The sequence below is a fragment of the Nycticebus coucang genome, chromosome 21 (assembly GCF_027406575.1).
Source record: "Nycticebus coucang isolate mNycCou1 chromosome 21, mNycCou1.pri, whole genome shotgun sequence".
In the NCBI taxonomy this organism is placed as follows: domain Eukaryota; kingdom Metazoa; phylum Chordata; class Mammalia; order Primates; family Lorisidae; genus Nycticebus; species Nycticebus coucang.
In genome coordinates, this window is record NC_069800.1 from 39,976,202 (window position 1) to 40,118,741 (window position 142,540).

The 142,540-nt window shown below is 48.1% G+C and overlaps 5 protein-coding genes across 5 annotated transcripts in view; all 5 read left to right on the forward strand.

Moving 5' to 3' along the window:
* Positions 1-1,418, forward strand: part of BPIFB6 (BPI fold containing family B member 6) — a 10,747-nt gene extending 9,329 nt beyond the window's left edge. The window contains exons 13-15 of the mRNA XM_053574519.1: positions 146-209; positions 620-696; positions 1,360-1,418. Coding sequence (XP_053430494.1) covers positions 146-209; positions 620-696; positions 1,360-1,392 — 174 coding nt within the window. The 3' untranslated portion in view covers positions 1,393-1,418. The remainder of the gene's footprint in view (positions 1-145; positions 210-619; positions 697-1,359) is intronic.
* A 7,218-nt stretch (positions 1,419-8,636) lies between these two features.
* BPIFB3 (BPI fold containing family B member 3) lies at positions 8,637-25,701 on the forward strand. Its single transcript, XM_053574566.1, has 15 exons — positions 8,637-8,754; positions 9,669-9,825; positions 11,937-12,041; positions 12,411-12,551; positions 13,732-13,795; positions 15,387-15,447; positions 16,572-16,663; positions 16,797-16,976; positions 18,578-18,631; positions 20,460-20,630; positions 21,468-21,535; positions 22,960-23,002; positions 23,697-23,760; positions 24,807-24,883; positions 25,672-25,701. Exons 1-15 carry the CDS (start codon positions 8,643-8,645, stop codon positions 25,699-25,701), a joined length of 1,419 nt encoding a protein of 472 aa, XP_053430541.1. The 5' UTR covers positions 8,637-8,642.
* Positions 25,702-33,265: 7,564 nt separating this feature from the next.
* Positions 33,266-62,217, forward strand: BPIFB4 (BPI fold containing family B member 4). The gene is made up of 16 exons (XM_053574375.1): positions 33,266-33,371; positions 34,299-34,361; positions 34,713-35,226; positions 36,107-36,211; positions 36,920-37,063; positions 39,630-39,693; positions 40,137-40,197; positions 41,221-41,312; positions 42,975-43,178; positions 45,846-45,899; positions 48,302-48,472; positions 51,631-51,698; positions 53,676-53,718; positions 56,087-56,150; positions 58,410-58,486; positions 62,194-62,217. The coding sequence occupies exons 1-16, from the start codon at positions 33,266-33,268 to the stop codon at positions 62,215-62,217; spliced, it is 1,854 nt and encodes a 617-aa protein (XP_053430350.1).
* Positions 62,218-70,946: 8,729 nt separating this feature from the next.
* On the forward strand, positions 70,947-72,627 carry LOC128573836 (chromatin target of PRMT1 protein-like). The gene has a single exon (XM_053574290.1). The coding sequence runs from the start codon at positions 70,947-70,949 to the stop codon at positions 71,685-71,687; it is 741 nt and encodes a 246-aa protein (XP_053430265.1). The 3' UTR covers positions 71,688-72,627.
* Positions 72,628-142,495: 69,868 nt separating this feature from the next.
* Positions 142,496-142,540, forward strand: part of BPIFA1 (BPI fold containing family A member 1) — a 5,605-nt gene continuing 5,560 nt past the window's right edge. Inside the window, exon 1 of the mRNA XM_053574299.1 lies at positions 142,496-142,540. This exon is cut by the window's right edge and continues 163 nt beyond it. Within this exon, the coding sequence (XP_053430274.1) occupies positions 142,496-142,540 (45 nt within the window).

Sequence of the window (142,540 nt, forward strand, 5' to 3'; positions counted from 1 at the left end):
AAACTATTTTGACACCTGACATTAACTCCTGTGGTCCCCAGGCCTAGCCAGAGCAAGGGCTGAAAAGATTTGTTGAATTGGGTCGGACTGGATGGAATTGAATCAGACAGTGGGATATGGGTGCTTTCTTTCTCCCCGCCTCCAGGAGAAGGATTTAACTGGCTTCATCACTGATTATCTCCAAGAGGCTTATGTCCCAGTCATCAATGGTGAGGGCTCCTGCAGGCTTTGATTTTACTGGTGCCAGGAAGCACTTTAAGCAAGAAGGGGTGCCACTGGGTGATCTCAAAACCCCATCACTGGTCCATACTGGGGAGGTTAAAAGGGAATAGATGATCATTGCTAAATCTTTGAGGCTAATCGATTCCTATTGTCACCTGCCTAGGGACAATGGCCTCTCCCATGATTTGGGCTCTGACCCTTGACCCCACATCATGAGTGAGATCTTGATCTGAGATGTAAATAGATACCAGATCAAGGTTATTTGCTGTTTGCCTGTACAGCTGGCAGACATCATGAATCAATCGGTTTGCTATTTCCCACAATCCCACTCCAGGCAGCCACTCCTTAGTCAATTGCAGAGTGGTCAGGCTGAGATGACTCTTACTATATTTCTCAGATGAGCTCCAAGTTGGGCTCCCACTCCCAGACTTCCTGGCTATGAATTACAACCTGGCTCAGCTGGACATAGCAGAGGTGAGGGGAGGAGTTGGGAGAGGCCATGTTAATCAACATTTTCAGCCAATAGGTGATGGGCAAGAGCCTACCTCCCTCAAACTGGAGACAGTGGGAGTGGGGAGGGCTGGTGACCATCAGTATAATCCTGCCAATCCATAAGCAAGGCTGCCCCTCGGAATTTAGGGCCCTCATTGGCCAAGGGACCCACAGACAGAAACTTGAACTCTGTTACTCTCTTGCTCTACCACCTTGAGCAAATTCATCTCTCTGCCTCCATGTTACTGTGCTTAAAATGGAGATGATAATCTGGGCATAGACCTCATAGAACTATTATTATGATTCATTAAGCTAATTCACCTAAAGATATACAATAACTGCTCAATAAATACGAGCTTTTCACTGCATACCAGGCTTTCAGCTTGGAGTGCTAAATGTACATTTTTTCTCATTCGATCTCTCCACTCTGGAGGTTGGGGTGCTGGTCCCAACTTGACAGTTGAGAAAATTGAGGCTCAGAGAGGTGAAGGGACTTCCCCGGGATCACAAGGCAGGTCTCCTTCAATGTTGGCTTAAAGCTCACACTGGTTTTCAGTTCCTAGCGAAGGGCCCAGTCCCATCCCATCCTTGTGCCCGTGTGGCCTGGTCATCGCTCTCCCACCCCTACCCTTTGCCTCCTGCCAGAATGCCCTGGTGCTGGACTTGAAGCTGGACTGACCGTGGCAGGGCTTCCCTGCCAGCTGCCCGCACACCTCGAACCACATCCATGCTGGGGGGTTGGGGGGCAAAGGCCCCTGATTGGAGCCAGGTGAGCCTAGGCTGGGGCCTTGGCAATAAACAGCAGAAAGCCCCTTACAAACACAATGTTTCAGTCTCATTTTTTGTAGTAAAATTGTGTGGTTTTTCTTCCCCTTTGGTGGGTTTTGGGGTCTGGAGGGCAGCTTGGGGGTGGTTGTGAGCACCTCTTGAATACCTGCCAAATGCCATGCTCTGGGCTTCACTGGGACCATCTCATGTAATCTATACAATGAGCCTGCCGGGAAAGGGCAAGTGTTGTCATCCCCACTTTACAGACAAGGAAATTGAAGCACAGGAGGTCAACCCCCTTGTCCAAGCTCACTCCATTTAGCAAGTGGCAAAACTCTTCCCACCTTAGCTGTGTGGCCCCAAGTCTTGGTGACTTGAGGATGGCTCTACTCACAGGAAGCCTGTGCCCCCAGAAGTTCTCCCCAAATCACCTCCTCAAATTTTTCAAGCAGCTGAGGGAGGGAAGGACTGTTCCCATTTCACAGATGAGGAGTTGAGCCTCAGAGAGGTGGAATGACTGGCTTGAGGATACCTGGCAAGTCGACTGAGCTAGGATTGGAGTTTGGGCTCTGGAGCCAGCCTTCCAGTGTTCTGCCTCTGCCTCCTCAATTCTGTGTATTCTGGGCAAGTCATTTCACAAACCCGTGCCTCAGTTTCCTAAAATGGGAATGATGGCAGTACCAGCCTCAGTAGGGTTGTTAGGTTTAAATGAAGCCACAAAAGGCGCTTAGGATAGTGCCTGGTGTACAGTAAATGCTCTGTAGGTGGTAGCCACAGGTGGGGTTTTGTGTCTGAGAGGGATGTGATCAGGTGTTTCTGTGTGGGGGTGTGGGAGGGTGACTGTGTGGCCCTCGGTTGGTGTCAGTGTACAAACTTCCCGTGGATCAGGAGGCCTGCAGGCAGGGTCCGTGCAGACACAGGGGCTTGCTGCGGAAGTGTGTATGTGAAAGGCCCTGGCGTCCATCTGTGTCTGGGTGGTCCCATTTCACCCACGTGTAACCTGCCGAGGGTTTTCCATGCCTCGTATTCATGTGACAACCAGCTCCCTGACATTTGCATATCTGTCCCCATTGCTTCTCCTGGGAGTCACACTGATAATATTCTTTAAATTGACTCCTTTTTAAAGTAAATGTATGTTTACACATCATCAAGTTAAAAATACATCTCAAAATAAATGTATTCTAAGTAGATCCTGAGAATTAATGTCACTAAATGAATGTTTAAAAAAAACTCTGGTCAGGGGGCCAGAACTGCCAGGACCTGTGGGGCCCTGACAGGTTTGCCCCTGGCCCAGCCTGGCCCAGGCCCTCCCTCACCTCAGTCCGGATGCCAGGGCCATCCCCTTGTCCCTCACCATCAGCCATAATCCCATCACCCATCATCTCCCCTGCTCTGCGACAATGGCAGCCTTGAGGCAGACCTGGCAGGCATAGACGCCTGGGTAATCCATGACCCTGGGCATGCCAGAGACACTCTCTGCTCCCTCAGCCCAACCCTTGGGTGTTCACACAGCTCACTTGTGGCTACCTAAAGCTTTACTGCCACCCTCCCCAGGCCCAGTGTGCAGATGGGGAAACCAAGGCACATGCTATTAGAATCGGAAGGCCTGGTTTCTCACCAGGCTTTGTGTTCTGTGCGGCCTTAGATAAGGCACAGCTCCTCTCTGAACCTCAGTTTCCCCATCTGTGCAGAGAGAAAAGGTGTGGACGCTCTGACACCTAATCTGATTATCAGGGCAGCGCCTGTGGCTCAGTGAGTAGGGTACCGGCCCCGTATACCAAAGGTGGAGGGTTCAAACCCGGCCCCAGCCAAACCGCAACAAAAAAATAGCTGGGCGTTGTGGTGGGCACCTGTAGTCCCAGCTACTCGGGAGGCTGAGGCAAGAGAATCACCTTAGCCCAAGAGCTGGAGGTTGCTGTGAGCTGTGACGCCACAGCACTCTACCACGGGTGACAAAGTGAGACTCTGTCTCTAAAAATATTAATAGTAATAATAATCTGATTATCAACAGACTTTGAGTGGTCAGTTACTCTGGATTCACCCTGGGCAGAGAATGGGGCCGGGGCCAGTGGGGGAGCCCTACGCTGTGACTCACTCTTTGGGGAAGCAATAGTGGAAGTTCCAGAGCCCTATGTGAACTTGGGCCCCAGGGCACTGCTCACCTCCAAGACTCTACTAACCCTAGATGAGGAGGTAGAAACTTGGAGAGAGGAAGTGGCCTGCCCAAGGGCACATGGCACACTTAGAGCTGGACTTGACCCCTGTCTGCCTGAGTCTGAGTTTCTTCTTGGCTCCTTCACACCACACCTGGTGGTAGGACACAGGGTCCTCCTCTGAAGACACTGAGGCCCAAGGTCATAGAGCAAAAAGGGGGTAGAGCCAGGTCTTGGGATCATGGTCCCACAGCTATTGATTCCCAGGACCCTGCCAGGAAGCCTCACCCCAGGAAGCAGGAGACCACACCTGTCTTACCTAACCCGCCTTCTCCCTCTCCCTTCCCAGCCCACTTTCAGCTCGGGCACCTCAGGAGGCCTCCCAGGTATCTCTCAATCATCCAAATTTCTCTGCACCCTTGGAAGCCCTCCCCTGATGCCATACAGTCCATTTCCAGGACACCTGTCTTCACAGCTGCGCCAGCCAGGTGAAGGTGGGCACCTTTAGTATCAGTCTGTTTTGCAAATGGCAAGAGTATGGCTCTGTAAGGCAAGTCACTAAGTAGTGAGTGACAGAGCCAGGATTTGACCCAGGAATTATGGCTCTAGAGCCTTTGCTCTGAGACCCAGGGGTGTTTCTCCTCCTCAAGTCCCTCTGCTCTGATCCCCTCCTTGGCTCCCACCACCCGCACCAGGACTCTCAGAAGGGCTGCACGTCACCTTGCCCCTGGGGCTTGTGAAGCAATGTCTCCCCTGCTGCCTGTGGAGTCATGGCCACCAAAGGTGGGGCCTGGAGCAGCCCAATCCCTGACCTGGCTTTGGTGCATGAAGGGATATGGGGATGCCTTGGGAGCAGGTGGAGGTCTGGGTCCTCTGGGGGTTGGGGGGTGAGGCCTGGAAGGAAGACAGGAAATGAGGTGGGCAAGAAACTAGGTAGCATTTTCCTCCCTTTCAAGAGGCTAGGCTGGGCAGTGGTTAGAGTCAGTGGCCTGGCTGAACCCCTGTCTGACTTAGGGCAAGCTGCTTCTCCTTGGCCTTGGCCTCTGTAGTGTAAGATGGAAAACTGTAATAGTACTGACCTCCCTGGGTCATTGGGGTGACTAGACATGTTCACACCTGTATATTATACAAATATATTGTGCTCAATAAATGCCAGGTACCACTTTCCTTTCCCCTCCTCCAAATAAATGCCTTCACTGGGGCCACCTGGTGCTGGTGAGGCTGTGGAGCAGCAGAGGTGACCGTGTGCTGCATACGACGTCTGAGGAGAACCGTGGCCATCGCTAGCACAGCCGACCATGTGCGTGCTCTGCTGTGCTTGGGCAATTCCTCTCCTATTTACTCGAGAGAAATGGAAAATAAAAACTTATGTCCACCAAGAGACTTGATGGAATGTTCATAGCTGCTTCATTCATAACAGCCGACAGCTGGAAAGCCCAGCTGCCCACAGACACAAGAGTGGGTGATAAACAAACCATGGGGGATTCACAGAAGGGAGCAAAGCAGAATAAACTAGAGCCTCGTAGTTCAGAGACATGAATGGCGAAGGAGGTCACACCCCAAAGAGCACACGTGAGACCACAATGACACGACACTAAAGAACAACTGGATCAGCCATGGTGTGAGAAGTCAGGGCAGCGGTTACCCCTGAGGGCAGTGACATGGAGGGGACACAAGGAGGGCTTCGAGGGGCTCCATTTGTAAAAGTCCACCAAGCTGTGCACTCAAGGGATCTGTGCCCCTTTTAATACATGTTTTCTATTTTAATACAACGTTTATTTTTTAAAATGCATGGTGTGGTTGAATAACGTGGCCCAGGGCCTGAAGTCATCAGAACGACACTGTGGAGTGAGGGGGTCAGAGATTATGGAGGTAAACCATGTGAATGTTCCCCTCCTCCCCATTCACCAGGCAGGGGTTCGGGGCCCCCTGCAGGAGGTGTGGGAGATAGACACCCGGTGACAGCCCAGCACGTGGTAGACTCTGGGAGAGGAAATCCCAGGAGACTGTGCAGCGCAGAGCTGGCACCTCGCACAGCCTGAGGGTCAGGAAGGCTTCATACAGGAGGGGATGTCTGAACTGGTACCTTCAGAAAAACCAAAAGCAAAAGCTAAGTCTGTAAGGCCATGTTGTCACCTGCAGGGCCTGGTCACTCCTCTCCATCCAGACTGGCCTCCCTGCTGTCCCTGGAACACACCACCAGTGTCTCCATCCGCCTGCTGTGCTCCTCCCCAGGCGTCCATCTGACTCCTGCCCTCTTCTCCCTCAGCTCAAGAGGACCCCGGCTCCAATGTGAGGAGCCTCCCGACCACCCTCCCCACACTCCTGCGTCACTTTTGTCCTTCCCTGCTCACTTTCGTCATAAGCGTCCCACTTACTGCATCACGCGCTTATTCGTTCCCTCCAGAGCTGCCCTGCCCAGTACAGCACCCAATAGCCACGCGAAGCAATCACTTGAAATCTGGCAAGTCCAAATTTTGATGTACTGTAAAGGGAATTTTGAAAACTTAGTATGAGAATAAGAAAGCAAAGTGTCTTGTTCAAAACTTGGGTTGATTATTTGGTATGTGATAATATTTTGGATATCCTAGGTTAAATAAAGCACATTATTAAATTTGATTTCACCTATTTATTTGTACCTTTTTAAAAAATGTAGCTACTAGAAAATGTAAAACTACATCATATTTCTACTGGCCAGCTCCTCCAGGGCAGGGTCTGTTTCTTCCGTTTATGGCAATATCTCTAGCATCTAGCAAATAGTAGGTGCTATATAAATGCTTGCTATGAAATAAATGAATGAATTTCTCTTCACTGTCATCTGGACCAAACCTCAGACAGGGGACGAAGCAGCCTGCTCTGGAACTCCGAAGACCCTGGGCCTTGGGAAATGGGGATGGAGCTGTTGCCCTTCCTCAAGTCCACCCAGAGTCCTTCTCTCCAGGCCTGTGGCCATCTCCAGGCCAGGCCCATGATGAGGGGTAGCAGAGGGTCAGACAACTCAGAAACCTTAAGCCCTCTCCTCTCTGGGCATTCTCTGGGGAAGCGGGGGCAGGGTGGATCTGTGCTCTTGGGCAGCCCTGGAGGTGGCCCAGTAGATGGCTGAATGCGGGGGTTGGCAGAGCCCCACCCCTAGCTCTGGGGAGGTGGCTGCCTCTGCAGACCTTGTGCCTTCACCCCTGCCCCTGGGCACTGACCCCAGTCCCGCCCATACTCCCCCCCAGAAGGAAGGCTTATCCCAGGCCCTCAGGGAAAACCACAATTTGTTTCTGACATGACATCCTGATGGGTTTCTGGCGGCTGTGGCCCCTTTGTGTCCCCAGCGCTGCTACAGGCATATAAAGGCCACCCCTGGTTTGGGTGGGTAGAGGAACTTACAGGAGGCTGGATCCCCCACCCACCCTTTGGAGCTGCAGGAGCAAGTGGGTAAGGCAGCCTGCGACGGCCCTGGCCTTAGCCTGAGCCCATCACTGACCCGCGACCTTCTGCTGTCCCATCTGATCAATGGGCACAAGAAAAAATTCATCCCCGGAGGGGACTGGGAGAATTCATCTGGAGAATGGTGGGCCCAGAGAGAAGCAAAGGCTTGCTGTACAAGTTCACAATGGAGAGGGGTCAATAGGCGACAGAATCGTCCTCTTGATGGGGTTCAGGGGGGCCCATTTTTCTCTGAGCCACAGAACCTGGCTGGCTCTCCATCATGGGGGTAGTTCCTTCTGTAAGAGACCGGGAGGGCACGGGAGCCACTCTGGGATAAATCTTAGGAAAAGATGACAGACAAGCCGACTGTTGCTGGTCCATGTAGTGCCATATGGTCCTTCTGTGCAGACAAGGAAAAGTTGCCTTCTTCGGGCACAGCCTGTGCAGGGGCTAATGGTTGGCAAGTGAAGTGCTGCTGGATCTTGGGCCTCCACCCACTCCTTCTGCAGGCACTCCCCCCACTCTAGCACACAACCTCACCCTCAGTCCCGCTCTCCTGGAACTTACAGAGATGACAAGCAGAGACACAAACACAGACCACACAATTGCAAATTGTGATAAGCACCTTACAGTAGACATTGGGTGAGAGATGGGTTTCTTTAAGCAAAGTACAGGAGGGAGTCCTCTCTGAGGAGGCAACATTTATTCAGAACCTAAAAGATAAGGGGCCTGCCGTGTACAAACCTGGGGAGGAGCCTTCCTAACAGAAGGAGCTGCATGTGCAAAGGCCCTGGGGTGGGCCCTGTTGTGTTTAAGGCTGAGGACATCAAAGAGGCAGACAGGGACTTCATGGGTAATGAGGAGGCAAGAAACCTGGGTTTTACCCAAAGGGCAGTGGGGAGCCACTGAAGGGCTTAAGCGGGGGTAACAGGTAGACATAGATGGATATGTGATTGGGTGGGCAGATAGGGAACCCCATAAAGAGAAAACTCACTCCATGAAACTAGTAAAGTAGCCATGTTCCCATCTGCCGACTCATTTCCTTTTGCAACATTTGGGATGGAGAGGGGGAAGAAGAGAGAGATGGGATATGTCAAGTCTAAGTGTGGGACCCTCCCAATCACATGTATACCTGACATGAGCCATGGGAGAGCAGCCCCAGGGACCAGAGTTCCCACCCCGCTGTCTGGACAAGGGCAGCCCCTCTGCAGCTGTCACTGCAGGCTCACCAGGGCTCAGAGGACTAAGACTTTTAAGCCAGGTGGGCTTGGGCTGAAATTCTGGCCCTGTTACTGATTAGCTCTGTGGTGTTGGTCAAGTCCCCTCCCCTCTCTCAGTCTCAGTTTTCCCATCCATGAAATGGAATCTGATGAAGGAGAGGTTTGGGCAGCACCTTCGAGGCTTGAGTGCATTGGAAGCCACACAGCACTGCCCGCATTTGGGGCTTTCCTGGAAGTGAGGCAGGACTCGGGCTGTGCCAGGTGGACAGGGGGCGGCCCTGGCTGGTGGTGGGAGCTGGGAGGGAAAAGCTTGATCACGAAGGGTGTTTCAGAGGTCCTACTTCTACTCCTTACAGCTGTGCAGCCAACAATGCCGCCTGTGTGGTCCCTGCTTCTGCTCTGGGGCTTGGCGACTCCGTGCCAGGGGCTGCTTGAGACTGTGGGCACGCTCGCTCGGATTGACAAGGACGAACTTGGCAAAGGTGAGCCAGGGTTGGGGGGCAGTCTGTGCAGGGTCTGCTGCAATGTCAATGATCCCGTCCATAGGCTTAGAGGATCTGCTTTAAGAACAGACGAGAAAAGTTTGCAACTCTCAGGTGCTCAGAGACTATATTCTCCTAGGACACTGAGAGAGGAGCCGAGTGTTCAGGAGGTTAAAAGTGTGCTTGCAGGCTCACACAGTGATTAATCTACTCTTCTGAGAGCTGGCCTGGGGGACATGGGCTAAGGCTGTGTGGGGCTCACAGATAGAGATGAATGGGCTTGAGGAGGTCGAGGGGAGGATGTGGGCTGGGCTGGTGTCTCTGTCCCCCATATCTGGGGTAGGGAACTTGACTTAGCATTTGGTGGTACAGGACCCAGGGGCCCATGGTAACAGTCTCAGGGATGGAGTAGAGGAGTGAGCAGCTGTGAATGGGAAATGCTTCAGAAAGGCCACTCTGGCCTGCCCTCACCTCCACAGGCTGGTCAGGTGTCTGAGGAGAGGAGGTGTCAGCTTGATCAAGGCCCTGGTGGCTACAAGCTCCTCCTTGGCTCCCCCTTCCGATGCTGCAGAGCAGCCCAGGATTGGGAGCCCAAATTATATGATTGGCTCCTGATTTGCTGTGTGACTTTGGGCAAGTCTCTGCCTCTCTCTGGGCCTTAGTTTCCCCAGTTGTAAAACAAAGAGATTATCATGAGATTCACTCATTCATTCCAGAGGTGCTTACTGAGTAACCCCACTGTGAGCCCAACAGCGAGTGTAAGAGGCTGTTATGGCACAGGAGGTTCCCGCATTAACCTCTGGGTCAATTCCATTAGAAAAAGAAATCAGCTCAGAAAAATGAGGCAGCTGCCATGGTCCCAGGGCTGAGGGAGGGGTTTCTAGTATATCCTTCTACCTCGGCTCTCTCTGCAGCCATCCAGAACTCGCTGGTTGGGGGACCCATTCTGCAAAATGTGCTGGGGACAGTCACATCTGTGAACCAGGGCCTCCTGGGCTCTAGAGGGCTGCTTGGAGGAGGTGGCCTGCTGAGCTACGGAGGGATTTTTGGTGTTGTCCGGGAGCTCTCTGGGTGAGTCCTTCATGGGGCCTTTGGAATACTGCCTACTGCAAGCCCTGCAGGAAGGCGCCTCAGCAGGGAATGGAGGAAAGATCGACTCTTCTTAATCTGTTGGCAGGCAGGGAGGGTGATATGGGGAATATGGTGATCCGGGTCTGAAAATGGAGACCCTACTGTGTGCCTGGCAGAGGGAGAATGCAGCATGCCACTGTGGTTGACAGTTCCAACTCTGGGGCTAATACTGTTATAGTTACTCGCGGTGTGACCGTGGGCAGGTTACTCTGACCCGGCATCTATGTGGCTCCATCCCTCCCCCACTTCAGGTTCAAAAGCGCCCTGCCCTGACTAGCCCTTTCTCAGCCCTGCTCCTGCTTTCAAGTTCTCTGGGTGACACATCGCTCCTCTGCACACCATAAATTTTACTGGTTTGTTTTGCCTTCCCCTGCCAGGTTATAATAAACAAGAGGTGTGGAGCTTTTGTTTAGGCTGTCACTACGGTGTTCCCAGTATCACAAATGGGCTTGGCGCATAATGGATGCTCAAAATGGATTTTCACTTAGCTAATGTGTATCACTTAACGACCGCCTCCCCAGGGTTTTCTGTGTGTCTAGCACTGTACTAGACACTCCAATGGTTTATCTCACTGAATCCAGAGGTTGGGATATTAGCGGCCACACTGAACAGGTGAGGAGATTGAGGCCCTGGGTGGTGAAGTGACCTGCCCAAACTCACCCAGTTGAGACAGGAGTGGTGAACACGTCTGCGTGTTTAATTACATGACTGGTGCTGGGGAAGGTCAGATGACAGGAGGCCCAGAGTATGGAGAAGGGTCATTGGACAATAGGAAATGGGTGCCGGCAGCAGAAGAGTGGGGAATGGTTGTCCACATGGCATCTGGAAAGGGGCTGGTGAGTGCTGATGCTGCTCGAAGCTCACTATGTGTCACTCTGTGATAGGTGCTGCCAATATCCCTATTTTACAGATGGGGAAACTGAGGCTCAGAACAGCAAAGTGACTTGCCCAAGGTCACATCATCAGTCAGTGCAGAGCTGGGGTTTGAACCCTCTGCCTCTTCCTGGGTGCACTATTAGCAGCTCCTCATGGGTTGTTGCCCTCACAGTGAGTTAATCTGTGCCAAGCAGCTGACATAGAGCCCGGCCCACAGTAAGGACTGGATAAATACTATCATTGTTGTTACACAGAATCTCCCTTCTGGGTGAGACTAGAGTCTCAGACATGACCCTCCTTGCCTCAAAGAGCCCCCAGTATGTGGTGGAGCCTGACAGCAATGATCCTGTGAGTGCGGGGCAGTGATGAAGGCAGCCCAGGCAAGGTCGGGGAGCCACTTGGAGGTCATTTACCTTACGCAAAAAGCCAGGAAGGAAGACTTCCTCAAGGAGGGGAGACCCCAGTGAAATCAGCCTCAAAGAGCCCCCAGTATGTGGTGGAGCCTGACAGCAATGATCCTGTGAGTGCGGGGCAGTGATGAAGGCAGCCCAGGCAAGGTCGGGGAGCCACTTGGAGGTCATTTACCTCACGCAAAAAGCCAGGAAGGAAGACTTCCTCAAGGAGGGGAGACCCCAGTGAAATCAGGAGACCTAGGAAGAGTCAGCCTGCTGAAAGGGGAAGCAAAGCGGAAGGAAGGTCAAGGGAAGGGTGTTCTGGACAGAGGGAACAGCCTGGGCAGAGACCCAGAGGAGAGAGAAAGTGATGAACTGTGAGAAGCCACTCACAGAAGTCATGTTTGAGAACCCACTTGGGCTGTGTTTGTGTGAATCTGGGAAGTGCAGGTGGCGGACAATGTCAAGGCTGAGGAGAAATTTAACTCATTGAGCCATCAGTTATGATGACAATGTTACATTTATTGAACACACACAATACTAGACTCTACACCTAAGTTATCTCACTGTCTTTCTAACATTCCCATGATTGTGAGTAGTAGTATTGTCCCACTTTACAGATGAGGGAACGGAGGGCCAGAGAAATGAAGGAACTGGCCCAGGGGCTCAGTTGGGTCTATTGTTTCAAGATAGGATCTAGTCTGGGATAATCCAGGCACCAGGGGTATCTGGAAGAGAGTAGCCTTTTCTGTGACCGCCGCCCTGCCCCCCACCCCATTCCAGGCTGAAGGTTGACGAACTCACCCTGCCAAAGACATCACTGAAGTTGCTGCCAGGGTTCGGGGTGCAGTTGAGCCTGCACACCAAGGTGGGCCTGCATGGCTCTGGGTGAGTGTGCTCCTGGGGACCTCTACCCTACTGCTTTCCAACTCCTCCCACCGTCCCCACTGGGGATCCCCAAAGGCTTCCCTATCCTATTGTTGCCCCCTGGATCCCACCCCAGGACCCCTTCCAGGGGACCCCCACTCCAGCGACTCCTGAGGACTTGCATCTCACTCCCTCCAGGGCACTACCTCACTGCCAGGCATCCCCAGAGGCGGTGGGGGAAGAAAGCAAAGTGAGGTGGGGTGGGGGGCCCATGATGAGATGAGAGCCTGTGGCCTAGTTCCCTTTTGGGGAGGCCCCTCCTCCGACCTGGGGCGGACGGGGTTTGGTGGGTCCTGGCAATCGGGCCATGCCCCAGGATCTGTCTTGCAGTCCCCTGGGTGGCCTCCTGCAGCTGGCTGCAGAGGTAAATGTATCGTCCCGGGTGGCACTGGGCATGAGCTCACGGGGTACGCCCATCCTCGTCCTCAAGCGCTGCAGCACGCTCCTGGGTCACATCAGCCTGCTTTCAGGGTGAGTCCACCTGGGTGTCTGGGGTCTCCGCACAGCGGCCAGCTGGGGAGTCTTGAACTCAGTCAGCCCTGGGATCTCACCATCCCCATATAGAGCAGTCTGGGGTCATCTGGAGTCCCTCCATCTGTAGGAATTTCAGTCCCTGCTCTCAGCACATCAGAGACCTTGCTCTGCCCCTGACTTCCCTATGTGACCCCAGGGGACCTCAGTATCCCCATCTGTATAATGAGGAGCTGAGTTTGATGATCTGGAAGGCACTTCTATCTCCATCTCCTTCCCTGGGGCTGTTCAGGACAAGGTGGCACTCCCCACGCTTATGTTGAATCATCATTTCCATGGGACAATGGAGACCCACAGAAGGCCAGGGATTTACCCAGGGTCACACACAATTAGGCAGGGATGAAACGGGGCTGGGATCTGAGTAGGTCCAGGGTTCCTCCCAGCACTCTGTACCCAGCCCCAGCCCCAGCTGCTTCTCACCTATGTGTCTTCATCCCAGCCCAAGCCCAGCCCTCCTTCCCATCTAATTGGAGAGCTCTTAGCAGTGACAGCCCATCAGGCAGACTTGCGTCCAGCAATAGGGCAAGTCTCCAGAAGGCCCTTGACGAGGGGATTCCAGGCAGGGTCTTTGGGCTCCACCCTGCTCCTCTGGGCCAGAGTGGGCCTTGGTGGGAGGGAAACCCAGGACAGTGTGGGTGCCCTATGGCTGTGGTTCTAGGGCTGCCGCCCTTTCCCCTGCACCCCGTGGTCTCTAAACAGTTCTGAGCCCATCTACACACACTTCTCATCCTCAGGCTACCTCGTTCATTCATTCAACCAATTTTTATTGACACTCCTCCCCCACAGCCAGGCATTGTTCTAAGCCCAAATGTCACTTGTCTACAAACATTAGGGAAGACAAAGGGCACAGACACTATCAAGCACAGATTGTGTACCAGACACATACACACTCCATGTAATCTGGGCGGCAGCAGCTCTCTGTGACAGGCACTGTACAGATGGGGGAACTAGAGCGGTCCCCTGGGTACCATGGCAAGGTGGAGCCAGGATTCAGCTCAAGTCTCCAAAGCCCCAGCCATCTCCATGAAGAAAAGAGGCAGGAGAGGCCCACCTGCCCCATCATCTGGGGGAAGCCATCCCCACGTGGCAACTGCACCCTCATGCCTCTCACTCTGCCCAGGCTGCTGCCGGCACCACTCTTCGGGATTGTGGAACAGATGCTCTTCAAGGTGCTGCCAGAACTGGTGAGCGTGAGGGCAGAGGGCCATTGTCCCTCCCCTGGGCTGTGCCCCTTCCCCCCCAGGTTTGGGTAGATCCAGGCGCCAGGCCGGATTAGGCTGTACTTCCTTTCCCCGCCCACCAGGTAATCCCATCCTGGCCTGCTAATGGGTCCCGCAGGTGCCGCCCGCAAGTCTGTGAGTAGGCGGGCACCATCCTCCCAGACCTCAGAGCCCAGGGACACAGCTCCAGATGGCCTGAGTCCCCTGCTCCCAAATATGAGTCTCCCTTCCCCTGTGCTCTATTGGTGCCACTAGTATTATTATTGACTTTATATTCTTCTTTAAATTAGCTTGAAATTAAAATTAGGTCACTTAATGATTCTAAACTGAGCCCTGTCCTTGCCAATCACATCTTGAAAACACACACACACACACACATCATAGGGTAACCACGTTATGATTAAAGGATGCATGTCCCTGGCCTGCCCCAGCCCATTCTGGCTTCCATCAGGGGAAACGAACCACGCTTGAGAAGCTGGACTGACCCAAGCCCCATCTCACTGAGGGAGAGAACAGGGACCTGCTGGAGTCACTCAGGCAGCAAAGGGTGGTCAGGCCTCTTGGCCCTAGACCTAGCTGACTCTCTCTGTGTGTCCTTGTGAACATCTGTGGTGGTGGCAGAGGAATGGGGGCTAGGGTTGGCAAAACTGCCCTGGGCTTTCCTGAGAAAGGCCATTTGGAAGGAGTTCTGCAGGAGGAGGGGCCCCAGGTAGGTCCATCTCAGGTGAATTTCAACCAGAGTGTGTGGGTGCCTTTAAATCACATCTCCTAACTGGGATCTCTGTGGCAGGGGGCCAGCAGCTGGGTTTCATGTGACACAAAGAGATTTTTAAAATAAGTGTTTATTGCCAACATTTAGAGACTAAAGATTTCTCTCAAAAATCCAGATTTCTGGTTTGTCTTGTGCCTTGGCTGCCTGGCACCTCCCTCCTGCAGTTGGTGAACGGTTGGTGTCAATGGGGGCCACTCCCATCCCCACCACAGCCCTTTTTGTCCCGTCCTGTTTTTATGACTTGCTAGACCCTGGAAGCCCTAGAGTTTGGGGCCCCAAGTTGTCTCTGCCAACAACTGACCTTGGGCAAGTCACCTTTCTTCTCTGGCCCCTGCTGTAGAATGAAGGCTGGTCATCTCCGAGGCTCCTGCTTCAGTGGGCTGTGGGGCTTAGATTCTGTGATTTCCAGATTTGGGATTCTGGAAGCCAAACCACCTGCCTGCTCCCTGTTGTCACAGCACAGGGGTTTGCCTTAAACATGAGGCAGTGTGTGTTGCGTTGTCCACACACCCCAACCAGCCTCTGACATGTGTCCTCCCTGCTTTCCCAGCAACCTTTGAGGCTGACTAATGGAGCTCATGTAACTGAGGGAAGTGGGCTTAGGACCCCCTGAGCTCTCTGACACCTTTAGCCTCTCCCCAGCCTCACCTATATGTCCCCATCTGTCTCTGCATTCCTCCTTGCCTTGGTCTCCAGCACCGCATAGTAAGCATTCAAAGGATATGCCACTATCCCCTGTAGCAAGCTCTTCTTTCTCTGTAACATCTGTTTCCCCCAACACAGCTGTGCCCTGTGGTGGACAGCGTGCTGGGCGTGGTGAATGAGCTCTTGGGGGCTGTGCTGAGTAAGTTGTGGCCATACCCCCATCGCTTCCCCTTCCCCATTGCCCCAGTGGGTGGGGGCACCAAGGGAGGGAGGGAGGGAGGGGCAGGGCAGAATCCCAGGACTCCTTATTTGCTCCTCACACTGACAGGCTGCTGCTTTGAGGGGCCCCAGTGGAGAAGCCCAGGGGGCAGCTGCAGCTGCTTCAGCAGAACCTGAGACCTAGAAAGTTAGGTGCTGCAGGCCAGGATTGACTGAGCACCTGGGGTGCACCGGCCCTGGAAGAAACAGGAGGAAGAGGTTGTTATTATCCTGCCCAGAGGTCTGAGGTCCAGAGAGCTGCAGTCAGGAAGCCAGGGCCCTGCAGCCACAGTGGACCCCTGTCTCTCTGTGTCTATGGGGACACGAGTGCCTTTTCTGTCCATAAACAGGCTTTGGGGAAGTATAAAAAGGCATAACCAGGAAAAGGATGGAAAACTTGGAGCAGGGCTCGGCGCCTGTAGCTCAGCGGCTGGGGTGCTGGCCACATACACCACAGCTGGGGGTTTGAACAATGACAACTACAACAACAAAAAAATAGCTGGGCATTGTGGTGGGTGCCTGTAGTCCCAGTTACTTGGGAGGCAGAGGCAAGAGAATCCCTTAAGCCCAAGAGTTAGAGGTTGCTGTGAGCTGTGACGCCACAGCACTCTACCCAGGGTGACATAGTGAGACTCTGTCCCAAAAAAAGATATGTTAACCAGTGTGATGAAAATATTTCAAATTGTATGTAAAACCAGTGCATGGTACCCCATGATCGCATTAACGTACATAGCTATGATTAAATAAAAAATAAAAAAAATTAAAGAAAAGAAAGAAAGAAAACTTGGGGCAGATATGTGTCCATATGTGGTGTTAGGTAAGAGAGGGAGGGTGGCAGGGTTAGTGGCCTCAGCTCTGGAAAACAGATGCACTGGCTTTGCACTTGGGCCAGTGACTTGCCAAGTCCAAGCCTCAGTTTCCTTAGCTATAGAACAGAGATGACAGCAGTGCCCAGGTGAATCCTCAGTAGAATTGCAGGCGCAGGCCCTCAATAAATGGAAGGAGGGGCTATAATCGTTGGAGACTGGGCTCATGGGGTCTTCCTCCCCCTCCCTTCTCATGTAGGCTTGGTGCCCCTTGGGGCTCTTGGGTCTGTGGAATTCTCTCTGGCCACCCTGCCTCTCATCTCCAACCAGTACATAGAGCTGGACATCAACGTGAGTGCCCACAGGGGCCCCGCCTGCAGCTGGCGGTGGCAGGGGGTGTTGGAGAAGGATGATAGGGTGTGCCGGGTACAGGAAAGTGGGTAAACAGCCCAAGACCTTCTTCTGCTGTTTCTTGCCCCTGCAGCCCATCGTGAAGAGTGTAGCTGGTGACATCATTGACTTCCCCAAACACCCCGTCCCAGTCAAGGTACCCCCCAAGGAGGACCACACATCCCAGGTGACAGTGCCACTGTACCTTTTCAACACTGTGTTTGGGCTCCTGCAGACCAGTGGTACCCTCGACATTGACATCACCCCTGAGCTGGTGAGTGTGGCACCTCTGGGAGCTAGAGTGGGGGCTTCCTGGCCCCTGTGCCTTGGCAACATGGGTGCTAACCTAGTCACATCATCACCAGTCAGCCTTCCTGAGCCCTCTTCTCTATAATAGAAGAGTCACACTGCTGCTGTCCACTCCTTTACTTAGGGGAGACATTGCTAATGGAGAATGTCCCTCTACTTGGTTAAATCCGAATAAGACCTCTGAATCCTTCTCAACTCAGCATTCCAGGAACTTACCTTCAATTGGTCAGAACCAGCATATGAATTGAAACTTACTTTCCACCCCTGTACCAGATGAAGCTCTTCTAGAGTCCAAAACCAAGTTTATACTGAAGTGTGAATGGCTAACATTTCTGCTGCTTTTTCAAGACCATATTTGAGTTGGATAAAAGAAACCAGGGTTGGACTGCACCAAAGGTTACTTGGACGTTTGTTCTGAAGCTTCTCAGATCTCCCTGCTACCATTCTGGCCCCTCTCACATGCTGGTGGGTTGGGAAGGCCCTGCTCCCTTAGAGGCATTTTCTTGATCTCAGCCCTCTCCAGAGGCAGTGAGCTTGGAGAGCTACTCGGCTCCTCACCTGTAGCCTGGGCCAAAAAGAGCAGAGTTTATTTCTTGAAAGTGAGTTCAGCGAATGCCCTGCAGGCCTCTGGGAGGTTGGAACAAGGGAGGTAGGCATCTTCAAGCTGAGGGATGGGTGAAGTCATAGCCAGACAAAGACCCTGAGTATAAGAACATGCCTTTCTGGGAAACCGTGGACATGGGCATGTATATATAAATCTCAGAGGCCTGATCTTGGTGCTGTCTGCCCCCCTGGGTGTGTGTTGGGTGACTGGGAATCTTTCTGCCCAGGAGACAGTGTGTTTGTATGTTTATCCTGTATGAACATGTCTGTTCTGATAAGTGGGCATGCGTGGTTCTGTGGGGTCAGAGCTCCAAGAAGCTGGGCTATCACTGGGCACACTGTAGTGAACTGGGGACCCTGTGCCCCATTTCTCAGGTACGTGTCACTTGCCCGCCATGAGAGAGGAGGGTAGAGGCCCAGTGTAACCAGATTTTCCAACTTTTTTAGCCATAAACTGGGAAATTTATATAAGGCCTCCTGATTTATACTAGAAATAAATTCATAGTTTTTGAAAATACTCTTTGTATAAAAGGCAAAAATGTCTGGGGTCAGATCCCTTGGGCCTTCGGATTCTGAGCTCTGGCAGAGTGGTTGAAAAGTTCTGAAATTAGCCTGCACAGGTTCAAATCCTGGTGATACCATTTACCAGTGGTATGAACCTGGACAAGAGCCTCAGTATCCTCATCTGTAAAATGGGAGCAATCCTAGCACACACGTTTTTGAGTGGCTGAAAGGGTAAAATGAGTGAGTGCACACAAAGCCCTTAGCATGTGCCTGGCATGTAGCAACTGCTCAGAAATTTCTGGCTGATAGAACAAACTTGGGTGTCTGTAGTGATATCTGTATGTAATTGGCAGGGGATGGGAGGGGGTGGGCAAAACTGTTCTGTCTCTGCTGAGGCCTTCTTGTCCCGTCTATGTGGAGCATTCACTAATGCCCTCTCCCATTTGGTCTGGGGTCCAGGTTCCCAGTAATGTCCCACTGACAACTACACACCTGGCTGCTTTGATCCCTGAGGTGAGTGACCCTCTCATGGGCTCTGATCACTATAGCTCTTTCACAGTGAGCCAGAATCTTTCTCAATACAGCTTTCCAGGCAACTGCAATTGAATGTTGAGTCCAAAATCACACTAAAATGTAAATAATTAATGCCTTTTTCTTTCCTGACAGCAGATTTTGCTTAGAGAGGAAAGAACGAAGGACTGCCCCAGTTGGGCATTTGTCCTATGGTCATTGCTTCTCTGGCAGTCAGAGGACAGGAGGTTCTTTGCGGGTTGCTGAGCCTCTTGCCTCTAACAGCCTTACTTCATCTGCCTTACTCGATCATTGTCTTCTCTGTCCCCAGAAAGAAAACTCAGGGCACTGGTCTTAGAGAGGGAAGAAAAGGAAGCAGAGTCAGGGAGGTTTGGCTAGTGGGCATTAGTGTATAGCTTCAGGGCCCGGCTGGGGCTGGACCAGCCACTTTCTAAGCATGAGAATATGAATTCATACTAAAGTTGAAATGACTACTACAAGCTGCTTATGTAACAGCAGGTTCTGGTAGGAGTTGGAAAGAAGCCCAGAGGGCCTGGGCTCTTACCAGAGAGAATAGAGTGGGTAGCTGAGTTGAGGGTGCAGAGGATAAATTCTGTGAGTCCATGAGGTCATTGATTCAAAGCAGCACTGGAGCATTGGTGTTTCAGGGAAGGAACCGGACTGGAGTTAGACAGTCAGAAGAACCTCCTGAGGGCAGGAGTTGTAAGATGGGGGAGAGGAACTAGGAGCAGGCAGAGGTGGCAGGGGCAGGGATCCCTGGTTGCAGCAAGCCAGTCCTGTCCCTACAGCACAGAAGGGCTGAGCTTGTCTCTGGAGGCTAACGCCTTTGATCTCCACCTGCTGGCCTTATAGATTAGCGCCCCTGGCCCTGCTCTGAGTCTGGCTCTATGCCTTCAGATTGTATGCGCACGTAAGGGTAGAATCTGGTGACTCCTGTCCTCATGATCCTGCAACTTGGGGAGTCTGGGCTTGAGGTTCCCAAATTACAGGCTCAAATGTCCCAAGGGCCACAATTCTGTTCTAAGTTTCTGCGATTCCATGATGTCATAATTATGAGACTCAGAATTTCCTGATTGTGTGATCATGCAGGCGGTCAACTAATATTCATTGAGCACCTACTGTGTACCAGGCCCCATTCTGGAATAGAGACATACACGTACCTGTGTCTGGGGCTGCACAAGGGGAAAATGGTGGAAACAGACAGAAGCCTCTGTGCTGAAGGGATGGACACTCTGGTGGAGGTGTCAGACAATGCATGAAGAAGCAAGAAGATAGACAGCGTCAGAAGGTGGAAGAGAATGGAGTGATGGAGGATTTGGAGGGCTGGGTAGTGCTTTTAAAAAGGGTGCTCTGCAAGGCTCACCAAGGAGATGGCATTTGGGCAGAGGGCTGCAGGAGGTAAGGGAGAGAACCATGTGGTTCCTTGGGGAAGATATTTCCAAGCAGCTAGAACCACAAGAGCAAAGGCCCTGAGGCAAGTGGGAGAGACAGCCAGTGGCCCCTGAGTCTGAAATGGCAAGAATTCTCAGTCTGAAATGGCGAGGGTTCTGACTCTGAGGGAGACAGGGAGTCTGACTTGTTAGTTCCATGGGTTGGTTAGAGTCACATGTGCAGGTTGTGACTCTAAGTGCCTAAGCTGAGTGTCAGCCTTGTGGGGGCCGAGACCAGGCCTATCTGGTTCACACTGTGACCTCAGGGCCCAGCAGGGTTCCCAGTGCCTGGTACATGCTTGGTGAGTGTTGACTGACTAATTCTGATCCTGGGGCATCTAAGCTGGCCTCATGCCCCTGCTTTGTCCCTGTTTTTCCAGGCCCTGGGGAGGCTGCCACCAGGTCAGCACCTTTTGCTCCTTCTGCGGGTGAAGGAAGCCCCCGTAGTCACGCTCCAGAACAAGAAGGCCATCGTCTCTATCCCAGCCAACATCCATGTGCTACCCTATGTCCCTCAAGGAACCCCTGAAGCCCTCTTTAAGCTGAGTGCGGTGAGTGACTTGTGGGGGACCTGAGACTGGGAATGGGGCTGACCCTCTCCAGGCCTCAGGGGTGCCTTCCGCCCAGTTTCAGGGTAGGAGGCCCCATGTAGCTCCACCTGGGTCATGATCTGGGCTGAGCCCCCGGTGCCTGCCTTGGCTCCTGCTGCCCCCTCCTTACACTAAGGCCCCCACGTCGCCTGTGCCTGTCAGCCTGCCTCTGCTTACTTGGGACCTCAGGCATTACCCTCCTCCCCTGCCCTTCTCTGCTCAGATATCTCCTGGACAACTCCCCAGCTCCTGCCAGCCCTCCATCCCCAGTTGGCTCCCTCCTCCCAGACGCTGTGCAAGCCCACACCTGGGCCGAGACAGGTCCCTCCCCTGTTCACTCCCTGTCCCAGCTCCCTGTGGCCATGCACCTAACTGACACTCAGCGCCCTCCCACTTCACCCTCTGCCTTGCCCTTCCTTACTCCCCAGGCCTCAGTTACCCAGGCCCAGCAGGGCCTACCTCCCTGCCCTTGTTTATGCAAGGTCTGCCATCAGGAGCATCATTCCCTCTGTAACACCGTTCCCCCCTTGTCACCACCCTGGAGAGACCTTCCCAGATAAGCTGCAGGCTGCATTGAGGGTGGCTCCAAGAGTTTCTTCTCATTCAATATCAATCTCCTTCAACTTTAATGCAAATTACACTTCCAGAGCCCGGCACAGATGACAGCACTCAGTAGCGCCTCAGGAAGGGTTAGTGGAGGGACTAGATGGGAGGATCTACCTGTCAGCTGAGGCAGACCTGTCCTCCAGCTCCTTCTGCTAACTTTGGAGGTAACCTCTGCTTGCTTCACACATGCAGGTTGTGATTCTAAGTGCCCAACTGGCTCCCTCGGCTACTAAGCTGCACATCTCCCTGTCCCTGGAACGGTAATGTGGGATCCTGGGGACAGGATCTTGTTTATTGAGCATAATCTAGGTTCCAGGGGTTTTCCCAGCATCTTCATTGCCTTCTAGACCTCCCAGGGAGGACATAGTGTTAGCCTGCTTTACAGATGAGCCAGCTGAGGCTCAGAGGCGCAGGATGCAGATGGGCTTTTCCATTGCACCCCCTGTCTGCTCAAAATCTGTCTCTGGGAGGTAAACCTGCCACCAGGACATGGAGGCCAAACTCTCCAAGTTATCAACCCCAGGGGCTGATTCCAGAGACAGCTGTCCTTGAATGTCGTGCCTGCTGTGTTATTCACATGGTCTTGTTATTTCCCTAATCTCTCCACTACCCCCAGGTAACTCAGCACCATGGTAGTCATAATAACCAAGACGATGGTGTTGATGACAATCCTTCGATATACATGCACGGCACTTTACAGTCTACAAACCTCTGCCCTCTGCTTCCTTGGGACCTCAGGCATTGCCCTCCCCTCCCCTGCCCCTCTCTGCTCAGATATCTCTTGGACAACTCCCCAGCTCCTGCCAGCCCTCCACCCCTAGTTGGCTCCCTCTTCCCAGACTCTGCACAAACCCGCACCTGGGCTGAGACACATCCCTCTCCCAGCTCCCTGTGGCCATGCACCTGGAAACACAGGGGTTTATCCCTGGAAGCAAGTCTGCACTCTGGGCCTCTATGCTCCAGGCCCAATGCTCTCACTGCTGCAGGCCCTGAGCCTGTCTGTCCCTGCCCTGGTTGCTGGAGCTTTCCCACAGGTTTCTGGGATCTTCCCATCCTGAGTCACAGGCACCCAGTGCTCCCTGACTCTGTTTCAGTGTCCCCTGGACCCCTCAGGATATTGCTGCCTGCTGCATGGTTCCACTGTGGACCCCTTGCTAACCTTGGCAGAGGACCTCCCAACCCCCAAGTGCATCCCCATTTCCTGGTGGCAGTTCATGCCTCAGCTTCCAGAGATAAAGACGGCACACCCAGGCTCTGGTGCTCAACCTCTGCTTGGGCCAGCTGTGATCCATCAGGGAGCCTTTACTGAGGGCCTGCTGTATGCAGGGTACTCTGTCCAGTGATTGGTCTGGGGGGAGGATCGGTCTTCCAAGGGGTTCATCCAACTACCCAGGGTCAAATAGCTGACAGACCAAGGCTCCAAGGACATGGAGTCAGAGGTGATGGTCATGATATCTCAGAAGGGAGGTTAGATTCCCCCAGGTCCGTTTTACAGGTAGGAAAACTAAGTTCTGGAGTCACAGCTGGATAGAGGCAGCCTTGGGCACTTAACCCTTTTTTCTGATCCTGGAAAGCTTTGTCTGGGACAGGCTGGGGCAGGCAAGACAGGCAGGGAACTGTCAGCAGGGGGTGTGCTGGGAGTAGGGTGTTGGGAGGCTCTTACCTTCTCTCTTCTTTTCATCAGGCTCAGTGTCAAGCTGACCTCTTCCTTTTCCCACGCCTTTGACGTAAGTTCCTGATGGGTGAGAGGTGTGATGGGTAGTGAGGGGCTTCAGGTGTGGGCAGGGAAGCGGGTGGCTATGAGTCATAGCCATATGGCTGAGCTGGCTGCTCTGCCCCAACCAGACAACAAGCCAGAGTGGGCAAATGTCAGAGCAGGTGTGTGTGCATGCGAGAAATGGCAATCATCTCAGGAAAGTGACTCTCATGATCTTCCAAGTCTTGGAACCTCACTAAGTTGCAAGCTTCGAGAACTTCACAAGGGTCCAAAATTCTGGAACTTCACTCAAGGAATAAGATCCCAGAACTTAGAAATTTCTGTCTCAGAGCCCAGAGAACTCTGAGATTTCTGCTCACAGAGTTCTGGAGCTGGGCACACTTCCTTCCCTCTTTCTCAGTCACTGCCCTCTCCAGAGGAGGGGTGGGTTTCTTCTAGGAAGGCACCACTAGACCCACAAGCTTTTCTTCTAGGAAGGCACCTCTTCCAAGTTCATGGGGCCACGGGCAAAGCCAGCCTAAATCACAGTCCCTTTTAGGGTCACTGGTGAAGAGTTCACCCCTGTGGGACCTGTGTCCACCAAGAGCTATGTCCGCAGGCCTAGGGGGAGGCTGGGGCAGTCAGGCCTCTGGATCTCCCTCCCTGGGAAGGGGCTGCTACTCCCACAAGGCCACACCTCTGAGCCCCCGTGTGCTCTGTTGCAGGCATCCCATTTAGAAGAGTGGCTCAGCGATGCCATCCGGGCAGCATATGTGCCGAAGCTCAATGGTATGGTGGCCTTTGCCATCCTCTTGGATACATGGAGTTTCTGAATTCAGGACTGTCTATTGCCTCTCTCCATTGTCCTGATGGGGACACTAAAGTTAGAGAGAGGTTGATACCCATTTGTAAGATGCAGAAACTGAGCCAGAAGTTGTCATGAATGAAGATGCTACAGTATCCCTAGAATTTTGTCATCATTTCAATCAAATTTCTACACACAACTCATTTCATTCCTGTCAAAATATAAAATGGCCTTACCCCTCACAAAGTGAGCATCTACAACCTGCTTGATAATGTTGAGAATTTTTGTGCAAGTTCTGTTCTATCTCCACTCTGACCCTGGTCACTGTACAATGATATGTAGTCAATAGGGGCAGGCAGCAGGAAATCCTATACTGAACAATGTGTAGAGACGTATTATTTTCTGGAGGTTATTTATTACTTTTTATTAAAAAATTCCAATAATAGTTCTAAAGATGATGAGTGGCTCAAAAATGACATCTAATATATCCCTATTTTGAACTTTGAGATAGTTGTTATTGACTAGACAAATGTTAAAGAAGCACACAGAGAATGCCGGTGTGGAGAGGTGATGGCAGGTTATTATAAAAAAAAAAAAAAAAAGATGCAGAAACTGAATCATCAATGTTTCCGTTCAAACAACATTGACTAACATGTACATCATGCCAGGCTCAGGGCCCCAAGAGCTAATCTGACCTGGATCCTGCCTTCCTTAATCTCCCACAACCCAGTGGGAAATAGTTATATAAATAAATGATTAGAATATAGATGACCCAAAGTATGAAGGGGAATGATGGAACCTCTAGGAGGCTTTGCTGAGGGGAGCCACTGACACAATACAGAAAAGGGACATTTTTGTTTGGGTGTAAGAGTATGAGTAGGAGTTTGCCGATAAGAAACTGAATCCCTAAGAAGAAAAATGGCCGGCTCAAGGAAAGTGGTGGAATAGGGTCCAAGATCCAAGTGGATCTTGGTCAGCAGGGTCCAAGATCCCCCACATATCTTTGCTTTCAACTATTCCTCCTTTACAGTGGCCTTGGATGTTGGAATTCCCCTGCCAAAGATTCTCAATGTCAACTTTGCCAATTCGGTTCTGGAGATCATACAGGTGAGTTTCCCATGAACATGTGGCCCAATGGGCCTTAAGCTTGTCTCTGGAGAGCCCTGCTTGAAACTCATGAGCGGAATGCTCTGCCTCATCTTTTGGTCTGTCCCTGCACCATTTTCTCAATTGCTCAAAGATAATAACAAATTACATAGCATGCAAAGGGCAAATATATGACAGGCATGCTACCACTCCTTTATTGCTTGTATGTGGCAGACATTGTCAATCAATCACAGAGTTCTTTCCTCTTGGATTCAGACACATGTCTGGCTTGTAGAATGGAACCTCAGATTACAGAATTACAGTTTCCTGGTCCAGGGGTAGCAAATACATGATCTATCTCTCCCTTATCCTGTGCCTGTGGCAGACATGACTAATAGATCATAACATTTTTCTTGCTGAATATTGGCATGGCCTCACAATCCTTTCCAAACCAGCACAATTTTGTCACTTGGAATAGCTTTGAGAAGTGGACAGAGCAACGACTTCTGTATCCATTTCTCATATGAGGACCAAGGCCAAGGGAGGTCAAATTTCTGTCCCAAGGTCACACAATAAGTTAGCAGCAGAAATAGCAATTGAACTTGAGTCTCTGACATCCTAAAGTCAGAACCTGTTCCACCCTGGGTGTCATTTATCCATCATTCATTCATTTAATGAGTGCCTTCTGGGTTCCAGGTGCAGTGCTAACCCCAGGGCAGGGGGGATAGAGATGGCTGGGAGATGGGGGCATGAGAAGGATGTGGGGTGCAGGGCCCAGAGGCCTAACCAAGAGCTATGGTTTCTTACAGAATGCTGTTGTGCTGACTGTGGTATCCTGAGGCCGAGATGGCCACCATCTGTCCCTGTTGACTACCAGAGTACACCTTCTCACTCTGCCTCAGTTTCTCTCCCAGGGTCTAGCCTGTGCTGGTGACAATATAAGCATCCCCTCTCCACGCAGATCTACCTGTGTCCTCTGATCCTGCAGCTCTGCCCCAGCTTGGGGTGGAGACTGCTGGACTAGCCACTGAACTGCTTCAGAGAGGGCCCTGGGGCCTCATCAGCCGGTCCTGAGCTTTCAATAAACTGCTTCTCTGTCTCAGCACCCCCAGCTGGTTTGTTCCCCAGTCACATAGGAGCCACCTTGGCCTCTGCCTCCTTGTCCTCCCCAGCTCTAGGCTCCTGGGAGGTGGGGGGACTTGAGATCTTGTCATTGTAGCTTTGAGTCCCAAAGTGACCTGGTTAACTGGGACAGCCTCTGTGTCCTGTTCTGCCTTCCTTGCCATCTCAGCCTCCAGCTCGCTCCCTCATCTCTCTTTTTATCTCCCTCATATCTCTCTCTCTCTCTCTCTCTCTCCTTCTCAGCTCTCTCTCTCCCTTCTCCAAATACCTCTATCTTTCACTCTGTCACTCCGAGTCTGAGTCTGTCTCTCTCTGTCTCTGACTTTAGGACACTTACTAGAAGTGACATCTGAGTTGAATTCTGAAGGGTAAATAGGAGTTTTTGAGAGAGAAAAGGCACCTGCCCTCCAGGAAGCAAGGATGAGTGAAACTGGCCCTGCCCTGGAGGGATCCCCGTGGCTGCACATCACAGGAGCATACTCCTCTGAACACAGCCACGCCAAACGCTCTGCCTGCAGACGAGGAAACTGAAGCTGAAGCGGGGCCTGGCTGGCCCAAGGCCACACAACGGCAGGGTCAGGATGAGAAGCTGGGTGTCCTGCTCCTGGTCCTGGGCTTCTCCCCCTGCTCGAGATGCATCTCTTGGGGAAAAATGGCCTCAAGTCAGCACTTATGGGTTGCCTGAGTGGAGAGGTGCCAACAAAGTTTTGGTAATTGGCTCAGAGGATTGGGGCTTAGGGGACAGGCAAAGGAGAGTTGGCGCTAATCTAAGGTCTGTTCACCACTTTCCCTCCTTCCTTCCTCCCTCTCTCGCTTCCTTCCTTGCTCCTTCCTCCCATCCATCCACCCTACATTTATTGATCCGCACTGTATGCCAGGCCCAGTGCTGGGTGATATTTCAGGGTTTGTCTTTGGCTCCTTTGTTCAAGTGTTACTGAATCTCACTGTGGATAAGTGTGTGGCTTGAGTTAGTGGCCTGTACTCAAGTCCCACAGTGGCTGCTGCCGGCTGGCCACGTGGCCTCAGGCTGTCATTTAATCTCTCTGAGCCTCATTTTCTTCATCAGTAACTTGAGGATGTTGTAATCATGTTCTGAGGGGTAAGCAGCACCCTGGTGTGACTTGTCTGTAAGATGCACCCAGTTCCTGTTAGCTCTTGTTACTCGGCATTATTCTACCCCCTCCAGGCCCCGTCCCATCCCTCCTCTGCTACCACAGCCCCCGCGTGTGCACTGTCCTCGTCTCTCACAGGAGCACCCCTCCCCGCACTCCCACCCTCCTCTCTTTCAGCCCATCCTTGACCTTTGACTGCAATGGCTGGGTTCTCAGTGCCAAGAGGAAGTCATCCAAGCTCCTTGGTTTGGCATTCAAGGCTGCCTGGCCTCAGCCGATTTCTCCTGGTGCACAGGAGGGAGCAGAACTGTCTCTGTGCCTCAGGCCCCTCATCTGTGAAGTGGGAATATGACAGTATTAATCATTCAGAGGCTACCTGAAGGTTAAACAAGCCAGTCCTTGTGAAGTGCTGAGGAGAGTGCCTGTCACACGGGAAATGAGCAACAGTGCCAGCCAGGGCTTGGCGTGCCTGTTCGTTCTCTCTTCCCAGAGCAGTCCCCACTGCAGTGTGCCTGGCAAACTCCTACCATGGCTCGTACTCGGGCACAGGGAGTCCCACCTCCCCACGCTGTAGGCAGAGTCCATATTGTATTTACCACACCAAATGGTCACTGCCTCAGGCGCTTTCTCCTACTCAACCAAGAGCTCTTCAAGGTCAGGGACAGTGTCTGCTTCATCGTGGTGAGCCCTGCAGCTGCACAGAGTAGTGGTGAGAGAAGCTAACCTCTGTTGAGCACTCAGTGTTTACCAGAAATCACGCCACATGCTTTAATATCCCTTAGCGCACTTAATTACCCAGGCCCGTAAGAGGTGGATGTTATCATCCTATTTTACATATAAGGAAATAGGGGCTCAGAGAAATGGAGTCAGACAGCTTCTAAGTGGCAGAAGCAGGTTGAGAACTAGATCCTTCTGACACTTAATTCCAAAGCCTGGGCTTTTCACTGTTATGCAAAAAAGTAATCTTTGCTGCATTAATTGTGCACTTACTAAGGGCCCGGCACTGTTCTGGTGGATGATGTTACGTCATCAACTCCTCAAATCCAGCCCTGCTTTCTAGGAACTTTTTTATTTTCATTATACAGTTGAGGAAACTGAGGCACAGAGAGTTTAAGTGACCTGCCCAAGGCCATACAACTAGGCAGTGACGAAGTCAGAACATTTTCATCATCATTATTCTTACACTGCACTTTTACTGCAAGGGTCAGGATTTGAACCCATTATGCACCCCAACTCCCCCACTGACTCTGGAGCCCAGGCTCTGAACCTCTGCCCTTAGGGTGAGGAGTAAAGTATGACTGATGGGACCCTCCTGGCAGCCCTTGCAGCCCTATGGGCTGACAGTTCATGAAGAGACCAGGGTTGAGTGGCCCTCCACTGGTGGTGAGCGTGGATCTGCTTCCTGATCTCAGCAACCCTTATGTGACCCCCTCTACCCCCCACATGGCCACCTGCATGTCTGAGTCACCTGCAAGGTGTGTCACCTCCTGGGGAATGTGATGTCCTTCCAGCCATCCCCTGCCAGGTCCTTCTCCAGCCCCAGACAAAGGTGCCCTTTGGACACTAAGCTCAGGTGATCTCCCTGGCGCCAGGGCTGTGCTAATCTTCTCGGGGTGGTCAGGGGACAGCCTGACCTCATGGCCACCAGGGCCTGGTTGGCCTCAGGACTGAGGGAGGACAAGCATAGAGCCTTGGGTGACTGACAGTAACCACCTTCATGTGTGCAGCGCCCTCTACAGTTTATAGTGTGCATTGCTTCCCACTCTCAGGCATGGGAAAAGGCACAATTCTCTTTGCACTTTATTTCAATTTCATTTCAGTTTTAAAAGGTGATATACTTGTTTAACAAGCATTATATCATACTTTCTAAGTGCTAGGAAATGGGAGAACCACAAAGATTTTAAACAAGGGAGGCCAGGACCTGATTTACTCAGGTAAGTGTGATCATTCTAAAATAGTTCCAGTTTCCCCATTTTACAGAACTGGGGACTGGAGCACAGAGAAGTGAAGTCATTGGCCCAAGTTTGTTCTCATAGGAGGTCGGGCAGAGTTAATCACCTCCTCCTCCAGGAGGCAGAGGCTGCTTTCAGAGAGGAGCCCACAGGGGGACTACAGTTTACTGAGCTCTTCTGTGGGTCCAGGCACATCCCAGACATCTCCTATGTAATCTTCAAAACCCTGCTGAGAAAGTGCTATTATGCCCATTTTGCAGGTGGCCAGACTAAGGGTGGGGAGGAGAAGTGGTTGTCCAGACTGAAAGGGCAGATAAGATGTGGGAATGCAGGTGTGTGACAAAGTGACCCAGGTCTGGAGCTGCAACTGCTTCCTCATGCCCCTCCCAGTCCCTCCCAGACTTGCTGCCACCTGGAACCAGTGGGGACCCAGGGTGATGGAGGTAAATGTACCACGCACTGTGCCAGGCCCCATTCTCAGAGTTCTGCAGGCCAGGACAATTTCAATAACCATCTTAGAACCAAGGAAACAGCAAGAACTGGCAGCAGACTTCAAGCCAAGGAACTAGCTTCAGAGACTTAACTGTTCCCTTAATGCACCCACTGATCATGGGGAAATCGAGTCCCAAAGAAGGCTGGCCCAGGAGCACAGAAGAAGACAGCAGTGGCATCAGCTGAGCTTGGCTGGACTTCACATCAATGATTCCTGCCTTCAGAGAGTCCCACTTCCAGAGAGGAGGCAAGATGCACCTCCATGTGGAGTTTAGGGCAACCACACCTTATTCCCAGACTAACTTGAGAGCAGGCCTTGGAGGAGAGAGAGATGACCCTTGCCTCTTAGGATTAGCAGACTGGCGGGGAGGGAGTGAGAAGGAGGTGTCATAAATTAAATACAGAGGTAGGATCTGGGCTGGGACTAGGGGAAGGGGCGAGAAGGGAAGGAACAAGGCTTTAGAGAGCATCCAGTCCTCTGGAGAGTAAGAGATTAATTCATTCATTTATCTATTCACGCCTTCATTTGCTATGCAGGCGTCTGTGCCTGTGCTGGTCTATTGAGTGGAGCCCATTCCTGATTTTCCTGGAGAAGCAACACCTCATTCTGGGCACCAGGGATCCCTGGCTGGTCCAGAGGAAGGGAAGTGGCTGGGGGAAGCTTTCCGTGGCAGCTGACATTTTGACCAATGGAGTCTAGAGAGGGCATGTAATGTGACAAGGATTGTGCATGCAAAGATCTGATGGCAGAAGGTGGGGGAGCAGGAGGCAGCTACGAGAAGGGATGGAAGGAACGGGTAGTCCTGTGTGAGGAGAGGGATGGGGTGTGAGTGTGGAAGGCCTTGAATGCCAAGGAAAAGAGGTCCAGGCTGTGTCCCAGCAGGTCTTGGAGGCACAACTGGAAAAGGGCAAGAGGGTACTTTCTGGGGTGTTGGAAATGCTCTGTGTCGTGACAAAAGTGTGGACTGTGGGTTACCTGGTTGTATAAATTGTCAAAACTCAGTCTTGATGCTTGTGGTTAGGGCACTGGTCACATGCACTGGGGTTGGTGTGTTCAAACCCAGCCTGGGGTCTGCCAAACAACAATGACAACTACAAAAAAAAAAAAAAATAGCCAGGCTTTGTGGCGGGCGCCTGTAGTCTCAGCTACTTGGGAGGCTGAGGCAAGAGAATCATTTAAGCCCAAAAGTTTGAGGTTACTGTGAGCTGTGATGCCCCAGCACTCTACCCAGGGTGACATAGTGAAACTCTGTCTCAAAAAGGAAGTTGTCAAAACTCAGCAAATAAACCCTTAGGATCTGTGCATTTCACTATATCAAAAGACCTAAAGAAAAGAATCAAAATGGCATGCACTTGAGGTGTTTCATGGGTGGTTTACTGATGTCTGTAACTTACCTTGAAATGCATACAAAATAAAAGGTAGATTAATGGATGGCTGCAAATATGCAAGCAAATAAGACAGGCTGTTAACACTAGGTGCAGTCGCTGGGTGTAAGGTGACAAGTGTGTGAGTGTTTGCTGTACAATTTTTCAGCTTTGCTATATATGTGGAATTTTCATAATGAAATCTTTGAGGAAAACCTTCTGCAGGTCAAGAAAAAGCCCATCTGGCCACCAGCCTTAAATTTGAGGGATTGTACCCACACCCATATCCCCTAATCCTCAAATCAGGCCTGTGAGGCAGGCATTAAACCCATTTAAGAGATAGAAATAATGTGAGGCTCAGAGAAGGGAGGTGGCTAGCCTGAGGTCACACAGAGAGTTAGGGGTTGAGCATGGTTTGAATCTACATCACCATGTCCTGGGCACCTGCCATCTGCCCAGACCATCTCGAATGAGCAACGCCTGCCTTGAGTTAGAAGTCAGACACATCTGTGGATGTCTCTAGTTCCCGATCTGGGGGCCTAGCTGGGGACTCCAAGAAGGTGCCCAGACTAGGGACTGATAAACCCCAGCTCGTGTGACACCATCTGGAGCTAAGCTCAGCTCTTGGAATTAGCCACAAACCACAAACACTTGTGGTTTGGGGCTCAATGCTTGATTCCCAGAACAAATCTGAGTTCCGGTCTCTTGTAATTACATGGTGTTTCCCTCTCTGGGTCTGGGCTGAGGTTCTGGCTGCTATATAAGCCTAGTATGTGACCAGATTCAGCCAAAAGCAGAGGGTCCAACGAACGGGACCTCTTAGGACTCAACTGCGGGGACCTCCTGGGGGTAAGGAGAAGCCCTTCCCTATTCAGTATGCAGCCAGCTAGAGATATGCCAGGGTGGCGGCATATGGCGGATTTCTCTCTGAGCACAGGTATCTTGTCAGTAACATAGGCCTAATCAGGAGAACCTTTTAGGGATCAACAAAAAGGACCGAGTCATGCCAACTTCATGGGTAGCAGATCTGCACTCAACTTGCCCAGGGATGCTGGGTACCTGGGACCTTTGCTGCCTCCCTGAGACTCCTCAGTTGTTTGAGGATGCCAGGAATCCTTCCACTGGTGTCCATTTTTTAGCTGATGCACTAATCCCTTTTTGAACCCAGAGCTTTCTGGGCAGAGAGGTTGAGATGAGGTGAGGAAACTAGAAAAAAATTCTTGCACATAAAGTCCTTCCCATTCTAGTATAAATGAGTGCCTCCACTACGCTGCTGGGAACAGATGGGAATGGGGAAAGAACTTGGAGGCTCTGCGAATCCCAAGAAACATGGGGACAGAGAAAAGATAAGATGGTGCATAAGTGGAGGGGGCAAAAGCCAGCAATTTTGTTTTGGCCCATATGGGAGGCCATGTTCTGCATCAATTCTCTGAGGCTCATGAATGGGTAGCCTGGGCTGATGGAGTGGGAGAAGTGGGCCAGGGAATAGAGGGGGCAAAATAAAGTTCCTGAAGTCTGTCCAGCCCATTCCAAAAAGGTATACATCATCTTTCCAATCTCAACACATTCCCCATACATTGTTGGAGGCCTGAAATAACAGTCCCAAAGCAATAACAATAGGCGCTGTTTATTAAACATACAATATACTATACGACATGTTTGCGATTAAGAAGCAGAGGTTTGGAGAGATAAAGTCTCTTTCCTAAGGATTAGAACCCAGATAACTCTGATCCAGAGCCCTTAATCCTAACCACATGGTATAGAACTAATTTCTCCAAAGGGTGTCTGCTGGTTGGCTGGATATATGGAAGGTTGGCTAAGCGGATGTGTTGATGGGTAGATGGACTTATGGAAAGATGGGTGGGTGGATATATGGCTGTCTGTCTGAAGGATGGATGGAGGTTAGACAAATGGGAAGGTGGATAGCTGGTTGGAAAGGAGGGCAGAATGAGAAGTTGAGTAGATGTCTGGGTGGATGAACAGATGGGTAGATGCTGAAGAGATTTCCCCAGAGCCCGTCCACTACCAGTCTGCTGTTTTTGTTGGAGTCCCCATTGCCCCTCTCCCTAAGGCTCAATTTATAAATCTCATCTTGGGAGATAGGCAGACATCCAGGCTCCTGGACAGTTTGTTTAATGGGACTGCTTTCTGTTACCAGGTTCATTTTAGTTTGAAAACTTCAAATGGTGGTATCAGGGATTCTAGACTCTGCCCTACTGTGTCACCTTGGTGGGTCTCCCCTATCTGGATGTCAGGCTTCCGAGATGACTGAGGAGTGGCTAGTGCCACCTGCTGGTTGGGGGTGGCATCCGGCCATGGCCACAGGTGCACTGCCCCCTCAGCAGGGACGCAGAGCCAGCATGTGGACAGCCTGGTGTGTGGCCGCTCTGTCCGTGGCAGCTGTGTGTGGCTTCCGCGAAGAAACAAACACGGTCCTCAGAGTTACCAAAGATGTGCTCAGCAACGGTGAGTTCAGCCCCAGTGGGGGTTTTAAGTAGCATGGGGTGGGCAGGGCAGGCCAGGCAACTCCAAAGTACCCAAGGGCCCGCCTCCTATTGGCGGATTTCTCATCAGATGGCTGGGTGACTTCTCTCTGGGGCTTGGTGTTCCCCTTTCCTTTTGGCTACCATTTCCTGAGTACCTACCTTGTACCAGGCACCTTGATGAAATTTTATATTCATTCTTTTGAAACAGCTGAGAACAGTAATTAAGAAAATAGGTCCCAGAGTCAGCCTTCCTGGGGTTCAAATCCTGACTGTAGGATCTTTAGTCCATGACTTGAATTCTCTGAGACTCAGTTTCTTTATCTGTAAAATGGATGTGATTATGGTCCCCCACCTAAGAGAACTGATATGAGAGTTAAATGAAATGATGTTCTGAAAACTTAGCACAGTTCTGGCACATAAAAAGCCCTCAAAAGTAGAAGCTATAATATTCTTGCCTTTAATTCTTAGGAACTCACCCTTGGCGTCTGGCACATGAGGACGCACTCCTTCCCTCAGTTCCTGTCCAAAGCTATCATAGAATAAAAAATAATATTATTTCCTATCTGAGTGGTCTCTGAGTACGGGCATCGATTTTTCTACCCAGCCAATGGGGACAATTATTCGGGCCTTGACTATTTCCCAGGAATCAGCGGAGATAATGTGCAAGGCAGCAGATTTTTCAAAGCTGTAAAGGGTGGGGCCCTTTGAAGGGAGGGTGATAGAGAAAATCCACAAAGGTTTCGCCAAATAATGTCAGAATCTAATTAAAGTGAGACAGGTGAACTCGGCAGATAATGAGCTTGCCGAGACATCCTTGGGCCCTCTGTGTTTTACTGTGGGGAAAGCAAGAGAGCTGAGGCTGGAGGAAGGGGAAGAACCTCAGACTGACACCTCTGCCTCTCTGCAGCCATTTCAGGCACCCTGCAGCAAAGTGACGCTCTCCACTCCGCCCTGAGAGAGGTGCCCATGGGTAAAGCCGGTGGTGATGGTGGTGGGCCTCTCCTAGGGGGTCTGCTTGGTGGAAGTGGGAGTGGAGGTGGTGGGGGAGGTGGTCTCCTGGGCGGACTGCTTGGTGGTGGGGGTGGAGGGGGTGGCGGTGACCTGTTGGGTGGAGGGTTACTGGGTGGTGGTAGCAGCGGTGGTGGGGGCCTGTTGGGTGGTGGTGGCAGCAGTGGTGGAGGTTTATTGGGTGGTGGTAGTAGCAGTGGTGGGGGCCTCTTGGGTGGCAGTGGTGGGGGTCTTTTGGGTGGCGGTGGTGGTGGCCTTCTGGGTGGTGGCCGACACCATTATAATGACTACAGACTCGTTGAATTCCCCCGAGGTGTTGGTGGTGTTCCCTACAATGACTTTCATGTCCGAGAGCCCCCCCCCAAATATACCAACGGCAAACAGCTGGGTGGTAATTACAAGTATGGTCACATTGAGACCAACGACAACACTGCCCAGCTGGGTGGCAAATACCGATATGGTGAGATCCTTGAGTCTGATGGAAGCATCAGGGACCTCCGAAACTATCGTGGTGCCGAGAACGCATACAGCGGCCACAGGGACCATGGGGTATACAGGTCGGCCGAAGGCTCCATGACTGTGCACAAGCACCACCGGCGAGAGCTGCAGCCTGGAGAAATCCCACCTGGGGTCGCCACTGGGGCGCTGGGCCCGGGTGGCTTGCTGGGCTCCGGGGGCATGCTGGCTACCGAAGGCATCCTGGCCGGCCAAGGTGGCCTGCTCGGTGGAGGTGGTCTCCTCGGTGATGGAGGACTTCTTGGAGGAGGAGGTGTCCTGGGCGTGCTCGGCGAGGGTGGCATCCTCAGCACCGTGCAAGGCATCACAGGGTAAGGAAGGGCCAGGCTCCCTATCAAGCCCCCACTGAACCTGCAAACAGGGCTGGTCACTCCCACAAGCTGGGCTTGGGGCAGGGAAGCCCTCAGAGCCTGGCACTTTCCAGGGACTGGATGTCTTCAGAGTGCCAAGTTACATGTTTGGGGGTCTTGGCATAAAGCAGTCCTGAGTTTGAGACCCGTCTCAACCTTTCATATTCTTTTAATCTCGCTGCTTCTCAGCTTCCTCATCTGTAGCATGGCCATATACACATGTGGTATATGTATAGTTGAAGTGGAAAAGTCCAAAGATTTAAATTATACGTATATAGTTCCACCTATACCCAGCCTCTTCCTCATAGTCAATATTCAATTCAACAGTAGTTATAGCTCCGACTATATGCAGGACACTATGTCGACATTAAAAGACACAACCCCTGTCCTCAGGGAGCTTGCAGGCTGCTGGGTTTATGGGCTTGCTAAGGCAGAGAGGAATCGCAGGAGGGTCACAACAGAGAGAGGTTCATGGGGAAATGCGAGCGTGTGTTTAAGGGAGGTCAACTACCCGGGGAGGTCAGGGAGGAAGAGGACTTTGAGCTGAAATCCGAAGACTGTAGGAGGAGAGAATCGGGCAAAAGGGGCACGGCCAAGTAGAGGGAATGGCATCTTAATATGGAAAAAATATCAAAGGAAATACACGGAAATGCAGTGGGTCTCTGGGCGTTGGGATTATAGGTCCGGGCGTATCTTGCCTTTTTATGACTTCTCTGTGTTTTCTAAGTTCTGTCCATGAATCAATCTCTTTAGAGTCAGGAACAGAGTAGGAGGGGCGTGGGGCAGGACAGTCCAGGCAAGTGGGGACGGCCACCTTCTCACTGCTCTCCATCCCATGCAGGCTGCGCATCGTGGAACTGACCCTCCCTCGGGTGTCTGTGCGGCTCCTGCCCGGTGTGGGTGTCTACCTGAGTTTGTACACCCGCGTGGCCATCAATGGGAAGAGGTGTGTGCTCTCAGCCCTGGAGGGGTCCCCACCACCCTTTGCCCTGGTCTCTGTATCCCTAATGCCAAGACTACAAAGACCTAACATGTTGCCAACACATGGCTCACACGCCTGGACTTGAGGTCACCTGTCACCGGTGAAGGCAACTTAGCACAGTGGTTAAGATCTGGGAGGCTCGAGTCAGGTTCAAATGCTAACTCTCTTAAAAGCTGCATGGCTTTAGACTAACGTCACTGAGCCTTAGTTTCTTCACCAGCTGTGGGTTAATTAGACCACCTCCCTTTCCAGGTCACTGTGGCCGTAGTGAGGGGCAGCAAGCAAAATGCCTCCCTGAAAGGTGCCTGCCACCTGGTGGGTGCTGATTAGAGGACTTTAGGGAGTGGACTTTGCATTGATTTATCACCATGGGATGAGGTTATGTCTACCAAGCTAGGTGACTGGATGGTCACCTTGGAAACCAGGATGTATACTGATCCTTGTTCCCAGCCTTGAAGTTCTCATAGGCTGATGGGGAGATTTGTTCACAGATGACTTGAGGGATCAGAGAAGATTCCTGGTTGGGGGCCCCTAGAGAGAAGCCTGGGGCACCAGAGATGGCAGGAATGGCAAGGACAAAAGCTGAAGTGGGAGGAGTGAGCAGGCCTGGGTGAGAGTGATCTGGTAATTGGGGGTGACTCACTGCCTCCCTGGCCCCCTGGTCTCCTCCAGTCTTATCGGCTTCCTGGACATCGCAGTAGAAGTGAACATCACAGCCAAGGTCCGGCTGACCATGGACCGCACGGGTTATCCTCGGCTGGTCATCGAGCGATGTGATACCCTCCTGGGGGGCATCAAAGTCAGGCTGCTGCGAGGGTGAGTGGCAGCCTTCTGGCATGCTGGGAGGTTCTGTCTCTGGCTCTGGAGCGGGCGAGCAGTGATGCTGCAGGAGTAATGGCTCAGGCAGAGCCACCTACGCTCTCACCTCTGGCCCTGGCCTGGCACATGCTTGACTCAAATTTAGGGGCTGTGCCTTCAAATCCAGGAGGTGAGCTTCAGCCAATCCAGAGAATATGTAGTCACACAATTCTAACTTCGATAAGGCCCTGAACTTGGGGTTCAAATCTCAGCTTCACTACTCCTTGCTGTATGACTTTGGGTACTCTGTTGCCCTCTCTGAGCTCCATTTTCTCATCTGTGAAATGGGGGTAATTCTTTTTTCTTTGGGAATGGAGATGAGCATAAAGCACTTAGTGCAGAATCTGACATACTTTAAGAGTTTACGAATATACGAGGACTTTTTGGAGATTATCCAGCCATACAATATGAAAAACAGTATCAGTGATGGCTGGATATTTTCCAGACAGCCCTGGTATATCCAACAGGGGTTATGCACCCATGGGTACCCAAATCACAAGGAAATTTCCCACGTAGTTCTCTGTAATTTGACCCTGCTCAGGGGATGAATTTTTTTCTACAAAGTGGCCCAGTCCCCATCTTCCAGCTGGTGGTCTTGGGTGAGGGCACACCCATGACAGCTGGGAGTCGAGTCCCTCTCTCTTCACTCTGGTCCTCACGTGGGCACTCCTTCTGTGCCCTCTCCTGAGGCCTCTGACTCCACTTCCTCCTCTCCAGTCTTATCGAGTCCTTGTTCTCTTATCTAGATGGTGGGAGCAGGAACTTTCTGAATCTGTGTGACTTCTCTGTCTTTGTTTCCGCTTCAGGGTGGAGGCAGAGGAAACCAGCTGCTGGAGTCCGGGAGATGAGAGGAAGGGGGAAAACACATAGAAAGCTCACAGACTTCTTACACCCACATTTCACTAGAAAATTGGTAGCAAAAAATAGCAAAAGAAAAGAAAAGAAAAGAAAGAATATTTGGTAATACAGGATCCAAACATATAAAATGACAAAAAAGCGCAGAGTGAGAGCCTCCCCCCTGCGCCACCTCCCCCTGCTTCCTTCCCGCAAAGCCCACCAGGTTACTCACATCCTCGTCTCCTTCCAATTTCCTTGCATGAATGTGAAGCAAATGTGAATGTGGCTTTACAAAGGGGCACACACTACAAATGCTTTGTTTTGTACTTTGCTTTTTTCATTTACTCTATTGGGAGATTTTTCTGTATCTGGCATCAAGAGCTCCCCTGTTGTTTAACTTTTTAACCGCTGTGTGATATTCCACAGTCTGGATAAACCGTCATTTATTTGCCCAGCCCCCTGCTGTCGGACATTTCAATTTGCCTAATCATCTGCTCTGACAAATAAGGCTACAATCGCCTTATATATGACATTTCACACATGGGTCAATGTATCTGTTCTACAATTTCCCAGAAAGGGAAAAGGGTTTGTGCCCTTTTCTCATACAGTAACATCAAAGTATCCCCCAGCACCCATGCATCATGCAACTTACACACACATGAGTTCTCAAGGGCCTTACCATCCAAGGAGAGTTGGAACCAAGATAAGCCCCCTTAATGTGATCCACTTCAAAATGGGACCAAATGCATCGTTAGAAATGCTCTGATCAGGGCTTTATGTCAAGAAATTCTTTGATTTGTCAAACTGTCAGCACATCGGACAGTCAGCCACCACCTCGGGACAGGAGATACAGGCAGTGTCCAGTAGCAGTAGAGAGGGACCCGCTTTTTAAGGGGCCAGGCTCTCAGTGACACTGTTGTGTTAGGATGACCATGCTTCCTTCGTCTCCTCATGACTGCAGGGCCCTTGGAAACAAATTCTTAGATTGCAAGATCAATAAGATTGATCGATCAATATAGATTGTCGATCAATATAACTTATCTATTACCTATTTTCCTCCTTAACTAACTGGTTGGGAGGGTTAGTTTAGAGCTGGGTGATTGCACTTAGAACTTGCTTTGAGTCACTTTCCCTTGTCTGTAAGATGTATTACACCTCTCTTTTCAGCACCAACAATCCATTCTCTCCCATGGACCACACGAGCATATTTTATTGGCCAGGATGGCTCCTTCTCTCCCTTCCACAAATATTTATTATGCATCAGCTATATGTCAGATAATGAGTTAAGTGCTTGGATAAAGAAATGCATCCATTTTTTTCTTCTGGAAGATAATGCAAAACTGCAGATAACAGTCCATTTGAGGGTCATGTAAGCAAGAAGGGAAGACTTTTGCAGTTAAAAATCAGGAACATCTCAACCTGCACCCAGCACATTGTAGGGCTTAAGAATCTTTTGTCTGTTGAATGAATGAATGACTGAATGAATGAAATGCCAAACAGATTGCCTGGTGACCTGTCCAGTCCATCCAAGGTGCATGTGCTCTGTCCTTCCAGCTTTCAGAACAATTTTCCAGCACTCAAATGTTCTCACTGTTCAGAGGCTGGGCCAGGGACCCCCAGTGTGGACAGCTTTGTGGAGCCACTCCATGGCTGGGAGTCTCAGCTTCATCTGCTCCTTTCTCCTTAGGCTTCTCCCCAACCTTGTGGACAACCTAGTGAACCGAGTCTTGGCCAACGTTCTCCCTGACTTGGTAAGAACCTGTCCCAGGATGGGAAGCAAGGAACACAGGCTTTCCCCAGGCCCAGAGGCCCCACTCAGCCTCCATTCCTGGGGGCACATAGGTGATCTAGAGGGTTGCGGGGAGCCAGGAGGCTGGGGCATGTTCTGGGCCTGGGGAGGACTGTGGGAAACGTGAAGGGGCAAAGCAGTGAGGGGATGATGAGGGCAGCTTGAGAATAGCACAGCTGTGGGTTTCAATCGCAGTTTGGGCACTTCTTAGCTGTGTGACCAGTGACATCACCGCTCTGAATCTCACTTTTCCCATCTGTAAATGGGAATGATGGGCCATGGTGAGGACAGTGCCCAGCACAGAGCAAGCGGTCAGTACCATTAGCAATCCTTATTGCTACAGTGGGTCTTCTCCCCTGACTCCCTGCAACGTCACCAGAACTGAGAGCCTTTTCTCCTCTGCAGCTCTGCCCCATCGTAGACGTGGTGCTGGGTCTCGTCAACGATCAGCTGGGTCTCGTGGACTGTAAGTCCTTCCTGCTGCGTTTCACTGGGCCCCCGTCTGCTAGTGCCTGCTCTGCGCCCAGCCCCAGGAAGGGCACTGGGGTTGTAGTCATGTAGGGGAGGAGGCCCAGGGTGGGGGCCACAGATCTGCCCTTGGGCCCTCGAGGTGTGGTGTCGCCAATGCCATCAGAGAGATGCCACTTGTCATTTCCTCTTGCCCACAAACATCCCTCAGAGTCGCAGAGGTTGTTAATCGGAGTTAGGAAGCTGGGTTTGAACCTGGCAGCTGTGTGGACTTGGAAAGACTCTCCCCAGTTTCCTTATCTCTAAAGTGAAGGGTTTAGTGTCAACTCACAGAGGGAGTGGAGAACAAATAGCAGGAGACACCATAGAGACTGAACAGATCCTCAGAACCAGGCTCCTTCTCCGATTCTGGATTTCTGAGTGAACTTTCCTGAGAGCAAAGCTGCTCCACAAGGTTGTGCAGTGTGTGCACTGCACAATTCCAGGGACCTCCTTTCATGTCGACGAGGGTGTAATGGCAGCACCACAAGTTGTGCAGTGCGTAACCTCTCTGGTGGAGTTCCCATTTCTCTTGGACTTTAGGTGGCTTGAGAATGGCTGTCCCAGACAGGTAAAACTTTTTCTCTTGTGGCCAGAGATGAGAAGTGCCTAGGAGGTGGGGTTGTTCATTGCACACAGTTAAGGAAATGCCAGATTCAACTAAGCACCACATTTGTGGAAACCTAAATTCTTCCCTGGGGCACGTGCTTCCCAGTTTACAAAGCACATCAACATCCAGGATAGCATCATGCTCCACCCCCCACAATATTATCCAAGAGACTATTTATGGAGAAAACTGAGGCTCAGAGTGGTGTAGTGACTTGCCAGAGGTCACACAGCAAGGAAGAGGCAGAGTTGGGATTTGAACCCAGAATGTTTGCTCTTTCCAGCCCTACATGCTGCCCCCAGCCACAGGGTATAGGAGGGAAGGTATCCAGATGGGTGAGGAGGACCTTCCTCTGACCCCCACATTTGCCTGCAGCTCTAATTCCTCTGGGAATATTGGGAAGTGTCCAGTACACCTTCTCCAGCCTTCCGCTTGTGACTGGAGAATTCCTGGAGCTGGACCTCAACGTGAGTGGCTGGGCTTCAGGGAAGGAGAGGTGGCCCTCCTCCCCACAGGCGGGCATTAGTGAGGGTTCCTCAGGGATTCTGCTGAATGTCTGGGAAGCAATGTTTGAAAAGAACCATTTTCTGATTAGGTGAAGACCTTCTAAGCTATCTCATAAAAACATAATCATAGCCAACACTTACTCAATTCCTACTGTGTGCTTTAGGCACATTCTAAGTGCTTTATGTAGATTAACTCAGCCTATCCTCATAGCAACCGTATGAGGAGGGCACTCTTATTCAGGACAATGAAGCAGAGAAAAGCTAAAACCACTTTCCCAAGGTCACACAGCTAATAAATGTGGATTCCCGTTCATGGACCTGGGATCTGAACCCAGGCAATCAAGCATCTAGCTCCTAAAATTGCGCCACGGACTTGGCCTTGCCGAGGACCGTATCTGACCAGTGGTATGCTAGGAAGCATTTAGCAACCAGCGCTCCATGCTTTAAAAAAATAGAAGCCCTGATTTATAGCATTTTGCTGATTTCCCTGATATAAATATTTCCACCATGGCCAATTTCAAGCTACTACCATGACATCACTGAACACAGAGTTGGGGAGAGATGCCTGGAATCAGGACTTGGGAACTAGTATGAGCTGCAGCCCTACTCTGAATGTGGCCCTGATGGCGCATGGGGCACACGCATACGTACTCCCCGAGGCTGCACGGACATAGATGTCCTCCCAACTTGCTCCATCAGGTACAAAAGTGCAGGTGCATACCCCTGCTCCTGGTACACAGGTACACCTCTGCACACACATATATATGCACACCTCGTATATTCATAAACACAGCCTGCAAGAGATCCATTCAACCTGTGTGCCAGGCTCTGGGCTTGGTGCTGGAGGGACAGTGTAAACAAGACAAAGTCTCTGCCCTGACAGAGATTATAATCTTTTTGAGAGGAGAGGGCATAAAAGAGTCACTCATGCAAATATGCAGCTGTAACTCACAAGCACTGGGATAGAGGATCCAAGGCCATCACAGCCTAAAGCAGGGGCATATGACATAAACATGGAGGTCAAGGAGGGCTTCCTAAAGGAGGTGACGCTTGAGCTGAGACTTGCCAGATGAGTGGCATGTAATAAGAGGGTGGAGGAGGGAACAGCCCGTGGGAAGGGCCCGTGGTGGGCTGGTGAGGAAGGGGGCATCTGGCAAGGCCTGGGGGCTGTACTGCAGAGGGAAGATGAGCCCAGCACGGCTGGGGATGAGGCTGACAGGAGCCCAGGGCAGCTCCCACTGTGCCTTACAGGCCGTGGAGGTGAGTCTGGGCTTTCAGGAGTAGATGTGCCAGTGTGTGTTTTGCAGATTCACAAACATGCTAATTGATTACAGCAGGGCTAAGGTCAGAGAGACTCGGTGTCATATCACGGCTATAACTACAAGCGATCATAAAGCAGGGACTGCAAGAGGTTCCATCCCATCACAAACCGCAGACAAATAAGAGTCACTCAGACCCCAGGGGGTTAATCAAGGAAGGCAGTCTGGAGGCTGCCGTGGTCCTCACTCCAGCTCTCGGCCTCCCTCTCCCTACTGAACCTCTCGCAGTCCCTGTTTATGCATCTAAAAGATACATATGAAGAAAATGTCCCTCCCCATGACCTCTTTGCTCACTTCCCTCTAGACTCTGGTTGGAGAGGCTGGAGGAGGCCTCATCGACTATCCCCTGGGGCGGCCAGCTACGTCTTCCAGGCAAAAGATGCCGGAACTACCCCCCATGGGTGACAACACTAACTCCCAGCTGGTTCTTTCTACCAACTTCTTGGGCTCAGTGCTAACTCTCCTGCAGAAGGAAAGGGCACTGGATATTGACATCACCAATGGCATGGTGAGTCCGTCCCTCAGCAGAGAGCTGTCCAAGAACCTTTCACGGTCCCTGTGTCCCTGGGAATTCGCTGTAAAGTGAGAACTACAGACAATCCACTCCTTGACTCATCTCCAGTGGGCGGGAGTACATCAGTTATCTCAGTGTTTGCCAAAGCATGGAGAGGATTTCAAGTGGTCCACAGACGTGGTGTTAAACAGCATCAAACCACACTTCAGGGAAGTTTCTCCCAGGGGCTGAGCAAAGTGCCTCACGCCTATAATCCTATCACTCTGGGAGGCTGAAGTGGATGGATCACCTGAGTTCAGGAGTTTGAGATCAGCCTGAGCAAGAGCGAGACCCTGTCTCTAAAAATAGCCGAGCATTGTGGTGGGTGCCTATAGCCCCAGCTACTTGGAAGGTTGAGGTAAGAGAATCACTTGAGCCTAGGAGTTTGAGGTTGCTGTGAGCTATGATACCATAGCACTCTACTAAGGGCAACAAAGTGAGACTCTTTCCTCAAAAAAAAAAAAAGAAAGTTCCTGTAATCCAGGCATTCTGGGAGGCAGAAACAGGTGGATTGCTTGAGCTCAGGAGTTTGAGACCAGCCTGAGCAAGAGTGACACCCTATCTCTAAAAAATAGCTGGACCGTGGGTTATATTTGTGACCCCGTCTCTAAAAAATAGCTGGACTGTTGGTTATATTATATACCTGGTTGTATAAATTGTCAAAACTCAGGCTTGACGCTTGTAGCTCAGTGGTTAGGGCGCTGGCCACAGGCACTGGAGCTGGTGTGTTTGAACCTGGCCTGGAGCCAGCCAAACAACAATGACAATTGCAACCAAAAAATACAAATAGACTGGCGTCGTGACAGGTGCCTGTAGTCCCAGCTACTTGGGAGGCTGAGGCAAGAGAATCACCTGAGCTCAAGAGTTTGAGGATGCTGTGAGCTATGATGGCACAGCACTCTATCAAAGGTGACAAAGTAAGACTCTGTCTCAAAAGAAAAAAGTTTCTCCCTATTCAATCCTACTTAATTTTATTTTAATCTTTTAAAAAAGCATAATATATATTCACATGCATATATGTTTCTCAATATAAATGTTTAGAATCTCTTCTATTGGTGAACATTGATACCTAAGTAATTAAAGGTACATAAGAAGAAAATGCCACCCTTTGTTAGGCTCCAGAGTCATTTTTTCTCTAAACTTTTTGTTTTGAAAAATTTCAGCCTTTAGAAAAGTTTCATAATAGTACAGTTGATGCCCATATATCCTTTACTTAGATTTACCAGTTAATATTTTACCATATTTGCTTCATATTTCTCCATCCATTTACCCTGTTACCCACTCACTCAATCATCCATCTTTTTTTTTTTTTTGAGACAGAACCTCAAGCTAGAGTGCTATGACATCACAGCTCATAGCAACTCAAACTCCTGGGCTTAAGCAATTCTCTTTCCTCAGCCTCCCAAGTAGCTGGGACTACAGGCGCCTGCCACAACACCTGGCTATTTTTGGGTTGTAGTTGTCATTGCTGTTTGGTGGCCCAGGCTGGATTCGAACCTGCCAGCTCTGTTATATGTGGCTGGTGCCTTAGCTGCTTGAGCTACATGCGCCACCTCACCCATCCATCTTAACCATCTGTCTACCCACCCATCAATATATCCATCCATCCATCCATCTATCATCCATTTATCCACCTATCAATCCATCCATCCATTCATCCATCCATCCATCTATCATCCATTTATCTACCTATCAATCCATCCATCCATCATCCATTTATCTACCTATCAATCCATCCATCCATGTATCATCCATTTATCTACCTATCCACCCATCCATCTATCGGTCCATCCATTATCTCCCTATCTATCTATCCATCCATCACTCATTACCTATCTATCCATCTATCTATCCACCCATCCATCTACCCTGTATGTTGTTGAACAATTTGAGTTTTGAGAGACATGACATTTCATTCCATAAACTTCACTATGTATCTCCTTAGAACAAAATGTTCTCCACAAAACCACCACACAAATTATGTCAATCTTTGATTCCATTAAGGGGAAAGTCTTCATTTCCTCTCTTGTACCTTTAAGTGTCTTCTTTTTGACTAAGAGAGAACAGAACTCATACCCAAAGGCCTCCAAGCCAATGATATCCCATGGAAGGTAATGGTGTTGTTTCATTTTGATTGCATTGGATTTTACAGTTGTCATCTCTTTCTATCAAGTGGTCCTGGTTTTCCACATTTTAGTATTTGAGGTCTTAAAAAGTAAGTGAATTTAAAGAAGACATAGTAGATAATAGTACAGGTGGTTCAGGGAGATGGTAGGAGTTATAAATTTAGTGGACAGTGGATTATACAAAGGAACTTGGTAATGCTCGCCTTGTTTGGATAAAGAATTACATTTTTAGAGGAAGATTCAGGCCCTTCTGCTATTCCTAGAGTCGTGCCTTTGGTGAGCCTAAGTGGCTGGCCCAGGACATTTAACCACAAACCCGCCACTGTAGTTTACATGGTGACCACTGTTGGACCCACAGAGCTTCCCAAGGGGTGCTTAAGAGCAGGAAGATGTCCCACTGGGTGTCTCAGAGCACGCAGGAGTTTCATCACCATCTTAGCCACTCCTGTTTGTCTTGGTAGCCCCAAGAACTCACATGGCCCTTCTTGTTCCACAGTTTGAAGAGCTGCCTCCGCTCACCACAGCCACACTGGGAGCCCTGATTCCCAAGGTAGGTAAGGCAGGTGGGTCCCATTGTCTTCAGTCTCACTCTAGCTGTTCTAGGAACAGAGTTGGAACTGGGCAGTAGCACAGGTTGCTGTCACCCCCACCCTTGCTTGGGAGTACAGTGACAGGGCATGGAGGCTGGACTCCCATGGTGGGGGCATGGAGGGTTGCGGCAAGAAGAAGCTGAGTTCTAGTGGTGCGCCAGCCTGTGCAGCTCTAACCTGGCCTGGCTACACCCTCGCTGTGTGACTTTGGGCAGGAGTCTTAACATCTCTGAGTTTCCTCATTTATCAAAAAAGGATGATCCCAGGGGTTCAGATTATTCAGGAAGGGTGAAGGAGATAATGAGAAAGGGCTTCATAATGGCTTAGAGGGAAGAGCCAGCCCTTTGAAGCAGTAAAGGGACACGGTGCCGCAGGACACCTCACCTTACACAAGGGCCTCATCCCTCTGAGCCTCAGTTTCCTCATCTGGAAACCAGAGCTAACAGTACTCACCCCAAAGGGCAGCAGTGGACCTGGAATCTGAACCCAGGCAGGGAGCAGGCATTCAACAACTGGTAACTATTACCATTGTGTTAATAGTTACAAATTCTTGGGCAGCACCTGTGGCTCAGTGGGCAGGGTGCCAGCCCCATATGCTGAGGGTGGCGGGTTCAAACCTGCCCCTGGCCAAACTGGAAAAAAAAAAATAGTTACAAATTCTTTTTTTTTTTTTTTTTAAGAGCAAATGTCCTATTTGTCCTATTTGTGGCCATATACAGTTGGAACAAAGGCCTCTCTCACCCCAGTTCTGGTCCCATCTCTAGTTCTGGTCCATAACCCTGCACCTGGCAGAAAAGAGCCCCGTACCTAGTAAGTGAAGGGTGGCTGTAACCTACAGCTGTTTGGGACATTTTCCATCTCTTTTCTGCCAGCCCTCTTCTCTAGTTTTTGGTGGAATTCAAAGGATCTGGGCTTCAAGGGAAACCAAACTCAACCAATAGTCACTAGTGCCCTCAAGTGGTCATCTGATGTAATGACAGAGACAGCTCCAGCAAGCAGGAGAACTCCTTAATCTACTGGACCTTTTATTTATTACGCCATTTGCTGTGTGCCCTGCAATTTATAGTTTATGACATTTTTTAAGAATCCACTATTTCATCTGGTTCTAATCATCTACCAATCGATAGGACTAGAGAGGACAAGCATCCAATTTTGCAGAGAAAACAGAGTCTCAGAGGTCACACAAAGAGGCAGTGGGAGAGCTGGGGTAAAACAGGTCCTCAGGCCTTAATGGCGCCGGATCTGCAACAGGGAGGATTCACGTGAGCCACAGAGGAACATGTGCTGGAGACCCAGGCTGGGGTGGGGTCATCAGAAGAGGTGACTTCTTTCTATTCCTTTAAAAAGTAGCATTGTGGTTTTGCCCATGTGTTTATGCTCATTTAACACATTTAAGAAGAATATTCTTTTTTTTTTTTTTTTTTTTTTTGTAGAGACAGAGTCTCACTTTATGGCCCTCGGTAGAGTGCCGTGGCCTCACACAGCTCACAGCAACCTCCAACTCCTGGGCTTAAGCGATTCTCTTGCCTCAGCCTCCCAAGTAGCTGGGACTACAGGCGCCCGCCACAACGCCCGGCTATTTTTTGTTTGCAGTTTGGCCGGGGCCGGGTTTGAACCTGCCACCCTCGGTATATGGGGCCGGCACCTTACCAACTGAGCCACAGGCGCCGCCCGAAGAATATTCTTTAAAGTATTTTTTTGTAAGTCAGTTATAGGGCAAACTGGTCATTTTGTGGATTATCTTTTAGTAAATTAGGTTTCAGGGAACCGTCTACACCAAATAGGCTCAAATCCCTCTGCCAAATCTCCAGCAAATCCAGGTGTGTGGGCAGCCGGTGCCTTGCTCTGGGACCTCCCTGTGCATTTCTCATTTCAGAAAGGGTGTCCAGAGGCAGTGGGAGGGGAGTTCAGGGTCTGGGTTCAGAGTCACACAGACCTGGCCTGGAACAGTTTGCTTGGCATTTCCCTCTGAGCCTCAGTTTTCTCATCTGTAACATGTAGGAAAAAATATCCCATGGTGTTGTGATGGTTGAATGAAACTAAGAATGTCTATTTAGCACCTGGCCCAGCACCCGCAGGAAACCCTCCCCGCTTTGCTCAGTACCAAGCTTTGAGCATTTCCACAGGTCAAGCATTGAGCTGGAATTTTGCAGGCATTATCCCATTTAATTCTCACAACAACCCTATGTGAGAGCCTTGGAGAGGTCAGCTCCTTGCCCGGATCCCACAGTGGGTGGGTGGTTTTGCCTGTGGTTTGTAGAACTCAAGCAATGTTGTTGGAACAGAAGGCACCTAGTGTGAGACCCCCAGGACACCCCCCCTACCAAGGGCCCCACCCACCTGGCCTGTTGCCTGCCCACAGGTGTTTCAGCAGTACCCCGAGTCTCGCCCACTCACCATCAGGATCCAGGTACCAAACCCACCGTCTGTGACGCTGCAGAAGGACAAGGCACTGGTGAAGGTGTTCGCCACTGCTGAGGTCATGGTCTCCCAGCCCAACGATGTCGAGACCACCATCTGCCTCATTGACGTGGTGAGTGTCTGGAGGGGTGAGTGTCTCTGCAGACAGACCTCTGTGGTCTCCTGGAGCCCACAGACCCCTTCAAAGCCCTCACAGTCCCCACTGTCATGACTGTGAGCCCAGCTTTGGGGCTGGAGGATCAAACCCAGCTTTGACCACTTCTCGCTGAGTGACCTTGGGCAAGTCACACCATCTCTGGGCCTGACTTTCTCCTCTAGCACACAAGATGGCATCAAGGCAATAATAAGATGCTCGGAGCAGTACCTGATGTACCATAAAGCCTCCAAAGTGTTGGCCATGATTATTCTCACCGGTAGCCTTCATCATTCATTCAACAACACTTACCAAGCACCTACTATGTATACGCTTTTTTATTTATTTTTATTTATTTTTTTTTTTGGTAGAGACAGAGTCTCACTTTATGGCCCTCGGTAGAGTGGCGTAGCATCACACAGCTCACAGCAACCTCCAACTCCTGGGCTTAGGTGATTCTCTTGCCTCAGCCTCCCGAGTAGCTGGGACTACAGGCACCCGCCACAATGCCCGGCTATTTTTTTTTTTTTTTTTTTTTGGTTACAGTTTGGCCGGGGCCGGGTTTGAACCCGCCACCCTCGGTATATGGGGCCGGCGCCTTACCGACTGAGCCACAGGCGGCGCCCATGTATACGCTTTTTACCTGATGCTGGGGAAAGGGGAAACAAGACAAATGGTACCTGCTCTCTTGTCCCTGGTACCTAATCTCTTGTCCCTGGTACCTAATAACAGGTAGAAACAAATACAGCAATTCCCACAATTATTTCCAGAAAGGAATCTTATCCTCTTAGAACAAATTGTGTTATTCTCCTGCTTTCCTTCAATCCTGAAATAAAAGCCAACCTCCTAACAATGGCCCACCAAGTCCTTCAAGATCGCCCTCTGGTCACCTTTCCGCTCCTCAATGCTCCTCCAATATCTCAAGCACGGTCCACGCCCAGGGCCTTCGTGCCTGCTGTTCCCTCTGCCTGGAATGCTCTTCCTCCAGGCTCACTCCCTTCCTTGAGGTTTCTGCTCACATGTCACCTTCTCAGAGACACCTTTCCAGATCACCTGTCTAAAATGTCCCCACCCCTCCTGCCTCTCTCTTTCCTCCTTTCTCTCTTGCTTTGCTTTGCTTATAGCCTTAACCCATCATTACAAAGGGCAATTTCTTGTTAGTTTATTGCTGGGAAGAGACTTGAACTATCTTATTCACTGCTGGATCCCAGAGTCCAGCACAGGGCCCAGCACATAGTCGGTGCTCAGTAAACACGTGTGAAAGGAACGTGTTCTCATTTCAAGACCAAATGAGCCACCTCTGATCAGGAAGCTGGACAGGGTGGGGGAAGCCTGGAACCTAACAGTAGGAACCTCCTGCCAACAAGAACGTTAGTAACAATAGTGGCACTGGTGCACCAGGTTCTGCTCTGGCTACTTTACACATACAAGGTGCACATAAAGTGTGTGTGCAGTTTCCTAGGTTACACTATTTTAAATTGCACATGAACTTTGTTCACCCTGTGTGTATTATCTTGTTTCTCTCCCCAGTGGTCCCTAGAGGTCAGAAGTATTATCCTCCCTTTTTAAGGAGACAAAGCAGTTGATCTGTTCATTCAGGGCCACACAGCAAGTACATGCAGGGGCTGTGAGCCAGCCCAGGTTTGTGTGACCTGCTTACAATTACCTGGTTACAATTGTTGTGTCAAACTGCAATGCCCTCCAGGCAGGGTGAATGAAGCCATGAACTTAAATTAAATTTAGAGATGGGGGCTCACTATGCTCCCTGGGTTGGTCTCAAGCTCCTGGGTCTAAGTGATCCTCCAGTCTCAGCCTCCCAAGTAGCTGGGACTATAGGTGCACCCATTTTGAGGCATTGTCAGGTAAGTGAGTGGAAGTGTTGATTCTCCCTCAGGAGTAGGACAGTGGGAATGGCTGTCTGCCATCTGTTCCCTATTGATCAGGCTCTACTATGTGGAGATTTTCCACCAATAGCCCAAACATTTGTTTGAGCCAGCTCAGAAGCCTGCCACAGTGCGCCCACTCATGCAGGGAGGCAGCCCTGACTCTCGCCCCAGTTCTGCCTGGTCTGGCCCACCCACTGCAGCCTCACAAACCCGCTCCCCTCCTCTCCATCCTCCTCATGCCAACCTCATTCCTGCCTCAGGGCCTTTGCATACACCCTGCCCACTGCTGGATTACCTCCCCAACCTTTTTTCCCATCTGGCCATATCCTACACACCTTTCAGTCCTCATTTCAAATGCCTTCTCCTCGAGATAATTTCCATACCAGATTAGGTCCCTGTCATATGCACCCCAAGCCCCAAGGTCACCTGAATTTTCTTTTCATAAGGTCAACTCTTTCATATTATTTACTACTTTGAGGTGGGCAGCAAGGGAGCAAAGGGGGATTTTCCCACAACAAGGCTTCTCCCAGGCATGGGGCAGTTGTGTTGACAGCAATGATGGCCAGTCTATCAGCAGTGGATCATCAAAAGCAAATTCCCTAGGCTGCAAGCCACAACAACCCCTCAGAGCCTTCGTAGAGAAACTTGATAACCACCCTGTGACCATCATGGGGATCCTATCACATTTGTCTTTCTGAGAAATGTTCACTCCACCCTTACGGTGACGTACTTGCAGTCAATAGTTAGTGTTGGCATTTATTATCCCAAACTCCTTCCTTCCAGAGAGGAGAATCCATTATGTGGTGAATGTTATTGGGAGTCTCATGCTAAAAGAAAGAGGTTTGGCTCAGCACCTGTAGCACAGGTTACGGTACTGGCCACATGCACCGAGGCTGGTAGATTCGAACCCGGCCCAGGCCTGCTAAACAACAATGACAACTGCAGCAAAAAAATAGCCAGGCATTGGGGCGAGCACCTATAGTCCCAGCTACCTGGGAGGCTGAGGCAAGAGAATCGCTTAAGCCCAGAAAGAGTTTGAGGTTGCTGTGAGCTGTGATGCCACAGTACTCTACAGAGGGTGACATAGTGAGACTTTGTGGGGGTTTGACCCAGGCCTCAGGGAACAACCTGCTGTTACGGCCAGGGTTAACGAAGCGTGAAGCAGCCACTTAGCCCACAGTGAGCCCTCAGAAAACATTGCCAATACAATGACACCAGTGACATCTCATTCTTCCTTCCCTTTCTCTCCAGGACACAGAGCTCTTGGCCTCGTTTTCTGTGGAAGAAGACAAGCTCATGATCGATGCCAAGCTGGATAAGTAAGGGGTCTGCTGCCTCAGCGTCCTGCTGCCACTGGCACGGGCTCACAGAGGGGGCTGTGAGGGAGGGATTAGAGGTTTCCCGTGTGGCTGTCACGGTTGGATAAATCCAAGAGACTGAAAAGGTGAAAATGGCCCATGCCTGCCAGGCGCACTGTCGCAGACCAGGCAGGGTGAGTGAAGCCATGAACTTAGCAGAAAGAACCTACCGCCAACAACAACAGCATCAGTAATAAGAGTTCACTGGGGATCCCCATGCACCAGCTCTGCGCTGGCTACTTTATATGAATTACCTTGTTTCTCCCTCCCAATGGTCCCAGTGGAAGTCAGGGCTATTAACTTACCTCTTCAAGGAGATGAAAGAAAACCAGCGCTTAGGGCAGCAGATTTGCTCACTCAGCGCCACACTGCAAGTGCACAGGGGCTGGGAGCCAGCCCAGGCCTGCATGACTTGCTGTGTTGAATTTCTACACTCACTGGCTTAGGAGACAAGCAATAAGGTTCACATCCTGATGTGCCCACCAACCAGCTGGTGAGTTGACCAAGTGATTTCACCTCTGAGCCTCAGTTTTCTCATCTGAAAATGAGGATTACGTCCCTATGTCATAGGATTCATGAAGACAACTATTCTCAGATGCTTTCTATGTGCCAGGCCCTGGGCTAAGACCTAGATGTGCCTTCCTCTAATTCTTGACATTGGCCCATGGAAATGAGGACCGTTCTTGTTCCCATTTCAAGATTAAATGACATGATTTGTAAAATTTTGTGCCTAAGTCATTGTAAGTTTTTCTTTTACAACCAATATTTATTAAGGCCAACAATGGGACTTACTTATAATATGCTATGAATCAGAGCTATCCAGGGGTTTCTGAGGAGTGTTGTTCAACCTGAGGCCCGGGTGGGGAGAAGGGGCTGGCTAGGAGAAGAGCTGAGGAAGGCTCCTTTGGGTCTCTCCTGTGGGACAATGAGCTGCTCCTTATAAACATTCCAAATGCTTTTCCACTCCGAGGGGTAGGATTGTCGGTTGTGGGTCATATTCAGATGCAGTAAGACTGAGGCAATCACGGTGCAGAGCAAGACCTTGAACCCAGGCCTCAGGCCTCCCTTCTCCAAACAGCACGGCAACCAAGACTTGGGTTCAGACATGAGGCCTGGGCTCTCTCTTGCTAGCTCAGTGGCCGTGGTGAGTGACCCTGGAGCCTCAGGTTCCTCCTGCACTGGGATGCTATAAGGATTATGTATCGTATCAATATACACAGCTATGATTTAATAAAAAAAAAAAAAGGATTACGTGAGGTTGTGGTCACTCCATATGCATGGAGCAGGTATGCAGCAGGATGGTGCTATGTGCTTCACAGAGATACCCCATTTAGTTCTAGCAGCCACCCACTTTGCAGATGAGGAAACTGAGGTATAGAGAGGTGAAGTCCTTTGGCTAAGGTCACACAGCCAGTAGATTTGAACCTTACGTATGTGGCATATAAAGCTGTTAGCATTGCATCTGCTAGATAATGTTCAGTGCATGAAAACCAGGCTTGTTCCTGTTATTTGTTTATTTATTTATTTATTTATTTATTTGAGACAGAGTCTCACTATGTCGCCCTCAGTAGAGTGCTATAGCATCACAGCTCACAGCAACCTCAGACTCTTGGGCTTAAGCAATTCTCTTGCCTCAGCCTCCCAAATAGCCGGGACTACATGCGCCCATCACAATGCCCAGCTATTTTTTGTTGCAGTTGTCATTGTTGTTTAGCTGGCCCGGGCTGCATTCAAACCCGCTATCCTTGGTGTATGTGGCTGGCACCGTAACCACTGTGCTGCGGGTGCTGAGCCAGGCTTGTTCTTATTAACTCCCCCTCATATGGAGAGTCTTGTGAGGGTGTTGGTGGACGGGTTTCTGACAGTCTGTTGAAATGCAAGCGCCCTATGGTTCTCCAACAATCACTACTTCTAATGGGCTGTTTTCTTCATCTGCAGGACGAGCCTCAACCTCAGAACCTCAAACGTGGGCAACTTTGATGTAAGTACCCTGTTCTGGTCCCAGGGCAAGGTCTTCTAGGAATGACAATTGGGGGAGGGCTGCTGGGCCTGGGAGGTTGTGAATCCCAAAGGGTTGGCGTCCCTGCAGTCCCACTTCATTTCACAGATGGGCAGATGGAGAAACTGAGGCCCAAAAGCAAGTGAGGGGCAAAGTAGAGACTCACAGCTCACTCTGCTCTGTGTATGGCATGCTCTCATTTTAACAGGCTGCCCCGTGGGGGCCCCTTGGCCCAAATATCCCACTCCAGGGGGAGGAAGCCATGGGACAACCATGTCTGGTTGTTAGGAGCCCACTGTGTGACTCTGAGCAATACCTACTCCGAGCCCCAGTTTCCTGGTCTGTAAAACAAGTTTGGATTCATTTCTAACATCTTATCCTGATTCTAGAATTCTGCTTTTCTAAGAATCCGTGAGTCTGAGACACTCACATTCTAGGATTTGGCCCTATTTCACCCCATTGTTTATTTTTGGGTGCCCCACCCCACCTAAGACTTCAGATACACTCTTCTTTTAATATGTTTTTGTAAATTAACAACTAAACAGCTGCTTGCTTTCTGGGATGAGGCTGGGTGAGATTTCTGCACATGCAGAGAAAGTCAAACCCAACTAATGTATTGCTTGTTTTTTAGCTTTTCTTTTCTTTTTCTTAAGACAGAGTCTCACTCCCACCATGAAGTCTCGCTAGTTTTTGTTTTGTTTTTGTTGTTGTTGTTGTTTGTTTTGTTTTATCTTGTTTTGTTTGAGACAAAGTCTTACTTGGTCACTCTTGGTAGAGTGCCATGGCATCTTAGCTCACAGCAACCTCAAACTCTTGTGTTCAAGTGATCTCTTGCCTCAGCCTCCCAAGTAGCTGAGACTACAGGTACCCGCCACAACGTCTGGCTATTTTTTTTGTTGCAGTTTGGCCAGAACCGGGTTTGAACCCACCACCCTCAGTATATGGGGCCAGCGCCCTACCCACTGAGCCACAGGCACTGCCCTCAAGGCTAGTTTTTTGTTTTGTTTTTTAGGAGAGATGGAGTTTCACTCTTACTCAGGCTGGTCTCCAACTGAGCTTTGGCAATCCACCGTCCTCAGTCTCCCTGAGTGCTAGGATTACAGGCGTGAGCCACCATGCCCAGGCTTGTTTTTAGCTATTCTAGTCTCCCCAAACTGTAGCCTGTGAAACTGGTATCACCAGATTCGTTTTGTAGGGAGAAACTGCCCCATTCTCCATAGCTGGTGAGGGCAGAGCTAGGATTAGAACTGAAATTTCCAGACTCCAAGTGGAGAAAAGCGCAACACTTAGTATGAACTTGTGAATGTTTATGGAGCTATAGAGATATGCATCAGGCACTAAATGAACCTTTTGTTCTCTTTTAATAAGCTTTTTTCATCGGGGTGCAGTGGCTTATGCCTGTAATCCTAGCACTCTGGGAGGCCAAGGCAGGTGGATAGCTTGAGCTCACAAGTTCAAGACCAGCCTGAGCAAAAAATGAGACCCCTGTCTCTACTAAAAATAGAAAAATGGAGGCAAGAGGATCACTTGAGCCCAAAAGTTGGTGGCTGCTGTGAGCTATGATGTCATAGCACTCTACCTAGGGCAACAGCTTGAGACTCTGTCTCAAAAAAATAAATAAATAAAATAAGCTTTTCTTATTTAATTCCCACAACATTCCTATGATTTGGACACTATTATTAACTCCATTTTCCATATAAGGAAGGTAAGCTCAGAGAAGTTAATACCCTGCCCAAGGCAACAGAATCAGGAAGACTCAGCACTGGGAAGTGAGTCCCCTTACCTCTGTGCAGGTATTTTATATATAGGAGCACAGAAGTGGCAACAAAGGCTTAAAGAAATTAAGGGAGGTAATATATGAAAAGACTCAAGGCCAAGCACTTAATACAATCTGCCCCTAATCCTCACTGCACCCTTGCAAGCTGGGTGTACGGACCCATTTGACAGCTGAGGGAGCTGAAAGATGGGGAAAGCTGAGCTGGGACAGGAGTGTCCTGGAGTGTTGACAAGAGGGCCCAAGGGCCTTCTGTGACTCATCAGGCCATCGGGGCAGGCTACCCTGAACCCTTGCTCTCTACCTGCCAGGGGAGGAATGAGGCCTCCCTAAGTCCAGGTCTAGCAGGGGCATTGGACCAGTGCTTGCCCCCTCAGGGCCTCGGCCTCCCCATCTGTGCAAAGGGTAGGTGGGCGTGATGCACACTGGGGCTGTCAACTGACTGGTGCTAGGGTCCCAGGGACTCTGATGACTGGGACCCTGAGACTCCCCTGGAGCAGTTCTGCCTCTTCATCTTGGGCCCCTTGGAGTTGAGCAAACCCCGAGCTGGGCTCAGCCTTTATTCTTCCCCTGCAGGTTGGCCTCATGGAAGTGCTGGTCGGGAAGATTTTTGACCTGGCATTTATGCCTGCAATGAACGGTGAGTGAGGCGCCACCCCTCCCACTGGGCATGTGGCTTGGGGACTGGAGGCTGCCGGTTTGTTGGGCATGCTGGACACACAGCCATACGTACCACCTTGCATGGTATTTTGAGAATTTCATCTGAAGCTTATTGACTTATGCCTCTGAAGGCAAACATCGACCCCAAGGGTCTACCAGCTTTCTTATTTCTTTCTTGATTGTTTTGTTTTTCTGATTAACTATGAAAGTTCTGATTATATACGAAAATCTCATGTGTGCAAATTTTAGAAAGTGCAGACAATTTAAAAGAAAAAACTCAAGCTGGGCGCGGTGGCTCACGCTTATAATCCTAGCACTATGGAAGGCCAAGGCAGGCAGATTGCTTGAGTTCAGGAGTTTGAGATCAGCCTGAGCAAAGCAAGACCCTGTCTCTACTAAAAATAGAAAAGGAAAACAAAAAAAAAACTAGCCAGGCAGGCAATGTGGCAGGTGCCTGATACCATGGCACTCAATCCCAAGGTGACAGAGTGAGACTGTCTGGAAAAAAAATTAAAAATAAATAAATAAAAAATTTAAAAAACACCCTCACCTCCCAGAGGCTATCGATGTCAACACCTGGGTATATTTCCTCCTAATTTTTTTTTTCCTTTTCTTTATTTCTTTCTTTTCTTTTTTTTGAGACAGAGTCTCAAGCTGTCGCTCTGGGTAGAGTGCTGTGGTGTCACAGCTCACAGAAACTTCAAACTCTTGGGCTTAAGTGATTCTCTTGCCTCAGCCTCCCAAGTAGCTGGAACTACAGGCGCCTGCCACAACGCCCGGCTATTTTTTGTTGCAGTTGTCACTGTTGTTTAGCTGGCTGGGCTGGCTCCAACCTGCCAGCCTCAGTGTAGACACTGAGTGGGTAGTGTCTGGTGCCCTACCCACTGAGCTATCGGCACCGCCCACCTCCTAAATTCTTTTTTCTTTTTTTTTTAATATGGTCAAGATATTTTCTGAGTAATACACAGGAGCTACATGACTAGCTTCTTACTATAAAGAGTTCAATCAGTACAGATAAAGCTAACCTCCTCAACCAGAATCCGCCCCCTCGCAGCCACACTGAGTTAGGTTTTCTTGCCTATCTTCATAAATAAAGCAGACTGAGCGTGCTTTATTCTCAGTGGAATCTCAGGAATGTTCTCGGGAAGGTCACCAGAGCGTGGTGCAGCTGCTTGGGCAGCAGGGTGACCCACTCTGTTTGAGAACTTCAGCCCCAGGCTTCCAGCTGCACTGCTCCAACCTCTCTGTCCCACTCCTGCTTCCTGGAAGAAAGGACAAGGAGGTCTGGCACGTCCCAGCTGATGTCAGCAGCTGCACCAGCTGGGGTTCCTTTGGAGCAATTTTGATGGCAGACCAGAGAAGGCTGAGTCTCAAGCACTGGGAAAGCGCTGGTTCCCCAGTGAGAGGGGATGGGATCTGGAGCTGGGCTGGGCCAACCTCAGTAGTGGCTGAGGGGCAGGGCGAACTTTGGGGCAGGTCCTTTAATCTCTGAAATGCACTCACCATTTTCAAAAAACATGTTGGACCAGATCCACGATTCCCATAAAACATTAAACATAGTCCCACAAAATGCCCAGAGAAAGGGTTCCATGGCCAACCAAGTTTGGGAAATGCTGACTTTATTCCTGTAGGGCCTATTCACAGTATGCTGGGCTCTCTGAAAAGTCCTGCTGGAGCCAGGAAGTCTAACTTCACTTACACACTTCCTCTTCCCTCTTCCTTCTTTCTTTCTAGAACATTACTTATCAGGTCCGCTTAGAACCTGACAATCTGAAATCAAGCAGCACATTCCTGAAAGTCATTCACCAGGTCTCCACCAGCATCCTTTCATTCCTTCACTCTGCAAACATTGCTCCTCTCCTCTGTCTGGGCCAAGGGCTGGGTGACACTGGGGACACAGTCCTTGCCTGCAGGGATCTCACCATGTGATAAGGGCAACAGATGCAGAAACAGAGAAGTCATGTTTTGTGATTTCTCCAGTAGAGTTCAAGGTGTGGCAGGAGCAGAGGCTTGGCCTGTGGTCCAGGCAAGCCCCGCAGAGAGGCGGTATCTGCACAGGGACTCGGGAAGGCTCAGAGCTCAGGAGGGAGTCCAGGGTGAGGGAGTGCGCTCCAGGCAGGAGCGACTGCAAGGACAGAGGCGTGAAAGAAATTGCGAGTCTTCCTGCAAATACTGGTGGTTTCTGGCAAGATGAGCACGGCTGACCATGCCTGACTGCATTTTGTCTGTTGTTTCACAGCTGTGTTAGGTTCTGGAGTCCCTCTCCCCAAAATTCTCAACATTGACTTCAGCAACGCAAACATCGATGTGTTGGAGGTAAGGAGAGACAGCTCTGTCCTGCTCCCCACGCCCTTGGCTTGTTAACTTTGGCCACTTGCAAAACTGTCAGGCCAGGAACTGGGAAGAAGAAGGGAAGGGAAAGAGGGCTCTTCCTTCCACGTGTGGGAATGAGGGAACAAGGAGCAAAGCTGTTACGAATCCTTAAAGGAAACGCTCATTTCCACAATCTCATTTAGTCCTCACCACAGACATCATTGCTGCCATCCCACAGATGGGAAAACTGAGGCTCAGAGCAGCCAGGGGCTTGCCCAAAATGGGAGTATGATGTAGATCACAGGAACAACTTTTACTGAGCTCCTACCGTATGCCAGACACTGCAAGGGGCTGGGGATACAGCAGTAAACAAGTACAATCCTGGCCCTTGCAAAGCTCTTCCAGCCCAGTGGGGAAAGGGACCTTGAGGTAAATAGTCCTGAGGTAATTTACTAATTATAATCATGGCAGGTGCCTTGAAGTTCAAATGCAAGGGCTCTTGTTTCACTGTAAAAATCACCTGTGCTAACTATCTAAAATTTGAAAAATACAAAAAAGATTAAATAAACACATGTACATGTGTGTATCCCAGAAATTAATTACCCCTTAGAACATGTGGCTGCCTTTCATTTCAGTATTTCTGAGTATAAATATGGCTTTGCCAAGGGAGGCAGTAGAGCATTTGAGTTAAAGAACAAGGGCTTGGCTCAGCGCCTGTAGCTCAGCGGCTAGAACGCTGGCCACATACACTGAGGCTTGTGGGTTCGAACCTGGCCAGGGCCTGCCAAATAACAATGACAAGTACAACAAAAAAATAGCCAGATGTTGTGGCAGGTGCCTGTAGTCCCAGCTACTTGGGAAGCTGAGGCTAGATAATTGAGGTTGCTGTGAGCTGTGATGCCACAGAACTCTACTGAAGGCAACATAGAGAGACTCTGTCTCAAAAACAAACAAACAAACAAAAACCCAAAAAACAAGGGCTTGGAGCCCCAATGGCCTGGGTTCAAATTCTGACCCAGCCTTTTCCAGCTGAGTGAGCCTGGGCAAACTACTTAACTCCTCTGTTCCTCAGTTTTCTCCTCTATAAAAAGGGACTAATCATAGTATATACCCCTAGGGATGCTTTTAGGATAAAATGAGATTCAGTATGCAAAGCTCCTTGCATAGCCCTTGGCACATATTAGGCACTCTGGAAGTATCCACCATGATCAGTATCATCATCATAAAAAAAGGCTGCTGCAGCCTTTTTTTGGGTACATAAAACTGTTTCTGGATTCAGGATTTAGTTCTTTGGATCCTGCTCCCAGAAGTGAATGAATGAGCTTCTTTGTGCCAATTGATAATTTATTACTTTTCAAATGGCTGCACCCATTTGTGCAGCCATCAGCAGGGTGTGCACTCACCTGTTCACATTCATGCCTGGCTTGGACCGTGACCTAGGGACCACTCCCACACCACATTAGGGGAGCAGTCAAGGGAGGTGTACAGTGACCTTGGATGGTCAGATGCAAACTTTGGGACAGTCCCCAGGGGTGCCTGTCCTGAGTCCATCCCTTGAGCTCCTGTGGGATCTCAGCACTAATGCAAGCCTCGGTTTCCTCATCTGCAAATGAGGAACAATAATATCTACATTGTATAGTTTGTGGTGGAAAATTAAAGGAGATACAGGACTTTATTTATTTATTTATTTATTTTGAGACAGAGTCTCACTATGTCACCCTTGATAGAGTGCTGTGGCATCACAGCTCACAGCAACCTCCAACTCTTGGGCTTAAGTGATTCTCTTGCCTCAGCCTCCTAAGTAGCAGGGACTACAGGCACCCTCCACAACACCCGACTATTTTTTGGTTGTAGCTGTCATTGTTGTTTGGCAGGCCCAGGCTGGGTTCGAACCCTCCAGCTTTAGTGTATGTGGCTGGTGCCCTCCTCACTGAGCTACAGGCGCCAAGCCAGGACTTTAATGTTAAATGATATTATTCATTTACACAAAGGTGTTAGTAAACATGAATAGAACTGGCACAGAGTTATCATCATCAACGTCATCATTTCTACTACTTACTAAGCATGTTCAGCGCCCCACGTACTGTGTGCATGGGTTTACCCTTACCCCAGCCCTGGATGGTGACTGCCTCTCATAATAGGTGAAGAATCTGAGATTAGCAAGGGTGAGCACCTGCTCAAGGTCACCAGCTTGTGAGAGGTAGAGTTAGCATTGAAATTACGTGAAGCAGCTCAAACCACTGACTCTCAGTGGGGCTGTACTGCAACCCCTTTGCCCTCTTTGAAATTGGTGGAAGCCTTTTCATATCAAAATGAACATTATTTCATTATAAATGACTTATGTTTTATTTCTCCTTTATATTCCAGTAAAGGGATTATACTAGTTTTAAAATGCATACATTTTTTAAAATGTATATGTATAAGGAGGTTATACAATCTATGAACTTTATTCCAGAACAATAAAAGAGATAAGATAAATACCTGTAATAAAATGTAAAATGAGTGTTGGGTTTGAAAGGTTCAAAGAAAACCTCAGCCCCATTCTTGGCCTTCCAGGCCCTCTGTAAATGGCAGCTGCTCTTCTTCTAATTATATGGATCTAGCCATTTATTTCAAGTTTTTATTTTGAAATAATTTTAGACTTACAGAAAAGTTGCCAAAATGGTGTAGAGAGTTCCCCAATACGTTTTTCGCCAGCTTCCCCCTAATGTTAGCATCTTATATAACCAGAGGCTAAAGGTCAGAACCAGGAAATTAACACTGATACAAAACTATTAACTAATCTGCAGATTTTACTCAGCAGTTTTCCATTATTATCTTTTGGTTCAGGATTCAGCCCAGGACCCCATCTTGCATTTTGTTGTTAGAGTCCCCCAGTCTGGGGCAGTTCCTCACCTTTTCCTTTGGTTTCGTGACCTTGACATTTCTGATGAGTCTGGCCTGTTTTGTGCAATGTGCCTCAATTTGGATTTGATTGGTGTTTTCTCATGACTAAATTGAGGCCACATATTTTTGGCAAAAGCCCCTTGTGATGCTGTGCCCTTCTGACTGGAGGGCTTATTCCTGCAGGTACTCACTTAGGTCAGTTGATAGGTCGTTCCTGCCAGGTTTCTTCACTATAAGAAGTTTTCCCTTTGTAACTAAGAAACTAATTATTTGCTTTGAGACTATGCAGATATCCTGTTTGAGATTTTTCGCTTCTTACCTGAGACAGTTATTACCATGCTGCTTACCCAATAGTGATATTCTATTTCTATAATTCCTTTTACATTTATTAGTTGAAATTCTACTGTAAGGAAAAGCCATCCCTTCTCCATTTATTTATTCATCCAGTTATTTATTTATATCACTACGGACTCATGAATATTTATTGTGTTCTACAGGTTATAATCTCTATTATTCATTTTGTTGAATTTTCTCTTTTAATTATAAAAACTGGATTTTGGAAGACTGAGGGGAAGAGATCAGGCCCACTTCTCTTACTGTGGGAGAAGAAGGAGACAAGTGGCAGGGAGGGAAGTGTCTGGGCCAAGGTCCTCTGTTCAGGGCAAGATAATGATGGGGTCAGGGGATCCTCGGGCCATGTAACCCCATTCCCGTTGCTGCTCAGAGTTATGTTTCCTGGTGTGTCTGATCCAAAGGCAGGGGGGTGTTTGGCCAAGGCCACCCCACCTCACTCACTCACTGGGTTCTCTGTTCTGCCCTCCAAGGACCTTCTGGTGCTCAGCACATGAGTGACAAGATGGTGATGCTGCCCAGCTGGAAGAAGCCAGAACCAGCTCCAGGGTCTTGGCCTAGATACTGTTGCCTGGCCCTGAGTCCCTTCAGCCACCACGACAGGTCCTTTCTCAGCCCTCCAACCCTCTTCCCACTTACCCTCACCACAGAAAGATCCAGCCACTGCTCCATTGGCAAATAATCCCATCTACCTATGGTAAGCCCCCATCAGGGGGAGGGAAGTCACTTTGGGGACTAAGGTCTTGTGGACCCCAAGCTGACACCATGCTGCATACTTTATACTTTTAATAAAAGATTCCACTTCCCCTGCAGTTGGGACGAGTCTCTACGAAGGACCTTCCCTCCCTGTCTGGGCGTTTTTCTTCTTTCCTTGGCTGTGCCTGGGCACCTGGCATTTGTAGCAACGACTGGGTAGAGGATGGTCCCTCTGCTGGACAGAGAGTGAAACAGCCAGTCTCTTCATATTAAAAACAATCACAGAGCATTCTACAGAGAGGTTCTCCTGCCGACAGGACAGCCTTGTATACTGAGTCTGGCACACAATAAGCGCTCAACATGTGCTCACTGTGGTGAATAACAGAAGTGGCTAATTCGTAAAGTGTGAGCCTTTGGAACCCATTGCCTCTGGTCAGAGGTAAACTGAGGATTAGGAGGGGCACTTGGCCTGTCTCTTGACCCAGGGCCCCTCCCAGAGCAAAGACAGGCCACAGGGCACGGGCAGATTTGGAAGAGTTATTTGATCCCAGGTTCTAGCCTTGAGGGTATGCAGTAATATTGAAGTCCCTTTAACACAATTAAGATTTTGTTTCCTCCTATTTTTTTCATGTCTTGTTTGTTTTCATTATTTAACCATCAGGCAGCTAAACTATTGGCTTGTCTGGTTGAATAGTAGGTTCCTGACTGCATTCATTATTCAGCAGCCCATCTATTCATTCATTGCCAGCCAATGTCTCAGGCACTGTGAATTCTCCACTTGACAAGGGACACAGGGCTTCTGTCCTGGTGACGCTTAAATTCATTCTGGTCCACAAGATAGAAAGTAAACAATAATAAGTAAATAAATAAACACAAAGTATTTCAAGATTGTCTTGAGGGCTGTAAAGGAAATAAACTAGGACACAAATCAGGGAGGGAAGGGAGAGGAGGGAGGCAGCAGTGGACAGTCAGGGAAGGCCTCTCTGAGGAGGGAACACGTCGTTAGAGACCCCCTGGGGCCTTCACAGTCTGTCACCCTTCTCGTCCCCGGGGGGCCGGTGTGCGTGGGGGGAGAAAATGGAGGGCGGAAGAGGACCGTCTCCTTGGTAGCGCCGGCAACCGCACCTCCGGGACAAGGGTGGGATTCGGAGAGAAGTAGGGCGGGACTTCCTGTCCAGCCGGCGCCAGGAAGGGCTAGAGGGAAGGAAGTCCCGCCTTCGGGGCGGTGTTTGGGGAGGGGCCGTTCTGTTACGGGCGTGGCTGCGTGCTCACTCCTTCCACCTTTTAAGGACCCACCTCCGATGAATGAATTCATCCATTTGTTTCCATTTCTCCTTCACCCTGGCCTCGCTCCCGTCAGCGCTCTTCCGGACCGCTGCTCCAGCCTCTTGCTGAGCCCCCTCTTCTTCTTGCCGTTACTATCCACTCTCCACTCGGCGTTACAGCTTTAAATCCAGTCACCTCCCCTACCATGTTCCCCTTCCTTGGGCTTTTAATGGCACCCAGAGCAAAATCCAGACCCCTCCGCACTGCCCACAGGCCCTGAGGATCTGAGGGTCGCCCCCGCCCATCCTCAGCCCCATCTCTCCAGGGTCCTCTACGGGAGAAGAAAATGGAGCCCTCCACAGGGCCCCCCCACACTTTCTTCTGAGACCCCACACCAAATTATGTCGGACATGTTAAAACACACCCACATCCTTTAACAAGCTTAATTTATTCTGTTATTCAATTTTTGAGAGGATTTTCGAAACAACGTTTTGGGGTTACAAATACTTCATTTTCCATTGGCTATGCGTTCTCAAAAGTCAAAGAACAAGTTCATACAAGCTTGCAAAGTGAAAAAATGGAAGGATTTGGGTTAATTTATTCTGTTATTCAATTTTTGAGAGGATTTTCGAAACAACGTTTTGGGATTACAAATACTTCATTTTCCATTGGCTATGCGTTCTCAAAAGTCAAAGAACAAGTTCATACAAGCTTGCAAAGTGAAAAAATGGAAGGATTTGGGAGAATAGGGACAGAGGAAGGGACTGGATGGGGTCAGACAAGAATTTGGGCACAGTTGCCTGGGGTTGAAGGTCCAAATGATGATAGATGGACTAGAAGGCTTGGACTTCTGGGGAAGAGCAGTGAGGACTGATGGAATTAGAGCTGCTGACTCAGGAGATAGACCGCCGCAACACCTGGCTTGAGTCAGGCATTGGACCCTGCTGTTCCCTCCTGCTGCTGGATGTCGGTGTGGACACTACTGCATCCTGAATGGACAATCACAAAGCCAAATGAATGGTTGTTTTAAATTTGGAGACAATAAAAGCCTCTACCAAGCATTTCTACTATGCCTGAAACAGTGGGCTGAATAGGGGAGCAGTAGACCTTGGGAGATCTTACTCAAAGACGCTTTTTTGGGCTGGAGTGTCGTTCACACGGGTGAAGGCCACACTGAAGGGAAGGACTCAAGTGCAGCACCTGGCTGCAATCCCAGAGTGCATAACTGGGTTGCTTTGTTTTGTTTTGTTTTTTTGAGATAGAGTCTTACTTTGTCACCCTCGGTAGAATGCCGTGGCATCACAACTCACAGCCACCTCAAACTCTTGGGTTCAAGTGATCTTGCCTCAGCCTCTCAAGTAGCTAGGACTACAGGCGCCTGTCATTACACTGGCTATTTTTTAGAAAACGGGGTCTCACTCTGTTGCCAAGGCTAGAATGCACTTGCGTCATCATTGCTCACAGCAACCTCAAACTCCTGAGCTCAAGCTATTTTCCTGCCTCAGCCTCCCTAGCAGCTGGGACTACGGGTGCCACCACACCCAGCTCATTTTTCTGATTTTAGTAGAGACAAGGTGAGAGGTTAAGAATCGAAAATGAGAAATTATTCCAACATGAGCAAAAGGAAGCAGAGTCCAGGTTCTGTGTGGGCAACGTAGCCTTTATTTCACTTGGGTGCAAGTGGGCTGAGTACGAAAAAGAAGTCAACATGTGGCTTAAGGCAGGTGGGAATATAAGAGTTCGGAGGGGTAGAGATTGGTACATATCTTCCTTCCTGGGCCAGACATTCTTTTCTGGGCAGGACAGTTCTATCTGGGCCGGTCCCTACATTTGGCCCTATGACAAGGCTCTTGCTCTTGCTCAGGCTGGTCTTGAACTCCTAACCTCAAGCAATCTTCCCACCTCGACCTCCCAAAGTGCTAGAATTAAAGGCATGAGCCACCACACTTGGCCAATTTCTGTAGTAATCTTTTGAAGAAAATACATGTTCTCTCATCCTTTGAGAGAACTGCTATGATAACGATGGAGGTGCAGAATTCCCCAGTGGGGAGGATGGGAGCACAGGTAAGATGTTAACATCCAAGTAGGGCAGAGAGGGAGGCAGGGCCTGGAGGGTCAGTGCAGGCTCAGAACAAGGGCTCCTTAGAGCTGGGCCTCTGAAGCTCCCCAATTGCTTGATTTGTTCTTTATCAAGCCCAGACCGTGGCAGCTTCTGTATTTGCCATTTTATAAGTCACCTCTTGCCTGGAAAGTGGCTGGGGCTGGGAGTTGGCAACAGAGCCGATCCTCTGCACTGATGGCTCATACCTTGATGCAGAGGAGGGAAACAGACTCACGGTGTTTAGGGGAGCCCCTGAAACACCTTCATAAGTCAGTCATGCCAAACACCTGGCGTACATGGAATATACGTATACTACAATGATTAGATGAGACAAGGCCTGGTTATTTATCTAGCACAGAGTAGGAACTCCAAAACTAGGAATTTATTCTCCTTCCCCTTGATTTAAACTTGTAAAGCAAATAATCAAGTAAGTTACTCGTCATCATAACACATGGGGGATCTTGGGACAAAGCTATTCACATCTGCGTCTCCTCCCTTGTCTATAATCCCTATAGTCCAAGGTTGTTGTGATGATTAAATTAGAAACACAGAGCCTGGCACACAGTAGATGCTCAATTAATGTGAACTATCTGGTTTTTCCCAGGACAAATACTTCCCAGCCTCTTTCATTAACTGACTGATTGAAAATAAGCTTTTCTTTCTCATACCCAGTCCATCACTCCCCAGTCCTGCCTCCCTCTGCAGTGTTGAACAGTCATTTCTGACTGCAGGTGCACAGCCTTGGGGCCACAGAGAACCCACTGAGGTAGAATCTGTGTCTTGATCAATAGCACCAAAGCTTTGTTCCCGGATAGCCCCCTTCACAGTGTTGCAGGAAGACAAGGCCCAGTGGAGAGAAAGAGCACCCACATACCATATTTAAGAGGAAGAAGGCTTTTATTTAGATGGTGGAGCTAAGGGCATAGAAGAATTTGAAACGGCCGTGCTCCCTGACTGGCTTGGTCTTTCCCTTTTTATCTCCAGTCAAAAAGTTCCAGCCATGGGTACCTTTCTCATTGGTCAGTTTGACTCAAACAGGAGATGCTGTTCCAGCCCCCACAGAAGTACAGGATTTCACAGAAGTGGAAATTTCCAGGTTCCAGGAAGTTAAGTCTACAAATTCCTAAGAGCTGAGTCACCATGGAGGGGACCCTGCAGTTGTATCCTGTGGTCTCCTTGAGAAGACCTGTTCTCCTGGACCTCACCCTTCCCGGGTATCCTCTCTCAATAGTGACAGTGTTACAGTAAGACTCCTGAGATGGCCTGCTCCATAAATTAGAGAAACAGTGGGATTCTGTGACTATCCATTGATCTATATTAAAGATAAATTCCTGGAATAATCCAACCCTTGGTGATTTGTGGGGAAATTAGAGATTGGTGACCCTGAGCCCCACAAGATGATTTCTCTCCCAGCTTCCAATGTGGCCATTGGCATCTGCCTGTTTGCCCCACAGGGGAACAAAGGGTCTACCAGCCCCTTTGGACCCCTGAAGAGAGAGCTAACCAAGCAGAAGTGGGCACATCCTCTTTGCCTTCAGTTACGGTCCTTATTTCTCAAGAATGCACGGGCTACATTGTACCTCATGATCGCATTATTGTACACAGCTATGATTTATTAAGAAAAGAAAAGAATGCACGGGCTAAGCATAACAAATAAGGAAGAGGAGATCAAGGAAAAAAGCATATGTCTTCACACAATTGCTCTGCATGACACCAGTAGCCCACAGGCTGGTCTTTGCTTAGTTCTCCATTAGCTTGTAGACCCTCCTACCTAAAATTAGCATTGAGAGAACACAATAAAAGCTGAGTGATCAAAGTACTGGAGCCCCCTTTGTATTCTCACCACAGTTAATGGGGGACCCCTGGACCTACCTTTAAACTTTTTCTCTCTGTCTTGTGTCTTTATTTTCCCCATTTGATGGATTCCATTTTAGCAGGTACCCCACCATCCTGATGGGGGCTGGTCCCCAACAGTGATTGGTGTTTCAGAGGGATTCCTGGGTTATCTTACTCTAGAGTTATCAACATTACTATGGTCCTGGTGAGAGAGGATACCTGAGAAGGGTGAGGTCCAGGAGAACAGGTCTTCTCAAGGAGACCACAAGGATACGCCTGCAGGGTCCTCTCCAAGGTGACTCAGCTCTTGAGAACGTGTAGACTTAACTTCCTAGAACTTGGAAATTTCCACTTCTGTGAAATCCTGTAGCTCTGTGGGAGCTGGAACAGTGTCTCCTGCTTGATTCTAACTGGCCAATGAAAAAGATACTGATGGGTTGGAACTTTTTGACTGGAGATAAAAAGGGAAGGACCAAGCCAGTTGGGGAGCGCGGCCATTTGGAATTCCTCTATGCCGTAAACTCCCGGCTGGTGAATAAAGCCCTTCCTTGTATAAACGTGGTGTTTGGGTGCTCCTTCTCTCCGTTGGGCCTCGTCTTCCTGCAACACTGGGATGTCCCTTTTCACAGTGACCAGGGTTACAGCAGAGTATGTTTCCTGTCATAGCTCACTTCATGGTGGTTACTATTATAGCACGTCTAGGGTTATCCTATTCCATAGTGATTCTTGTTATAGAGGAATATCTGGAATATTCCAGAGTGTTAGAGCAGAGGTAGAGCAGAGTTCCTGGGATAGTCCATAATTACCATTGCTAGGGCAGGGCTCCTGAACTAACCTATTCCACAGTGAAGTTTTATCATGAGCTTTCTGTGATCACTCAGTCCATAATGATTAGTCTTTTACTGAAACTGCTGAAATGTTTTACTCCACAATGATCAGTATTGTGACAGCCCTGGGATAGCCTGCTCCATAGGGAAGAATATAACAGAATTCCTAAAGTATTGCACTATTGTGGTCAGTTGTGGAATGTCTTACTCCCTAGTGAAGGCATTAACCACTGGGGCTTTGGGCTAGCTTGTTCCTTTGGTGTTAAAATGAAGTATCAAAGCAGCGCCTGTGGCTCAAGGAGTAGGGTGCCGGTCCCATATGCCAGAGGTGGCGGGTTCAAACCCAGCCCCGGCCAAAAACCACACACACACACAAAAAAAATGAAGCATCATGGGTTTTGGTTACGATCCCAAGCTATATCCCACTTCACAGTGAAGAACATTGTGCTGAAATCCTTGGGATATCTCCCTACTCTATTGTGACAAGCTTTCTAGTGGGACCAACTGATTTCTGTGTCTAGAGGAATTTTTTTTTTTATCAACGTGCTTCCATGTCATTTCCCAAATTCTCTGTACCCATTCTTAGAGTCAGAGTGGGGTCAAGAGAAGTGAACAAGGAGAGTTGTCCTGGGACAAACTTCCGGACTGTCATCATACAGACCTCGTGCCTCCTCTTCTCCCCAGGGGAAGAGAGGGAACTATTCCCCCCACGCAGCCCTCGAGCAGGAAAGTCGCCTATTGTCTCCCTGGGGGGCCAGGGAAGGCTTGAATCTTCTGTGAGTCCTCTTGCTGTTTCCCCAGGAGTTCTCCATGGTTATGGCAAAAGCCAGAAAAGGTGAGAAGAAAGAGCTCTAGGCTGGGTACCCTGAGACCTGGGTTAAAATCCCAGTTCAACCACCACTTCTCTGGGTGACCTTATACCAAGCCCATTTTCTCTTTGAATATGTCTTCTCCCATCTGTAAAGTATGCCTGGTCTCCAAAGGCCTTTCCTTCAATAATGAGTATTGAGGGGACGGGAAGGAAGACAAGACCAGACACCTGAGGGCCTCTGGCAGAAGCATGGCCTCGGCAGGTCTTTCTCACCTTGGCGTCTTTCAGTATCTCTGTGCTGTCAGTTGTGGTGGCTCAGTGGCCCCCACCCCTCTAGGTTGAGTGTGGGACCCTGCTGGGACTATGGCAATGTAGGGTATCCATATACTGAGCCTCCCTGTAGAGCTCTCTGACCCAGTCTGGGTGACTGTGACCTTGATCTGCCTGTCGATAGTCTCCCACAGCCAAACCATAAGCAGTCTCTTCGTTCAGGCTTGGTTCGGATATGTTGGAAGCTGGTAAGTTGGACAACCTCCCAGGGTATTTCAGCCTCTAAGAATCAGAACAAAGGGGTGGTGCTGTCACAGGGGAGGGACTGAGAGTGAGTTACCCTCCCGCTTCATAGCCTAGGGTTTGAGTGTTCTTGGGGACCATCAGAAGTTGATGAGATGTTCTAGCCAGGAGGGTTATGGCGTTCAGTGAGATGCACAAAATCAGGCTGCAGGCCCGGGTAAGCCCTCCAGAGCTGGAACCTCCACCCCTGCATCCCCAGTTAACCACACTTCTGCGCTCTGCCTTCCTCTCCTGCATAGCCAATTTCTCAGTGCCTAACGGTTCACTTCAGGATCTACCTGGGGGAAAATGGAAGAATGCCAAAGTAATACACGTTTAGAACTCTAGAAGGTCAGAATCTTGGCTTTCCCCAGCACTGAAGCCCTGAGCTCTTTGTTTGCATGAAACCCTCGTGATGCAGCTGTGAGTTCTGGGAAGTGGGTAGCACCCACCGTGGTGCTCTGGTGTGATGGTGAAGGAGACAGGCTCAGAGTAGACCTCGATTCGAATTCCACCTTTCCAGTTACTCTGAACCTCAGTTTCTTCTGCAAAATGGGAGTAAGACAGAACCTATTCTATAGGGTGATCATGAAAAAATTGCGTGAAGAAAGCGAGAGTAGCAAACCACCAGGTGGAAGGAACAGATTGAGCACAGGTGTGCAGGGGGGCACAACCAAATCCCCCACCTCACCCTGCTCCCCATAGACGATCCCTGTGCAACCACAGAGGCTGAAAAATGCATGCACTTCAGCTGACCTCTGCCTGCTGTAGGCTGCCCCGGGTGGGGGGGAGTGGAGGGCAGGTGGAGAGGGAGTGTCGAAAAAGCCCAGGTGGACATTTTGTTTTGGACCTCGAGCAGGAGTTGGCGGCGGCTTCGGGATCTGTGGTGCCACAGACGAAAAGGCAGGAAAAGCCAGGCTGGGCGATTAGGTGGATCTGCCCACCAGACAGTCAACCAGCAACAACGAACTAATCTCGCAATTTACAGCTTACCCATCTGACCAACTGCCCACTTAGCTAACCCAAACCCCTCCACCGTCAGCTGAGGTTCAGCTGGTCCCCGGCCCACCCGCCAGAGCCGTGATGGCAGCCCCAGGAGCGCTGGCGACCGTTTCCTTCGATTCTCGGGATTTGAATATGGCTGCACAGTCAGCGCCGAAAGTTGTGCTAAAAAGCACCACCAAGATGTCTCTAAATGAGCGCTTCACTAATATGCTGAAGAACAAACAACCGATGCCAGTGAATATTCGGGCTTCGATGCAGCAACAACAGCAGCTAGCCAGTGCCAGAAACAGAAGACTGGCCCAGCAGATGGAAAATAGACCCTCTGTCCAGGCAGCTTTAAAACTTAAGCAGAGCTTAAAGCAGCGCCTGGGTAAGAGTAACATCCAGGCACAGTTAGGCCAACCCATAGAGGCCTTGGCCAGGGGAGCAATCGGAGGACGAGGCCTGCCCATAATCCAGAGAGACTTGCCCAGAGGAGGACCACGTGGGGGACGTGCCACAAGAACCCTACTTAGGGGCGGGATGTCGCTCCGAGGTCAAAACCTGCTCCAAGGTGGACGAGCCATAGCTCCCCGAATGGGCTTAAGAAGAGGTGGTGTTCAAGGTCGTGGAGGTCCTGGGAGAGGGGGCCTAGGGCGTGGAGCTATGGGTCGTGGCGGAATCGGTGGTAGAGGTCGGGGTATGATAGGTCGGGGAAGAGGGGGCTTTGGAGGACGTGGACATGAACGAGGGAGAGGTGCCCTTGCTCGCCCTGTGTTGACCAAGGAACAGCTGGACAACCAATTGGATGCATACATGTCAAAAACGAAAGGACACCTGGATGCCGAATTGGATGCCTACATGGCTCAGACAGATCCTGAAACCAATGATTGAAGCCTGATCTCCTTCCTATGAGAGACTCTTGTTAAAGTCACCACATCTGTAAATAACCTTGAGCATAACAGCCGAGAAGAAATTTGATTGATGCTTGATGGACCTGTCATAATAGGCTATGGACTTGCCACCAGTTTGTGCATTTAGGTGTTCCTTTCACTTTTTGATACTGTGTTGTGTGAAAATTTTTTCCCCACTTCGATTTGGTTGGGGTTTTGGGTTTTTGGTGTTTTTGTTTTCTACCCTTTGCTCAGACTTTGAACACAAATGTGTTGGCCTTGTGGCTAGAAAACCTTCCTCCTACCCCTCCTTCCCCTCACTTGTCATATGCTGGGACACTAACATTTCTTCCGTTCATCTCTTTGCTCCCACAGAAAGGTCCCAGAAAGAGCCAGCGTTCTCCCCAGTGCCTTGGTTTCTGAGTTTGTATAGTTCTGTTCTAACACCTTTAATAGCCTCTTAGAAGTGTTTAGAAATCTGGAGCTCAAAAAGGCATTCTGCCACATTGATAATTGGAAACCATTGCCACAGGGCCACATAACAGTGTGCATGTGGTAGCAGCTCTGATTTGACTGAAGTTATTACCCTGTGCACTGGGCCCACACAGATGAGACCATTTTGGGCTGGTTGAGTACATGCACTTTCTATCTTCATGAGAGATATACAGACTTCTTTTGGCTTTATTATGTCATATCCCAGAGGGGTACCATTGGGTTGTCTTACACCTGCAATACAGAGGATGGAGGATGGTGGCAGAGGAGCTGCTGGGAGGGGTCAGGAGATAGCCATGTTGGAATGCAGTTGGCTTCATGTTTATCCCACACCAGTCTTGGGCTTTTCCACTCACTGGCTTTGGCCCTTTTTGTATCTTCCTTGAAGGTTTAAATTCAACCATATTCTGTCAACTTCCAGTTTCAGTGAAATCTTGTATTTCTGGTTCATTATAACAAATTGTTCTCTCAAAAAAAAAAAAAAGAAAAGAAAAGAAAAAGCCCAGGTGGGGTGCCAGAAGGGGCCGGGCAGGGCGGTCACAGTTCCTAGAGCTCACCACAAGGTGGAGGCATGACCCCACTAATCCGTGATTCTCACAGGACTGGGCACTCCATTTTCATGATCACAGCCAAGGTCGGCAGTGTTACTGTCTCTGTTTTAGAGATGAGGAGACCAAGGTTACCAACAGGGAGATGACTAAATGTATGGACTACAGAGTCGAATCCTTGGGTTCAAATCAGTTCTTGGGCCTGCTAGGATACATAGCCTTGGGCTCCAAGCTTAAAATGGGGCTAATAACAACAGCAGTATTTTGAATAGGCCTTAGCAATGTGTTTATTTTATCCATGCACAGCCGTGGATCATTGTGCTCACCTCCTATGTGGCTGTTTGCATCCCTGTTTGGCAGATGAGGAAACAGGCTGAGGGAGGTCAGCTGCCCACTTCCTAGGAGCCAGGCCAAGCTGACCCTTGCACCATGGTTCCCTGACAGAGGGCAGAAGCTGGAGGAGGCGGTGGGTGTCAGGGACCTCAGGGCTGCCCTACCATATCCTTGAGTCTTCCATGCCATTCAGTTTACCCACTAGTACCACAAGTTATAAGACTGTATGAAGTGGGGTTCCTTCATCACCCCCTTGGTTCTCTTGACTGTGCCCTGGAGGGAATGTAGTGTGACATCCAGGAGACTACACCCTGGAGGTCCCAGGGGCTGGGCCCTCACCCTCTAGTGAGAGGAGGCCCCAACTGTCCCCGTGTCTCTTCACCCCCACCCCCAGGAGTCTCCCTACCCCCCCCCCCCACTGAACCACCCAGAGCTCAGTCCACTCTGGGCCATCCTCCTGTCACTTGGGCCACAGCTTGATGACACACTTGATAACATTTCTTTCCTGTTTTTGTCAGGACTGTCTTTGTGAATAGCCCGAGGGCCCCGTCAGGCCGAGGGGAGAGTCATTTGGAGCCAGATGGTAGCACAAAGAAGGGAGAGAATAGGTGTGTGGAACCAGCTTTGGTGCTCCCAAAGTCTCCATGGGCCCAGATGATGAGGCCTCTGCTCACCAAAGGATCCACCACAAGGGGCTCTTAGAAAACATCCCCACAATGATGACATTCATTCATTCTTACAGGCAACAAATCTAGCCAGGTCACATCTGGAATGAATCTGACTTATGCAAATTTGAAAAAGTGTTCTGAAAAATATGAATGAATTTTTACATTGTGAACAGAAAGTCAAAATATATCCCTTCCTCCCATTTTTCTGCTTGTTAAGAAAACACACCAACATGCTCAAGTTTCCCTCTTTTCAGGGAGAATAAGGGTCCCTACCTTGCCTCCTCTGCTCCCCTCTTCCCTCTCGCCTCCTTTTCACAGCCAACATTCCCTGGAGCTGAGCTTCTCAGCCTTAGCAGTGCTCATGAACCACCTGGGCTCTCATGACAGTGCAGGTCCTGGGGCAGTTGGTCTGGGCTGGGGACAGGCTGATGTTGCTGGTCTACAGGCTACCTTTGAGTGGCATATTTCTTGTGGACATGTCCATCCCTCCACTCTTCTGGTTTCCACTGGTCATCCCATCAAACCAGCCCTTACCAGGACGTCAGTGGTTTACCTGGGGAGGAAGCCAGACACCCTTAAAAAAGAGTCGACAGCTTTGTGTCTATGGAAACTTTGGTGTCAGGTCAGCCTCATCTTACTCAGCCACAGCACAGATACTACATCCTCCTTCATGAACCAGGTCTTCTCCTGCCTTACTCCCTGGCTGTCTTCCTGCCCCTCTGCCATTCCACCTCTTCCTTCTTTGCAGATGGACTGTTTGCATATTGGCCAACCTGTGACCTCCTTCACCCTGCCCACTGTGATGGGCCCAGTGCTCGGCATAAAACCCCAGCAGGACCAACAGGAATCAAGGCTAGGAATTTTGAGGAGATACTCTCTTTCTGCTCAGCTTGGTCTCCTGGAGCTACTGGTGGCTGCCTCTGCCACCTCTCGGGGGAAAGTCAGTTTGAAGATAATGAACAAAAAAGAAAAAAAAACTGAGCCAAGTCATGTAGAGAAACAGCCCTGAAGATTTCCTTTGAGTACCTGGATTCAGTCATACTTTCAAGTTGCATGAGCCAATAACTCTTTCACATCTAAATCAGCTTAGGTTGTGTGTTCCATTACAAGTAGCCCAAAGAATTCTGAGAAACACAACTGACAAACACATTTCAGTTTATTCTATACATGCTGAAAAGACATCCTTGTTAATAAACTAACGGAGAAAAATAAAATATTGTTTTAAAAAGGAAAAAACTCACAACATGTAATTGTCCCTTTAAAGAGAAAAATCACAACACAAAATAGTCCCTTGTTTGATTAATCGCTTGTGATTTAATTTCCTATCCTTAAGATTCCACCTGTGGAATTTTGTTTTTGATAGTTTTTTTTTTTTTTTTGGAGACAGTCTCACTTTGACACCCTTGGTAGAGTACCATGGTGTCATAGCTCACAGCAACGCGAACTCTCGGACTCAAGTGTTTCTCTTGCCTCAGCCTCCCAAGTAGCTGGAACTACAGGCACCCACCATAACACCCAGCTATTTTTTTTTAGAGACAGAGTCTCTCTCTAGCTCAGCTTGGTCTCAAACTCCTGAGCTCAAGCAATCTACCTGCCTTGGCCTCCCAAGGGTGCAGGATTACAGGCATGAGCCACTGAGCCTGGCCTTTTGATAGTATTTTTAAGTAACTGAAGGGAGGGAGTCACTTTTCTATTTTGTTCTTGGGGAATTCACTTTTCTGTCTGTCTCAAGACTGCTCCAACCTCTGCCTTACAGCTCCCAGTACGTTTTTCTCGATGCCCTTAATACCATTCAGAATTTGGTTAAGTCCCTAGAGCTTTAGAAATAGTCATACACTCAAAAAAGAGTCAGCAGCTTTGTGACTATGGAAAACTCTGGTGCCACGTCTCTCACTCGTGGAGAGATGTCTCCTAATCACCTGCTCCTGGACTTCACCAGACTAAGGGATACCTGCCTTTGGGAAAACTCTCTTGGTTTCGTTCCGTTTGAGTCAGAACGGGGACACCCGCCTTCTGGCCAACACCCTAAGTTTCATGTCGGTCTGACTCAGAACTCAGGGACACCTGATGTCTGATTAGCACACGGAAGGTCTAAGGGGAACACCCCTCTTAGACTCTCAGTGGTTGGTCTGCGTATGACTGTCCCTAAAGTTCCTCCTTTCTTTTTTTTTTTTACCTCCAACCCAGACTTTTAGTCGTTCAGCCTGGCCACAATACAAGTTAGATGACCAGGACACTTAGCCTGAGAATGGATCTGTTAATCACAATGCCATTCTATCCTTTGCCTTCCTTCTTCCGCTTCTTCTCCATCTCCATCATTATCTCCCAGCCATCCTTGTTCCAGTAGCCCTTCCAAAACCCCTTCCTGCTGTAAACCAGTTCCTGCTCTGGGAGGTTGCTGGGTCAGAAGGGATTATAAATTACGTGGAATCAAGATAAAAATCAAGTTTTTTTCTTCCACAATTGTCTAAAGCCTTTTGCCTCTTTACTGATTTAGATCCTGACACAAGGGAGGGATCTCTTATTTCCCAGTTGGCCCCTGATAGTCAGCATAAACTCCAAAAGCTTAAAAAGGGGCCTCAAACTCTCCGGGCAAAACTTTTAAACCTTCCCTTCAAGGCCTTTAATAACCAAGAAAAAGAAAGGAGAGAGAAAGAGGAAACAGGACCAGCAGCCCCAAGAACAAAGGAAGTTTTCCAAATAGTAGCTACTGCTATAGAAGGAACTTTTCAGAGAAACTGTTACCCTAGGGCCTGTGGCTCAGTGGATAGGGTACCGGCTCCATATACTGAGGGTGGCGGGTTCAAACCTGGCCCCAGCCAAACTGCAGCAACAATAACAAAAATAGCTAGGCGTTGTGGTGGGCACCTGTAGTCCCAGCTACTCGGGAGGCTGAGGCAGGAGAATCGCCTAAGCCCAGGAGTTGGAGGTTGCTGTGAGCTGTGATGCCATGGCACTCTACCCGAGGGTGATAAAGTGAGACTCTGTCTCTACAAAAAAAAAAAAAAAAAAAAAGGTTACCCTAAAGAGTCAGACAATAAGACACCAGGACCACACTCTTCTCCAAAAGGTAAGCCCTGCTTTGACTACCTGCTGGTCACTGGAGTAGGGGATACCCCAGAAGGCCTCTACCAGGACTGCCAAAGTGAGGGGCACTGGAAGTGAGATTGCCCCCTCCTAGAGAAAGGTGACCCAACTTGCCACCTGGAATGGTGGGGTCCCCTGAGCTGGCCTCCTCTGTACCTACGAATCTTCTGCAACTGCATCCATCTGACTGAGGGGCTCTGACTTTGAAACAAGCTCCATTTCAAAACATCAAAATGGTCAAGCCTTGGGCAACTCTCTCTGTCACTGATAAACAGGTCAATTTTCTGTTTAACACCAGGATATTTCTCTTCCAGGATATCAAGACCTCTACTTCCCCGCCCTATTGCCATGGTCAGAGCAGAAGGCATAATATAGAAAGCCCTGGGTTCTCCACAGCACCTCTGCTCGCTGGGAGATGAACCTATGCTTTATAGAATTCTCAGAAAGAATCCATCATGGACTGTGGTGTTTTCTTAGTTCTTGAAATAGAATCAACTTGGATGAGCAGGAATGTGAGGGACATTAGCCCTTTCCTTAGTTTGAAGTTCCTGGAATTGAGGAGGTTTGTGGACTTGTCATTCTCAGCCAAAACAAAACAAGTTTCTGAGATTTATTTTTTGTAGATCTTTACTTTAAGCAGTTTCACACATGCACCTTTACCCAACAGTGCCTCTGGGTTGGCATCTCTTGCACTGAAATTAACTGTGTTCTGTGAAGTAAGGCAATGTTCCATATTTTAAAGGAACTATGGAAGATGTTGGTTTATTTTGAATGATCAGAGTATGTACGAAAATCTTAGTTGATCTAATCTTAATTAAAATTTGGCACTCTCTTTCTTTTTTTGCTACATCTTTTTTTGCTACATCTTTTTTTTTTTTCTCTTTTTTTTTTTTTTTTTATTGTTGGGGATTCATTGAGGGTACAATAAGCCAGTTACACTGATTGCAATTGTTAGGTAAAGTCCCTCTTGCAATCATGTCTTGCCCCCATAAAGTGTGACACACACTAAGGCCCCACAGCTACATCTTTTTTTTGTTTGTTTGTTTGTTTGTTTTTGGCTGGGGCTGGGTTTGAACCCGTCACCTCTGGCATATGGGACCGGCGCCCTACTCCTTGAGCCACAGGTGCTGCCCCCTTTTTTTTTTTTTTTTTTTTTTTTGCTACATCTTTATGACATTAAGTGCCAAGTAGATTTTGGTTAAGTATAGTTTTGTTTTTTTTTTTGAGACAAAGTCTCACTTGGTCACCCTTGGTAGAGTGCCCTAGCGTCATAGCTCACAGCAACCTCAAACTCTTGAGCTCAAGCAATTGTCTTCCCTCAGCCTCCAGAATAACTGGGACTACAGGTGCCCACCACAATGCCCAGCTATTTTTTTAGAGACAGGGTCTCACTCTGGTTCAGGTTGGTCTTGAACCTGTGAGCTTAGGCAATCCACCTGCCTCTTCCTCCCAAGTGCTGGGATTATAGGTGTGAGCCACTGCACCCAGCCTGGTTAAGTATAACTTTGAAAACAAATTTGGTGAAATAAAACAGGGGGAAAAAATTGCCATTTAACTCAAATAGCAGCTTTAATTTCCATTGTTTAAAGAAAAAGCAGATAACATTGAATAATGCGACATTTTCTGGATAACTTTCTTGACCTGTGATTATTTGGTATATTTTAAGAAATGTGAATTTGTTATTTTCTACATTTTATCAAAATAAACTAACTTATTGAGACTTAATTTTTTTTTTTTTTTTACATAGATGGGGTCTTATACTATGTTCCCCCGGCTGATCTCAAAACTCCTCGAGTGATCCTCCCACCTTGGTCTCTCCAAAGTATAGAGATCGCAGACATGAGCCACTGCCCCCAGCAGAGATTTCTTTAAAAGAATTTCTGTTCTACCTTTTCCTATCGCTTTTTATTCTGTTAATTTTATTTAGTTCAACTAGAATCATACATGCCCTATTAAATAGCTTGAGGTGGACACTTAAACCAGATTGGGTAGGATAATCTTGGGATACTGAGGCACAGAGATCATTTAAACATTCTATTCTTGTTTTTCTTAGTGACTTGGGCTTATTAATGACCCTTGAAAAATTGTAAAAATGTATCCAAAACCAGAGTTAGTGGCTATTGATTTTGTAGTCTTAATGGGTTCACTTACGGTAACTAGCCCACTTTCAGTACCAATTCCCAGAAAGTGCCTAAAGTTTAATTTTCAGATATGCCCCCACTTTCCCCTTTATGTTTTTATTGAAAAGAACTTATGTCCTTAAAGAGAATTTAATATTAACAAGTCTTTTTAGGCCAGGCGTGGTGGCTATAATCCTAGCATTGTGAGAGGCTGAGGTGGGTGGATTGCCTGGGCTCAGGAGCGTGAGCCCAGCCTGAGCAAGGATCCCTGCACCCCCTCGCCCATCTCTACAAAATGCAGAATGTAGAAAAACTAGCTGGGCGTTGTGACAGGCACCTGTAGTCCCAGCTACTTGGGAAGCTGAGGCAGGAGGATCCCTTGAGCCCAAGAGTTGAGGTTGCTGTGAGCTGTGACACCATGACACTCTACCAAGGATGACAAAGTGAGACTGTCTCGAAAAAAGGTTTTTAAAAATTCAGTTTTAGCTATTTTAATTTTTATTCTATTGCCTTTTTTTTTCCATTAGAAGGTCTGAAAACTATGACCTTCAAAAGGGAAAGAACTATTCCCCAACAATAAAAAATAAATAAATAGAAAGAAAAAAGAGAAACAAAAGGGAAAGAACTGCAAAAATGAAATCTTTAACTTGATCCTTACCACCTAAAGTGTTTTATGTGGAACACAATCAATGAGATTATTGTTTCTGCTAACTGCTTTCAAAAGTTTCTGGTAATTAACTCTGACTTTTTTTTTTTTTTTTGCAATTTTAGCCTGGGCTGGGCTTGAACCTGCTACCCCCTGTATATGTGGTTGGTGCTCTATTCCTTGAGCCACAGGCACCGCCCCTAACTCTGACATTTTTAAAGAAAAGGGTTTTTTTTGTTTTTGAGATAGACTGTCACTTTGTCACGCTCAGTAGAGTACTGTGGTGTCACAGCTCACAGCAACCTCCAGCTCTTGGACTCAGGTGATTCTCTTACCTCAGCCTCCTGAGTAGCTGGGACTACAGGCGCCCACCACAATGCCCAGCTATTTTTTGTTGCAGTTTAGCTGGGGCTGGGTTTGGGCCAGTGCCCTACTCACTAAGCCACAGGCGCTGCCCTTAAGGACAGTTTTTATTGTGAGATTAAGGCTAATACCTCATGAAGCCACATGCTCAGGGACATATCTATTCCATTTAAAGCAATATGCACTTTGGCTTCTGATTAAAATTGCTAGGAGGGCCAATTTGCCAGGGAAAATCATAGAGAAAAATTACAAAAGGATCACAAAAATTAATAGAACATTTTCTTTTGACTAATTATGGTAACATATACTCAGGCTGAGTGGGAAATTACAAGTTAGAATACAATTAAATATCCTTACTAAATCTCCAAAAAGTTAAAATCTTACTTCCAAGTAAATTTTTTTAAAAAATGTTTTTGAGACACAGTCTGACGATGTTGCCCAAACGTGTCTTAAACTCCTGGCCTCCAGTGACCCGCTCCCTCAACCCCAGTCTTCTGAGTAGCTGGGATTATAGATGCGAGTCAGTGTTCCCAGCATTTTCTAAGCAAATTTTTAAAGATTCTAGTTTTCAGCTCAAGGAGCTATAATGTTGAAAAATATCCTTCAATAGTTTAAGAAATCTGGGGAAGTTTTATCATTCATTCTAGGAAATTATTTTCATTATTTCTAATAAATGATGCCTCTTAGAGTTCTCACCTAAAACATTCTTTAGGATATAATTTCATAAACTACACATGTGAACCACTAGTTGGTAGTCCCCCCTACACCAAATAGTAATTTTTGGATATATTGATCCATGATTAAAGTGTTAGGTTATTTTTCTTTAGAGCCAGGACATAAAATTAAGGCATTTTGAAAGGTGTCTTTTTTCCCACCTGTTCCTTGTTTGATTTATCTTGATTATCTACTCTTTTTTAAAACTTCAAAAAGCATCTTCAAATTATTGAATGTGTCATCCAACCCAGTATGTGATGCATTCTCCTGTGAACAATGTATGTAGATTTGATATAGATTGAGCTATGTAGCTGGAAATATTTTCAAGGAGGAACTATGTGAACGATAATGTCTATTCCACTTTGATTTACTCTTTCCTTTTTTATGTTTCAAATATAGAATTATTTAGGGATGGTTGCTTAGGTGGAAATTGGCAGTTGTGTTGAACATTTTATTTTACCTTACATAGTTTTCTGAGAATTTTTGTTAGCCGATTTTCTCAGAGACATATGCAACCATCCTTCCCCATAGTAGAAGCTATGCCTTTTTTTTTTTTTTTTTGAGACAGAGCTTCAAGCTGTCACCCTGGATAGAGCACTGTGGCATCACAGCTCACAGCAACCTCCAACTCCTGGGCTCAAGCGATTCTCCTGCCTCCGCCTCCCAAGTAGCTGGGACTACAGGCACCCGCCATAATACCCAGCTATTTTTTGGTTGCAGCTGTCATTGTTATTTGGCGGGCCCAGGTTGGATTTGAACCCACCAGCTCAGGTATATGTGGCTGACGCCTTAGCCACTTGAGCCACAGGCGCAGAGCCTGCTTCTACTTTTCCTTAAAAAAAAAAAATGCAAGGGATGGAGGCAGCCCTCTACCATAAAAACTGATTTCGTAATTTTTTCACGTGGGCCTTGGGGTTGAAAGTGATTTGTGAAAATTAAAGTTCATATACAAAAGTGTAATGGATAGTCCAAGAAAAAGATGTCTCTCTGTGCTATTAACTTACCGTTTTTGCCACAAAAGATTACTTCTTACAAAATTTTTAAACCAGTGAGAAAAACTTTATGCAAACACTACATTTAAATCCTTCCTTATTTCTTTAAGTTATTAAATTGTATATTGGCTTTTGACTCCAATGTTCTTTCTGACTGCCCTGGTTTGAACTAAGTTCTTATTACACAGTAGCACATACCAACCTCCCCTAAGTAATCACTTCCTGGAATGTGAAGCCCTGGTGCTATTGTAAGCCACACTCAGAAAGTTCTGTGTACCTGTATTTTTTGTTCTTGTTGTTCACTCTATATGGCTGTGCGTAAATCACCTTAACTTTTTGTATTATTACAAAATATTATTACAAAAAGTTGTATCCTTAACTTTTTATTTTGAAAGCACAAATCTAGGACTTCAGGCCTAAATATTTTTTTAAAAGTAATTCTTCACGGAGTTCCAATGATGCAATCAGTTAGCATGAGGTACTAAAATTTAGAGTCTGTGAAGCTCTCTATTTTCTTCTTTCTTTAAAACTATAGTTGTTAAGTTAGTAAGGTAAAACTCACAATGATATTACTAATTCAAGGTTACTTAGAACAGCCAGTTCTAATAACAATATAAACATCGAAAACTCATTTAAAACTTTTTTAAAAAGGTAAAAGAGGCCCTCCAATGTAATTCTTATCCTACCTCTACCCTGGCTTTTAAGACCATCTGATTTCAGCCACTTCCCCTTAAGGACTCTCAATTAAACTCTCAGGTAGAGACAATTCTACAATCCAAATTCAATAAAAAGTAGTTACAGGTGGCACCCATAGCTCAGTGGTTAGGGCGATAGGACGCCTGCCACGTACACTGAGGCTGGCAGGTTCAAACCTGGTCCGAGCCTGCTAAACAACAATGACAACTGCAACAAAAAAAATAGCGGGGCATAGTGGCAGATGTGGAAGGCATCTGTAGTTCCAGCTACTAGGGAGGCTGAGGCAAGAGAATCACTTAAGCCCAAGAGTTTGAGGTTGCTGTGAGTTGTGACGCCATGGCACTCTACCAAGACTCTGTCTTAAAAAAAGAAAGAAAAGTAGTTACAAAAATCCCAGATCTTAATCCAAACACCCAGTTTCTGAGATCACTGATAAGAATACCAATTCTAACTAAAAGGATGAAAGAACAGCCTTGCTCATAAACTATCTAATTGAGAAAAGTAAACTTTCTTTTAAAAAGGAGAAAGTTCACAACGTGTAATTGTCCCCTTTAAAGAGAAAGGAGAAAACTCACAACACCCAACAGCACATTGTTTGATTAACCACCTGTGGCTTAACTTGTTGTCTTTAACATTAACCACCTGTAGAATTTTGTTTCCATAGCACTTCAAAGAACTGAACAGATGGAACAAGTGTGACCATTCCAGTTCCGTCCAGATCATCTTCTCCATGTCTTCACATGGTCTCTGTGTGTCTGTAGATGCCCGTCTTCTCCATGTCTTCACATGGTCTCTGTGTGTCTGTAGATGCCCATCTTCTCCATGTCTTCACGTGGTCTCTGTGTGTCTGTAGATGCCCGTCTTCTCCATGTCTTCACATGGTCTCTGTGTGTCTGTAGATGCCCATCTTCTCCATGTCTTCACGTGGTCTCTGTGTGTCTGTAGATGCCCGTCTTCTCCATGTCTTCATGTGGTCTCTGTGTGTCTGTAGATACCCGTCTTCTCCATGTCTTCACGTGGTCTCTGTGTGTCTGTAGACCCGTCTTCTCCATGTCTTCACATGGTCTCTGTGTGTCTATAGATACCCATATTCTCCATGTCTTCACGTGGTCTCTGTGTGTCTGTAGATACCCGTATTCTCCATGTCTTCACGTGGTCTCTGTGTGTCTGTAGATGCCCATCTTCTCCATGTCTTCACGTGGTCTCTGTGTGTCTGTAGATGCCCATCTTCTCCATGTCTTCACGTGGTCTCAGTGTGTCTGTAGATGCCCATCTTCTCCATGTCTTCACGTGGTCTCTGTGTGTCTGTAGATACCCGTCTTCTCCATGTCTTCATGTGGTCTCAGTGTGTCTGTAGATGCCCGTCTTCTCCATGTCTTCACGTGGTCTCTGTGTGTCTGTAGATACCCGTCTTCTCCATGTCTTCACGTGGTCTCTGTGTGTCTGTAGATACCCGTCTTCTCCATGTCTTCACGTGGTCTCTGTGTGTCTGTAGATACCCGTCTTCTCCATGTCTTCACGTGGTCTCTGTGTGTCTGTAGATACCCGTCTTCTCCATGTCTTCACGTGGTCTCAGTGTGTCTGTAGATGCCCGTCTTCTCCATGTCTTCACATGGTCTCAGTGTGTCTGTAGACCCGTCTTCTCCATGTCTTCACATGGTCTCTGTGTGTCTGTAGATACCCGTCTTCTCCATGTCTTCACGTGGTCTCTGTGTGTCTATAGATGCCCATCTTCTCCATGTCTTCACGTGGTCTCTATGTGTCTGTAGATGCCCATCTTCTCCATGTCTTCACGTGGTCTCTGTGTGTCTGTAGATGCCCATCTTCTCCATGTCTTCACGTGGTCTCTGTGTGTCTGTAGATGCCCGTCTTCTCCATGTCTTCACATGGTCTCTGTGTGTCTGTAGATGCCCATCTTCTCCATGTCTTCACGTGGTCTCTGTGTGTCTGTAGATGCCCATCTTCTCCATGTCTTCACGTGGTCTCTGTGTGTCTGTAGATGCCCGTCTTCTCCATGTCTTCACGTGGTCTCTGTGTGTCTGTAGATGCCCGTCTTCTCCATGTCTTCACGTGGTCTCAGTGTGTCTGTAGATGCCCGTCTTCTCCATGTCTTTGTAGTCTCTGTGTGTCTGTAGATGCCCGTCTTCTCCATGTCTTCACGTGGTCTCTGTGTGTCTGTAGATGCCCGTCTTCTCCATGTCTTCACATGGTCTCTGTGTGTCTGTAGATGCCCATCTTCTCCATGTCTTTGTAGTCTCTGTAGATGCCCATCTTCTCCATGTCTTTGTAGTCTCTGTGTGTCTGTAGATGCCCGTCTTCTCCATGTCTTCACCTCATCTCTGTGTGTCTGTATCCTAACATCCTCTTCCTGTGAGATTGGCTGCCATCTCCTCAGTAGTCTGTGACAGCCACAGCCCTTGCTTCAAGGGACCATCTGAGTCCATGTATTGCCAGAGTTTGAGGTAGCAGGACACTGTCATCTGAATCTGCTCTGTGCGCACTTGTTTCATGACCGAACATCCCAGGTGGCTCTGGTTGCCTCAGCTACCGCCGCCACCTCCGAACTGCTTCCGCCTCCGTGGTCTCTGCTGTGGGGTCTCGCTCCCATGGCCGGCTCAGCTGGGCCTCCATGCCCCGTGCTCCACTGCGCCCGCCGTGGCCCTGGGCTGCAGCTCCATGACTGAATGACACCGAGTGGGCAGCAGGCTGAGCTGAGTCTCCCCAGATCATATTCTAAGGACCCTAATAAGCTGGCCTCACAGAGAAGAGGGAAATAAAAAGGAAAAACACATGCAGTCTTCACAGCTGCCTTCTTACTATCAATTTTTAACAATAACTATTTTTTCTTTCCCTTTGTCCCCATAGAAAGCCCAAGCCACTTATCCTCAGGGCTAGCACTTTCTTTCTTTCTTATACCACACCCATCTCTCTCTCTCTCTCTCTTTCTCTCACTCTCTCTAGGGAAGTATAGTACACATTTTTTCTTCTTTCTAACCTAATATTGGATTGAGTTATTTTATTTTATTTTATTTTTTGAGACAGAGTCTCACTTTGTCACCCCTTGGTAGAGTGCTGTGGTGGCATCACAGCTCACAGCAACATCAAACTCTTGGGCTCAAGAGATTCTCTTGCCTCAGCCTCCCAAGTAGCTGGGACTATAAGTGCCTGCCACAATGCCTGGCCATTTTTAGAGATGGGGTCTCACTCTTGCTCAGGCTGGTCTTGAACTCATGAGCTCAAGCAATCCACCCACCTTGGCTTCCTAGAGGCCTAGGATTACAATCGTGAGCCACCTTGTCCGGCCCTTCTTTCTAGCCTAATCTTTGTGCTAAGAATTCTTTCTCATCCTGTGCTATGAGCTTCCATCCCAACATAAGCCATAGTGGGTTAGGGCCAAACAAAGTTGTTTGGGCTTTCTAATCTATGGTCTTGGGTATGGAAAGAGATACAACGATTTAGGCTTTCTTATCCACAGGAAGGCACCATGTGCTCCTAGATAGCCATAACTATCTACAGTCAAGTCATGTTCATATAACTACTGCTTGGCACCTTGCTTCTATTTTTCCCCCTGGTATAAAGGTATACAGAACCTTCTGTTTGTGCAAATTTGACATGCTTGCTTCCTCAGCCACTGGGAGCTGAATAGACATACCTGCCCTCCAGTGCCTGAGTTACTCTCTGGTCTGTTTGAATTAGAGCACTTGCATGCATTGCAGTGGGAAATGAGATAAATCCTAGATAGAACTTGGCCTCCCTGAGTTGGCAACTGTGTCTCTGTGTATGTGTTTAGGCAAGGAAGAGACCTGTTCAAAAACAACAATGTAGGAGGTGAGAAGCCTTCATTGATCCAGCTGGCTTCGAGGAACAATGAAGACTTCATGTAAAAGGCACTCTGAGACCTGGAAAAATTTTTCAGGGAGGTCATGTTGTCAGACTTGGATTTTGGCACTGACAAGAGTTGAAGCAAAGAATGTGTGAGAGACCAGGGAGCAGTCTGAGAGAGGTGGGGCTGAGACCCCATAGGCACGAGGCCTGCGAGGAGCCCACGAGGAAAGACAGGGAACTAGGATTTTTTCCAATTGTTTTTATTTCCTCTTTTAACTGAGGGGCCGACACATAATGACCTTAGACTCTTTGCCTCCCCCTGTTATTTAATACTTGATGCCTCCCCAGTCACGCTGGGCCAGGATTAGCACTGATTTTAATGAGTTGGAGGTACTCAGAAAGCTGACTTGCTTGCCTAAACCCACACAGCTGATAAGTGACAGTGTCTGGATTAAGATCCTTCCCTGTTTCCCACCCTTAATCCTGTCCCTGGACCACTGAGTTATTTTTAGTGGGCACTTACCACGTGACTGGCACTGAGATAACTGTTTTCCAGGCTTACATCTCAAATTAGCTACATCAGATAGATAATAGATCATGGTTTTCATTTTACAAATAAAGAAATGGAGGCTCAGAGAGGCAATATGACTTGCTCAAAGTCACACAGCTAGAAGGCAGAAGGTTTAGGACTGAGATTCTAGCAGATTACCAAAACCCCCTACAAGGCAAATATACTCAGAGTTACCTTGGGTTGGGGGATCCTGTCAACGTTGGTCTTCTGTGTTATCTGTCTCTGTCTACTCCAAAGTGTCGTATCATTTTCTCTTTCAAATCCCAAGGAACTCAGGTGAACCCATTTCAGTGCTTATGAAGGACCTTCGCCTGGACCAGGCTCTGTGTGAGGGACAGCAGCTGCCTATTTATTTGCTTGGTGCTAGGAAGGCAGAGAACATTTTCAAGAAGGTTACCTGCCTTGTGGAAAGTAATTGTCAGTGTGCATGTGTGCCTCCACCCCTGTGACTGAGATCTTTTTGACTTCAGCATGGGGCATGAGTGGCCCCAGTACAAAACAATTTATATTTGTTTAGTGAATGAACAGGTGAGTGAATGGGTAGATGGATAGATGAAGGTTCAAGTTCCCTTTAGCAGGAAGGATCCAGAGAGCTTGCTCATACAAGAAGTTCACTGGCTCAGCCATCCAGTCACTGCCGATGAGCTGAACCAGATCCTGTGCTCAGACCTCAGAGATCTAGACTGGTAGGCCAAGGCTGACCGTCCACCCTCTCTTCTTTTCTCCCTCCATTCTTCTTCTTCTTCTTTTTTTTTTTTTTGAGACTATGTTGCCTTCGATAGAGTGCTGTGGTGTCATAGCTCACAGCAACCTCAAACTCTTGGGCTTCAGCGATTCTCTTTCCTCAGCCTCCCAAGTAGCTGAGACTACAGGTGCCCACCACAGCGCCCAGCTGTTTTTTGTTACAGCTGTCAGTGTTTAGCTGGCCCAGGCCAGATTCGACCCTGCCAGCCTTGGTGTATGTGGCTGATGCCACAACCACTGTGCTACAGGCGCCGCCTCTCTCCCTCCATTCATTCTTCTCTTCCCTCTTTCTCGTCCCCCTTTCCCTTTTTTCTTCCTTTCCACTCACCTTTCCTTCTTCTCCCTCCTTCCTTCCCTCTCATTCTTCCTTCTTTCTTTCTGTCCCTCTTTCCTTCCCCTCTCTCTCTTCCTCTTTCCTCCTCCACCCTTTTTTTCCTTCCTTTCTTTCTTCTTTCATTCACTTCTGGTATAGACCAGACCCCTGCACCAGCTCTACGGGACCCCCGGGGAAAAGACAAAGCACCCAGACCTGAAGGGGCGAAGCCAGACTTGTTGAAAACACCTTTGAATTTTATCCAAGAGTTTTGGGCAAAGTGCTCAAGGAACATTCCAGTGGACAGGAAGAAGATGACCGTAGACCCTGGGAGGGTGAGACCCACTGTCCATCAGTCCATAGGAAGGGGCTCCACATTTTCTAGAGATAGGACCTGAGTGGGTGTCTGTTTAACCCAGTAAGTGCTCTGGATGCAGAGCCCAGGGCTTGGGGAAATGGTTTAAGAGATGAGAAAATGAAATGTGTTGCCTCCAAAATCAGAAAAGAAAATGGCCATGTCAAAACTGCTAAAAGTTGGCGGGGTGTTGTGGCGGGCACCTATAGTCCCAGCCACTTGGGAGGCTGAGGGAAGAGAATCACTTAAGCCCAAGAGTTTGAGGTTGCTGTGAGCTATGACGCCACAGCACTCTACTGAGGGCGACGAAGTGAGACTCTGTCTCAAAAAGAAAAAAAAATGCTAAAAGTTTAATTAAGGTCTTCAGACTATAACATTATTAATCATTATATTTAGCAGTCATAAAAATGACAATAATATTTGAACCCATTTTGTCACCTTGATCTTCTTATTTGCCAGGAATTCCCAAGAAGGCTGTTCAAGAGTGAGAAACTAGAGCCTACCAGAAATTGAATGAATGATCCGTAACTGACTCATTTCAGGAGCAAAATGGTGACAAGCCTTTTGGCTTTTTTGACAGAGAAATTAAGAAATTACATTTGGTGGGTGGGAGGGGGTCCTGATCTGTGTGTTTGTGATTATGTGGAGAAGGGGTAGGGGCACTTCTGTCCACAGGGAAGGAGGGCGGTAGAGCAGAGCCTCAGAGCCACTGCCCGGGGCCCCGGGGTCCCAGTATGCCCACCCCTATGCAGCCTCAGCCCTGCCGCCCACCCTGTCTGGTCTCAGTAGGCTGGATGACTTCTTAGCCAGAGCACCTTAGCCTGGGAGCTGAGCCATGTTTGGAAAAAGATACCAACTCGGAGCTTAAGGCGGGGCTGGGTCAGTGAGAACAGGAAGCTGCCATGGCTAGGGATTAGCGGTCATGCTGGGGGTAGGATGTCTTATACCAGGGACAGCTAATCCTTGATGCCATGCTGGAGATTTTTAATAAATGAGAAATTCATCCCACGACCCTCATGGCTGGAGCCTTTGTCCTCAAGAGAGAGCTTGCATGTGAGGAAACTTCATGTACTGTGGAGAGGGAAAAGGAAGAGGAGGAGCATGTGGGAGGAGCTGTCACCCCTTCTCTTTCCAAAATGACGCAGCTCAGCCAGCCTGAACCTAGGTGGATACCAGCCTCCCTACCCATTACCAAGGACCTTTATATATATAATGAAATATTAATACTGGGCAGGTGCTCCCCAACCTCATCCCAATAAACCCATGCAAAGATGAAAAATCCTAAGTCAAACCACCCTAAGCCAGGGATGGCCTGGACATACAGTAATCATCATCATTGTCACCAGGGTTGCTGTCACCGTGTATCAAGGGCCTACCATGTGCTAAGCCTTTCACACGCTTAGCCTACTTTTTCCTGACAGAATGCCTGAGAGGTAGGAACTGTTATCAGTCCCATGTCACTGAAGAAAACCTGAGGCTTAGCGCGGTGATGCTTCTGGCCCAGGTCACATAGGCAGCACCAGCAAAGAGCAAGGATTCAAACCCAGGCCAGCCTGACCCCAGGGCAGGGCCCTGGCCACCACCCTCTGAGCCCTCTGGCCACCCTTGCGATTTCCCAGGCTCTTGCCCCTCCAGCATACCACGAAGATTCAAGGACAGGGGTGGTTCCATTTCACAGATAAGGCAACTGAGGCCTAGGACAATGCCAGGTCTGAGATCCCCACATCAAGTCTCCCAGGGATGGGAAAACTCTCTTCATAAGATTTCAGCACAGCCCTCAGCTCTGTGGCCCCCAAAAAGGGAAGAGGTGCCTCAGGTGTTTGTGGAACTCAGAGCCAACAGCCAGGGAAGGGAATGACCCACAAGCAAGGCCGCAGCAAGGCTCTGATGGGCTCAGCTCCGGGGTCCCGCTGTCACCGTCTTCCTTCTGCTCCCTGCTCTGTGGTACCACACCCAGCATGAAGAGAGCAGCTCTCTGCCAGTCCTTTCCTGCCTCAGGCCAAGTGGCACCCATCTGAGTTTCCTGTGCTGTTCAATGCACCAGGTGTTACAACCAACTCAAACAGCAGTGGCTGAGGGAAAAACAGGATGTTCAAGCCCAAGGACTTTTATGTTCCACCAACCTGGCCTCAGTTTGAAGGGAGTGGAAGGGCCTTCCCTGGAGGCCCAAGTGACCAATTCTTGTCTTCGCCAGGCCTGGACAAGCCACCTCTCTCTCTGAACCTCACTTCCTTCAACTGGAACACGGGGCTCTCAGAACCTGCCTCACGGAGCAGCAGGCGGACTAAGGGGAAATGTACCGACAGTGTCAGATGAGCAGCACGGCCAGGCCTCTACCGCCCCCTGCCGGGAGGCGGGGGAAGTGAGGCAGGGAAAGCTTGGGACTCCTTTCTGCCCCCAGGAATGGCCTGCTGCTGGAATGGCCATCCTTACTCTCAGGCAAAGGCCCAGACCCTGGGCTCACGTGGCAGCACTGTCCTTAGTGATCTTCATGGCCATGAGCAGCAAGCCATCCTCGCCTCCAGATCTCACCCTTCTCTTCTGAAAATTGGAGACAGAAACACCCCCTGTAAGGTTGCTCAAGAGATGAAACCCGATGAAATAGGAAAAGTACCTGGTATACAGCAGCAGCCAAATAAATGGCAACTGTCATCATTAATTGTCTGCTCTGATGGGTCTGTGTTCCTTTGGGCTACACTGTCAAGCGTGGTGCAAATGTAGCGTTATGAGGTCATGTCTAGGCTGAGCTGAGCCTTTGGGGGCTCGGGCTGGGGGTCAGAGCTCACAGCCAAAAGGCACCTTGACACCTGGTCCAGTTGTTCCCACCTCAGGCTCCATCCCAGAGCCTCTCACCCAAATTTCCAGGGGACTCAAGCATCAATATTTTAAACAAGCTTCCTACGTAATTTTGCTTCATCTTTTTTTTTTTTTTTAAGGCTATTGTCCAGAGTAGAAAATTCCAGCAAAACTAAAAATTATTCAATGAATGGAGGAAAATAAGTGGGGTTCAAGGTTTTCATGGAGCCTGTGTAAGTCTTTCTGCTTCTTGGGGCCACAAGTTCTCAGACTTCCCAGCAAGAAGTATGAACTGATGGGCCCTCCCACCTGGACATCTGCAAGGCCACTGTGAATCCACAAATGCCCGAGAAGGACAGCTGTGGGTTTGGGTGTCAGGAATCCAACTCGCATTGGTTTAGGTGGGAAGAAAAGAGAGAGGGATACATACTTTCTTATTTCCTTTGCATTGGCTTCATTCTTCTGTGGGCTTTGCCAAGTCATTCTATCTAAAGTCTGTATGCATAAGCCAGGCGTGGTGGCTCACGCCTGTAGTCCCAGCACTGTGGGAGGCCGAGGCGGGTGGATTGCCTGAGCTTAGAGGTTTGAGACCAGTATGAGCATCAGTGAGCCAGAGTAAGACCCCGTCTCTACTAACATCAAAAACAGCCAGAAGTTGTGGTGGGCATCTGTAATCCCAGCTACTGGGGAGGCAACGGGACAGAGCATCGTCAGAGGAAGAACATTTTAAAAAAAGAAGAAAGAAAATGAACAAAAAAAAAAGAGTACTTCAAATGAAGAAGAATGAACAAGCAAGCTGAAATTAAAAATTAAAAAAAAAAAGTTTAAGTCCGTATGCATAAAGACAGGTGATCTGTGATACCCAAATCCCGCCTTGGGTAGAGGGCTCTTTCTCTGGGAACAGTGGGCAGCTGACATGCTTCTGTAAAAAGTTCTCCACACAGCAGACAGGGACACATGTCTGTCGTCTTCATGAGTCTGGCTTATATTCATTCAAAACCTCTACACACACCATTGGGAGGAGGATTCAGATGCCCTGAGGAAGAAGTGGGGTGTGGTTTTCCCCACTTTGGTAGCACTAGTCTAGTATAGACAAAACTTGGAAGTTCCCCCAAACCTTTTCCAGAAGGGGGTCCTTGACAGAGTGTGGCAAAGTTCTGCCTTCATGGAGCTGAGGCTACAGAGGAATGGACAACCCCAAGATAATGGCTCCTGGCTTGGTGCCCATAGTTCAGTGGTTAGGGCACTGGCCACGTTTGCTGGTGGATTCAAATCCGGTCCAGGCCTGCTAAACAACAATGACAACAACAACAACAACAAAAAAGTAGCCAAGTGTTGTGGCAGGCTCCTGTAATCCCAGCTACTTGGGAGGCTGAGGCAAGAGAATCTCTTAAGCCCAAGAGTTTGAGGTTGCTGTGACCTGTGACACCATGGCACTCTACCGAGGGCTACAAAGTGAGACTCTGTCTCAAAAAAAAAAAAAAAGAATATGGCTCCCTAGAAGGCAGGTCCCTTGAGCTACCTATGCCACCCCTTCAGGCCGTCCCCCAAGGAACAGAAGCTTCTAGTTAATGTCACATCAGAGATGTGCGAGGTGGCCGATACCAGCAGGAGAAGCGGTTTTGTCCTGGGGATGACCTTTGCTAGTAACCACACCCAGTAAGCCACTGCAGCTCCAAGAGGGCAAACTGGAATCTTGGGAGGTCAGGTGGGGGTAAGAAAAGGAAAGGGGCAGGGAGGCCGAGGAAAAATATCCACATGGGAAGGCTAGATTCAGGCAGAAAGTAAACCCAAGGGGAAGAATTGTAAATATGTGCAGCAATGGTCTTTGAACAATACCCCTACAGAAATTTAGAATCATGGCTCACGGTCACATCAAGTAGCATGGGATCCTAGCCATCATCTAGCTCCATTTCTGCCATCTCTCATGGTGGGGGTCTCATCACCATCTCAGGCAGTAGCCAGCTTTCAGAGGAGGCCCCAGAGAGAGACTGTGAGCATTCTAGGGAGGGGTCGGCACCTTGGGGACCCGCAAGGAAGGAAAGCCCCAAAGTGCAGGAGCTGCCCTCTGCTCAGGCCAAAAAGAAATAAAAATAAAAATAAAAAATAATAATAATCAGGGCAGTGCCTGTGGCTCAGTGAGTAGGGCGCCGGCCCCATATACCAAGGGTGGTGGGTTCAAACCCAGCCCCGGCCGAACTGCAACAACAAAAAAAAAATAGCTAGGCATTGTGGCGGGCACCTGTAGTCCCAGCTGCTCGGGAGGCTGAGGCAAGAGAATCACATAAGCCCAAGAACTGGAGGTTGCTGTGAGCAGTGTGACACCACGGCACTCTACCAAGGGCAGTAAAGTGAGACTCTGTCTCTACAAAAAATAATAATAATAATAATGAGAAAACCAAATTGAGATCAAGCTGTGAAAAAAGCCAACAAGGAGCTGAGGTTGGGGACAATGCGGGTCACCCCAGAAGGCAATCAAAAGGGTGTTCCAAGAAGGTGACATCAGAGACAGAGACAGCTGGGAGGAGAGGTCTGGGCAGAGGGAACACCCTGGACAAAGGCCCAACATGGGAAAGTGGTTGGCATCTTTCTGGAACATGGGGGGGGACGCTGTGGGGAGGCAGAGGGCAGATGACACAGGGGCTCGTATGCCATGAGTTTGAGCGCCCTCTAGCTGCTGGTCTGAGAGTAGAGTGGATGGGAATGGTGTGCAGAGGGACCAGGGATGAGGCTGGTGGAGTGCACCTCCTGACACAGGCTGTCAGCCTCTGCTGAGGCACTTGACCTTCCAGACCGCACTGTGGCCCACGCTTGGGATAACGTCGGGGCAGTTTTTTCCATTCTCTGGAAGAACTTTCTACCAACTAGTCAGAAAAATCAGGTTTGAGGGGTGTGAGCTCCCTGCCCCCATGGCAAACACTCACACTGGCTTGGCTCATGAGAGATGTTGCAGAGGGCACCCAGATACAATAGAATGACCTCTCAGGTCACTGAGTCTGACTCCCTGTGAGCCACAGTTCTAGCCCCGTCTCTGCCCCTGTCCTCTTGGGTAACCTCAGGCTGCTGGCTTCCCCTCTCTGAGCCTCAGTTTCCAACAGAGTTAGACTGGATGATCACCATGGGTCCTCTCACCAGAACATTCACCAGTTCATCCATTCTCAGTCTTCTCCCCAATCCCCACCGACCAGGACCACCTCCTTGGCATCTGCAAGTTCCAAGAGGACCTGCTCTTAGTGTTGGCAGAAAGTCCTCTCCATATCCATCCATTCCAATCCAAGCATCCTGGATGACCTTTGGGTTGACAGTCTCTCTGCTCATTCTGGACAGGGGTTATTTTCTTTGGAAGCTCCTTGGATGGTCCCGGAACCAGGGCTTGCTTCCGTGGGCAGCCTCCCATCTGGTTACCACCATATAAGGGCCATGAGCACACAGCAGAATCCCAGCAGACCATCAGGGGAGCAAGGATTTCGTGAGCATCCTCCTGCCAACTCGTAAGTGGTGGGCCTCCCCACCAGGGATACCCCACATGGCGATCTTCAGAAAGCATGAGGGCAAGAAGGATGAAGCTGCTTGGGTTAGCTAACATTCTGAAGATAGTGAATTTAGATATGGAGTTTAAAGTAAGAGAAGTATCAAACTGACGAGCCCTGTGGAGTTTTGAGGTCCTGTCCATTGGTTCCTTCGTACTTTCATTCAACAAATATTTACTTGTTTATTGTACTGTACGAGGTGCAGAATTTTTATTGAGGTTTGAGGATTCAACAGTGAAATAAGTCACGGTCCTTCCCCAGCACAGCTGGAAACCAGACACATCACCAGGGAACCGGTGGCCAGGTCCCTGATCAGAGAATGAAGGTAGCAAGGCAGTGGAGTGGAAACCTCCAACCTAGACTCTGAGGAGGAGGCCAGGGCAGGCTTCACAGAGGGCATGAAGTCTTAGTAAAGCTGGAGAGTCAGTAGGATTTGACTAGAGTGGAAAAGTGAAAAAAAAAAAAAAAAATATATATATATATATATATATTTCGGGTAGAGAAGATAGCATGCGTAAAGGACCTTTGTATAAAGAGCATGGGCTGGGAGTCAGGTTTAACTGTTCTAATCCTAGCCCCTCTGCTCACCGCTGTGTGTCTCTGGGCAAGCTTCCACAGCTTTCTAACCTTGGCTGCCCAAGTGTAAATTGGAGATAATCTCATCTATCTTAAAGAAATGTTAAGTGTCAGAGTGATAGGCACTCACTGAAGATCCCATCTCCCTGTGGACTATTCTCACTCTTGTTCCTCCCATGACTGTCCAGGTAACAGGACAAAAGATGCTTCAGCTTTGGAAACTTGTTCTCTTGTGTGGCCTGCTCACTGGGACCTCAGCATCTCTTAATCTTGACAGTGACCTGCAAGGTGTCGTGGGCAAGCTGAAACCTGTTCTTGATAAGGGACTTGAGACAGTTGAACATACCTTGGACAATCTGAAACCTGTTCTTGACCACGGACTTGAGACAGTTGAGAATGTTCTTGGAGGTGAGTCAACAGGGGGGATCATTGTGCCTGCATTACCAGAGGCAGCCACCAGAGCTGCCCTTTATATGGGGTTTACTGAGAAAGGGGGCTATTTAATTCCTGCTGGCTCATTCAGTTACTTTGTGGATCAAGGTCACATAGGGACTAGATTATTTATATCACCATTTTTAAAAAATTGTGCAGATTCTGTTCATTGCAGAACCAAGTTTCAGTATTATGATATCTCTTTCTTATACACTACAGTCTTTTATGTTTTCCTTGAATTAGTAATTGCTTTGTTGTTTCTCACTTCAATTATTCTCTCCACTTAATTCCTTAGGATCCATCCTATCATTTGCACCTGACATATCATTTATTCTATCTCATCCCCCTGTTCATCAGAGACCTATCATAAGGAAACTATAGCCTCTTACTCTTGTATAACTCCTCTCTGGCCTGCTGCTAAGCTGTCATTCTGGGACTCTAACTTACCACTTTCATGGATTGGAGCCATATATTTTTCCCTGATACTAGATTTTACATTTCTTAGTTTATTCTTTCATTTTGTTTGACTTAGTTTTTCAAACTCGTCCATTTAGAGCAATAGACCCCACCCAGCCACCCAAGGCACTCCTAGAAGTTGGTGTACGATCAATATTAATTATCTGGCCAATGGATTGATGGCTATGTTGATAAATGATCAGTATACAAGTCACTAACTTGTTCTAAAAAAAAGTGCTACATACCTCATTACTGAATGTCACCTTTGAAATACTCTCCTTGGGAAACCATGCACCAATGCCAGAGCCTAGGCCACCTGTCAAAGCAATTTTAGAACTCTTTTTCTGGAATGGCCATCAGAGCTATTGCTGTACAGGTCAGACAATGAAGTTTGCAAACTCATCCTAGAAAAAGTGCCTTGAAGGGTGGACTAGGCACCGGCTTTGGTGTATAGCTTCCTAAGGGGAGTACTTTGAAGATGACCCCGGTGACTTTCAGCAATGAGGTAGGAAGCGCTTCTTCTAGGACGAGTTCACAAACTTAATTGTCTGACCTTGTATATTAGTATGGAAGCCACATGGAAAAAACAAAGGTTCCCTAACTACATAACTCGACACATTTCTTAACCTTTTTAAACCTTTATTTCCGTATCTGTAAAATGTAGTTGATAACAATATTGACTGCATCATGTTGTTGTAAAAGATTAAATGAAATAACACAGGTAAACGGTCTTATCTGGTACTTGGACATAGTAGCTGCCTTGTGGGTGATACACGGCATGAAATGGTGATTGCTTTTGGTAGGTGTCCTTCAGAAAATAAAGGTTGACTTGAAGGTGCTACAGAAATCCAATTCTTGGAAACTGGCCGTAAAGAAGATCCAGGAAGCTGAGAAACTGGTGGGCAATGTCCTTTCTGATGCCATTCCAACTTTAGAGAAGACCTTGGGGTGAGTTGGTGCTTCAGGGTGATCTGTGCTTTAAGAAAAAGGAACGCATATCTTTGAGGAAGTAAGTTTAAGATCAAAGACAGATGGGCAAGCCTTGTTCCTCCCACACAGAGCTGAGGTGGCTGAAACAGCCTAAGTTAGAGGCAAAGCTCTAGGGCCAATCGGGCATTTTAAGGGTTTGGGCTCCCACATGCTATAATTTCAAAGTTATATTCATACTTACCTCCACCTGTTTGCTACTTCCTGAAGTCTCTTTTCCAAGAAATAAAACCTTTTTTCTCTACATATAATGGAGAGTAAGAGTCCAATTCCTCTGACAGACTGGGAAACTGGAATCTATGTCCCATAACCCCAGGTAGTGGCTCCACACACAGAGCTTTGGAGTCAGTTCTGGGCTCAGATTCAGGATATGGCCCTTATTCCCCTTGAAATCTCGGGGGAAATGACATCTGACCGAGCCACCGTATGCCACGTTCAGAGAATCAAACCTCTAAGCAATGCTACAATGAAGACTGCCAAGGCTGTTGAGGCCCAACTGCCCAGCACGAGGCTGATGGAGGAAGGTGCTTAGCAAACGGCTGTCACGAGGAATGACAAAGGTGAATTGCCATTTTTATGCAGGTTGAAAACCAAAAACTTGCTCATCCTGGATATCAAACCTCAAGTGACTGCTGATGGTGATAAATTTACCCTGAACATCCCCGTCGTCGCTGATTTCACTTTGGACCTGTGAGTATGGGTTAGGGTCTGCGATTTGGGAGAGGCAGTACAGCATGGCCGAAGGATCCCCAACCTGGGAATCAGGCACCTGCCACGCTACTGCGTGACCTGGGGACTCAGTTTCCCAAACCAGAAGTGAGAGGACCCTTCCAGGTTTAAAAGCCCAATCTTTAAAATGTTCTAGCAAGGAGAGGTGCAGTGGCTCATGCCTATAATCCTAGCACTCTGGGAGGCCGAGGCAGATGGATTGCCTGAGCTCAGGAGTTCAAGACCAGCCTGTGCCAAACCAAGACTCTGTCTCTGCTACAAATAGAAAACTTTGCCAGGCATTGTGGCGGTCACAGTAAGCCCAGCTACTTGGGAGGCTTAAGCCCCGAAGTTTGAGGTTGCTGTGAGCTATGATGCTGCAGCACTCTAGCCTGGGAAACAGAATAAGAAGTTTATTCAAAAAAAAGAAATGATTAGAAAAATTAAAATGTTCTAGTGAACTTTAACCATAATGAAGTCTCTTTTAAAAGAATGGTCTGTTGAATATAGTTTTGAAAGCATAATATTTATTCAAGTATAAAGTTTGAAAAGTTGAAAAGACACAAACATTTAAAATTCTTTTTTTTTTTTTTGAGACAGAGTCTCACTATGTTGCCCTCAGTAGAGTACCATGGCGTCAAAGCTCACAGCAACCTCAAACTCTTGGGCTTAAGCAATTCTCTTGCTTCAGCCTCCCAAGTATCTGGGACTCCAGGCGCCCGCCACAATGCCCCACTATTTTTTTTTTTTTTTGTAGAGACAGAGTCTCACTCTACCGCCCTCAGTAGAGTGCCATGACGTCACAGGACTCACAGCAACCTCCAGCTCATGGGCTTATACGATTCTCTTGCCTCAGCCTCCAGAGCAGCTGGGACTACAGGTGCCCACCACAACGCCCCGCTATTTTTTGGTTGCAGTTCAGCTGGGGCCGGGTTTGAACCCGCCACCCTCGGTATATGGGGCCGGCGCCCTACTCACTGAGCCACAGGCACGGCCCACCCCAATATTTTTTTGTTGTTGTTGCCATTGTTTTTTAGCAGGTCCAGGCCAGGTTCGAACCTACCAGCCCTGGTGCATGTGGCCAGCGCCCTAACCACTGAGCTACGGGCACCAAGCCACATTTAAAATTCTTTAGCAAAATTTCTCCCAGCATTATGTTGTCTTCCTGACTCTCTCTATATAGACAGTGACCATTATAGATAAAATGCATATAGCAGTATACAGTATGTAATGAAGCGTTGTGCAAAATATAACTATAAAATATTTTAATTTTAAAAGCAATAGGTAAGAAAATGATCACAAGTAAAAAAAAAAATTCTCTGAATTACGTGCACTGATGATGCATTCCTCATTAGCTGTGAGATCTTGGGATAGTTACTTAACCTCTCTGTACCAAGGTTTCCTATTCAGAAAATAGAGATAATAATAGTATTTTTCCCTCATAACATTATTGTGATGATTCCATGGACTAATTCAGGTAAAACACTTTTAAAAATTGCCTGTCCATTGGCCAGGCTCAGTGGCTCATGCCTGTAATCCTAGCACTCTGGGAGGCTAAGGCTGGTGGATTACCAGATCTCAGGAGTTCAAGACTAGCCTGAGCAAGAGTAAGACCCTGTCTTTACTAAAAACAAAAAAAAAAGGGGGGGGGGAGAAAAAGAAAAGAAGATAAAGTAGCCAGGTGTGGTGGTGGGCACCTGTAGCCCAGCTGCTCAGGGAGGCTGCGGCAAGAGGATTACTTAAGCCCAGGAGTTTGAGGTTGCTATGAGCTATGATACAATCACTCTAGCCAAGACAGCACAGTGAGACTCTGTCTCAAAAAAACCAAGTACCTGCACATAATTTGTGCTCAGTGAATGTTAACTATTATTATTTTAATTATTAGTATAATGGTATATGAAGATTTCATATGAACTAAACCATGTGCCAGGGGAAGAACCCCATGATACACACATAAATCCCGTAAAGGATATGGACTATGTTGACATGACCTGGACCATGCCGACACTCCCCAGAGACATTCTGGAATCCCCACACAGGTAAAGAGGCCCATGTGAGTGATGTGCAGAGCCTTCTAGACTCTGTTCACTGTGCATCTTGCTCCCTGCAGGCCCCTGCTTGGCCAGATCATCGACCTGCAGTCCGCCTTGGACGTCGTGATTGGAGCCAAAATTGAAACTGATCCCCAGACCAAAGTGCACAGGCTGATCCTGGGAGAATGCACCAGTGACCCAGCCAGCATCTCACTCTCCTTGCTGGGCAGGTAAGGCCGGTGCATCTCAGCAGAGCTGAGCTCTCAGGGGGAGCTGAGGACCCCTAATTTCAGCCCTATCCTATAACTAAGAAAAGGTGCAGTGTGACAAAAAGAGTTCAGGCTCTGGAGTCAGAGTGACCTTGGTTCAAGTATCAGCTCTGCTACTAACTTGTAACTTTATAGCCAACTATATAATCTCTCTCAGCCTCAGTTTTCACATCTGTAGACTGGGTGCAATAACAATAACTACTCAGAGTGTTGTGAGATGACAGATGAGAAGATACAAATATGGAGCACACGGCCTGGAGCACACTAGACTCTCAGAAATAACAATCTCCATGCTGACTTTCTGTCTGCTGGTTCTCTTGTGACCAGAGCAGGAATGCAGACCTCGCCCACCGTAATCATGACTGCCTAATTCACTTTCAGCTCCAGTTTTTGCTTCATGCCTTTTGAAGCTCTAATGTTAGGTTCCTACACATCAGGATTACCACGTCTTCTAGGAGAATCACCTTTTATTGTTATGTAATGTCCCTCAATAATGATGATAACAATGAAACTGTATTTACCTTCTTGCCTCTATTCAGAAGGGATGGGGGAGTAAACGCCTACCGTGGGCTCCAATTTCAGATTGTCCCCAACCCATTCTCCACCCACTGGAAAATTCCTGAAATGAAATCTTGAACACTTAATCCTCTCCATTTAAATCATTGATCTCTGTTAATCCACAAAATCTACATCTTAATCTGTGTGCTTGAAAGAGCAGGTTTGGCCCAGGCAAGAGGGTGGAGGGAGAAAGAGGGGTCCTGGTCATCTGGGAGAGGAAAAATGATCTGGAAGTCAAGGTCTTGGCAAGACCAGGGCTAGGTCCTCGGCTCTCAGCCCTGATGGCCAACAGCAGAAGTCACTCCACCCTCCCCCCACCCAGGGATCTTCTCACAATTGCCCAGGGACCTCCTAAAACCACAGAAAGGCTCTGCATCCTGATGTTAGCTAGGAAGCCCAGGCTATGAATTCAAGTGTCCCACAGGACACTGCCTCACCAAGGAGCCCCAGGAATCCACCCTGTTGCTCTGGGTCTGTGTCCACATCTGTAAAATGACACCAAATGCTCTTGGGAATTTTATTTGTGCGTTGGGATTGTGGCTCAATCCCATAGCTGTGTACAAAGACTTCTGGGCCCACCTTTGTAACACTGCCCTCTCCCCACACTCACTCCGCTCAGACACCGTGCTAGCCTTTGTGCTGTGAATCAGACAAGCTCTTTCCCAGCTCAGGACTTTGGTACAGGCTGTTCTGGCTGCCTAGAACATCTTTCCTCACTCCACCTCAGTATTCCTTCTCCTAGGCCTCAGTGAGGTTCCTCCTATTCTCTCTTATAAGAGGCTACTCTTGTCCTTTAGAGTACTGTCACAAGCTGTCATTATATATTTAATTGTATGTTTATGTTATTCATTCTAGGGAGCCTTTGCTATGTGCCAGGTAGGAATTGACTGGTGATGACAGACAAGGTCTGAAGAAAAGCAACTCAGTCCAACAATACAGAACTCTTAGGGAAAGTGATAGGTCCTGCACCGAGAATTACAATTAACAGGGAACTGGGAGAGCAAAGACTTCTCTTAGACGAGCAGTTAGGGAGGGCTGCCCTGAGGAGGTGACAATTATGCCAAGTTGAATGTGGGGTAAGCCAATCTTGGCAAGGTTGGTTTGATGTCTGGGAACTAGGATGGTGGCTGTTTGTGCTCATCCCATTGTCCCCAGGGCCCAGCTGGGTTCCTGGGTTGGTGCTCTGTAAATATGGGTTGAATGAATGAATACCTGAGGTCTTAGAGTCGTGATTGGGGTGAGCACCTAGTCAGATGTGGGATTCTAGGTGACAGCGCATCTGGACGGAGGCTGTCTGCATCTAGGAAGGCAGGTACCTCAAGTGTCCCTGGGGTTTACCTGACTTCCAAGTCCCCACCCCAACTTCTTGGCAGTTCCACCCCCACCACCCTACCTCCTACCCACTTGACCAGGCTTTATCAATTCCATGTCTTTTCCAGACGCAGCAAACTAATCAACAATGTTGTGGACAAAATCACTGGAGTCCTGAAAAATGCTGTGTCCTCCATAATACAGAAGAATGTAAGTCTCCTGCTCCCTGGGACCCAGAACCAGGCATTTGCAGGCCTGGCTGTATTCTCTGGGCACTTTGCCTTCAGAGGTGAAAACTCCTCTTTGGGAGGTCCGCTGGAGCCACCTTCTCTATTACTCAGCCTGGTAGCAGGGGCCTGACATCAGCTGAAGTCACCCAGTCCCAGATTTGAGCCATTGCCATATTCATGAACTACCAATATCCTTTTGTAGCTGACAAGTCAACACAATTTTACTTAGACAATTTTATTTGAGTGCATCTATTTGTAAAGAGGAAACTTTATGTCCCTGTCATAAACAGAAAACTATCATTTCTCATATAATTAGTTGACAAAATAAACAGACCTATAAAATATTTTTTTTCATCTATGCACCATCCAAAACCATATATAGGTCCCGGACCTGAAGTTCCAGAGATTCCAAGTTAGTCCTGGAAGGGGGCCCAGGAATGTGGGTTTATGAAGGAAAAATCCTCTAGGCAGCTATGCAACTCAATGACTTGGAGCCCAGGGATTCCAGACACAGTCCTCTGGTCACCTGCCTCCTTCACTGGGTACTTGTTTGAAATTGAGCAGGGAATCTCAGGCCTCACCCCAGACCTGCTGAATGGGAATTTCCAGGAATTGTATGCACGCGAAAGCAGGGAAAGTCCCACTCTATAGTCACTAGGACCCCAAGTCACCCCTTAAAATGCTGGAGATCCCAAGTTCAAGGTTTCTAAGAGTATGGTGATCTTAACACTCTAGATTACAGTTTTGGAGGTTCAATAAGTCCAATGTCCTAAAGTTTTAGGATTCCAGCATCCTAGGGTTCTCAGATTGTAGACTGCTAGAATTCCGTTGTTCTAAAATCCTAAATTTCAAAGGGGCTAAGATCCCTAGAAATGGGCGTCTCTGTGGGTGGTTTGTTCCCAGCCGAGAATGATCTGTCCTCCCGCCTCTCTCCGGCTCTCAGGTGTGCCCACTGATCCACATCCTCATCAACAACTTGAATGCGGACGTGAAGTATATTCAGGACATCCTGAGTAAGGACTCTGTGGGCAAATACAGCTTTCCAAGGGCAGATGTGCAGCTCTGGGCCCGCTTCATAGCAGTTCTGGTCAGGGGACCCTGGAGAAACAAACAGAAGGGCCCACTGTTCTGAGCAAGTTGGGAGCTGTGTTACTCCCCAGGCACTTAGGGGCTCTCCTTGGCTCTTAGGTTTCTGGGACTGAGGGGGTAATAGAAATGGGGTATGTGAAGGTTTCAAGACCTCATGGCCCTTCGTTGAAAACAGCCATGTGTCCAGTCACTGAGGCAGTCATTCTGGGCTTCCTCCACCCTGTTAGATCCTTACAACAACCCTGCGGGTATGTACTGCCATGTACCCTCCATACCAGCGGTTCTCAACCTGTGGGTCATGACCCACAGCAACTGTATTAAAGGGCCACAGCATTAGGAAGGTTGAGAACCACTGCTCTATACAGATGACCAAACTGAGGCTCAGAGAGGTGGAGTGACATGCCTGGTGTCCCACAGCTGTCAGACTGACCCAAGGGAGTGTTGGGGTTTGATCTCTATTCAAGTTTACAGTGGCAGAGGCTGAGACCTGTTAATGATTTTTTTCCTTTAGCTAAAATTGAGCAGGGAATCGACTTGAACATATAAATCTGAAGAGGATGAAGATCGCCGTGTGTCTTCCTACTGGTGAGGGGCCAGGGCTCTGTGCCCCAAGGCACAGGGGCCTGTGGTGAAGAAAACCTAGGCCTGACTTGTCTTCTTTGTCCAGCAGCAAACTGAGCCCTCATCTCAGTCACAGACTGAGCCCTGCCCCCAGACCTGGGCTATGCCCTGATTCTGGTCATATTCTGAACCCTGGGCCTTGATTACACACCCAGACTCACCTGCAATTCTGGCCTCAGACCGAGCCCAGATCTTAGCCACAGACTGAGTTTTGATGATGGTTGTTGGCTGAACTATAATCCTGATCTCAGGCTGATCATATACTGAGCCCTGGTTCCCACCATGGCCTCTGATCATTCTTTCCTCATCTGCCCTTGTTCTGAAGGAGAGCAGGGAAATGAGACTGGGTCACTGCCTGGGGCCAGAGAAAAACCCCAAAGCATAGATGCCAGTCCCCTCTCCAAGGCCTTATTGTGGGAAAGAGCTGAGACAGTGGACCCAGGTCAGCTGTGTCCCATCAAGTGTCCAGTGACTGGCAGCTGCCCGGAAGGACAGCTATTGCTACAAACACCCTAATACCCTGTGATCTCACTCCAGATAGGCTGCCAGTGGCTTGACTTTACTCCCATGTAGCGTCTCCCTCTGGGAATGTGCTGCCACCTCCAACCAGAGTGAAACCCTGAGCCCAGCCAGAAGGACCTTCCAGATGTCTCTTCTCCTCCCAGTCAGGACAGAGGCCACTGTACCTGTGATCTTGCCCCAGCAATAAAAGCCCATTTCTGCACTCTGTGTGTAGTCTGGTATACTCCCGCCGTTGGGGTGGGGGGGAAGGTGCTGCAATTGGGGCAGGGAAGACATGGGCCCAGAGCTAGAAGAGACATCAGGAATAATCAGTCTCCCTCTTTGTTTTACAAATGAGGGCACTAAATCACAGAGAGGGCAAGAAACTGGCCCAAGTCACACAGCCAGTCTATCGCAACAGCAGAACCTCTGACTTAGCCATTTGCACATCCAACAGGTATTTAGTGAACACCTACTCTGCACAAGGCAGGCAGTGGGAACTGAGCAGTCACATTCTGGGGATGACCCCACCCAGTACCTTCTTCCATTCCTCTCCAGGGGCCCTGAGGACTTGTAGAGAATCAGGGAACACCCAGCCTGACTGGGCTCAGGAGTACAGGGCAGTCTAACACCAGGTCAGAGGCCTGTGACCCCATCTCTGCTTGTACTCCCACCCTCTAAAGAGCCAGGGGTTCCACTGGAGCACCCATGGTCTCCATCCCCTGGGACTCGCCCACGCCTCCTACCACCAGCCCTGACAGCACCTGTGTGCCATCTGCTAGGCAGAAGGGAGGCCTGGCCTCCCTGGTAAAGGACCCTGGGATGCTCACTTGTTCCACAGAGACCAGCTCCTCCCTCCACCCAAAGTTCCCCCATCTGTGCCCAAGAACCCAGCTCGCCCCAGGCTGTGTCAGGCTGCAGCAGAGACAGCCTCACGGTGCTCATGATAACACACCCACTGTCAGCAACGTTTGCCTTTGTGCCAACATGGGGGACCTCATTAGCTCCTCACTACCCCCTCATACCGGGAAACTCCACTTTCATCCCCATTTGACAGAGGAGGATACTGAGGCTCAGAGAGGCAAAGTAACCCATCAAGGTCACATGGTAAGCAAGTGGCAGAGCTGGGCTTTGAACCCATGGCAGTAGGACCCCTGGACTTACCACCCTAGCTCAGAGAACTAACGTCCCAGGAGCTCTAGCTGCCTTTCTCACCAGTCCCAAGTAGGCCCTGCTTTCTTGACCTTGGACAGGTGCCATTCACTGCCATGTGTGGGCCTCAGTTCTCCCTTTGCCCTAGAGGAAGGCACTGTCCTTTCCCGCCTGTCCCACTGGCCTCAGCAGAGGTGGCACACAGGCTGCATACTAATAATGCATGCCACTGCCGTGTGATCCCAGCAGCCTCCCCTTTTCAGGAGGGACTCTGATCCCTGCAAGCAGCCATCTCATTACTCTGCACAACCTTAGGAGGCAGGAACTGTTCTCATCCCCATGGGAAACTCAGACTCAGAGGGACCAAAAGCACCCAGAGCCTGAGTTGCTAATCCACCCAAGGGTCTCCTCTCTTTTGAAGGCAGCCTCACAGAGTCAGGTCACCTCAGGGGGCCTTTTGAGCTCTTGTGGTAGTCTGGAGGGGCCTTGGGCCAGAGGCCTGAATGCTCTCCTGAACTCCCCTGCTGAGGACCTCGGTTCAGGTTATTACTGTGAGTTGCTTGGTGCAGGGTGAGACCAAGGAGTTGGGCAGATCTGAGCAGTGTGATTTGGGGCAAGTCACTTAACCTTTCAGAACCTCAGTTTTCTCCCCTGTCAAATGGAATTAATAGTAAAACCTCCCTCCCTGGGCTTTGGGAAGGTTAAAGGAGTCAAGGAGTGGAAAGTGCTTAACCAGGGCCTGACACCGAGTAAGCACATGAGACTCTATGCACTGAAATTGTTTTGACTGCCATTCTCATGCTGGTTAATTGACTGACAAAAGAACTGATTTGGTAGAGAGATCTTGGGTTTCTACTTTGCCTATGTGAGTTAGGACCGCTAACCGAACCCCAGTGTTCATTCTTCTCTTCCCTCCCCAAGTTTTAGCAGGGCACATGGCCGGACACAACAACTCCCAGCCTCCATTGCAGTTCAGTGTGGCCATGTGACTAGGGTCTGGCCAATAGCATATAAGCAGAACTAAATATGCAAATTTCACTTTGTGCTTTTTTTTTTTTTTTTTTTGAAACAGAGTCTCAAGCTGTTGCCCTGGGTAGAGTGCTATAGTGTCACGACTCACAGCAACTCACAGCAACCTTAAACTCTTGGGCTTAAGCGATTCTCTTGCCTCAGCCTCCCAAGTAGCTGAGGCAAGCCTCCCAATAACCTGCTGATAACCTGAACCAAGTAACTGGGACTACAGGTACCCACCACGATGCCCAGCTATTTTTTGGTTATAGTTGTCATTATGGTTTGGCGGCCCAGGCTGGATTCAAAACCGCCAGCTCTGGTGTATATGGCTGGTGCCCTAGCCCCGTGAGCTACAGGCGCTGAGCCTACTTTGTGCTTTAAGAAGAAGGGTGCTCTCTCTTCACTTCCTCTTGGTCTTCCCCTCTCCTGGCCAATTAGCAATAGGAACAACTGGAAGGCCTGCCCTGGACCCAGAGGTGGAAGCTACCTGTTGAGAATGGTGCAGCCACTCCAACAGCCTTAACCACTCACTCTGGGCTCTTCTGGGAGAAAGAAATGAATTTACTTATTTAAAGCACTGTGTTTAGGATCTTTTAATTAAGGCTGTTTTGTCTCTTTTGTACCTAATTCATTCTGCCAGCGACATGCTCTGTGACTTTAGGCAGCTGACTTCCCTTCTCTGACCCCTGTTTCCCCATCTGCGCAGGGCTCTCTGAAGGCTTTTCCTGCTCCAGCAAAACAGAAGTTAATGCCTCTTCCAGGACTAAGCAGGGGGGAAGGAGAGAGAATAAACATTCAGTGCCTACTACATGGCAAGCACTTTATTAGACTGATGGTCCTTCTGAGATGATTTTGCCCCCCTCCTGCAGACATTTGGCAATGTCTGGAAATATTTTTATTTGTCACAATTTGTGTGTAGCGGATGCTACTAGCGTCTGGTGAGTAGAGATCAGAGATGCTGCTATCCATCCTATTATAATGCAAGACAGCCCCTCACCACGAAGCCTCCAGCCCGAAATGTCAATAGTGTCAAGAAACCCCAGGTTAGACCTTTATACACATTATCTCTTTGAATTCTGGCTTTTACCAAGTGATTCAGTGAATGGGTCTTTGGGTAGGTGAGAGAACTGAAGTGACTTGCCTATGGCCACACGGCTGATCAGAAACCAAGCTGGATTTAATCTGAAGTTAGCAGGGCTCTCCCTGCTAGCAAACAGGAGGGACGAGAGTTTTCCTTTCTGATCACATTTTGTGACAATACCACCTCCTGTAGAAAACACAGAGGAGGTGCTCAAAATTAAGGGCAGTAACTAGTTTGGCTCAGTGTCAAGCCTTAGCCCAAGCTGTTCCATTCACCGGGGACACCTTTCCTTCTCCCTCCCGGCTGCCTAAATCCTCTTTAACCTTCCAGACTCTGCTCAGGAGTCACCTCCTAGCTAAGTAGAGACTGCCCCTTAATGTTTCCTAAAAAAGACACTGTTCCCGCCTCAGTTAGACTGGTAGGCCTAACCAAGCTACCTGGCCAGTAGTGCCCAATCCAGCGATAGCACTGGTAGCACTGAAGAAGTGTCAGCGTTTATCATCATGATTTCCACTTTTCTCAACTTTCCTTTTGATTTTTTTTTCCTTTTTTTGGAAACAGATTCTCACCCTGTTGCCCTCAGTAGAGTGCTGTGGCCTCACAGCTCACAGCAACCTCCGACTCTTGGGCTTAGGCGATTCTCTTGCCTCAGCCTCCCGACTAGCTGGGACTACGGGCGCCCGCCACAACACCCAGCTATTTTTTTGTTGCAGTTTGGCCAGGGCCAGGTTTGAACCCGCCACCCTTGGTATATGGGGCCAGCGCCCTACTCACTGAGCCACAGGCGCCGCAATTTCCACTTTTCTCTCTTATTTCTGTGCCCTTGAGGGGCCCCAGTGCCTAGTGAAGAAGAAGGCAAAGTACAGGCACCAACCCCTGCTGAATGAATGAGTGAGTGGACTAATGAGCCTGTTCTTTCTTCTTCTTCTTTTTTTTTTAACATTTTATTTATTTGTTTTTTAGAGACAGAGTCTTACTTTGTTGCCCTCAGTAGAGTGCTATGGCATCACAGCTCACAGCAACCTCCAGCTCTCGGGCTTAGGCGATTCTCTTGCCTCGGCCTCCTGACTAGCTGGGACTACGGGCACCCGCCACAACGCCCAGCTAATCGAGGCCTTTCTTGACTGTGTACGGAGTCAAATACCACCTCCAGGACAGCTGGATGGGTGGGTAAGAAGGGAAATTCTAGCAAACCATGATTGGGGGATATAAGAGACCTATCATTATTTTCTGTTAACCAGGACCCAGTATTTGGTACCTAAGGACATAAGTGATGAGCAATGGACCAAACCTGTGTATCTCAGGTGCCTAAAGCCAGGCTGTGGGGTCGATAGGGCCAAGGGCGCCTGGCCCCACTGGTGACTGATGTGAGAATTAATGGGGTAAAGAGGCAGAGAGAAGTGATAGAGTGGGCTGGCACCTCTAGGACCAGCTCTGGCTCCTTGGCCACACCTCAAAGCAGAGGTTGAGGGCTTCCTGCAAGTGGTGACGTCCCATGAAGGAGGCTTTGGGGAAAAGGAGGACACTTTGAGGGAGTTAGGTGGTGTCTGCTGTAAAGCGATATGTGAGAAAAGTAAAGGCAAAACCTGAGTGGACACTGAGGCATCCAGGAACGAGTGCTCCCAACCCTAGTGCATGGTCTTTTGAATGCTTAATCCAGTTAAATAAATTCTGCCCATTCACGTGGATCTTTCCAATGTTTGCACATCTACTCAGGATAACATCTCAGGATCAAAATTATTAACTCTATGCCTTGGAACATTTTATGACCCCAGGAACACATCACAAAATTATTTAACAAGCCAGGTCTTTCTATTTACACTATGATGAGAGAGTGTACATATTTACCTCTATCTTTGCCAGCAGATGGATACCTTTTGAAAAACTATTTGCTCTTCATCACAGTGGAAAAACCAAAGTTCCCAAATTAAGGGAGTCAATTATTACATCAACTCAATAGACTATTTTCTGAACTTTTTTGTTTCAGAGACAGAGTCTCACTTTGTCGCCCTTCGGTAGAGTGCTGTAGCGTCACAGCTCACAGCAACCTCCAGCTCTTGGGCTTAGGCGATTCTCTTGCCTCAGCCTCCCGACTAGCTGGGACTACAGGCACCCGCCACAACGCCCGGCTATTTTTTGTTGCAGTTTGGCGGGGGCCTGGTTCGAACCAGCCACCCTCGGTATATGGGGCTGGCGCCCTACTCACTGAGCCACAGGCACCACCCCTGAACTTTTTTTAATTGGGAAGTACTTGCAGTGTCTAGCTGGATGAAAATTCAGATCTAAGAATTGGCTTAGCTGGAACCACAGTGCTGCTGGGGGGAAAAAATCTACAAAGAGATACCAACAGTGACAAAAGTTTGTTTGCTAGAGATGAGCCTTATCTCTGTGTTAGTGCTTATGCAAGATGTAAAATGTATTTTTTAAAAATAGGAAGGTTATTGACTATCTGGCTGAGGCAGGCCCTGTGCTGGGTAACTCAGTGGTGACTTAAGCAGTATCTCTCTCCACCTCCAGCGTGCAGGAAATACCTAGGAACATTTTATTACTGTAGGAACACATCTAAAAATTATTTACCAAACTGGATCCTTCTATTTACCTTACAATAAGAGAGTGTACATATATCACTATATCTTTTCCAGCAGATGAATACTTTTAAATATTTACCCTTTGAATGTGAATTTCATCACAATGGAAAAGGCAAAGTTCCCAAATTAGGGAAACTGCCACATCCTTGTTGCCAGGGGGCAGGGAGAGGACAAGAGGGCAGGATTGGTTCCTGTTATCACCAAGGCGTGCAGCCTCCTGGGGGAGATTGTTTTCTGAAGAGACAATATAATGCTGAGAAAAAGAACTCAAAGGGAAGGCCGCTGTCCCCACCTGGAATTGAGGGGCAGTCAGGGAAGGCTTCCTGGAGAAGGTGCCCACTGAGCTGAAATTGAAAGCATGCCAGGCAGAGAGAAGGGAGGGAGGGCTTTCCAAGCAGAAGTGACCAAATGAACAGAGCCCTCTGGATCCACGTGTGTGAAGGGCCTTGAACACTACTCTGGGGTGGTTTAGAAGGAGCAAACACTCTCTCCCTCCAAGCTGAGGACGATGGAGGGCAGGCCCCGACTCATCAGCCCTGGGTGGGACTTTGCTGTCTCTCACCTGGACCTGTCTTGGCCTTTTTCTCCTTTCAACCTATCTGATACATCGGCTGCCAGAGGAGGCTTCCTGAAAGTGAGAGCTGAGACTGGCTTTCCTCTGCTCACAACCCTTCCCTGCCTCCCAAGCGCCTAGGCTTGTGGCACTCAGAGTGTAGTCTAGGGTTCCCAAGACCGTTTTCGGGAGGTCAGTAAGGTCAAAACAAATACTAAATTCACAGTAATACACTACTTATCTTTTCATTCTCACTCTCCTACAATTATATGACACAGTTTTCTAAATCTAACAGATTACAGGCAGAAGCAGACATGAGAACCCAGCTGGCTTTTATTATGCCAGACATTACAAAGGGTTTGGAAAGCATAAAGCAGAACTACTGCCCAGATTAAAGTGTCATGGTGTCACAGCTCACAGCAACCTCAAATTCCTGGATTCAGGTGATTCTCCTGCCTCAGCCTCCCGAGGAGCTGGGACTACAGGTGCCCACTGCTGGGAGAATGGGGACTGAAGACCCCATTCTTGGCAAAGGAAAGCACCCCCAGAAAAAGAGGAAAACTAAGAAAGCTGAGTGAGTCAGAGCAAAGAAAGGTCAGCTAGTTTATATTTAAGGTAGCCATTGCTAGTCTTTTTTTTTTTTTTTTTTTTTGTAGAGACAGAGTCTCACTGTACCGCCCTCGGTAGAGTGCCGTGGCGTCACACGGCTCACAGCAACCTCCAACTCCTGGGCTTAAGCAATTCTCTTGCCTCAGCCTCCCGAGCAGCTGGGACCACAGGCGCCGGCCACAACGCCCGGCTATTTTTTTGTTGCAGTTGGCCATTGCTAGTCTTGCCCTTTCTGAAATTCTAGCCTGCTGGGGATACAGCTTACAAACACCCTGCTGGGTCTGTGAGCATTCTGAGGGTATAGGAGAGATTATGGCAAGTCCTAGAAAATATACATCTTCTAGGGCATTTCCTGACCATTAAACAGGCAAAGCAGATACCCTTTGTGGAGATTTGAATTTGCATTTGCAGAGACCAAGGGAAAAGCTCGAACTCTGAGATATGGGCAGTAGAGCTTATATACTCTACCGTAGAGAAAAATCCTCTGTGGTGGGGATGGAAGGAAAATGCCTCCCTCCCACTCATCCCCTAGAGGAGATTAACACAGGTGCCATTTTACCCACAGAGAAGTAGTGGAGCTTAACACCTCCCTAGATACCTGTGTGTGTGACCTCAAGCAGGAGGCTCTCCCAAAACAAGGCTCAGATTTCAGATTTCTGAAGGCTACCCTTCAGATTAATAATAATAACAACAATAGGAGCTGATACGATCAATCTGAGAAATTGCTGATGTCTTTGTTCCTTCCCTCATCTTACCCTCTGGGCAAATAGACTTCAATAAAATCAGAGTGAAGAATACTCCGGGCCATTGCCAGAATCCCATGGCAGGCAATGGCTCCCTGAGCCCCCACCTTTAATTCCACTCTATGTCTCTTGTCTTTACCTTCGCTCTTAATTTTATATTTCTTCAGTCGATTGCCTCCAGTTTCCACAGGTCTCAGCGGACGCTGCTCTCAGGGGTGGGACCCCACTTTCGGGGCGGGACCCCTGACAGCCCACCATCATGCCCAGCTAATTTTTCTATTTTTAGTTCGAGAAGTTTCAGAAGTGGGAACAAATGATGCTCTTTGGCTCCTACCCAAGGCCAGCAGTCACCGTCGACATTTGCCCCTGTTATCCTATTAACTGGCCCTTTGTACCTACAGATGTAGCTAGGGATAGAAGCAGGTGTGCCAACAATGGCACTCATGGATTTGGATGTCACAACCTGGACCACAAATTCTGAAGCAACTCACCATATGATCCAGCCATCATGCTCCTTGGGATCTACCCAAATGAGTTGAAAACTTAGGTCCACACAAAGTCTGCACACGGATGTTTATATAGCAGCTTTATTTGTAATTGATTGCCAAAACTTAGAAGCAATCGAGATGTCCTTCAGTAGGTGAGTGAATAAATAAACCATGGTACTTCCAGACAATGGAGTATTATTCAGCAATTAAAAGAAATGAGCTATCAAGGAACAAAAAGACCTGGAGGAACCGTAAATGCATGTTACTACGTGAAAGAAGTCAATTTAAAAATCTTCACGCATAGGATCCCGACTATATGACATCCTGAAAAGGTCAAAACTAAGGGGACAACAAAAAAAAGAAAGAAAGAAAAGTCAGAGGTTTCCAGGGCTTTGGGGGACAGGAGGGATGAACAGGAGGAGGACAGAGGATTTGCAGGAGAGTGAAATGGTTCTGTGCAATTCTGGGATGGTCAACCACATGGCAGGACACATTTGTCAAAAGCCAAAGCATGAACAGCACCAAGAGTAAACCCGCGTGTGAACCACGGACTCTGGGAGATGCCACGTGCCCCGTGAAGGCTGTGACCACCCTTGAGTGGAATATTGATAGTGGGGGAGGTGGGGAGGGGGGTGAGAATAGGAGAATTCTCTATATTTTCTACTCAATTTTGCCATGATCCTAATATCGCTAAATAAATAAAGTGTATTATAAAGAATAAAACAATCTTCCAGAGAGGAGACTCCAAGCCTGGCATTGCATTTCCCTTAGAACTTCAGCCTCCTCTCCTGGGATTCCTTGGCCTCAATCTACAAGGAGGAAGGAAGCTGCTGCAATGTTGTAGTGGGTGGTCTGGCTTCTGCCGGCAGCCCCTGCTCTCACCGGACCCACATTGGTCTGACATTCCAGCTCCAACACGTCTCAGGAAGTAGGAAACATTGGGATAAAATCAAATCATTGTTAAGAGCTTGGCCCTAGGGTCTGCCTCCTGGGTTTGAACTGTGGTGCTTCCAAAAGCCGGAGGTACATCCTTCACCTTCCAGAACACAGCCCCTTTGCTGGTAAAGTCAGTGTTGGATGGTAAAACATAGGCATGCCCCTAGAAGCTGACAGATGAGAGCCAGAAGTAAGTGTCCTCAGACCCAGGCAGAACAAGAGGACAAATGTCCAGGTTCCAATCAGAGAGAGACTCATTTCCACTGGGTTAGATCTGTAACAGCTTCTTGGCGAGGGTGAGATTAAGGCAAGACCTCAAAGAATGGGTCCTTTCTTCTTTTAGCACAAGTTCAAAGCATTTTCTGTCTTCTAGGCAGGCCGTAGGAACAGCTTGAGCAAGGGCCCTAAAGCATGAAGGAGAGGACGGTCCAGGGAAAGGCGTAGGCAGCAGTGGGCTCAGGCTGCACATGGGGATGGTTCATGGGAGGTAAATTTGACAAGGTCCTCCTGGCTGGGCCTCTGGGGCGAAGTGACTGAAAGTGGCACAGAGGGAAGCGCACCACTCAGTGGTCCCTTCAAGGGGACCTGCTGCACAGAGGGCAGTTAGCTGGCCATGCATGTCGCTGTCTATTTGCACAGAACAAAGATTAGAGGGACACCGTGTTCTCTATGCATTGCTGTATTTTAAAAATAACTCTTTATAAATATGGATTATTCGAATAACCTGAAATAATACATGGTGTCTTAGTTCATCCCCTCTGCTCTAACAATCTATCTTAGACAGGGTAACAGTCAGTGAGATATAAACGGAATTCGTAGGTTGAGAAATAAATTTATTTCTCAGTTTTGGAGGCTGGGAAGTCCAAGAGCAGGTACCGGCAGACTCAGTGTCTGATGAGGGCTTATCTCAGCTTTCAAGACGGCGTCCTGTCACTGCGTCATCACGTGGCACAGAGGGCTGCCATGTCTGCACATGGCGGAAGAGAAGCGGGAGAGACAGAGAAGGTTCCTGCAGCCCACAAAGGGGCCTCAGCGGTGCTCTAAAAGGAGAAATCTGTGATGTGGTGTGAAAGTTACAAGCTTTGGCACAAGGGAGAACTAGATTCAAATCCTGATTCTACTACAGTCTAGCACAATGAGCTTGGGAAAAATTCATCCTCCCTTGAGTCTTGGCTTCCTCCTGTTTAAAAGGGGGCTAATAATACTTCCTGCCTCATAAGGATGCTCTGAGGATTCAGCAAGCATTTGTGAAAATTGCCTGTCGATATTAACCACTATTATTACAGATGGAGAAACTGAGGCCTGGGAGGGCAGGGGAGCCAGCCAGCATCAAACAGCAAGCAATCAGCAGAGCCAGGCTAGAACTCAAATCCAGGGCCACAGACCAGTGACAAGGAGTTAGGACACCCTCTTCCTCATCACTCAGAGTGATGAGGGCCATCAAGTGCTCCTTGGTCATCAGATGAGGAAAGGGGCTCGTAGTAGGCTGGGGATGAGAATGAGATACTCACAGTCCCCCAACTCTCAGCCCCACCCAATGCTACCTGCATTCTCCCCACTTATCCATCTGATGACATCCATGATGTACAGATTCAAATATGTTGTTGACACTCTCCCAGGCCTTCCGTGTAGGAATGTTTGCTATGGAAATATTGGATGGGCGTGGTGAGATTGAGGGATTTCTATCAGTTTCTTAAATGTCTGTCACGCAGTCCCACATCTCCAACAAGGAAGTCACTCATCATTTATAAAGTCTGCAGAGCCCATTGGGAATCAACCAACGGAGGCCAGGCCACCTCTGTAGCACTCCGGTCATCCAGGTAAGCACAATGCAATGACACTCTCCAACCCGCCTTTTATCAGATGCTGAGCCAAACTAAAGCTTTTAATAAATGTTATCAGTTACAAACTGCATTTGGTTCTAGCACAGAACATGAAGAATAGTGGCTTAAATAATGAAGAGAAGTCCAGAAGTAGGCTGGAGCATCCTGCTAGCTCTTTCCCTGGCTACCCCAACATGGTGGCTTTCATCTTCACTCTAATAAATCAACTGTTGAGGTCTAACCATCCTGTCTTATTTCTAATCAGAAAAAAAGAGAAGAAAATAAAATCATAAACTTCCCAGCTGGGTCAACCACTTAGAACGTTGTAAGAAGTCCCAACCTGTGACTTCCATTTGTATCTCACTGACTGTACCTGGTTGCGAAGAAAATTGAAAATGATCATTTCTTTGTTAGGCTCATTTCTGTCCTCAAAAATAAAAGGATTCTGGGCTGAGCTCAATCCTAGCACTCTGGGAGACCGAGGCGGGTGGATTGCTTGAAGTCAGGAGTTGGAGACCAGTCTGAGCAAGAGTGAGACCTGTCTCTACTGAAATTGAAAAACTAGCCAGGCTTTGTGGCAGGTGCCTATAGTCTCAGCTACTTGGGAGGCTGAGGCAAGAGGATCACTTTAGCCCAAGAGTTTAAGGTTGCTGTGAGCTATGATGCCACGGCAATCTACCCAGGGCAACAGAGTGAGACTCTGTCTCAAAAAGAAAAAAAAAGGATTCTGTAAAGAAAGACGGAAGAATAGGCATGTACCCTCAGCTTCCATTTCCTACTCTCTAAATACTCGTCTCCCAGAAGAGCCGATTGCAAGCTGTCAGTGCCGGTACCCGGCAGCAAAGAGGCTCTCCTAGGCCCCTTCCCTTCTTCAGACTATTAGTCTGAAGACCTTCTAAGGGCATTGTCAGGACCAGGGAGGGAGAAGAAGAAACTTCAATTTGCAAGTCTAAAATTAACTTCCATTTAGTGGTATCAGGCCAAGAAGTTTTCAAAATGCTTGTTGAGTCCTCATAGTAAGGGGGTTTTAGCGAGGAGCAGGGTAAAATATACACAGCTAAAGGCCTTAGGAAAAGCCTAACCCTACTCTGAGCCTCAGTGTCCCTTCTGTAAAATGGGTGTTGGGTGGGTAGGAATGAGTCTAGATGAGTCCTTTGGTCTCTCCCAAGCCCATTTAGCTCCATAGAGAATCTCCTGAAGGGGCTCTGAAATCAACTCTGCTTACCTGGGATCCCCACAGGTATTACCACAAGCTATTGAAGGTCTTGGGCCTCCTTCTTATCCTCTGTGGGCTGCTCAATATTTGAATATTTGACTTCTTTATGGGGGTGTTTTACTGCACATTTTAATTTCTTGGGTTTTAGTCCATGGATCTCTTTTTCTTAGCACGCGTGCCTCATAATCTTTTACTGGATGCCAAACATTATGGTAAAAAATTGTAGGGGCTCTTCATGACATAATCTTCTCCCAAAAAGGAAGGAAGATAACAGAAAGATAGAGATAGTATAAGTGGATCACTTTGATGCTGCTGAGACTTAGATTTATGTTTTCTTAGGATGGAATGATTTTGTTCTTGCTCTAAGTGTAGACTTTATTCCCAGGGCACAGCCCTTCTCCTGGAGTGTAGTCTTCTGGCTGCATAATGTCATAGCATTTTTTTAGAGATAGGATCTTGCTATGCTGCCCAGGCTGATCTTGAACTCCCTGGCTGAAACAATCCTCCCACCTCGGTCTTCCAAATGGCTGGGATGACAAGCGTGCACCATTGCACTTGGCTAGTCTTGTGGGTCTTAACTGAAAGCCCAAGGTATCAATCAAGGTCACTCTGCCTCCAACCAGTGCTTCTTTAATACTGCACAGTGGAGGTGATAAAATCTCTGTTCAGCTTTTTGACTCACAGCTGCTGTTTTCTGCTGGATGAACATATTAAGAGTCTCACATTGCTTGAGGGAAATTTGCAGCCCCATTTCAAGGATCCTTCCCTACAGCACTTTCCTCTTTGGAATTTTGCCCTCAACTCCCATCAGTTTTGAAAGTCCCAAATTCCATTTTCTGTCTCTTTAGCACAGGAAGATTGGCCCTGTGTGCTTGGACTCTGTTTCCCCATAGGTATTTTGGAAAATGACCTGAAGCAAAAGGTGTGCAGAATGTGGACCTCCCCTTGAATGATGCCCTTTTCTCGGGAATCATAGGCTTTCAGATTGCACCTGTGCAGTTGCTCATCATCGCCCTCAGTGTTTTTATGTATTTCCATCTCTTATAGTTGACTTGGGGGGATTAGTCTGATGCAAGCTACTCGGTCATGATCAAACCAGAACTTTGCAGCTGGAATTGAACTTAGGTTTTATGAGGACTGTGTAACTACTCACTTGGGGCTCAGGGGTTGGGTGGGAAGGTTCAACACAGACAATGCTTGTGTATTTATAAAAACAACTTCAAGGTGAGTTATTCCCAGAAAATGCTTCATGGGACATAATGTGACAGGTAAGCTGAGAAAAACACCTAAGTATGTTGATGCCAGTGCTGTTTGAGATAAAAACATGAAGATAAAACTAACCAAAATGGCCCCAAAGAGGAGACTGATTAAATGAACATTGGTCAAACCATATGTCATAAAGTTGTACAAATAAGAAAGTAGAAAGATGGCTCGGTGCCTGTAGCACAGTGGTTAAGGCACCGGTCACATGCACTGAGGCTGGTGGGTTCGAACCCGGCCCAGGCCTGCTAAACAACAATGACAACTGCGACAAAAAAATAGCCGGGCATTGTGATGGGTGCCTGTAGCCCTAGCTACTTGGGAAGCTGAGGCAAGAGAATTGCTTAAGCACAAGAGTTGGAGGTTGCTGTGAGCTGTGATGCCACGGCACTCTACCCAGGGCAACGAGTGAAACTCCATCTCAAAAAAAAAAAAAAAAGAAAGTAGAAAGATAGGCATGCTGTATTTCTCCCCAAATAGGTGATTCTATAGGAGCCTGAAAGGACAGTCCTGGTTTATCACAATGTTACACAAAAATCCATATATATGTAAAGAAAAACTTCTGAAAGAAGATACAGCAGAAGTTATCTCTGTGAATTGACTTTTATTTACTTTTCCTTTCTTTGTATATATCTTTATTTTCTAATTTTTCTGCCTATCTAAAAGCAGGTCACCAAAATTAAAATGCTAAACCAAAGAGGAACAAGAAGCAGGGACGGGAAACTGGCTGAAAGTCTTCCCTGAATCTCTCAAGTAGCTAAAGAGAGAACTAGTGACCACCAGCATGCCCCTGTTAGTCTTGGGTCCCCCTCGGGGCCATTTGCACGCCACTTGCTTAAAGCCCCAGAATGTCACACCAACATCTGCATGCATGTCCATTACCCTCTGGGGGTGTGGAGTGTGTGCCATGGTCCTGAGACCAATTCCGGGCCCGGGAGTGCACCGGCCGAGCAGAGGGCTCCAGCCGAGGAGCACTGGAAACTGTTCACAGACTCCAGCCCTTGTCCCTCAGCCTGGGTCCATCTGTCCATCTGCTGACACTCTGCTCACCACTCATGAAAGCAAATCCTTAGAATCTTCAGCACAATAGTGATCATTTATGGCACTTACCACGTGCAAGGGAGGTATGTGCTTATGACAAAGCAGAGAGGGAGGTATGAGATGGCACATCTCCATTTTCTGGGCGGGGCGACCAAGGCATCTGTTGCCCAAGTTCCCCAGCAAGTAGGGGGCAGAGCTGGGGTTCCATCCCAGACCTCTATCCCAGAAGCTAGGGCACATCACCACTGATGCTTCGCTGTAAAATGAGGATAGTGCGCACTGCACAGCACCGTGTGGTAAAGCAACTTCCCCTAAACCCTACAGTCCCACCCCTGGTAAGAGGCGGAGAGCTTCAGAGACTGTCCCTATAACTGTGACGTCGTGCTGTCCCTCATAGCATCAGAGGGCAGCCCTGCTGGGCAAGGATGTGTCCCTGTAGGAAAAGCCACATGTCTTTACCTTTTGGACACTCTCCTTCCTGTTCAGTACTATGAGCAAAAGCGCATGTCCCTGCTCTCAGCCTCGGTGGACCCATCTGTAAAACGACCACATGAGTGCTGTGGCCACCTCAGACCTAAACTCCAGGAAGATCTCCTGGAGAGTTTCCCCCAAACTGGCCTTTTGCCCTAATCTCCCACAGGGACCTGACTCAAGATGCTGAAGGTCTCGGGCCTCCTGGTTCTCCTTTGTGGGCTGCGTGCCTCATCCCCTGCTACGCTGAAGGACTACATTGAACATCCCTCACTGGTCGCCGCTGGTAAGACCAGCTCACCCCGGGTCCTGCCTTGAATCCTGCCTTGACTCCAGACTCTTTTCAAAGGCCAGCCCCTGAGCCAGTGCCAGTTAATTTCTTATTAGAATCGTGCCCAGGACATAGTTAATGCCGTTCGTTCTCTGCTCACTACTTCATTAATCCTCATTTCCCAAGATTTTCCCCTTCCCTGTCACCTTGCCCTGCTTCCTCTATCCAAGGACCCACTACTATCAAAGGACCCAGTCCCACAAGAACTGGCCCTGCCCAACTTGCCGAACTCCCCCTCTGCCACACCCCTGCTGCAGCGGCCTCCTCAGCATGTGGGCAAACCCAGGCCTTAGCAGTCTCTGCTCCCTCTGCCCGAACACTTGTCCCCTAACTGGCAACACACCTGCCTCCCTTCCTTTAAGTCTCTAAAATTTTGCCTTTTCAGAAAGACCTCCCGGCTCGGCGCCCGTAGCTCAGTGAGTAGGGCGCCAGCCACATACACTGAAGCTGGCAGGTTTAAGCCCGGCCCAGGCCTTCTAAACAACAATGACAACCAAAGAAAAAAAATAATAATAGCCAGGGCATTGGAGGCTGGGGCAAGAAAATGGCTTACACCCAAGAGTTGGAGGTTACTGTGAGCTGTGATGCCACAATACTCTACTGGCAACATAGTGAGACTCTGTCTCAAAAAAAAAAAAGAAAAGAAAGCCCTCCCTAACATCCCTGCATAAGCAGCACCCCATCCAGTTCTCAGCTCCTGGTGCTCAGTTGAGCATCCCTGTAAGGCCACAGTGGTTAAAGTACTGACATTTTTTCCTATACCACTTGAAATGATCTTCTGCTCAGATATCTCTCCCACAGCACCCTAGAAATCCAGCCTCCCCATGAACTGAAATATGGGGAGCCAGGACCTGGCTGTAGAGCACTGGCTGAGGACCTGTCTGATCAGTCAGCGTCTGTGCTGAGACCAGCCCCTCCACAGCACTTGTTTGCACCTGACTCTGCTTGGCTCTTTATTTGCTGTGTCATCATCTGTCCTCCTTCTCCCCACTAGCACACCAACTCCAGAGGGCAGAGTGTCCAGTCTGTTCTCACTGGTCAGTCCAGCCCCTGGCATGGCCCGGCACACAGTAGGCCCTGGGAAATACCAACTGGATGGTGGTGTCTGGAATGTGCCCAGCACCCAGCAGGCCAGACAGAATAGATGAACAGCGAGTGTGTGCCATGCGCTTGAAGGACAAGCTTGCGTCTGAGAATATTTGGCATCTGAATGTCTAATTGGGTTTGGGGGGGGCCCATTTTTTTCCAGATATTAAAGGATTCCTTGAGAGTAATCTTCCCTTGCTATCAAATGACCTCCAGGAATCACTGAGTAGTGCCCTCCACTATGAGGCAGGCCTGAGTGACCTTGTCAGGTGAGTGGTCCTGGCTTTTGTTGGTTTGGCAGAGCTCTTCCCACATCCTGACTTTGCAGAGGCCCTTCCTTCAGCAAAGAGCCCTTCCAGCTCTGAGGGTCTGAGATCCTCTGGCTGGGAGAAATTCCCACTGGGGGCAGAGGCAGGAACTGGGGAGGTGTGGAAGACAGAGAGGGGCACAGGAATTCAGTCCTCTGTCTGGGAAGAGAATGTTCCCCTCTCTGAATCCCAATGTCTGCCCCTCTCCAATGTGGAATAACAACATCTAGCCTGCAGGGCTGTTGTGAGCATTCAATAAAATAACATGCGTAAAATCCTTTCCCAGCTCCCTGTCCTCAAAAAACCCCAAGCGAAGGTAACAAAGCAGCAACAATAACGATAATAAACTAATAAGCATAGTTGTAAATTATACTGGACTTTGAGGTTAGACCGACCACCAGAGTGCAGAAGTCCCAGGCCCCTCGTCTCACAAGCATCTTAATTTAAGACATCCAAAATTCACCAGCCGATTTCCACCTTCATTCCCAGCCCAGCCCGTCTTAGGTAAGGGCGGCTCTTCCCAGCCAGTTGCTCTGGCCAGAAATCTTGAGGTCCTCCTTGGCTCCTCTGCTTCTCTCACACCCCCATCCAGCCTGTCAGCAAACCCGGTCAGCTCGGCCTTCAAAACACACCCAAGCGTCTGACTGTTTTCTCCACTTCCTATGGCAAGAGCTACCATCATCACACCTCTTGACTTACTGTCCCAGAGCCCCCACCTCCACCTCCATCATTCTATTCTGCCCATATCCAGAGGGATCTTTCTAAGAAATGGTGCAGACCCTGTAACTCTCTTGCCCAAACCCTCTAGGGCCTTCTTAGTGCTCTCAGAGCCAAACCCAAAGTCCTTGCCACGGGCCCACTGGGCTCCATGCACTCTGGCCCTGGCCATCTCCCGCACCCTGTCTCCTCCTGTTCTCCCCTACTCACGCCCCACCAGCCACACGAAGCCTGTTGCTGGTCCTCAAAGACGCCTGCCACATTTCAGCCTCACGGCTTTGGCACTCACTCCATCCTCTGCCTGGCCCTTCTTCCCCCGGCCACCTGCATGACTCATACTCTCACTCCATTCATGACTCTACCAACTGTCACCTCATCTGAGAAACCTTCCCTGGCCACCCCACCCTGTCCAAAATTCTACTCTTCTCTCTCTCTCTTTTTTTGAGACAGAGTCTCACTATGTCACCCTTGGTAGAGTGCCGTGGAGTCACAGCTCACAGCAACCTCAAACTCTTTTGGGGCTTAAACGATCGATTCTCTTGCCTCAGCCTCCCAAGTAGCTGGGACTAAAGGCGCCCACCGCAACACTTGGCTATTTTTTGGTTGCAGTTGTCGTTGTTGTTCAGCAGGCCTAGGCCAGGCTCAGCCCCGCCAGCTTCGTGTGGCTGGTGCCCTACTCACTGAGCTACAGGAGCTGAGCCTAAAATTCTACTCTTCTCAATGTAGATCCCCTGATCCTGTAGGACCTTTTCCTCACAGTGCCTGTCACCTGTCCACCTGTCCCTATATGTATTCATTTACTAGATTTATTCTTTTACACACACACACGCACACACACACACATATATACTTTCCCCAAGCATCCACTGTATATGACTCTCAGTCCTTTATTCATTTATTTACTCTTTGAATCAATTCACTCATTGATTTCAGCCTGTTTGGTGCTGAGCAAACTGTTGAACATGATCATCCTGAGACACACTGAGGCAAGAGCTTCTTTTTGCTCAGGGATATATTCCCAGTGCTTGTAACACACAGCGCTAAGTTACACGCCTGATGAATGAGTGACGATCTTTGCATACATTCAGCTTCTGCTCTGCAAGAGACCTGCCTTTGCAAAAAGCGAGGTCCACCTGCCACAGGGTCTACAACCTTCCCCTGCTGTGCCCTTTCTTCCCCAGAGTGAAGATCCATAATCTTCAACTGCTCAAAATATCCTTCCAGGTCACCCAACCAAGAAAGGAGGGCGAACTGCGCATGCTGCTGGCATTTGATTTCACCGTGAAGTAAGTAACAGCAGGCTCCGTCTGTTTTTGCACAGGTGCACAGGGGTGTGGGAAGCGGCCACAACCAAAGGAAGGAGCCACGGACTCGTGTGATCAGGGCACCATACCCATCCTCTCTGGGCCTGGGTCCCCCACGCGTAGAATTAAGGGCCTGCAGAATACTTGACTGGGGCAAGCCAGAGGGTTGGGGCAGGTTCCTCTCCCTGCTCCGTTCAGACGCTCCCACCTTCATTCACGTAGACTCCTGAGCCCACCCAGCTCTGAGAAAATATGACTGAAGACAAGAACACAGAGTCAGGCGTGGACCCCAGCGTCCCCTGCGTTTCCTGGCCCCGTTGCCCAGTGATCACCCTGGGGGCTGGGTCTGGCCTGCCTGTGTGTTTGCAGAGGATGGGCTTCTGCAGTCCCTGCAGCCGTCACCTCTCCCTATGAAACTAGCTGGGGTCCACTTCACTCATTTCCGTTTCAAGCCCAGCCCTCAAGACAATGGAGTTTGAAACTTCTAAGAGAGGACTTTCCACGGTCAGAGGCACTTTCTCAATTTTGACAGGATGCTGTACTTAGAAGCCACATTTTCTATTCTGACCGTTCCCAGAGCCAGGGGGAGCAGATCTCTGTTACACGCCCCGAATGCTGGCTGGACGTGGAGAAAGCCACTTTGGTTCTCGAGTCCTCAATCACTCCTTTTGAAAAAAACAAGGAAATAACCTTTAACAGGAGGTTTTGAAGGTTCTATTCAAACATGCAGACGCTCATTCAGGAAACAGATGGGGTCTAACCAGGTCCTCTCCTACCGGCTTTCACTCTTCCTCCCCACAGTCCCGTAATCTCGAAGCCTTTCAGAGCTGACGTGCGAGGAGACATGGGAATCCAGGTTCGTCTGGAGATGAATCCAGACGGCAGCCACAGATTGGTTTTAGGAAATTGCAGGACCTCACCTCAGGCCATATGGATCCAAACTGGAGAATCGTGAGTTCTCGATCTGGCTGGTTGCCATGAAACCACCAGTGAAGTTCACCTCAAAGATGTCAGCAGCAAAACAGTACCCCGCAAAATAATCCTTTTGTATGTACGGAGAGGTGTGTGTGGTAAATAGAACGTCACATGCCTTCCACATTTTATTTATTATAAAAGTCACAACTTTAGGGCGGTGCCTGTGGCTCAAAGGAGTAGGGCGCCAGCTCCATACGCCAGAGGTGGCGGGTTCAAACCCAGCCCTGGCCAAAAACTGCAAAAAAAAAAGTCATAACTTTAGTCACGTGAAAAGATGTTCGCCAAATAGCACTGAGGGAAAATAGGGCTGGATTTCCTGGCCATGTGTTGACATTTAGGTTATTTCTAAATTTTTTGCTTTCATAAATAATCCTGAACATTTTGGTATAGGAAGTTTTTCCAAAAATATAATTATTTCCTTATGATAGGTTTCTAAGATTACACCAGATTTCTAAGATTCTTTACTTAGAACCCAGCTGATAACAAATTTTTTTCTGGGAAACATAGAGAAAGTCCTGAAAGTATGAGCAATTCTATAAGTTTTAATGGATATTATAGTTGTACGGCATTGCTAATTCACTCACCGAACACCTTACTAATAAACCCCAACCAAGTGACATGGCTTTAGCTGGTACTGGTGAGTTTTGCTCTATATCCAATCAGTACCAATTATTCTCATTTTCCCATCTTTTCTCTTTGATAGGTTGAAAACCCCATGGATATAGAGAAAACCCCATGGGTGCTATGATTTTTATTCCTTTGACTACCAGTAGAAAGCATCTCACTATTTGCTTATTAATCTCTTACATTTCTTTTCTAGAGGAACTGTCTTCATTTTGTCCTTTTGCTAACCAAAGTTTTAGAGTTTTCTTCTAAATTTATGATCTCTTTTAAAAAGTCTTTTTCTTTAATATTTAAAAAAATTGAGCCTGGTGCACATATTTAACTGAATCCAATGGTTGTCACTAAGCCATTTTATGCTCTTTTTGTTGTTGTTGTTCATAAATTCTTTGTCTGTTTGTTTGTTTGAGACAAAGTCTCACTCTGTTGCCCTGGGTAGAGTGCCATGGTGTCATAGCTCACAGCAACCTCAAACTCTTGGGCTGAAGTGACCCTCTTGTGTTAGCCTCCCGAGTAGCTTGAACAATAGTCACCCATTATAATGCCCGGCTAATTTTTCTATTTTTCGTACAAACAGGGTCTTGTTCTTGCTCAGGATGGTCTTGAACTCCTGAGCTCAGGTGATCCACCCACCTCAGCCTCTCAGAGTGCTGGGATCACGCGTGTGAGCCACAGTGCCCAGCCCACAAATTCTTTATCTCAGCTACTCAATGTTTCAAAAAGATCTCTGTGTTGAATTCTTTCTGACACTTAGACATCTGGTCATGTCCTCCTGATATGCTCAAACATAAGTGAAAACCAGACCAGATACATCAACATTGATTCACAGCCCATCTCCCCCTCTGAAAACTGCAAATAGGGCCCTCTTTCATGTCTTTTGATTTATTGAAGAACGAACGTCCCTCCTTTGTGGAGAATCTGAGACCTCAGTCTAGAGCAGTGGTTCTCAACCTGTGGGTTGCAACCCCTTTGTGGGGAGTTTGCAACATTGAAAATACATCCTGCATATCAGATTTTTACATTATGATTCATAACAGTAGCAAAATTACAGTTATGAAGTAGCAATGAAAATAATTTTATGGTTGGGGGTCACCACAACATGAAGGACTGTATTAAAGGGTCGTGGCACTAGGAAGGTTAAGAGCCAGTGGTCTAGAAGCAGGAGAACACAGCTGATTTCCAGGCAATGACATAAACCCTTTGCCTGAGTGTAAGGCAGGTTTACCCACACCTGTAAAGGTTAGAAACCCTGACACTGCTACCTTCTGCTTCTCTGTCTTCTCCCCCAGCCGACGAGGCCCTTACACTATTCCTTCTACACAGGCACTGGCCATCTGGCAGAGGAGATAAGTGCTATGTAGCATCAGATATTCATAGAAATGGGAGAGTGTGCAGGAAGGAGAGACTCAGACTTGGCTAGAACAGTCAGGAAGAGTTTTCCATTGGAAACCAATTTGCTTGGTTTAATAGGATGGCTGAATTGGAATGCGAAATAGTCACAGAGAAGATAATCACAGGTAACAGTGACGAAGGCAAGGTGACTTCAATGGAAAGATTAATTTTAAGGAGCCGTAGAGGGTAGGCTGAGCCCTCCTTCTAACATTCGCTTATGTCCAAGGTCAGGTCATGGGATGCGATGGAAATGAGGAGTGGGCTTGGAGCAAGTCAGGGCCATTGAGCAAAGAAGTGGTGTGAAGAAAAGAGAGTTTGGGAGATTTGATCTGTTTCTGTACATTTTCCTCATTCTTCACTTAGAATCCCGCTGATAACAAATTTTTTTCTGGGAAACATAGAGAAAGTCCTGAAAACTGTCATAGCCCACGATTTGGGAGGAAAAGTAAGTATGCTAACCTAGGTTACTTCCGTTTTGTTTTGTTATGTTTTGTTTTTCATGCTGTTGCTCAAGCTGTAGTGCTGTGGCAGCAGCCTAACTCACAGCAACCACAAACTCCTGGCTTCAAGCCTTAGCCTCCCCAGTAGCTGGGACTCCAGGTATGCACCACCACACCCAGCTGATTTTTCTATTTTTATTAGAGATGGGGTCTTACTCTTGTTCAAACTGGTCTCAAACTCCTGAGCTGGGTGGCACCTGTGGCTCGAAGGAGTAGAACGCCGGCCCCATATGCCAGAGGTGGCGGGTTCAAACCCAGCCCTGGCCAAAAACTGCAAAGTACAAAAAACAAAACAAACAAACTCCTGAGTTCAAGCAATCCACCTGCCTCAGCCTCCCAGAGTGCTGGGATTACAGGCGTGAGCCACCACGCCAGCTGGTTCCTTTAGTTTTTGAGTTGAGACCCAGAACTTGATGGATGGCTCTTCTTAATGAAATGGGAGGTAATCTCCCGGGGAGGAGAGTTAGGGAGAGAAGGAGTGGCATTTATTAAGCTTCCATCCTGCAATCAGACACTGGTGAAGTGCTTCACAGACATTATTTAATTCTCCAAGTCAAAATCAGCATCCATGTGACTGGAGTTGAATTGACATGCTTCTGCAAGGCTCAGTTTCCTTATCTGTAAAACGAATGTAAGTAATCCTAAAATTAACAGCTAACACTCATTAAGCATGCATGCGCTGGGACAAGTATCTGGAATGATATTATCTCACCCTCTAAACAATCACATCCTCTGGGTAACAATATTATCTACATTTTCCAGATTTAAGAAAAGTTCCCAGAGAGGGCCAAGGACTTACCTGAGTTATTCAGCTGCCAAGTGGCTGAGCTGATATGTGACCCCAGGGCAGTCTGTCCCCCAAACCCATGGTCTTGAACTCCTGAGCTCAGGTTGACTCGGGAGAATTACCATCTAGGCTTTCTCAGCAGGCTGAGCCCTCCTTCTAACATTTGCTTATGTCCTTGTTTTCAGCTGTGTCCTCTAATTAGAACCGGGCTCCTTACCTTGGATCCTGGTGTACTTAATGCGTTCATAAGTAAGTACTGAAAGTGGGTGGGGAGGGACAGAAACACTCTGGGAGAAAGCTCAGACTCCTCCCTCAACCTTTTCATTTCATCTGCCCCTACCTCACTCAGACACTTCTCTTAGACCAAAAATCTCTCCTTTGCTGAGGTAGAATGGCTGTTAATAATAACGACCCAAATAAACTCAGCTGCTGTCCCCTGAGGGAGTCCAGTATGCTGAGGCCAAAGCAAAGCACTGTGCCTGCACTGGCTGTTGAAAGAAACCCCATTGCTAGCTAAGGATTTCTTTCTTGCTAGCTTCAATTCTACTCTGGTCCTAAAAGCTTAGAGAAGCTGAAATATGAACGGAGGCTTCTCTGGAAGGAATATCTGACAAATCCGGGGCGGCGCCTGTGGCTCAGTGAGTAGGGCGCCGGTCCCATATGCCTGAGGTGGCGGGTTCAAACCCAACCCCAGCCAAAAAAAAAAAAAAAGGGATATCTGACAAATCCTCCTATACTCGCCTCTTAAATTGTACGGAGGCAGGAAATGGGCCAGGTTTCAGCGCAGACAAAGACTTCCTCCTTGTAGTGGTCTCCACCTCAAGCACCCACAGTTGCCATTTTTCCTAGAACTCAAAGCAACAAATACAAGTTTGAATCTTGGCAGCTTAGGCCCCCAAGGGCAAACTGAAAACCAAAAAAACTGCTGAGTTGAAAGGCCTACCCTTCACTCACTGAGTGTTCACCAGCCTGCCAGGTCGGAGGTGCTGGAATTTCTAAAGTTCCCTTAAGCAGCTCTTCTAGCAACCAACTTTCACGTACCTTCGTTGGGAGGGAGCTCATGAATGACCTCCCAAATGGGTGACGCAGCTCAGCCAACAATTTCACTCTGCTGTTGGGCCACCATTTTGGAGAGCTGACCAGGCAAAAATGGGGACTCTGGCTTCCCTAATGCCTGCCTCCCCCACTGTCTCATTCCCATGTATGAGCTCCTAAGTGATCCGTTTAGGAGGAGGTGGTTGTTCCCAATGTACAGAAACCAAGGACCAGGAAGTTTAAGCGATTTATTCAAAATTACTCAGCAAGAAATAACAAGAAGAGCTATTTGCAAAGTGCCTCACTCCATGCCAGGTACTTTGAGGACTTTACATATATCAGCTTGACCAGTGCACACAATAACTCTATGGGGTAGGTATTATCACTAGCTGTGTTTTACAGATGAGGGAATGTAGACAAAGGGATATGAAAATGTTTGCCCATATTTCCACGGAGGAAAGTAGCAGAGCCAGAATGAACCCACATCACCCCGCTACTCAGCCCACGCTAGCAGTCACTGCGCTGTTTCAATAAAGAATTTTCAGTGAGCTTCCAGCCTCAGCCTTCCATCTCCGAGCCTTTAGCTTCTCCCCTAACCCCACTCTTCTCCTGGCTGGAGCAGGAGACCCTCTGGCCTCTCTGAGCCGCCTCCACCCCTGCTGTCTGAGGTATCTGTTTTGCATTCTAGATGAGATACTGCAGGAGAACAAGTACCAAGTCACCATCTAAATATCTCCAAAGTGAAGGAGCTACGTTTGGACCAATCTGGTGAGAGACCAGAGTATATTTTCATTCCTTAGTGGTTGCTTTTATCCTTTAGGGGCATCAAAAGTATGTCATTCATATCCATACAATTTTCATCATGAATGACTAGTATCTGCTATACACTAGACACTATTCTAAATTCTGGGAATACGATAGTAAAGACTGATGAGGACTCTGATCTCTTGGAGCTTGTATTCAAGTTGGGAATATTAACAGTGAACAATGAAATAGCTACACAATCAACTAAATTCCAGAGGACGGTGGATATTATAATGAAAACACATCAGGAGGCCGTAAGGAAGAGTAACTAAGGCAAGGACAGAAAGGAAGGCATCAAATTAATGTGGTCAGACAGGAAGCTCTTTGAGGAAGAGACATGGTGACTGAGCGCTGAACAATACGGTAGAAGAAGTTGTGCCAGACCAGGAGAAAAGCACCATAAGCGAGAATATGAGCATGTGCAAAGTCCCTGAGGCAGGAGATTTCTTTCTGAATCAACAAAAGGAGGCCAGCATGTCTGGAGTATGGAGGGAGCTAAGTTACAGGCAATATCTTTACAAGAGTAATATTTGGCAGTGAAAAGGAAGGGTGTTTCTGTAAAAAGGAGATGTTACTGTTCATTTGTTTATTGTGTATTTATTTGTTTTTTTGTATTGTTTTGTTTTGTTTTAGACAAAGCTCACTTTGTTGCCCTCAGTAGAGTGCTGTGGCATCACAGCTCACAACAACCTCCAACTCTTGGGCTTAAGCAATTCTCTTGCCTCGCCTCCCAAGTAGCTGGGACTACAGGCGCCCGCCATAAGCCTGGCTATTTTTTTAGAGATGAGGTCTTGCTCTGGCTCAGGCTGTTCTCGAACCTGTGAGCTCAGGCAATCCACCCACCTCGGCCTCCCAGAGTGCTAGGGTTATAGGCGTGAGCCACTGCACCTGCCCTTATTGTGTATGATGTGTAACTATTCTTCTCAGGAGTTACCATCTCAAGCCTTTCAAAAAAGGCACATCTGCCATGCCCTTCCCTGCTTTACTTTTCTTCATAACACTCATTATTATCTGACTTCCTTGCTATATTAATAGTTTCTTTTCTGTCTCCCTCACTAGAACATAAACTTCATGAAGGCAAGGACTTTATGCTATTCTGTGTATTATCCCAAGTGCCAGGATTACAACGATGAATTATACATGGCTTCCAACCTCAAGAGCCCCCCAGTAAGGGATAAAACAAATAAATAGGCAATTTTATGCAAGGCAAGGTGCTCTGGTTGAGTTTCTAAGGAAGTAGAGAGGCAAGACCCAGAAAAGGACTTCTAGGAATCTTCACAGGGGAGGCAGGATTTAAACTGAGTATCAAAGAATGACTAAGAGTTTCTTTGTGGGGAAAGACATTTTGAGCAGAGGATGCAGCATGTTCAAATACATGGGAGTAGGAAAGGATCAGGTGCTCTGGACAAGGGGGAGACACTCTGAGTGACAGGTCACAGAAGTCACAGGGGATGGAGGATCCTCCGAGGAGTAAGGATAGGTTTGTAGTGCGCTGTCTACACCCTATCTGAGGATTAGGGCACGTTAATGGATCGAGATGCTAAGAAGAAGATACAGTCCATGATGGGGGACATAAGAAATTGAGTGTCCCATGTAGAACAGACTTACTTTATACAAATTAAATCTGGCCTTTTCAGAGATAAAAATGGTTTATTTTCTTTAATATAGATGTTCTGAAAAAGAATTTTTTAACATATTCATAAACATGAAATATAATGAACCATATCATATCTGAATTACAATATAATGCAATGAACAAAAAACTGTATCATTTTAATTCTCTGTCCTTATTCCATCCATTGTGTAAGAGAAATCTCTTAAATAATATGCTAACATTTGTGGAACACTTTACAGTTTATAAGGTTCTTCATGTGCTATGATAATAATCTTCCACCTCATAAACAGCCTAGAAAGGCATGATTCTTTCACCTTCCAGCTGAGAAAGTCAGTTTTGTCTCATCCAAGTTCACGGAGCAAGAAAGCAAGCAGCAGAATTGAGACAGAAATCCAGTTCTCCTGGCTCTGAATGATGCTATCATGTTTTTTCTAATTTTAGGCAAAATTCATACATGAACTGTTTAAATTTAGCTTAAGAGAGTGGAAAAATAAAAGTAAAAAAAAAGAAATTGAGTGTCCTATACTATAATCGAGTCTATATCCTTGGTTGAATACCTTAGCTATGCAATACTTTATACCAATGCTGTCCAATAGAATATAAGATAAAAAATGCATAAAGTTTTAAATTTTCTGGCAAAGCCTTTTTAAAAGGAAAAATAAACAGATAATATTGATTTTAGTCATTATTTTATTCACCTAGTATGGCCAAAACCTTTCACTTTGACATGTAATCAACATAAGAGCTATTAATAAAATATTTTACATTATGCTTTTGTATCAAGTCTTTGATCTAGTGTATATTTTGCACATATAGCACATTTCAATTTGGCCTAGCTGCATTTCAAATACTATTATCCACATGCAACCAGTGGCTACATATGGACAGTGCAGCTTTAACCAAGCTAATTTGCTGCCAGTTGCAAGACGTTGAAAGGTGTAGAGCACGTCATTTTGTCCCTACCAATACATCTAGGCATCCACATATCATAGAAGTCCCAAATGTGTGGCCTTCATATCATATTCAGCCCACAGATATATTTGTTTTAGACTAGACCATGTTTTATGAATGTGAATAAGCCGCCAACATTAAAAGTAAGAAATAAGTCTTTTGATCAACGAGATCATCTAATAATATTTTGCATCCTTGTGTCATAAAGTAGGCCACTATGGGGAGGGAGATTCATCTTAACTGATCAGAAGGAATCCAGGGAAACAGGGAGAATACATTATCCAGAGACAGACAGTGGGCGACTGGACAGGAATGTTTCAGCACCATGGACAGTGGACAGCAGTACCACTGTGAAGGGGACAGGGAAGAGAGGGGAAGGCTGTCAGAACTGGGTAACAGACTGTTTAGAAAGGGTATGAAGTTGACTAACACCTGCACTGTTTCACACAGAATCCTAACCTTCCTGGAACATCTATGCTCCAGCCACCTGCATAGATCATGCTGATTATTCAGCTGCCACTTGAACTTGCGTTACCCACCCTGGACCCAAAGATCCCCGAGCTCTCTGGGTATGGAGTCTACTTCCCTGGGAATCTTCATGAGAATCTATGTGCTGATTCCCTGTCATCTTCCCACAATAAATTTTCTTGCAGCTCTGAACTTCAGACTGTCCGCCTCCACAGCATCCTGGGGGGCCAGGGGACAGAAATGGTGGTGGGTCTGGTCATAACAACAAATGTCTGAAAGGTGAAAGAGTGCCTGGTTTAATTCATCCTTTATCTCAGAAATATCTGAACACTCTGCCACAGAGTTTCCCCAAAGAGAATAAATAAGGCTTCCTGTCTTGTCTGAGTGTTTCCTGAACTGATTCTGACTTGGGTAGCTCCACTATCTTGATCACAGTACCCTGTACAGTGAGGGTGCTGGTCTTGCCCTCTAAGTGCCCTCAGGCAAAAATAGTCTACAAAGTTGCGGTTTGTGGGAGAAATTTTATTTTAGGCCTGGTAACCCCATTTTTCTTCCCTGTATCACCAAACTGATCAAAAAACATATTACTATTCACTGCCTCAACTTCCTCACCTTCACCCACTGTGTAGTTTTTGTGTAATCTGGCTTCTTCCTCCAGCTCCTCGTAATAACTTGCTCTACATCATACACAATCTCCTTAATGCCCAACACCAGTGAACCTTCTTCAGCCCTCATGTCCCTCAGCCATTTAACAATATGCACTTTAGATGACCACTCCAAACTACTCCCCACCCACTCCTCGTCCCCTTTTTCTTCCTCATCACTATCTTTTTAATAATTTTGATTCATTCCCAGCACTCTTCCATGCACTTTACATACATTACATCACTTACTCTTTTAAATAAACTGGTAGGTAGTAAGCTTTTTTTTTTTTTTCTTTTTTTTTGAGACAGAGTCTCACTTTGTCGCTCTCAGTAGAGGGCCATCATGTCATAGCTCACAGCATCCACAAACTCTTGGGCCCAAGCGATTCTCTTGTCTCAGCCTCCTGAGTAGCTGGGACTATAGGCGCCCGCCACAACGCCTGACTATTTTTAGAGATACAGTCTCACTCTTTCTCAGCCTGGTCTTGAACTTGTGAGCTCAAGTGATCTGCCCACCTCAGCCTCCCAGAGCACTAGAATTACAGGCGTAAGCCACCATGCCAGGCATCAATGATTAAGCTTTTGTCTCTTAGTTCCTAGTTTAATCTTTCTATATTCTGTTTAGTAATTCTGGGTTTGGGATTCTGTAAACCATGTAACTTCTTTGCTAGTCTGCTCTCTGTTAGGGTCTGGCAGTAGAGATTGCAAGGCCAAAGGAGGACTAAAAAAAAGCTTCTCATTTACTTCTGTTCCTCCAAGCATCACTCAGCAATGGTTCTTCTTCCCCTAATCAGGGAAAGTTAGTATGTGTTTATAGGTTGTTTTCTTTTTAATTCTCCCCAAACCCACCTTATCATGCCCCTTTAGAATATTGCACCAGCCAACAGGAGCCCTTTCCTCAAACATCTGGTCGCTGGTTCCATAGGGATCCTTCTCCAAGACCTTGAAGTCCCAAAATCACCTGGGCAGTGTCTCCCCCTCAGAAGGCTGAGCCCAATTTTCCCAGGTTCCTTCCCTAAAATCTTGCAGGGTCTTACAGCCCCAAATTCTTCTCTTTGTTGGCCAGTGCTAGAGTTGAAGGCTACTTCATCCAGCCACTGTCTATGAGATAACTCTGTTTTATTCTTTTACCTTTTCAGTCTTTCAATATAATTTAATCATACTGATACTAATTTGTTCATTAAAGTAAATGTGTGGTTTCTATTTTCTTTCACTACACTCTGATTGATATCATATTTTGTCCTAAGATTGATTCCAAGAATCAAAACTTCAAACCCTCAAAGACAGGGATTCATGGAATACAGGGGCATCACAACTAATTAAATTAGCACCTGCGATTGAATCATGTAAAGGACTTTCTGAAGCCATTGTTTTTAAAAACCTGGTGGCTGTTGCACTTAACCTTATGACATTCATGTCTGCAAAGACCGTGGGAGGGGCTGGCTGATTCCAAGTGGACTGAAATACTTGCAAAAGTAAAGGACAAATGTGCATGGCGCCAACACAATCAGAGTGTTTCTACAGTAATACTAAAAGAATCATTGGTTTACTGTGATTGCAAGGCTGATCTCACAGAAAACCAGAAATAAAATGTAATTACAGAGGTTACTTAATTACGATGTAAGTGAAATCCCTAATCTCATCAAGTTATAAAATTCAGGATTGGGCCTGAACCATTCCAGAGGGCCCAAGTATTACAATTTTAATAAAGTTGTTTTCGATCTTAAAATATGTATACATTTTTTTGGCACCCTCTGTATTTATCATGTGGAATACTTGGAAGAATCCTATACATGGAAAAAACATTTACAATATGTTCACCATGTGCTAAGTCCATAGGAAATGCTTATTATAATAAATGTCATTTATTTTATTGTCAATTATTGGCTATTCAATTATTAAATATTGATTTCCCACCCTCCCCATTCAAGGGTAAGAAAAGCATCCTTAGAAAGCACAAGGAAATAACACACCCACTTAAAAATAGTTGTACACTCATATTAAGTACTTGGTGTGTGCTGAGCTTGATTCTGGGGCTTGCTTTTAGCATCTCATCAATGCCTCCCAGCAACCCCAGGAGATACAAAACTGTTAGCTCATTGTCTGCAGGAGAAGGCTGAGGATCAGAGAGATAAAGTCACTTGCCCAAGGTCACACAGCAAGGGAACAGCCAAGTTGACTGCACTCAAGCCAGACTCTAGAGCACACGCTTTTAAGCACTGTGAATCCTCCTCTCTTCCTTCCAACACCCCCACATACATACACCCATGACGAGGAGGAAATGATGAAATATGTGTACTGACAAGCTCAAACAAAGCAATATCAATAGCTCAGAGGGAAGAATAGGGCAAGAGAGCCTGTCTCTCCATCTTTCAATTCAAAGTTCCTAATCTGAAATGCTTCACGGGGGATTTGCAACCCAAAACGCCCATGTTCCCGCAGATGATTCCTCTCGACATCCTTGAGCTCATGGGGTTCTTCCTGCTTGTGATTCAAAGAGCAAACAAAAGAGGGCTGGGCCTGGTCCCCCAGCGAGGCTGTCTGGTCCCTGGGTGAAGGCAGCTTTTGTCTGCTTCTTCCTGGCCCCCACCTCCCCTCCCCAGGGCCAGCTCAGGGCCTTCCTCAATGGCCCTCCTCAGGTTTCTTGCCTTGTTTTCATTTCAAAGTTCATGGAGCCTGGGACTCATCACTTTTTTCCCCCGGAGGAGCTTGTTGCACAATGAACTTCTATTAGGACACTGGGATCCATGGTGGGGGTGGTTCAAGCCAAAATTCAGCCCTAAATGTCAGAACCTTGGTCTGGACAACATCCCTCCATGATTTATAATCTCCATGCCCTTCCACTGCGAGGTGCTGACTCTGCACCAGGCCTCGGGCTGGGAGGTACATTTGTTTCCCCAAGTTGTAACCCTCCCATAGCCCCAGGAGGTCAGTGTCATGGGCTCCATGCTGTGAGGAAACTGAGGCTCAAAGAGGGAAGCAACAAATAAGTTCTAGAGATGGGTGGTGTAATATTGTGCCTGTGGTTAACAGTACTCAAGTGCACTTAAAAATGTGTGAAGAGGGTATATTTCATTTTAAGGGGTCTTACCCCAATACAAATTTTTAAAAATTTAAAAAAGGAGAAGGAGGGAAGGTCCTTGCCCAGAATCGCACAGCTGGCTATTGTCTGAGCCAGGTTGGGAACTCTGGCTGACTTCTCAGTCACTGGAAGGGCCCCACAGAAGATGGGTCGGTGCTTTCTGAGCAAAAGGCTACCAGGTTCATCTGTGGGAACCTGGGCCTTTGGGGTGCACACTTGTTCTCCAAGTAAGAACAGCACTGAAGCTGGACAGCCCCAAATGACCCTGGGCAGGTCACTGCCTTTCCTGAGCCTATTACAGACAGTGGTGACTATATCTAGTGTCTCACAAAAGGTTATTATTATTAGTCACTCTTAAATGCAGATGGGGAGATTAATCTCCAAGGCAAGGACAGCTTGCCCACAGCAGCTCCACTTAAGAGCACAGTTTTCTCGCCAAAGTCGGGGTGCCTAGCTCTCTGGGAACCTTCTGGAGTTTCCAAGTCCATTTGAGGACACTCTTCAGACTCAGCCCCCAACCTGACCGTTCTCCCAGGAAACAGATTCAGCATTACCATTTCCAAGTTCTGGAAAATAGACCTTGCGTAGGTCAGAGCCCTTGAAAAATAAAATCAACTCTGCCCTTTAAAAATGGATCCTTGATTGACAAAATGACATCAGTATAGGCTCCCAAATATCATCACAATCTGATAAGTTGAAAGAAAGGGGTGCCACCTACAGTTTCTGAGAAACAGATTGAGATGGCATTGGCAGTCTTAAAATGTTAGCAGAGCTTCCTTCCGCTAGTTTCCTGATGCCCCAAGACCCTCCCTGCTTAGGGAACATGCCATTCCCATGGCCGCAAAGAAGGATAATTTCAGCAGAAGCAGAAAAAAGTCTCTTGGGTTTCTGATGTTGTGCCATTTGGGAGTTGACAATACAAGGGACACATGAGGGTCCTTTGGGGGAGGATAGAACTGTTCTGAGTCCTGATTACTACAGTGGCTACATAAAACTGTGCCTGTGTTAACATTCACGCCTCTGTGCACAAAGAGGAAAAATTAATGTCACTGTATGTTCATTGGTTCAATTTTTAAAATTTGAATTTTTGAATTTTAAAACTCAAGGCCACAGAAGATGTTGAACTTAACACACATGTAATGAAGTCAAAGGAAGGCATCCCTCCCCCAAGACTAGAAAATTCCCCCTATAGGGTTGATGGAGCATGAGAGTTGGAGGAACACTGAAGAGCTTGTAATCAGGTAGGTCTGATTGTGTCCAGAGTGCTGGTCACTTCCCAGGCAAACCTGGTCATGAGGTGTGTGGGATTCAAGAACAGAGGGTGGTCTGGACGCAGGGGTCCATGCCTGTAATGCTAGTACTCTGGGAGGATGGCTTGAGCTCTGGAGTTTAAGACCAGCCTGAGCAAGAGGAAGACCCCATCTCTACTAAAAACATGAAAATTAGCCAGCTTTGGTGGTGCACACTTGTAGTCCCACCTACTTGGGAGGCTGAGGCCAGAGGATCACTTGAGCCCAGGAATTTGAGGCTGCTATGAACTATGATCACACCACCGCACTCTAACCTGGGAGACAGAATAAGACCATGTCTCAAACAAAACAGAAAACTCAGAAGGTGTGTGTGCCCACATTCCCTCCCAGAGCAGGAAGGGGAGAAGACCCCAGAGAAAGCGGATTAACAGAAGAGTCTAGGTCCAAGCACATGGGCTTGGGCAGCCCCCATATTCCTACCTGAGATCCACAGAATCAACAAAGCAAACTATTCTATGTGTCTAAGGAAGAGTTGAAAATAAGTGTTAAATCCGAACCAACCTTTCAGATGGTGGGGGTAAGGGTTACGGCATCTGGACACTGGGGGTGGGAGGTGATGGTATGGTATGTCTCTGTATTAACAGTCAAAAGCAGGGACAGGACAGACTCTTTAGCACAAATGAAGCCCCTGGAACAAAATAAAACCCCAGAAGAAATAGGGAAGTTTCTGTTACTAAAAAGTGGCCTTGGAAAAGGTAATTAAACTACAGTAGAACCTCCATAGTTGACTACCTCCTTAAGCTGACCTAATTTTCATGGACCAGACATGCACCACATGTTCATATCAATACAGGAGACCTAGGCTTGGCACCTGTAGCACAGTGGTTATGGCACCAGCCACATACACCAAGGCTGGAGGGTTCGAGCCTGACCCCAGCCAGCTAAACAACAATCACAACCGCAAAAAAACAAAAAAATAGCCACGTGTTGTGGTCCCAGGTACTTGGGAGGCTGAGGCAAGAGAATCACTTAAGCCCTAGAGTTTGAGGTTGCTGTGAGCTGTGATGCCATGGCACTCTACCGAGGACGACATAGTGAGACTCTGTCTCAAAAAAAAAAAGTGCAAAAGAGTTCATAGAATCCCTCATCAAGATTTGAAAAAAAAATTACAGGAGGCCTAGTTCCTTAAGTTGACCACTTTCATATGTTGACCAGTTTGTTACAGTCCCTTGGGTGGTCAACTTACAGAAGTTCTACTCCCTAGATAAATCAGAAAGAAAAATCTGTCTGTGGACACCTGAGTTTATGAACTGAGATTCATACCAGCTCCCCAAACATCATCTCCCCATAGCTCTGTGAAGAAGATATTATCTCCCCATGGGGAAACTGAGGTTCAGGGGCTGGGGTGACTTGCCCTGAGCCACAGGATTTGAACCAGGACTCTCTGAGCCCAAATCCACCCACTTTCTGCTGCAACACATTCAAAGCATCCTGATTTCAAACAAGAGGATGTGAGCTCTTCATTAACTGCCAACACAAGCTTGACTCCATTTCTTGCCTTACCTGCCTCAGTTTCCCCCAAAGGGGACACAACCCACAAGAGTTATATGAAGATAAAAAAACAATGGGACCGGGTGGCGCCTGTGGCTCAGTCAGTAGGGTGCCGGCCCCATATACTGAGGGTGGCAGGTTCAAACCCGGCCCCGGCCCCGGCCAAACTGCAACCAAAAAAATAGCCGGGCGTTGGAGCTGGGGGTGAAGTGATTCCCATGCCCACTCGCTGTGTGTCCCTGGGAAGTGGTTTCCCTTTCCGATCCTTAGTCCCCCTCATGTGACATGTGAATGACAACACCAAACATCCTGACCAAGATGAGGTTCAAAGATGAGCTTCTTCCTTCCCTTCTCACTTTGGCTTATTTAGATTTTGCAGGGCAAGAGCTGCTCTCACTGGTCCAAGACCTCAGCCCTACTGCACCTCAGTTTGTTTGTTTGTTTGTTTGTGAGAGCAAATGATGTATCTTTTATTTTTTTTGCACATCCCTAAGCCAATGTTTTAATAAACATATTTCAATGTCAAATAATTTATAGCTTGAGCAAGTATCATGCTGCATATTTCAAGGGGTCTTGCTATGTTTTAACACCAACAGTAAACATTTTTGATCACTTATCAAGTGCCAGGGATAGTTCTCCACACGTTATATTTACTATGCCATGATGGAGATAAATGCCTTGTAAGTCAGGCACGACAATTTTACATGCAGGGAAATTGATAGCTAGGAAAGGAAAGTACAAGTATCAGTGTCTCAATTTTTCTCTAACCCTGCACTCCAAATTCTACCACTCACTGTCATCCATTGAGCAATGGAAAGATGGAGATTCAGTCTATGGAGAAGAGTTTCCTGGATCATAGCACACCAGAAAAGAGAGTGGCTGAAGAGTATGGGGTGAGCTAACTAACATACGTGATCAGATTGTCCAGTCATATTCACACAAATCAGAAACCTGTCAGATTTTCCTAGTGATTTTAAGGATATAAATAATACACTCGAGTAAATGGGAAAGGTCTGGCACATTCTACATCCACCTTTCTGCCTTGGGCACATCCTTTGACCCAGATTTTATTAATGAAATATATGGGTAGCTTTTAGTTCATAAAATATCTCCATTTTATACCTCAGATGGTCGCCTATTTTATATAATGTTTTCAAGAAAGCTATACCACATAAATCCACATACCCCAGATTTCTTTCTCATATATAATCGTAATGAGGGACATCCTGCTAATAATTCCATAGATAGGGATTTTCCTCCTAGGAAATATCATTATTTTATTTAATCGACGTTCTGCCACTTCTAGAAGGTGATTAGACCTACAGACCTTCTTTCTTTAGCTGATAGTGTTTCTTTGATAATGACAAAAGTATTTTGGAGATGAAATCTATTCTGTCCTGCACCTCAGTTTTTCATCTGTTAAATGGACTCCAAAGGCCCAGGTGGTGGGGCCAAACACCTCATTACTTCACTCAGGGAAGGGTAGAAGGAGGGTAAGGCTGAGACCAGGATGCAACACAATCCCTCAAGCCTAGAAGCATAGAAAGACTCTTCCAGGGTATAAAAGTGGGAAGCACAGATGTGGAAAATCAAAATGGCATTTTTACATCTCAGCACAGTGACCAAGGGAAAGGATCAGAGAGTGTGTGTCTGTCTGCAGCCAGTGGCGCATCTCTGGACATGGCGCCTCACACTCTGAGCCTCAGTTTCCCCTTGTAAAATGAGAGCATGACGTGAGGATTTGTGAGATGCTGTGCGTGAAAAGCAGCACAGGCCTGGCATGCAGCAGGAGCTCAGCAAGTGTCAGCTACCAACCTTGTCTTCACTGTCACCTCATCCAAAGAGCTGTGCTGTAACTCGGTCCCATCCTCGCTGTGTCGTTGGGCACTTGTCCTCACTGGGTCCTGGTCTCCTCCTTTGCAAAGGAGGAGCAGAGGTCCCCCTCCTAGGGTTTGCCCTGTCATGTGACCCTAATGTGGGGGGGCCACCCTGCAATTGAGGATACACCGGACGTCAGGAAGTCCGATGCATTTTGACCCTTCTGACACTTTGGGAGAAAAAGAACTGAACCAGGAGAGGAAGGGAGCCATGAGATGAGACTGAGGTCCCTTCCTCGCTGCCTCTTCCAATCTTCCAAACATAGTCTTCCGAGTCACCTGGGAGCATTGGCCCCCAACCTCGGGTCAACTCATGAAATCATAAAGTCTTGAGTAATAGCCTATCTCAAGTTTTTCTCTGTTTAACTTGTCAACCAAATAGCTTAACTGTCCCACCTGCTAATATGATCAGCAATTATTTATTTTGGAGAGCCCTGAAAGACATCACCACATTGCAGAATCCTGAATGATCTAGAAACCCATCATCCAATCATACGTTTCCTGATTCCCAGACTATAAAAGGGGCTGCCTCCTCGGCAGAAGTGAGTAGGAGACAGAGGAGACCCAGACGGCCGCTGAAACCTCTGAGAAAGACCCAGGTGAGACCTGCCCATCCCACAGCCCCTCTGCTACCCTTGGTGGCAGGGGTGTTGGGCTTCTCGCTGTGTGGGAAGTCACCTACACTGACGGGCTGCACTTAGTATCACTTGCTGAGGACCTTGCAAAAGAAACAGGACTGGCCAATGTCGGGGGGTATGGCCATTCACTCTGCTTTCCTACAAGCCCAGTAACACCAATATAGAAATGTGCGCTGCTCGGACCCTAAATCAAAATCTCTAAGCAAGAGTTGTAACTAAAGGTTACCAATATGGATAACCACAAACCTCCCAAACTGCCCACCTAAAGTTGTACATTTTGATGCATTTTTCTAGGACTAGGGTCTTTAGCTTCATAGCATTCATAAAGTGTCTGTTACCCAAAAGAGATTCAGGGGCTCTGGTCTAAGTTACCCTAGGGAGGGCACAACTTGCTCTTTGAACCAAAAAAGACCTTTCAATTCCAGCCAGCCACCCCAAGGAGAGGGCTGTGGCTGAGTCCGGGATTACACCCAAAGCAGCCAGTTGTCTCCAAAGGAGAGATCCTAGCTCTCGCTTTGGACATTCAGGCCAAATAGACCCGTGAGAGGATTAGTGGTATCTGGGAGGCATCTGGTTCAAAAGGCAGCCAAACCACAGGATTCTACCCAGGGCAGATTGAGAGAGAGAAGAGGAAGGTGTAGAAAAGTTAGAATATATGTTTGTGTCGCAGGTAAGCTGCCTCCAGCTACAGGTCTCCATTGTTTGTTGTGTGACCTTGGGAAAGTCACTACTCCGCTCAGCTTCCCTGGTTCTCTGGGCGCAGTGAGAACTTCAGATGGCCCCAGGGTTTCCCCAACTCGGGTTTGCCTGAGATGACAGCTGTAGCCGTGCAAGCTGATGTTGTGTGACTTGCGAGGGTGTCCACAAACCATCATGGCCTGAACCCAGGCCAGAGGACTTAACAGGGATGGTGGCAAAGGATTCAGGTCATCAGGCATAAGCCCAGCCAGAGAGCAAATCTGGTGGTCACTTAGTTTAACAAGGGCCTCTGGTTCACACAGCTCTGGCTTCTAATCCTCTCTCCACTGCGGGCTTGTGACCCTGAGGGAAGTCACCTATACTCACGGGCTCTCCGTTGCCTCACCTGTGCAATGCAGGCGATAAGTTCCCGTGTCTTAGAGCTGAGATGAAGAGGAAATCGGCTCCCAAGTTCAAAGCAGTCAGCCTACTGCCTGGCATGCAGAAGTTGCTCAGCAGAGTTAGCTGTTACTAGTCACCCATCAGTATTCTGGGGAGTAGGAACCCACCTCCCAAGGGCCGAGGGCAGGTGGCAGATAAAGTCCCTTGTGACGTTGTACCATCCTGACCCATCATTCTGTCCACAGATACCAAGAGAGATGTTTCTAATTGGAGGCTTCCTTGTCTTCTGTGGGCTGTTGGCC

Coding starts and splice junctions, on each gene's coding strand:
- BPIFB3 (XM_053574566.1), top strand. CDS start 8,643: ATGCCGCCTGTGTGGTCCCTGCTTCTGCTCTGGGGCTTGGCGACTCCG. Junction 18,632..20,459: donor TGGCTGCTTTGATCCCTGAG/GTGAGTGACCCT, acceptor CTGTTTTTCCAG/GCCCTGGGGAGGCTGCCACC. Junction 23,761..24,806: donor ATATGTGCCGAAGCTCAATG/GTATGGTGGCCT, acceptor CCTCCTTTACAG/TGGCCTTGGATGTTGGAATT.
- BPIFB4 (XM_053574375.1), top strand. CDS start 33,266: ATGTGGACAGCCTGGTGTGTGGCCGCTCTGTCCGTGGCAGCTGTGTGT. Junction 43,179..45,845: donor TTGACATCACCAATGGCATG/GTGAGTCCGTCC, acceptor CTTGTTCCACAG/TTTGAAGAGCTGCCTCCGCT. Junction 56,151..58,409: donor ATTTATGCCTGCAATGAACG/GTGAGTGAGGCG, acceptor GTTGTTTCACAG/CTGTGTTAGGTTCTGGAGTC.
- LOC128573836 (XM_053574290.1), top strand. CDS start 70,947: ATGGCTGCACAGTCAGCGCCGAAAGTTGTGCTAAAAAGCACCACCAAG.